This window comes from Falco rusticolus, chromosome 9 (assembly GCF_015220075.1).
Source record: "Falco rusticolus isolate bFalRus1 chromosome 9, bFalRus1.pri, whole genome shotgun sequence".
Taxonomy (NCBI): domain Eukaryota; kingdom Metazoa; phylum Chordata; class Aves; order Falconiformes; family Falconidae; genus Falco; species Falco rusticolus.
Genome location: NC_051195.1, coordinates 27,645,506 through 27,789,684, shown reverse-complemented (window position 1 = coordinate 27,789,684; position 144,179 = coordinate 27,645,506). Strand labels below are relative to the sequence as shown.

At 36.4% G+C, this 144,179-nt stretch overlaps 1 protein-coding gene across 7 annotated transcripts; it reads right to left on the bottom strand.

The window, feature by feature from the left end:
- Positions 1 to 47,290: 47,290 nt before the first annotated feature.
- LOC119153766 (heparan sulfate glucosamine 3-O-sulfotransferase 1-like) lies at positions 47,291 to 108,452 on the bottom strand. Of its 7 annotated transcripts, none has more exons than XR_005106213.1 (4): positions 59,600 to 64,207; positions 59,194 to 59,307; positions 51,264 to 53,874; positions 47,291 to 50,101 (listed from the first exon to the last, which is right to left on the bottom strand). XR_005106213.1 is itself a non-coding variant. In XM_037400600.1 (2 exons), exon 2 carries the CDS (start codon positions 53,753 to 53,755, stop codon positions 52,826 to 52,828), a length of 930 nt encoding a protein of 309 aa, XP_037256497.1. In that variant the 5' UTR covers positions 53,756 to 53,874; positions 107,774 to 108,163; the 3' UTR covers positions 50,715 to 52,825. The 7 variants fall into 7 exon arrangements, 1 of the variants encoding a protein (XP_037256497.1); XR_005106214.1 differs by lacking the exon at positions 59,600 to 64,207 and adding an exon at positions 58,696 to 58,799 and having other exon boundaries at positions 59,194 to 59,568; XR_005106215.1 differs by lacking the exons at positions 59,194 to 59,307; positions 59,600 to 64,207 and adding an exon at positions 108,361 to 108,452.
- Positions 108,453 to 144,179: the final 35,727 nt, after the last annotated feature.

The window sequence follows — 144,179 nt, the reverse complement described above, 5'->3', positions numbered from 1 at the left end:
TTTCTCTACCAGCTCAAAATTTGACAGGATTAGTTGAGAGTTGTAATTCTGTCAGATCCCAGAGACTTGTTTTGAAGTGGTATTATCAGCACCATTGAATTTCTCTTGTAGCAATTCTTCAGAAAATCTAGTTTCTACTTCCAGTTGACTGTCTGAACCATTTCTGCTCCTTAAAGAACTGTTCCACAACCTCACGTGACCTTACCTAATAGCTTACACTGGTGTTGCACTTACCTTTTCAGCTTCTGGTTGTACACTGCTGCTCCTTAACTTGTGCTAGGACTGACGCTTTTTGGATTCCTCTATTAGAGAAGGTCCTATTCACGTGTAACCCACTATCATAACAGAAAACTTTGGTTTTGTTTTAGTTTGTTTCTTTTTTTTTAATTGTTGCATTAATAAGTTACAGTCATGTATGGAAGGGTTTGAAAACTACTATAGGCAGTTGTAAGTGATCACAGAATGCAATGCCATAACAAATAGGAAATATTATTTGGCCAGAAATTTTAAAAAATGTAGGTATTGTAACTTAGCTTATGTTTATTTCTTTCCTGCTTCTCCTAGTGCTGTGGTCTTTATTTGGAGACAGTGGATTAGTTTTATAATATTAATTGCATAAATATATAATAATTTTTTTTTCAGTATAGTTTTTATTAGGTAAATGTATTTATTCTTGGGGGTGCCTTAGAGCATTAAAAAACCCCCAACCAAACAACTAAGAGAAATATTCAGGAGTTACCTGAACTATTTCTTTCGTGTGTTTACCAGATGTCCCTACATGTTGCATGCAACATGGAATAACTCTGTGACAGCTGCACTTTGTTAATATTATAGATTTAGTACTGATGAAATAGTCTTCAGTTTGGGGAGTGTTTTAAGGCTGTTCTGCATTATGAAATATGTTTTTTTGAATTTGAAAAGTTACTCTAAGCAGCTTGAAGTGAAATGATTATTCTAGATGGTTCATGATTTAACCTTTACAGTTTTCTGTGTTGTGTGTTTGGTTTCATCACCTCTGTCACATATTTATTTCCAGTCCAAAACTGGATGGTTTGTGGGTTTTATATGTAGAAGAGATAAATGGCTTATACTCTTGTATGTACAGCAGTGTGCACCTTCTCTTTTGGCTACGGAGATTTGTGTGGGGAGATGAATGGACAACAGAGTTAAAATTAGAAGATAACTGTGTTTTTCATACAAATGCACCTTCACATGGATGTTGCTTTGCTGAAACTGTAGATGCGCAATATAGGTCTCCTATGTAACATTCTTGCTCTGAAGGGTAGTATGTGTAACCAAGATTTCTAGGTGACATATCTGTCTTTACTGAGTGATTTCTCCTGATATCTGGGACATGCAAGTTTAAATTGTTTATTGAGCTGATAATTTTAATTTATACTTATAATTTTATTTCTATTTATAGATATTTTACAATTTAAATTTTTTCCCAGCTGTGAAGTCATTTGCTTGTACAGCTGACTTCAGAATTGAGACCGCCAGTATTTTAAAGTAGCTTGAAGTATCACATATAAGTACAAGCTCATATTATAAATTTGTGCTTAAAATATATGCTAATGACCTAGTTCAAAATCAGTGCAACATAGAATTTGAAACAAATTTTGGTTCAGATGAGATACAATAGCAAAAAAATTTCCAAAAGAGAAAATAAGCTTCCATGACCTGCTAGAGAATACAGAGGAGCAGTTTTGCAGCATGTGGAGTGTGGCATGATTACACTCCAGTTTTGTGATGTGAAATGTTGGTGTCTGTTGTAATGAAACCAAAGCTTGCCTTTTAGTAATCTTTGGGTTTTTATAGAATGATAATGTTCTACTCATGTTTCTGCTGATAGAAAGGAAAAGACTCTATCTCTGGGGAGAAAAACTGGTCATGAAATTACTTTAAAACCCTAAGCTAGGGAATTTTACTACTTTTCTTCTTGTATTAGAGCCAGATTTGCAATGCTTTAGAACAATAAATAACCAAAAGTTCTTTCCAGCTTTGTGCTTCCCTGGTATAATGTCAGTGTTCATTGCTGTCTTGATCCATACCTGACTTAAGCTTTCTTTACTTTAGTAATGGACATTTTGTACTTTTATCTGCAGATAGAGGTAAGTTCACACTTCCCCTCTCCTGTGTCCTGTTTTACTCATCTCCCAACAGTTATATGAGAAATGACTAATAGAATGAACAGTAGGAGTGTATTTGAGAAAAGGAATTTTGTTAAAGGTTTCACTGCTCATTTACCTCAGGTAGTGGTACAAACACTAGTACCACTAGTTTGTTGTTGAACAGCAAAATTTTTAATACTGATTTTTTTTTTGTATTGTAATGTTCTTTGCATTCTTTTTCCAGCCCTTCAATTTACTTCACTGAGTATTTACTATTCAATAATGTGGCATGTACCTCTGTATGTTATTTTTACTGTACAGTTTTGTCAGTTCATCTTAGCCCAATGTTTTCAGGAGATGAAAAGGACATTTATAGCTAGGGTTCTGTCTTCCTATTTAAGCCTTATAGAATGGGATTCTCCTGTTCTTATCTCCTAGGTTTATTGCTCTCACTTAAAATAATTATTCTTTTATGATAATTAGTTTGGATCTTACACTGTGCCACAAAGAAAAAGGGAAAAGGTCTATCCGCCTGCACTTTAACCATGTCTTTTACTCTCCCTTCAGTCTTATTCAGGAAGGTGTTTAAGCACAGGGTTGTGTTTGAGAGATTCAGCACAAACGGAATAGAGGTGGAAAAGCCTGCAAGCAGTCTGTGCTTCACTATCGCTACCCCATCGTTGTCCTATCCCTCCTCCAGATCTGCTAGCTCTGCTCCTAGTATCTGCCTTGGGTTTTTTATTATTTTTATGTCCTATTGTTTCATTACTTTATATATTCATACAAAGGCTGCTGTCTTGCAGCTAATAAAAAAATGTGGAGTTTGAGAATGTTTAGAGGTATGTTACGGTTTTTAAAGTTTTGACTTTAGTCATGAAAGCTGGGATCAGTAACCAGTGGGTACTTTAAGAAGAGTGAGAACTGGATTCACTCTCCTCAAAGGATTTAAAAAATGTTATGTTTTGGGGTTTGGTTTTTTAAAAGCACAAAATAAAAATTAATGAGGTGCTTGTTTATTGGTTCATATACCCCCCTCCCCTCACTTTTGTAAATGAGCTGAAATGGTTCCCATATCATAGTGAGTGAATGAAAATACTGTGTTTCTCATATGATTTTAGGTATCTTCATCTGATTGTTCTTTCTTTTTTAGAAAACCCACTAATTTTAAATTAAAAGCAAAAGGATATAAAATATTAAAATCTTTTTGTTAACATTTATGCTGTACTCTCTCAGATCAATCTTGCTACTTGCTTTGCTAATACCATGGCTGGTCTTCAGCCTGATATTTTTATTGATTTCACTCCAAGCTCAAACATGTTTTCTTCTTTTTTTGGTAGTAGCTGAGATGACATTATTTTTCCTGTTAGCTTTCAATTTAAACTATGTACTCTGCCTTTAAAAAAAGGGGGAAAAAAAAAAGCATCAGTTGTAGTCTTGTTGCATAGGTCTCTGGGAACTGTTATAGACTTAAGTTATATAAAGGATGTAGTAAAGGTAATATATACACTTTTCTGATACAATTGCAATTTTTCTTTTATATTAATGTGAAATCTCTGTGGAATTTGAAGAAGTTATAAGTTATGTGAGGGCTTGTCTTGTGGTTTGTTTGTTTTGTTGTTATTTTATATGCCCTTTTCCCCATCTTTATGTGCAGTAATCCTAGGGGTTCCTCTTGATTTTAATGACAGTTATTAGATTCAATATTTTTTTATATTCAAAAAGTCCTTCTGTTCTCTCACAAGTGAATTGAGTACTTTATTGTTTATGTACTTCCATCCCTTTACCACAAGTTTTGATATCAAATCAGTGAATAAAGATTTCAGTGCAATTTTTTTATTGCCTTTTAATTTAGGAAGAAAAGTGATAGGTAGATAGAATAGCCCTCTGACACTTATTTATAGATAAATGAAATGGTAGCTTCTAAAATATTTATTTAGGCTTGAATAATATAGTATTACAATAACCCTGAGTGAAATCATTTGTAATGCACCTAGTTTTGCTTTTTGTAAGTACACAGCTTTACAAGACTTGTTAGAATTTATGATTATGTAACACAAACTTTTGATCTGTGATTGAAACATTAGATTTTTATTTGAGATGCAGTATGTACAGTTACATTGTTCCATAATAGTAATATTTTCCCCCCCGACTTAATGTGATACATTGCTGTTTAGAGTTAATAAAAGTAATTGGACAGAAACATAAAAAAATGTGTTTAATGACCATTTGTTCTACTGAATGAAAAAAGCCAAGAGAACTTCTCTACTTCCACTTCCAAGATACCTGTGGGTAAAAGAAGAAAAAAAAATTAGCATGTTTATTATGTGATTTTCTATTAACTGTCCTATTTTTATAGGAGAAGAATTTGTCATTCCACACATGTAGGTATCATGTAAAAGGTACTTAGGATCTTAAAGCATCAAGTCCCAAGAATAAATAATACACATACATAGGCTTTAAACACCTGAGTCAACACTGACTGAACTCAGTGAAGACTGATTCCCAGCAACTGTGAGATAGTTCCAAAAAGCTGCATTTTTGCAGGTTGTATGACTACATTCCCGTTATTTTCAACTGGATGTTTATGGGAATAAGGACTACAGCAGTAGCTTTTTAGCAGTGCATTTATTTCAGGTGGAACATTAAACTAAGCAATGTATCCACTGCAGTTGGATAAATGATTATAATATTACTCTTGTGATAAATTAGATTTTTAGCATGAAACCAACATTCAACCATTACATCAGAGTAAATAACACTGGTATATTTTTGTTCATTTTTTGACAGCTAAGTGAGAATTTCATAAATTAACTTTTCATCTCTTCATATACCTGTTTTTGATATAGATTTCTACAGTCACCTTGGCAGTGCTGTTTGAAATGGTGAAGTACCTCAATCGCCCCATTTTCCCATGCTCTATGCCTCTTTAGATCCAATTCTCAAAGAAGTATATGCATAGGAAAAAGGAACAACGAGCCAGATCAAGATCAACTCCACTTGTGGCAAAAGTAAACCTGGAATATAAATATATAGATTAAGGAGAATAAAAATAAATTATATTCTTTACACAGAGCATTTTCTTTTGAACTATAGGGTTGCAAAAACTAGTGCAGGTACGGAGGTTAAAGTATGAGACAACCAACATTAATGCCTAGGATTCAGCAGAGACTTAACAGTATTTAGTATGTTAAAAATTCATCAGAGCAATCTCATTTTTTGAAATACATAAAAGAAAATGTAGAGTTCTTCTTCAAAAACATGAAGTCATTGCTGTAGAATTGACCTGAAGATTAATTACATTTTGTCAGTAAGAATATCCCGTTTTCAGTATATTGCAATATTGCACAATATCTTGAGGCTTTTTTATTTAAGAGCTGTGAAAATGTGAAAATATCTACTTGAACTACTGAGAGAACTGAGAGAGCAATTCATGAGAGGGGAGAGGAAAGGTTTAGAAACTAAAAAATACTGTAAAATAATCTTTAGAAAGAGCAGTAAGGCTTACCTGGTTAGCAGTCTGATGCTTAAACTGCACTAACTTGGGTTTCATGAGTATTTATGCTTTGCTCAAGACCTTGAAGAAATATGAACAATACAGCGTAACTGTTTTCATAAGTGATAATCGGTTTGCCCCTTGCCAAGGTCTTTGCTGCACCTGCAGATTGGGTGCACAAGAAACTCTGCTTTGTAAAACTGCTGAAAACATGGAAAGTAACATTCATATGTTGGGGGAGGTAGAAATGAGAGTGCAATGGACAACAGGACTGATAGGAAGCGTGCGCTGAGAATCAGAATTTATCATCTGTGTTTTCTTTCACATACGTCAGTGCTGTTTGGAAGATCTGGGAGAGAACTTCTTGTTCTCAAAGCCTGTGCTGTGTTTTCTGTCTAGCTCCCCCCTTTCCCCAGCACGCTTTTTGAGATTCTCTATCAATGTCCTTCACTGCAAATACGACTTTACTGGGGAGATAGCAAGGTCTGTGTACAAGGCTTTCCTCTGCTTATCCAGGCACCAGTGAGCCTCCCTGCTGGATGCCAAGGCTGGGAAACATCTTTCACCATATTTAATCCTATTTGCTAACAAATTCTTTAACCATTTGCTTTCAAGTTGTTGCCTTTCTTTTAGGGCCTTTATTGTGCTATAACACTTTACCTCCTGTGTAAAGATGATCTATTTTATATATTAGAAGTCTGGAGTGATTGGTTCAAATCAGTTCAGAGAACTACAGTGTCACAAGTAGCCACAATACTAGTTGTTACGTGCTGCTGTTTATTTGTAAGTTTGGACACTTCTGAAATCCATTGTGTGCTCTTCCAGTGTGAGCAGATTTGCCAGTTTCCTGAATTTCCTAATTTTCGTTCTGTAACCTCAGTTTCAGTTTGTTCCTTCCTGACTAACAAGCAGTCATTGCATTCTGAATTGTATACAGTGACTTGGAATAAAAATATTTCTGTTTTTATTTTAGGATGATTCTCTGCTTAGATTCTTACAGAAGATATAAATGATTCTTTCAGTTTTTCTTTAGAGGGTTTTGTGCTTCTGGCCTGAAATCATCCTAGTTGTATCCTGAAGCAAGTATCATATGTTTTGTGATTTATAATATTCAATGCTTACTTCAGCTTTGCTGAGCTTTCTGCCTTCAGTCAGACAGTTATGTCACCTGGAATGAGAAAACTTATCCTACACAAAACCAGAGACTGTTCAGAGCGGTGTGGGACAGCATTTCATATAACAGACATGGTAGAGGACTTGTCAGTTTTGGGTTTGGTGTGTTCTTCTGGTAGAGAGAGAGAGGTTTTTTTTACCCTAGGGGATTGAACATTAAATTGCTGGATTAGCAGCTGGAATATAGGCATTGTTTGTACTTTAGTTTTGAATCCTAGATAGGCTGTCTAATGCAGGGTGAAAGCATCACCAAACTCAGGAATGTTGCGTTTTGACATTAGATGGTATGTGAAAAGTATATATATATATATATATGTACATATATATATACACTTTTCAGTATAGTGCGTGTATATATATATATGAGTATATATACTCAGAGAAGTGTGTGTATATATATATATATATATATGTAGGTATGGTTAAAGCCTATACCCACAGCAGACCCTCATGATATCTGGAATAGGGTCTGAGGCTTCTGTCTTTCTGGACAGGAGAGGCTATTTAGCTAAGTATTCTTACTGAAAGTAGTAAGATTTCTTACTTGTGTGTGAAGGAGCATTCTCTTGATTTTTGTGGTTTATGATTGGTATTACTTATTTGTAAATTGGGAAAGTACCTGGCACAGCTGATTTGTAATTTATCAGTCTTTTAACAACATAGTCACAGCTGGTTTTGATTTGGATTACAGGATTAAATCTTTATTATATGTTTTATTCAGAAATATATATAGTCCAGGCAACTTTGAAATTTTAGAAAAGTAATAATGAAATGAACATACTAGTCAATCTTTTGCTTTTGATGTTGAAAAAAAAAAGAGGTGATCTGATCCCTTTTAACCTTGAGGCATGATTTCTGAAATGTTCCCCTTTTCAGGCATTCCTCTGAAAGCCACATAAAGTTGGTAACTGGTGTAAAATAACTAGCCTGACATTTTAATGCTTACAAGGATTGAAGTCTCCAGTATTTTATGCATTATATGTATAATTTGGTATCATAAATGTTTATATTTAACAACCTTTTCCTATAAAAAGATCCATGCAAACTTTACTTCATGCATATGTGTAGACCTGTGGATCATGGCTAATAGCTGCTGTTAAAAAAAAAAAGAAAATAAAAAAGCCCCCCAAACCCCCACCGACCCCACAAAGAAAAAGAAACAGTCAAATGAATTATGTAGCACTGATGTATCTTGAAGGATATTTATTGTTTTAAGCCCCTCTGAGCAGTTAGAATTAGTGAGACTAGAAATCCCAATTATCTTGTAATATATTTTCAAAAGGGCAGGTTATAGTGCTTGTGGAGTTCTGGAACACATTTTTCAACAGCTTACACCAGAATGCTTTCTTAGCTGCTGTCTTAAACAGTGTGAAAGTGATGTTTGGTTTCATTTATGGGCAGCTGTGTGTGTACGTATGTGTGTTTTTGCCAGGATTTTTTTATGGCTATCAAGTTGTTTTTTGCTTTGGGAATATTTTGACGGTTTTTGTGTATTATGATACATACAGCCTTGTGTAGAACTTTCATTTTTCAATATTTCTGGCTTTGTGAGAGATTTAAAATAGAACAGAACATACTATTTTGGTTGGAAGGGGCTTACAGCAATCATCTAGTCCAACTGCCTGACTAATTCAAGGCTGATTAAATTCAAGCATGTAACTTGTGGGAGAGAGGTTGAAGTGTATTGGAAAAAGCCTCACTTAAAACACGAGTGCTTCCCCTAAGAATAAAGGAAGTTCAGAGTTGGGGAGCAGGGTTTTGGTTACAAACTCTTATTGGATATTGCTGAATACTATTTTTATTTTTTTTAAATCAGTGATTTTAAGTTGAATAAGACTGCCTGCAGTGGTATAGATCTATTTGGCTTTAAGTTGCTGCTTACAACCCCCCAAAATAAGAAAGTATTATACTATTAATACCATTCATAACTCACAATGTATTGGAGGTACAATGCCTTGTTAAAGCTGAGGGCTGGGATGAGTTTCTATTTGCTACAGAAACTCTCAGTGGAATGTGCAAGTGAGGGCTGAAGAGAGTGTCTGATGAAAACTTCCTTTATGCTGAATTTTAAGTAAAATGGTAGGATACATAGCACCAAGCAGGCAGAAGACATCTTGCAAAGATTTGCTTTTACATTAAACAACAAATAGGATAGGAAGAGTTCTGTATTCCAAGGCAGTGGGCTACTAGAATATTTGGCTCATGCATTTTCTATGTATGTGAATTCGGTCCTGTCAATATCCAGCTTCCCTACAAAGCCCAAATACTTGAACCTTGACAGGGAAGGATAAATGAGTTTCTTAAAAACAAACAAACTCTCCCCCCAAAACCAAACCAATAAACACCCCCAAAATCCTCACCAGCCTAACTCCCCCAAGCCCTTCCCAACCACCCCTCCAACTCGCCGCCACCTCCCCCCCCTTCAGCTATTATTAAGAGATTATTCATTTAACTTACTGACCTCAAAGAGACAGTATCATGATAATGTTAATAATATCTTTTGAACAGTCTAATGCTGTAAGTAGCTGCAGAGGTGGAAAAGCAGTGACCCCTTGGTTAGTATGTGAACCTTGCTTTTTCTTTTTTATATTTTGCAGTGAACTCGCATGGCATTATATGCGGGACAACGTAGGTTATTTCAGATGTTTGTCAGACCTATTTCTCTTAAGGAACTCCAAAGATGGGTGATTGTAGGATTGAGAATACCCTCATTAAAATCAGCAATCAACCTTCCTTTTTAGCTTCAGTGTGTGTATACTGGGCAAACATGTCCGAACAGATTCCTACACTGACTCAACACTGGCCTGGATAAATCCGTGTGTTTTTTCCATCTAAACCTCAGTAATTCTATATGGTGTATTTTATGATGTTTTTTAAGTGGAGCTAACAATTTATTTTAATCACTTGAAATTATGTTTTTATGCTTGGTGTTCTTATGGGTATGGGATATAAAGATATATATATGTCAAGGCAAATGAATCTGAAAAAAGCTATCCCAGTGTTCTTGGTGTTATTAATTTATTGATCATTGCCTTTGGGAAGAGGGAGAGTTTGGCATTTGTAAACTGATATTTAAAATCTAATGGCCTAAATAAAGAACATTCTTAATTGTACATAGCTGCCAATCTTTGAGCACTCTGAACAGCCCTTTTCTAATGTTAAAAGCTATTCTAGATTGCTCATCTAAAACACTTGTAACCTGTCTTTCCAGGAATGACTGCTACAGAGAAAATGCAGCCAGAAGGGAAAGCTAACTGGGCTGTAACACACAGTGAGAGAAAGCCCTAGATTTATCTTCCATCAGTTGCGTGATTTATAATGCTTGCATTGCAGCTTTGAAACAAAATAGGTTGGAATGCAATTCATTAGACCTGTATGGCAGTTTGCAAAAGTATGATCAGGTTGGAGGCATAGTTTTAGAAGTTTGAAGATGTATCAGCAGTTTGAGTGGTTAGCTCAAGATACAATTTACAATCAAACTAAGCCCAAATTTTTAGAATAGTATTTCTCACAGAACTTTGGATATGACAGGGCTGGGCTTTCCTAATGAATTTCTTATAGATTTTAAATATAATGGTATTTGTTAGACCTTCTACTATAGCATCTGAATTAAAATGGGAATGTTCATTCATAATTGCACATTCTATGGAATGTCTGAAAGCAGGAAGATCAGAAATAAACCCCTGATTTTTACTCTTTATATTCTAAACACAGACTGAAGATGAATGTTAATTGGAACGGGATCTGACAGCCTACTGTGGTGGCTTTCACAGTTGAACACATACATATACTTGTATATATGGTTTCTTCTTTCCTTTGCTTAAGTTCCATACTGTTAAAAAAAGTTTATTTTCTTGGACCAGTGGAGCTTTTCTAATTAGCAACATGGTGATCAGAGGTACAATTTCAGACAGTTGACATTTAAGGATGTTTAGTATCCACAATGAATTTGACATTATTGATAAATCTGTGGTTGGTGCATGTATGTTTGGATAGGTATATATGTATGATTTCAGTTGGTTTCTGTCTTTATGTTAATTAAAATGCACATTTTGAAGACAGCTTTAAAAACATTCTGAAGGATTGTTGCTGCTATATTCTAAAAGTGCTTTGAGTTATAGTGACCTAAGTTGGGATTTTTTAGGACTAATGTATAAGCACTTTGCGATGAAGGCATCTGATGACTTTTCATGCTCTAAGAAATAGTTTGATTTGTATTTTCACTTTCTGTGAGTGCCTAAGAGAGAAACACTCCTTCTCAACTGTTAGATACAGCTTTAGTGTTTCTTAATGTGTTGCCCTATAGAAAGTAAAATATCCAATACCATGTATAGAAACATTATTTAGAAGTGGGTTGTGTCCTTTTTGCCTTCCCCTTTCCTACTGTATAAAACAAGAGCTGGTGTGTTTTTTTTGCTTTCAAGGCCGTCCATACACAATCAATACCTGTATCAGTCTCCTTTCATTCACTACTGAGAAGTAGTGCCTCTGATTAACAGGGATGACAATGCTCATTGTTACTTTTTCAAAGAAAAATCTTTGGCTTTCTGTTTACTCTGCAACATGGCTTTGCTTATACGTGTACAAAGCTTTTTGATTAGCTTTCTAGAAATCTTCTGTTAAAATTCACCTTTTGCCATGGTACCTACAAGAACTACCTTGATAGCTAGGTTGCTTTGGAGCTGATCATATTGCTCATCATGCTGACTAATTGTCTCATTGTTTTCACCTACTCCCTGACTTATATTTTGTACTTAGCTGTACGGAGCAAGAACTATATTTTTTAATTCTATAATGAGCTTAATAGGATCCATTTGGGGTCTTTCTCTCTAACGATGAACTCCTTTCAATGAAACTATAGCCCTGCATTTTCCTGGGTGTTTGACTACACAAAAGTCAACACGCAGCTTCTTAATAGCTGGTCAGGGGAGCTGCCAAGGGCTTTACAGACCAAACTGCTGTATTTAAATTATGACCCAGTCAGGTTATAAGTTTTTAGTTTATTCTGTAACATAACATACTTACCTGAACAAACATGTAATAAAATTACTATTATTTGTAGTATTTGAGGTAAACCTTATAATGGAAAGCATAACTAAAAAATACTGGTGTACGTATTATTTATATGTAATGTTAGGCTGCTTTGAAAGTTTCAAGAAGTAATGTTCTAACTAGGTTCAGGGTTTTTTTTAAAGAACATAAATTATTTCACTGCTCAGTGCCTAAGATCTTAGGTATTTAACTAAAAGTAGGACCTTGCAAGTTAATTTCAGGAAAATATACTGAATGCGTAAAACCAAATGGTGAGTGATCCTTGCAAAAAACTTTTATTTATATAAAGTCCATTTATATAAACATTGTATAAATAAGAGAGAATGACCATTCTTGTTTGCGAATGTCAAGTTCTAATTGTGTAACAAGATGCATTATTCTATTAATCTGTTGGGTTTTTTAAACTAAATTGTCTTAAAATTAAGATCCATGAACTGTGGCCAGGTAGTTGAAACATAAATATAAAAAAATATGCTGTTGACGTGAATGGCAATGGTGAAAGACGTTGGAAAGAAAGCTTGCACATTTTGTCTCTGAAAGAATGAGGTTGACAAGTATCTTAACTACTAAAAGAATGCAAGATACAGTAGTTGGCCTTCAAAACTGTTTTTCTGGGTCGCCGAGCAGGGTGAACAAAGTTGATTGCATGCAAACTGCAGAAATCAGCTTATGAAACTAAACTGGAATAAACTCATATTCAGAGACCTGATTCAGTGTTTACTGAAGTCAGTAAAAGATTCTCAGTGAAAACTCTGGACTTTAGAGAAGCCTTAATATCTTCATCATTTTTTTCCATCTTGTCTGAATAATATATGTAGTGCCAATATTTGACAAATCAAAGCTGAAACGCAGCTTAACTGTACAGATGCATCAGAAATTCAGCACAATGAATAGAATTATTTGGTTTTCTTAAACTACATATTAGCTGATAAAAGCATTTTTCAATACCCAAAGTTTTTCTAGCCCTCAGTTGCCCACTGATGCAGTTCTTAAGGAGGAAAGGCTCTCATTCTTTAAATATTTTATATGGGATCAATCTTCTTTTTTCTTTAAGTGTGACCTTTACTTTTTTTTTTCTTCCTCCTCCCTAAATACTGTTAACTCATGCTTAGCTGTGTGTTTGTGTGGGTGATCTGTTGGTAGAATTTAAATGTACACAGTTGTACCTTTCAGTTGTGTGGTGCAGAGCTGTCTTCAACTGCAGATTGCTCTGGGCTACCAGGGTACCAGCCCAGCTTTCTTAAAGGGAAAATAAAAATAATTGGTTTCAATTTTGTACATTAGAGCAGGCTAAATTTGAACTGTTGCTAAAGTGCTGATGGCAGCCACTCTCGCCCTTGCAAGTGGTATCAACTAAAATGTTATGCTCCATTATTCATATGTTTAATGATCCCCATCTCAAGTGTGTGATAAAGGTAGCAGGATGTTTTTGTATGCAGGCATCTTCCCCAGAGTATCAGTGAGGAAACAGGCTAAACAGCTCAGTAGCTGACAATTCCCTTGCGTCCTTAGTAGGACAAACAACTCGTTCCACAGTTCCCTGGAAAAAATATTATGACTGGGGGGATAAGCTGTTCCAAGCCTCTGTATCTCTACCAAACACGTACAGTGGAATCAATGCTCTATAAAATGGCTTTGCATTACTAGCTTCTTATATCTGAGCTACATTTTCCTGTACAACCTGAGTGGATGACTCAAATTAATTTAGCAATTTAGGTATACTCTTACATAATTTTCATTTTAAGTCCCTGCAGACTCGTTGACTTCAAGGAAAAAAAAAAAGTTATGTTTCAAGTTGAACATTGATAGAAGTATTTGAACCACAGGTATGTCATATTTCATTAGAAAGGAGCATGTGTGGATAGCTTAAAAAAATCTCAGTTTGTCCTTGTTTGCAGGTGACTTTGCTATCTTTACTGTGCTTCATTAGTGCACTAATTGAAGTACTAATGAAATCAGTATATTACTGTGGAATCCAGCATGTTCAAAGTTAAATCTCACTCCTCGTGTTCATGGAAATCCAGTGGACGTTCTTGGTGGAAGCAAATCCTTAACTGTGTCAGTTATAAACTTTTCTAAAGGTTCTGTTTCTTGACATCAGCTAGGACAACCTTAACAGTTCGCTATTACCTTTCTTTCTGAATCCCAGCCACATGCTCCTGCTGCTTCGTCTGTGCTGGCTCTGGCTTTTGGTGTACCTCTCCATAACCTAGGTCAACTCACTAGTTTGTTTTCAATGAAAGATTAATTTAACAAAAAACGTAGCTTTCAGCCAGATTAGCAAGGTATAAGGAAAAAGAAGGGGAAATCAGGATTCCACGTTTCAGTAAAACCAAGATTGGCTGGGCTGACTGCAGAACCACCTTCAAATTATAGTTAGAATAATAGTAATCTTTCTGTGTCTTGTCCTGGGATGGTGTAAGAGTGTGCAGTCTCCACAGACTGGATTTTGTCTCTATTCCAATTGGAAAGTAAGTAGATAATGTTTGCTAAACAGCATAGTGAAATCAAAACCTTTGTTATTATTTTATTTCTCTATTGTTGTTGCAGCTCTATGCCAGTCTGTCAGCTGAAGGCCTTTTGTTAATATATAAAACATTAGCAAGTGTGGATCAGTGTCATTGTCATTTGTTTGCTTGAGCGCTTATTACAAGTAATACAATAGTTCCATATAGATTACACATTATTATTGTCATTGGATAAAATAAAAAATTAATATCAGATACATGTGGATAAAAACCTATATGTTAATAAAATGTGAGGATTTATTTCATCTGTAAATATGTGGACTGACTCACAAGATTTGGAGTACTTCAAGCATTTTCCTGAGTGCTTAGGCAATGGTGGTAGTGCATCTGAACAATGTTAGCCTCAAATGCAAAGTAACGCACCTTCTGTGGACCAGATCCTCAGTGGCTGTAAATGAGTAAAGGTATGTGGGCTGAAATTATGTTGATTCACAGCAGCAGACCCACAGGATTTTGTGCTGTACATTGAACAAAAGTTCATATTTTAGTATTTAGGAGCTTGTTCAAACTTGAAAGATGTGCATTAATAAAAGGGACTTCTGAACATGTTACATCTACTTACTACATCTGTTGTTACATCTAGTCTTTGGCTTAAGTATGAAACTATAAATTTTGTCAATAACTAAGCTGCCTGTGTCCAAAGGCACCAAACCCCCAAATTAAAAATATTTGCATACTTAGAAGAATGGTTTTATTTCAGTAGAATTACTGATGTTAAGTAATGTGAGGAATGGAACACTTTCTTGTGGATATGATCTGAAAAAAAAAATTTAAGGCATATACAGTTAATTTATATTTTATTGTTTGACATTGTGACTTTTTTTTTTTTCCCAGTGTGTTATACAGCCACAGGGGCAAATACTTTTCATCAGGTTCACTCAAATCCTCTTCAATTATAATTACTCTGAAATAGAAATGTAAAAATATAGGAGCTTGCTCTACAATGTTGTCACTGAAGGTATACAACATTCTCAGCAATCTCACTAACAAGAAACATCCTATGTTTTTTCTACATCCTTTGAAGTATCAGCATTACCTTTAGAAATATAACAGACAGACAAATTCAAACAGTGGCCTTGGCAAACGATGAGAACTTCATTTAGCCCTGGTACGAGTTACTGATATCAAAAAAGCTGGGAAAGAAATTAGCAAGGAGACAGAATTATCTTCTTACCCTGCCAGAGGGAGTAACAGCAAAATTAACCTTGAAAACTGTTTGGAGAGCATTCTTGTGAAAACAGTATGAGACAATGTTAAAGTTACGGATATGGAAAGGTCAACAATTTTTAACTGATTACAGGCAGTTACATTTTATTTACTGTGTTTTTAAAGTAATGTTACAGCAGACATATTTGTGCTAAGATTTTTGAGTTCAAATACAGTATATTCTTATTTTCTGTAGCCTGATAGATTTCTTCAAATATTATATTGTTCATACCTTTTCTTAAAAGCAAGGTCTCGTTCAGGTATCCAATTTGAACGTCAAAAATACAGCACCGCAAAATTAGTCAGATTTAAAATTCTTGCTCTTGCCTCAGGCTCAGTTTCAGATAGTCTGCAAGATTAAAAAAATTAAGTGGAGTATGAATAAAAATCAGATTTGTTTGATATATTTGAGAATATTTTTTTCTACTTGTAGTTTTTCAGCAGGTTGCTGTCAACCATGCATTCCATATGCTATGGTTAGAATTTATATTTCAGGACATGAGAATTTGTTAATACAATTTTTAGGTCAGTGGGGCATACTAACTTGACCATATTTGCTGTAGACTGCTTGCTAATATTTGGTGGTTGTGACAAAGTCTTCTTGTCTATTTTCTAACACCTTTATTTTTTTTTTTAAATTTCTGTTCCTTCAGAAATAGTATGTCCTAGGGTATAATATTGGTGCCTTCATTATATATTTTGAGATCTTCATTTAAATATGGTTATGGGATAATCGATACATAGTGTTAAGGGATAATTGTTATATGAAAACCAAACCTAAAAAGATCCATGAAACATTGCATTTCTGTTTTCAAAATAGAAAATTTTGACAAGTACCAGTTAAACGCGAACTAAACTTGGCCATTTAAATAGTTCTGCAGGAGCTATCTTGACCCTGTAGCAGAAATTCAGCAGAATGACTATGGGCCATGTTTTCTGTGATTGTGTTTATTCTGTGTTTCAGAGCCATTTAAACATTGTGTTCAGTTTATTAACATATGTTGTGTGTGGAAGAAGTTTGAATATATTCTATTCTGGAACAATACTATTCTTAAAAGTCAACATTTTTGTTTAAATTGAAGTTATTAAAAAATACTAAGTGTTTCTAGGCTTGCAGAAGCTGTAGAGAGAAACTGCCGTCTTGTATTGCACTAAAAACATGTTCTATAGTTGGTCTCTTTTCTTTGGGGAGTCTTTAAAGGAAATAATACTTAATGAATTACAGTGTGCTATTTTTCTCTGCTGCATGGGAGATGGAATCTCCTTTGAAGTTTGAAAACTCCTATCTGGCAATTTGATGCTGGTGGACAGTTTTGCCATTTTGATGAAAAATAAATTTCTCCTGGTGCATTCCAGCACTTAATGAAACAAAGGCATCATAGTACAGAATGGGCAATTAGAAAGAGAGAAAAGTACAATGTAATGAACACATGAAAATGACTGGATTTTACATTTAGCTGAGGGCATAGTAGCTTAGGTAGTAGTTACTTTTTATCACCGTGAAAAGGACTGAGATGTGAAGTTAAAGAAGAAGAATTATCATTAGTAACTGTATGAGAATAAATGCGTTTTGGAAGGATTTTAACTTTCCTGAAGCTTTTAGATATATATTCTGTCCCTTTGTAGCAGTGTGATCAACTGCAGTGGCATAAGGTCCAAATTTTATTTAGGTTTTCAAGATTTACAGAAAGAAGAATTAGAGAAAATTATATTCCCATTTAAAAATTTCCCTCCCTTTTAATGAGAGAGCAATATGATGATTTGGTCTTTTGACAAGACAGAAAGCTGGCTTCATACATCTGTAAGTTTGATGACTTTATACAGGCTGTGTGAAAGTTGTTATATACTAAGGACAGAAACGGATGGACATCAGAAAAAAGTTTTTATGGCTCTATTGAAGTAAAAAATACATTTTTCTGCTAGATGAAACTAGGCCAGGATTTCGCTACAGATGTCTACATGGATTTGTTCAGATCTGTTTTTATTCTCTTTCATGCTCCTGAACGTGAGGGTCTCCTGACACTTCGGTAGCTATACAGACAGATAATATTTTTATAAATTTTGCTTTGAGGGATTCCCATAGTAGTACTGGGCAATGGCTGGCTGTGCCAAAAGATTCATTCAGTGCAGGACTGCACAATGGTCTATTCTTCTATCATCAGTTGAATTGTGACAGACTTCTTCCTCTTCTTAGCAGAGTTGTGAGCTCCTAAGACAGAGAAAGAAAACAAGCAAACTATTTCAGTTTGCGAACAAATGTAATCCATATCTGGCAGTATCTGTGGCTGGGAATATCTCTAAGCAGCCTCTGTACTGTCTGCACAACTTTTTTTTCCCAGAGACTGATAAACAGCAAAGAGAAAAATATTTCCTTTTTGTGCAGTAAGCATTCACAAAGTTGTTCCAAATCTTAGCTCTTTATGCCAAGTTCTGAAGTATGTTGGGTGATCTGTGAGTCTCACAAACAAATTGCAAGAATGTCTAACACTATTTTGACTAATAAAATTAAACCATTTAAAATACTTTTCTGAATAGAAGATTTTTTCGGTTTCACTGTGCAGAGTTAAAGAACCTCCAATATTTTATCTTTTTTACTTCTTTTACCAAAGTTTTCACTGAGTTTATTTTGAAAAGGCTTATTCACAAAAATGAATAAAAATAACAGTTTGAAGCTTGCCAGATATATATATATGTATATGTATATGAACCAGAGCTTTGATAACACTGACTTTTTCTTTGTGGTGAAAAGTTTTTTTTTTTTTTTTTTGTGGAAAGGACTTTTTAGATGGAAAAACATTCTCATAAGGAATTTATTAATAATATCAAAAGCTATTTATGTTAAGCCCTTACCCCCAAAATACTGAAAAAGGCTTCTCAAATCAGGCTTAGAAATACACAAGTGAAATACAGGACTACACAAAAATGACCAGAATTACTGTCTAAATATTATTCTTTCAAATAGGAATATCAGCACTTTCATTTTTCAATTTACAGCCAGAAAATGCATCTTATCAGACAACATAGTGAAAGGATTTGTATCTTGTTAGAATGAATTACCTCTGAATGATGTAAAGCCTTCTAAAATAAAAACTTCTTGGAATTATTGTTTTTCTCCATGATTTAAGATCTAGCTTAATTCTATTTTGATTCTCCATCCCTTGTTATAATTACACTAGAACGTGCTCTGAAACTTAAAACGTATGATTTTGTTTTGATGCAAAACATTGTAAATGAGCTGAAATTCATGGAACTCAGGGTGACAGGAAGCCTTAGGAGGTTTAATATGAGGTGACCACTTAACAGACTATTATCTTGTACCCAGTCACCTTTGCTGTTGAGCCTAGTAATTTTGTTTTAACATTGTCTTTCCAAAGGCTACCTAATTTTGACTGAAATACCAAAAGATGGGATCCTTTTTCAGTAATCACCCCCCTTTAAGATCTTGATTTGCATTTCCCTTTTTTCAGCTTCTCATTAGTGGTTCTTTTTGGGCTGTTCCTTAGGTATTAGAGAATTCTCTGTCTAGTATTTTCTCTTCATGAAGATACTTTGTATTGCTCTGTGGATGAAGCTCAAACAGCTCCTCTGCAGCTAAGTTAGAGCAAAAAGGCAGACATGCATTCACTGAGAGCTGCAAAGTTAGAAATGCGAACCAGTATCAATATAGATTTCCAAACTTTTCAGTATAAAATGCTTTTTTCTCTTTTCACAGTATATTGCTTTTCATCAAAAGCACAAGGATTTCAGTATTTCATTCCTTGAAATAATTAAAAGTTCCATTGTCTATTTCTGATAATTGTCTTATGTAACGTATTTTTTAAATAAAAATGAAATTGTGAATTCAGAGATGATTAAGGAATTAATTCTGAATATTCATTTCTTTTAACTACTGCCCAGAAGAGTGAAATGGACAATTATGGAATGTGATATGGTAATTTAGATGGGAAACTATTTAAATATATATTGAGTAGTCTCCGAGTGCCTTGGTCTTTATTTTTATTTGGGCCTCAACCTGGTTTCCAGTACTGAGAAGGAGCATTTGTGTGTGGCTAGAAACAAAGGTAGCTATTTCATCATTCATTTGAGTGTTCTAAGATCAAATGGATCTTGATCCTACCAGTTCGTTTAATAATTTCTTTCAGATGCACTCTGCCAGATGATGTTGCTGAATGAAATAATTAAGACTTGCTGTTTTCAGCCTTGTTTTGTTTAGATGTAAAGCCATCTGAATTTAAAGAGAAAACTGCCTTATTGGTGTTAACTGAACTAGCAGCTGTCCAGAATTTCTCAGCTCACCTCTCATCAAGAAGGAGTAGGTCAGAGAGGAGGAAAAAACCCCCAAACTACCAAACAACTTTTTGGGTAACCTGGTTTTGAGGAATAAAGGCAAAGAAGTGATCAGTATTTCAAAGAGTATTTACAAGGGACTGCTTTCTCTTGTTGTATCCCTCATGGCCATTTTAAGAGAGGAAGAGGCTGCTCTGCAGAAAGTATATCAACTGTTCCATGTATTTCATTTTTTCTTTTTGCCAGATATCAGACTTTAGGATCTTTTCTATACTAAAATTCAGCATAGTTCTTTAGTGTTATTACTGCCCAACAGTGTCTGACAGTAAAATAGTTTAGTCATCCTCTTTCAGGACAGATTTGCACTAACGTTGGAGCAGGCTGCCCAGAGAACTTGTGCAGTCTCTGTCCTTGGGGGTTTTCAATATCTAAATGGATAAAGCCCCAAATAATTTAATCTGATCTCAAAGCTAGCCCTGCTTTGAGCAGGAAGCTGCACCTACAGACCTCCTTGCTACATGAAAGTTGATCTTTGTGCGAGTGGTGGTAGTTGATCCATTTTATGTGATAGGGCTGTAACACTGAGCTGTATCTGTGGGAGAAAAGGGGTGCATCTCGAGATTGTTTCACCACAGTGGTCACACCTGAGTTAGCCTAACCATTTTCAACAGACCAGTGAGAAATTATAAGGGTTTGAAGGAGAGTGAATTCTGAATTTTTAGAGATGGTCGCTGCAGAGCTGATGGTTTTGATGGGCTGGTTCAATAGCTGATTGCTGCATGTGCTGAACTTTGTCAAACTGCATCCCTAATCATGCCAGCTCAAAACTTTCCCTGAGTATTACAATTAGCAAAATAAAAAAAGCAAAAGTGACTTGCCCTGCCTTTTATTTTTGAGCACGTTTCTTCTAAACCAGAACAAAAGTTGCAACACTTAAACTTTTATCTCTTTGCAACTGTTATGTACAAGTTTGCTTAAAACCCACTCAGATTTATAACAAAAAAAAAAAAAAAAAGATTCCTTATACCTTGTATTATTACTTTTTAAATACATGAAGATAAGTAGCCAACTGTGATAAGGTAAAATTATTACTGTGATTGTGCTTTTAATTCATTTTTATCAGAGGATACAAAGACTGTGATTATAGTGGGTATGTTATTGCTGAATTCTATAGACTTATTGGTGGTTGTTTTAGAATTTTTGGCATATTGTCTTTACAGGGCTTAGTTATAACAGATTTGCCTTTATTACAGCAAATAAATCAATTTAAGATTATAATATTTTGAAACTTGACATTTAGCTCAGTCTTGTTTTTTCAATTAATGACAATATGGTAATCTTTTTCAGCAGAGTTTCTTCAGTTATTATTAGAATGTAATAATTCTACAGGCTGCTGAAGTCTGCTACTGAGGAATTCAAACTGTAAGCCTCAGATAGTTTCCCATTTCCAGTAAAGATTAGGAGTATTGTAGGCTAAATACCGGCCAAATACTCCCCACTTACCTTCTAGTTGTCCTTTTACCAAATGATGCCCCAGTTCTATCTGCTAGTCACTCTGTTCTGTTATCACTGACATGTCATTAATTCAAGAAAAATCGGTGTACAAAACTTTGATGAAAGGGAAACGGAATGAAAAGTGAGAATAGTGTATGGAAATATTTTTTTATTTCTTTTTGGGGTGGGGGAAAGAATTTTCTGAGTTTGAGGGAGACTAAAATTTAGTGGCAAACTAAGCCAGTATGGTTTCTGTGGACTAGCCTGGCTTCTTCAAACACCTTGATTAAAAATTCCTGCTCTTTTACTACGTCAGTTTCAGCATGTCTTGTTTTACTTGTGGGGTTTTTTGTTTGTTTTGTTTTGTTTTTTTTTTTTTGTTTGTTTGTTTAAGCACACTAACCCAGTAAAATATGTCAGTGACAGTGAAAAAATGAATGTCTCTTAATCATGGTAGTACGCTTCTTGGAAAAGCACCAGAACTGGGGCATAGGAGAGAGCAAGATCATATATATGGCTTGGAAGTGGAGCTAAATCTCAGCAATGAGCAGGATTTGGAGGCACAGTTTGAGGATAAAGTTACACTTCATGACTGATGTAATGCTCTTGTAAGAACAGGTAAATTCTTCCTCAACTTCCTAGCTGCATGATCCCACCTTCTCCCTCACACCATCTCTAGCACTTAACTGATTGTGTGATAAATTGAAGTTTTAAATCGTAGACAAACTATTCATTCTCCTTTCTTTGTTACGTTAATTTTCTTCTGGTTCAACAAATTGAATTGACTCAATGCAGGGTGTCATGTGTGGAAAAGCCAGCACAAGCAGAATGTGAAAGGAGAAAAAACGGTGCATACAGTCAGAAGCAGGAGGAACAAGATCCCCCCCTTTTGGTAGTGACAAACTAGTTAATTAATTCAAGACCGTCCAGCGTAATCTCATGCTGTTATTTTTTAAAACAGCCCAGCAGTTGTTTTAATAATAATAATAATAATAATAATTCTTCCTATTTATTATCTTTATTTCATTTCAGAGTTAAATACTGAATGTTCCTTTTTCCTGCACCAGTTCCGGGTAACATATTAATTAGAAAGCACCAGATCCCCTTTGCTAGGTCTGGCAAGTTACAGCGTTTGACAAGAAAAATTCTCAGCATAAGCATGATTTCCACTTTCTGTCCTTGCTTTGATTTCTGATGCTAGCAGATGGGTTATTCAAAAGATAATTCAAAATGCACGCTTTTCTATCACGTGAAGCCATCTCTTGCTTTAGATATGACATTTAACTCGCTGGCTTACAAAATAGCATAACTTAGAATTGCTAGTGGTCCATCAACATAGTTACTTTTACAGTGATCCAGTGAATGCAAGGAGTCATAGACGTGGTAAACAGTATAATCTGTGCATTTAATTAACAATGCTGAGACCTCTCTGATTTCAGAAGTAGCATTTTCTTCCAGTTTACTTGAGTGATTGGAAATAGGTGTTTTGAATGTCTGACTGTAATATGGCAGAGTGTATATTTATTAATAGTATCTAAATCTGAAGAGATTCCAGGAAAAATGGAAATCCACTGTACAGAATACTATGTCTGACATGCATTTTCTTCTTTCTAATTTGCATAGTTAATACTATCAGAGGTGCGTTTGCCTGGTTGTATTGTTACAATGAGATTTAGCTAGGACCAAAAAGCTGGAAAACTAAGAATGAAGCTGTCTGGGATTTTGGAGCTGATTCAAATTAAGCAAGCTAGAACTGAGACTGCCTCTATATGTGACAATAGGATTATCTTTGTGCTAAATTATCAGTCTTCATTTTGTACAAAGGGTTAAGTCCAAACTCAGAATTAAATGTGTCTGTTTTAACATTGAGAACTGGAAATACAGGAAGATATTTGGTATATTTATTCAAACAGAATATTCATCAGCTCATGATGATAATGATAGTCAAAGCGCTTAATATACAAGTTTCTGCTAGAATGACCCAAGCATTACTTAAAGAATGTCAACATGCTATAGAATGTGTGCTTAACATACATAGGCTAAACACTCTGCTAAACTGATTCTGATGGGAATGGTTCTTCAAGAAAGTGCAAATATAATCTATTCTGTGGCCATATTATTCAGTTTGCCATATCACAGACTTTGAAGCGGGTCATACAGATTTTGTTCAGCTGAGCTGAAGAAAGACTTGCAGAAAGGTTTTTCTGTTACAGAGCTAGGGGAGATACTAAGGAGAGACATCCAAACAAATGTAAAAATGTACCCTAGGGGCCTCTAGCAGCACTTGGAGAAACATAAAGATCAAACTGTGAAGAAAACGTTAATAGAGCTCACTGTGACTGAACCCTCAGTGCTTGGGCTGTGATCCAGGCACCTGTGATAAGCTATGTAAAAGTCTGAACTGTCCCATGGTAGGATGGTGTGGGAAGGCTTTTCATGTGCAATTCAATTAACAATCGGAACCAAATTTGAATATAATTGATGTCATAATGTCAAATCTGAGATTCTTAGGTATTGATTTTGTTTTACTGGGGTTTGTGTTGCTACATTCAATGCATAAATTTATTTAAACTCAAGAGCACTATGAATTGGATGGCAATGCAGGGAAGTGAGATAATTGATCAAAAAAAATAATTTAAATGCACGTATCTACAGAAAACTGCAAAGTAGTTTGCTACTTAGGAAGTAAACCCAGATAATTATAAACCCCCATCTTTTCATAATGAATTAATTTTCCAATTTAAGCTCTAGCAAATTCTTTAGAAAGATTAATCTTGATCTAAATATATAAAATCACTGACATATATAATAGTTCCTAGTAGGCAATTTACCTTCATGATTAAGATCGTGTGCTTTATTCTTGTTTGAACTTCAGCCTCCAGTAATATCCTAGGAGTCAGTTTTCACTTTTGTGTTTTCTTGCTTCAAGGTCTCATGTTAGGTAGGTAGGAGATTTGGGAAGTGATTACATTTCAAACAAAGGTGGGACACTTTCTGCTCACTGAAAAGAGGAAGAGATTCGCTCCCTTCACTTGGCCATAATTATTTTCATAATTTATATTAATATAACTAATTATGAATAATTTACTAACAACCACTGCAGTCATAAATAACATGGCCTATTCAAGGGAAACTCGCCAGAAGAGAAAGAGCTGAATACATTATAAACTACTATAAGTCTGAATGGTTTTCTTTTTAGGCAAGTATCTGGGTCTTCAAGTACATACTTATAGGGAAGATGGGAAAAATACTAATTTTCAAACCTGAATGATACATAATTGCATACCATTATGGGACATCATATTAGCAAGTAAATGAAATGTATATTTTGGAGTATTTCCTGCACCTCTCCAAATACATCTGATGCAATATAATTTCTAAATGGAAAGTTTTGAAGATTGTAAATTACATCACTAGGTGGCAGTAATAGCCAAGTGAAATGAAATAGCCATCTAAAGCTTCTCAGGGTTTTATTTTCAATTCCATCTCTTAATATTGAAATATTTTGCTATGTCCAAATCCAGGTCATATAAAAATTATAATCATTCATAGGTCTGTTAACAGGATATAAGGTATTACAAAAGGACGTTTGCAATGCTTTCTAGGGCCTTGAGGATCCTGTTTGAACCTTCAAGTTGTTCTGGGTTTTTTTGTTTGTTTGTTTTAAAAAAGTAAACAGCCAGGAATTTAGGTGCCCAATGTCCAAAGTGGCTGTTTCTGATATAGTAAGACTCAGAGCCTAGAAGACAGGAAGTGAAATAGTGAATATAAACTCTTACAAGCAGGAGGCAGTTGCTGTTTCAGAATCCTATTGGATAATATGTAAATTGAAACATCTAAAATAGTGTCCAATTGTAAAAAATAAGCTTAAAACAAGAGAATTGTAGAAAAAGCGTTGGTGGCATGAAGGAAACATACAGTAATTATAAAATCCAGATAGTTACTTAAGATGTTAGCTGATGTCTTTAGTCATTACTTTAGTCTTTACATCTCTGTATTTATTAGGGAATGTGTATTATGTCACCACTGTGACATGGCACAGGTATGCCATATAGCCACTAGAAAAGGAAAAAACTCCATCACAAATGTGCTGTATAGCTCCTTTGTGACACTGGACAAGGAGAAATTGGCCATAACTTCCTAGCAGAGTTCTCTTGGTTTCGATAAACCACTGGTTGCAAGTAGTTGCAGAAGTGTAGCCAGTACCTCAAAGGAAGTGGTTATCCCCTCTACTTAGCAGAGCACATCTAGAATAGTGCATCCAGTTTTTGGTCCCCCAGTACAAGAAAAACATTGATTAACTGGAGCAAGTTCAGTGGATGGTCACTAGGATGGTCAGAAATGGGCTGGAGCTCGTTCCCTATGAGGACAGGCTGAGGGAACTCGGCTTCTTCACTTTGGAGAAGGCTTCATGAGGCCCTAACAGCAGCTTTGCAGTACAAGTTTACCAGGCTGGATCCGGGCCCTTCACAGTGGTCCATTGGAGGTGGATGAGAAACAATGAAGAGAGGTTCTGACCATGAAGACTGTTAAGCGTTGTGAGACTGTGCAGCTTCACCCTTGGAGGCTTTAACAGCCCAGATGGATAAAGCCCTGAGTAACTGGTCTGAGAGCCTCAGCTGTTCAAAGCTTACCTTGCTTTGGACTGGAGGTTAGTCTGGTGACCTCCTGAGACGCCTTCCGATCTAAATTACCCTATAATCTGATAGCCAGACAGGTGCACGTTTATGAACATGGAAGGAAACAAGAGAAGGCACACTGCCACACTGTGGCGATAAGCTGAATAGCAGATGACATTTTAAATAGGATATATAAAATAGTTCAATAGCTATTGGAACTGAATCTTATTAAAAATTTGCCATTCTTTATTTGTTTATATGTTTCCAATCTCAATACACTAAATGCTATCCCATACACGTTCTGGGTCTCTTTACTAATGTTCCTTGATCTTTTCTGCTCTCTTTTTGTTCTCCATTAAACACCCCCTCAAAAAGCTTTCCTTATCTTCCCTACTTTGTCAACTACACTCATTTATCTTCCAATGAGAAGATGGTATCACCTGCACATGAAAATGGAAAAGCTACATATCTTTATTTGGAAAGAAAAAAATTTTAGATTATTTTAGCTGTTCTGAGGCAGCCATGAAGATACTGACTCTAAATCAACATCCTCATTTGTAACAAACTTTTAATTAGATAGCCTACAGACTGGAGAATTTTTAAAGTAAACTCGGTTTCATCTCTTCCTTTCCAGTCTCCTATAGAATAGATCCGTGTGCTCAGCCACAGGCAACATCTCACTTTTTGTATTATTACAATGAACTCACGCTGACGTAGCACCCTTTCTGCCCAGATCTCAGGTGCTATGCACAGTATCTTTCGGTGTGTGAGGGATGAAATAATATTACCACTACCCTTTCAATATATACTTTAAGAGCAGTAAAGATTAGGTAAGACTCAGCTTTGGTCTTTTTTTCTTGTATCTGAATAGTGCTTTCTTCACAAACAGCAATTTGAAAGGAACCAATCAGCCTGAGTACAGGTAGCAAAATCAGCCCTTGAACTTAAAAGGATGACTCCCTTGTTGCCTCCAATGACTTCACCAGGAACAGATAAGGAAGAGCTGTTGTAACAGCCAAGTAAGACAGGGCTCAGTTTTATCCCAAGTAAGCCTAGAATCAACAGACAAATTCTGGGCTTTCCTCTGTGCTTTCTGTTAACAACATACAGAAAGCTGAGAGATATACTGTTGATTTTTTTCCCCCTCCTTCTTAAAAGAAGTCAGAAATACACTAATTCTGCTGAAAATGTCCTACTGATTTTAAACTAAATTTCAGATTGTTCTACTGTTGTTCTTTGCTTGAATAAATTGAGGGGGAGGGCACAAGAACTGTTGATAATTACATTCATCAGTTTAATTGTTCTCATTCTGAGAATTTTGTGACCAAACCAGATAGGTCTTTTGTATGTTATGTACCTGTTTAAAAATTATTATGGACAGGAAAGTCAAAGAACGCATGCTTCATGGCATATAGAAGAATATTTAGACCATCTGAGTAGCTATCCCATTCAAATAATGCAATATTTCTGACTCAGAAGACAATTTAGTTGGATTTTGCTCCCTAAACGTGCTTTACAGTAATGTTATAGTGTACCAAGTTTTTCTGTTTACCATAAAGTCTTCAGAAAATTAAGCTAATATTTTTTTAAATACTTCTGTTGTTAAATGTCTGCCTTATGTACATTCCTAGATTCAAACTGAACTTCTTGTGAAGAGCTGAGCTCAGGCAATGAACCTGCTTTCACAAGAGCATAGTGACCTTAACACAAATGAGAGTGCAGCAAAGCCAGCCAAACAGCAGAAAGGCACTCTGCCAAGTTTAGGTAAGAAGTCTCTATGCAGATATTCCTCCCCTCCCTCTATAAAAAACCATATGTAATTGCCAGCACTGAATCTAGCAGCAGGAAGTAAAATTTCATGGAATTTCAAAATGCAACTTGATTAGCCTTTCAATGTTAAAATTAAAGCTGTGAGAGCTCAGGAAGATCTGCCAGCTCAGCAGACTCCTACGTTGGTTTGCTTAAAAAAAAAAAAAAAAAATATTGCTATTCCTTTTGCTATCATTAAGGTGAACTTAGTAAAAACAATGAAAAAACAGAACAAATTTACGATAGTTTGAGGTCCTTATAAATTAGAACAGCAAGAGATTAGTAAGAATAAAAAACAGGCTAGAAGGGGAGGTTAATTTGGTTTTTGTATTTAACACGTGTAGACAAAACTCTTCTTACACAACAAGCTGGATGTCTGAGCCCCAGAATCTGCTGTAATTCTGATTTGCATTGACACTGCACTTCACTTTGAGGAGGAGATAATTTTGTTTATATTTAAATACTATGAACTGGTTTTATGTTGAAATATTATAATCTTGCCATGCTCTGTCACCAGAGGGTCTTCATTTATTTTGCTTTTTACCACAATCCTTCTTGTAAATTTTAAGGTTCATACTTAAAGATGAATAGTCTGTTTCATGTCTAGTCTAATTTGAGTTATATGTTGCACTATCTATTGCTTTCCCATGACAGTATTGTGAAGAGTTTTGCACTATTTATTCAACTATTGAATTCCTCGTTGGCATGGGTCTGATACTTCAAGCTGTAATTAGTAAGATGAAGCCAGTCTGTGTTACCTCTTATGTAGAAATTATCAGTGCAGATGTGTAATGTAGAAAAGATTATGACATGGTATATTTTCGTCAATATTTTCACTATCAACACTGCGTGAGTGGTTCTAGTCCCTGACCTATTCCAATGATACACTTGTATTTGCCAGAGATGGACAGTGTATACACTGTCGGTATATATTGTCCAGAGAGAGAAAAAAGTATCTTTTGTAGGGTCTTTTATTATCTTTATGCTAGAGGTTATTTGTGTGCTGTATTAATTAGAAAAACTGAAACTTGTTTTACTGTAAGCACTGACTCTTGAACCTAAAGTAACAGAGAAAAACCAGTAGCTAACACATAGTCAGAAGAAAAATTTCATGTTGAGACTTCACTTTTTATATCCATTGATTACTAGGTTTTTTTCATTGCTTCAAGACCCAAACCCCTGAAGCAATGAACTTCAGGGTTCAAAAGACATGGGTTATCTAAGATTGCTGGGTGCTGGATTTCAGGGTAGAAGACTCATCCCTTCCTCCAGAGGAGTTTCCTGGATACAATCACATGTTTTACAGTCATATAAAAGACAAACTGAAACTGCAAGTAAACAAAAATGGCCATTCAAAATATAAGTTTCATTTGTAGTAGAACTGGACTGTACTCCTGTCTCAGTCCTGTACAGCATGCATTTTGTGATAAACGGCGGGGAAGCAGCTGAGAGACTAAAATCTCCCCACCCATTGCCACTCAACTGCAACCATTCAGAGACATACATACATAACCGAGATACCAGTTGTTGTAACCTTCCTATTTAATTTCCTTTTTTCTCCTCAGTCGTTTCTGTTATTGTTTAACCAGTCAATTCTCACTTATATTTTGGTCCAAGCCAGAGAAGTCAGCCTGTGAAGTAGCCTCCTTGGAATTTGCCTGCTGGGGTTCATAGTCTGATTGCAGCAAATTTGCATGACAACTTTTTTTCTAGGGACTTTACTTTTTCTTCTGGTACTTTAAAGAAGGCCAAAAAAATTCAGAAGCCTTCTGCCAGTTTAGTCTTCCCAGCAGAAAGCTTCCTTATTCCCTGCAAATATTGGTGACTGGATGTTCCTGTAACATGAACTTCCTCTTGCTGTCACCTTCATTCATTGGCCGTGCACCTCATTTTCCTGGCCCAGGAAATGGGTTGCAGAAAGAAATCTTTACACACTGGATGCTAGCCTCCTGCACTGCCTGTCATCTCACTGAGGGAACTGGGATGGAAAGAACGTATCCCATGGTGATAATAAAGGAAACTGAGACTTGCAAGTGGGAAGGAGTAGGAGTTTGGCTTGAGCTGAGCCTGGTGAAGGGGGAAGAAAGATGTTTCCATAAGTGTTTGTTTAATTACTTATGTTTTCTTTTTCCCAATACCTGAATCAGCGATTAGAAGTTTGTGTTAATTTGCAATAAATTAAGTAAAAATTAATTCCCTGAGTGTCAAGCCTGCTTTGCCTGTGACAGTTTTTAATTTATTCAGATCTGGAGGCAGAGTCTACAAGGACACTTGATCTTATAAGTTCCACTGTACTTAGGTTTTACTGCCTAGTTTGCCTGGGATGTCCCAGTGGCACAGAGTTGGAGACAGCTGGGAACAGCTATTTCTGGACACTTATCTGGGAATAACTTCTATCTAGTTTACATCCCTGGCCTAACCCAAACCTCTGTCCTTTTGCCAGGTGACAGAACTAAGAGTTTCAAATATCTTCATGTGTACTTAGTTGTACTCTTAGGAATTGCCTCAGATGAACTTTTATTCTATAAGTGTATTCTGAAATTTTAATAGCCAGACAATAATTTTCTGCCTTGGATCCTAATTCTCTGCTGGTTTGCACCTCGTGTATTAATTTGCACATATGCAGAGTGAAATTAGGTGTTAAATGAAACCCATCCAGTTTGGTAACAAATTGCATACCCTTTGAACAGGTGTAAATTATTGTGATGAAATGTAAAGGAGTAGGGAATTGAACCCTTTGTGGCAAAATGAAGTGTCCGATTCCCATCATGTGGAAAATATAAAAATTTTTTTGCCTGTCTTTATTAAAACATCTATGCATATCATGAGATGATACCAGCCAATAATCAACATTGAAGGCTTGCAATTGTAACCTTTTTTTTTTTTGATGATATTAACAACCAGCACAGTAGTAGTTCTTCAAAGAAAATATTTTCATTTAAATAACAACAGTTCAGAGTAAGCACCAAAATTTTTGTCAAAATAGCTTTTTTCTAAGATAACAAGCATTGATTATTAAGAGGGAGTGGTATCCTATGGCTGCCAAAACTAATATTGACTGTATTCTGATGAGTAAATTGCACTAAACCCCAATTCTTTTATGTAGTGTTTTTAATGTAACATTTAATATCAGTTTAGAAATCAATATTTAGTGAAAATAAGTATTCACAGGATCATAGAAATATTGGTTGGAAGAACCTTTTGGGAGTCATCTAGTCCTACCTCCTGCTCAAAACCAGATTGCTGTCAACACTAGGTAGTCAGCTATGGCTTCTTAATGCAAAAAGAAGGTATACAGGAAGAGGAAAGAAGGATAGGTGCCAAAGGAAGATTCTATAAAAGCATTTAAAATTCTTAGGGATGAGATCTCTAAGGCCAAGCTTAGCTGGAGCTAAAACTAAGTAAGGACATAATGAGTAGCCATAAGTGATGTTACCAGTATGCCAGTAACGAAGGGAAAATGTAGGTCTGACAATGAAAGGATCTAATTCTGTATTCTGTTTCTAAAGCTTTTAATTTGCCTGCAGTTGACTAAGTAACAGCATAGGCATTCTTGGTGGCTGGAATCACGATGCAGGATTGCATTAATAAGTCAAATACAACTATATGATTTTATCTAGCTGTTTTACAGCCTGCTTTTGGTTTGCAATATCAAGTTCTGTGTATGTCAGTAGGACACAAAATGGATTGAGAAAATTTTCCTTTTCCCTATTCCTCCTTTGTGACCAATTATAGCTCAAGTTATAGTAGCACTCTACATCAGAGAGGAAAAAGTCGTTTGTTATCATCGTGGGCAGGCATTGCAGTTCTGAAACATGTATGTTTCCTGCTAATACTGGCTGTAGCTCATGAAACTTCAACTGAGTCAGGTACAGCTAGGTCAGTGGAACTATCTGAATTTCCATCAGGTAAGGATCTGACCCTTAAAAAAATAAACCCAAAACCAGCCTCAAGTTGCTAGGTAATAATGCATTCACAGATTTTTATTCGGACTTCCATGAATTTTTTCATTAAAAAAATCAAATCAAAATAAAGTAATTCTGATGCTTACAAAGTACTTAGCATTCAATATAATTGCTTCAGTAACTTATTTTTTCCCTATTATCTCAACTTCTTTAATTCATTTCTTCTTGTCTGCCAGTAAAGGTCCTTCCCCATCCTTAAAAAGGAAGATATCCAAGCATCCTGTTGGTACTCAGACCATGTTCTCTTTCTCAGTGTTTTCGATGCCAAAAGAAAATGAGGAAGCAAATTCTTTTGGAATTTGGAAAGAAAGCATTTCTCTCTGGCATTATGCTGAATGCTCCACTTCAATCCCTTGGTTCCTTTGCCTCTATCTGGAAAAGTTCAAATTTCCCAATGATGTCAGTATTGGTAAACATAGTAAATTATTGTTAAAAAGGAAACCCAACAGAGATTGTTAAGTAGCCACAGTTGTTTTTTTCTTGTGAAATTGTTTCCATTGTTATAGCTCAAGCCTATAGGAAATGACTTTCAGTAGGTTTTGTGCACACACATGCTCTCTCTGACATCCATACATCATTAGCCTTAATTTAGAGAAAAAACCTGGCAACTTTGAAAAATAAAATATGGAAATTGGAACATGCATCTCATAACAATAACAGGTTTTCTAATTGATTATATCTGTCCTTTATTAAGAAATAATGCCCTGTCTGTCTTTTAGGTTTTGTGGTGTGTCACTCTGATGTTTATTGCTATTTATTGAGTACTTTTGGAAGTAATGTGCATGAAGTATGTCAGATGAGTGTCCCATGTTTCTGTTCTCTGACAGTGTTGTACAGACAGTGACTTAATGATGTCAGTTCAACACTTAATTCTGTATTATTTTCAGTCAATGACTAAAACAGGAGCATGATTTCTTATCTGTGCATCATGACGATCAAATGTACTTTCAAAGCTTACAGTTCACTCTTTAGTTTGTCCTAGAAGTGAAAGGCCAAAAAAAATCTGAACAAAGAAAAGCAAAGTCATTATGAACAAACACTATTTTGATCTTACAGTGAGAAAAGAACATTATTTGGTAGAGCTGCCAAAGGTGGACGTAAAAAGGAAATACCACTAGAAGCCAACTGAACTATTTCAGCTAAATACTTGGCCAGTTACTTTTAAGACTAAGCTGCTAGTAATAGTTTGAAGTCTTCAAAGCAATAATGGCCTGAACCTTACAGATGCTTGAATGTGCAGTGCTTTACTAAAAGGAAGTATTTTAAAAATTAAAAAATAAAGTATTAAAAATGTTAGGACCGCAAATCTATTCCTGTTAAAACTCATGTATTTTGCTGTGACTTTCAGTGAAAACAGAATCAAGCTTTTATGTTGCCTCTGGTGACTTCAAAGTTGCTAGTACTGTAACACTGGTTAACTTAATCCTGATAATGCCTGCAACCCTACTGCTTATACTTTCTAAACCTACTTTCAATATGAATAAATGATTGGAGAAAAAAAAAAAAGAGTAGTTATTTAGAGGACAAATACGTTAAAAAACATATTATACCCAGTACCATAAAATCACAGATGAAATACAGCAGGTTTTCTGTCTGTCATCTAGAAGTTTATTAGTTCCAGAGTTTGCCATGACTAAGAGCTGTCATTCCTTATCAAGTCCAGCTCTGAAACCCCAAACCCCAGACAAGACAAGGTGACTTTCTTGTTAAAAAAGTCCCTGAGGGTGTTTGGGTGATTATCAGACTCTGAAGGGCAGCCTACTTCTTGATGAGTAGCTTTCTTAAGGCCTGCTTTTCTAGGAATTAGCAGAGATCTGCTTACTGAGGGCTTCACAGCAGATAAAAACATCTTTCCAAGAGCCAGTTAGAGCTTTTAAATAAAAACATGACAACACGACTTAGAGGAATTTTGGCAGAACTCGACAGCTTTGTGTCATTTGAGTATTTGAATAAAGGTATTAGCTGATGTGCAAGCAGAGTAGAAACTGCTGCCAAGACAAGGTTTGGACAAATCTCCTGTAGGTGTATTTTGCAAGGTGTCTTCAGAGCAGGTAACCTTTTCAAGTACATTTAGACTGGGCGAAAAGGAAAGAACAAAAAGATTTTGCCTTCAATATTTATATAGGACATTGAGAGAGCAAGAGAAAAAATGGAAATGGACACCTTGAAAATTGCTATCTGTTTTAGGGCAAGAGTTAGTGTGGGGGTTGTGATTTGATTCCTCCCACCTCCCTGAGAAAACAAGGCTTACTTAGTAACGTTGTTTCTCTGTTTCTCTTCATCTGGTCATTGCACCCATAATGTCAGAAATGATAGCTACTTTCAAGCAAATTTGAAATATACTTAAATTCCTATAAGATCTGTGGAAACTGGCATTTAGATGCAGGAAATTTATTCAAAATAATTTCCCACTAAGGGAAAAGCAGGAAGAATGCACCTGGTTCTTTGGAACAAGGGAAAGGTTCTTGCAGTGAGTAGAGCTTGGTAGAGGGATAAAAGGATACGAATAATAGGAAGATTCCATTACTTCTGCTATTTATGAATTTATTTTATTTTCTTTGAGAAGAATTTCTTAAATTTGTGCTACAGCTAAGAAGGAAACATGTAAACTTTTAAGATTGAATTCTTTATGTTGGAAAAAGATGTCTTATAAATACTGTTAGATATTCGGTTGTCTGTCATTTCAGTTTTGGACTATAATACTTACTGCCAGGTTTAAAGATGGACGTTTCTGGGAATAAAATTTTGAGAAATACAAACTGCAGTGAATCGTATTAGTAATAAAGTCAAAAGGTGCTTGAAGTGTTTCTCCATTAAATAGTTCTAAACTATTTATCATATTTTTACAGCCTTAATACAAGCGTATCAGAAGCTACAGCTGTTCTTTGCCTAGAATATAGAATCACAGAATAGTCCAGGTTGGAAGGGACCTCAAAAGATCATCTGGTCCAGTGTTTCCTGGGAAAGGGAGCCTAGATGAGATTATCTAGCACCCTGTCCAACTGCATTTTGAAAACCTCCATTGATGGGGACTCTACCATGTCACTGGGGAGGTTGTTCCAGTGAATGATTGCTCTCACTGTATTAAGCTGTGAAATTTATTTTAGTTATTAATAACCTGACTTACATACCAGGAAGATTATTCAAGGTATTAGATGAATTTCTTTCCCTCTAATTGAAGCATGACTAGCTAAACCTAATTATTCCAATTATTAAAATGTTTAATAAATTTCTTAAATACAAAGAAATCTGTATTTCTGATTTCCTGATTTGAAAGGTATTAGATGAAAAAAAGATTTATTTCAGAGTTGGAAGGTTTCTAGGTTTATTATTTCTGGAGAGAGGCTCGAGGAAAGCACGGAGGACTTGTAATTAAGATGTGCAAAAATTGAATTTAAAATAGAGGCAATTGTTGGTAATACAATTATGTTTACACAGTAGGAATAGCTTATTAAGGAGATGTCATAATGACTGTTTCCAGCAACTGTGAAGTAATTGGCTTGAGTAACCACTTGATGTCATCATGGTGCTACAAAATTCGTCTAAAAAACATTTTAAAACCTTTGATTCAAAGAGAATGATTGTTTCAGTGAACTTGGCTCATCTTTGGTCCTGAAGTTTTTTTTTAAGTTCTTTGCAAACCTTTAGGTTTTTTTTCCACTCCTTGCTGTCATGAATCTTTAAGAAGCTTTCTGATGGAATGCTTAGTCTCTTTTCTTTGACTTGAAATGGCTGCAAATTTTTTAAGAAAATGTGAGTCTCACTCACCCCTCATGTAACTGGGTTGGTATCAACAGTTACATCATTTTCACCCAAATACTCTATCAATGTTATATGAAAAATGCATTGGAGAGAGATCTTTCGAGAGTTTGAGTCATCGTTTTACTTCCAAGATCATTCAGCTGTGTTATGCCACCTCTGTACTTTTTTTCTGACCAACAATAAAACTTTACAAAGATAGTTAAATTTTTGTTCAAGAAAAGTTGTTGTTTAATGTTTTCTCCTTGGTATCCATCTTGATATAAAGGAGTAAAACTCATTTAATCATTGTGCATTTCTTTGGCAGGGAGGGGAGAGGGCAGAAAAGATGTCTATCTCTTAAGATAAACTTCATGGGATTCAGAACAATTTTATACAGGCTTTTATGGGAATTAATTTTCTCTGACATTTTTGCCAGAGTAAAATACCGCGGATCTCTTAAAGTATCTTTCTCCTGCCACTCTTCCTCCTTCCACCTAGACAGATTCCCTAGACCAACTAATTTTCTATTAGTTTTTTTTTATTTCGTATGACTTGTTCTTTTATCTTAACTCATTCTGTTCTCTATACTTGTTCTCAGTTCTGTGCCTGTTAGGCCCATATCATACAATTTGCACTATTTTCCCACAGTACTCCCCTGGAGTTCTGAAATATTTCTTTCAGCAGACTGCCGCTTTGTTTTAACGAGTACATTATATTTACATGAGTTCACAAGTTTCTGTTGTCATTTGAAACTTTCACAAATTCTACCTCATATTATTGTGTAATCTAGGTGATCATTTACAGTCTATAAACTGACACAGGAACATCTTTTTTTTTTAAGTTCAACTGGTAATCTGAGAAACCCTAAGTAAGAAACCGTTACTTGTATTTCTGTACATGTTTGTGATCCCAGTGCCTTCTCTGACAGCTGCCTAAGAAAGATAAAGCTGAGACTGAAAGAGTCCAGACAGGTGTTAAGAAAGTGATTAAAGGTATAGTAGTACTCCTATAGGAACAGAGAGAGATTGAAAAGAACAGGGTAATTCAGTCTAAATAAGGTGAATAATAGGGATTTGATTGAGGTGAGATTAGTAAGAAATGACTACTGTCTTCTTTTTAGCTCTATCTCAAACTATGAAGTAAGGAGATAATGTGAAATTAAAGGACAAAGGGACTTTTTTTCTTTGAGTATAATCATTCATTGGCATTTGCTCTTTCAGGAGGTCATGGAGACAAGTCAAGAGCTGATTGTAGCTGCCTTTTAAGAGTTCATTAACAGCAATTAGAAAATTTTTCCTTTGAGTACTTAGCAGAGCGCTACAGAATAAATCAGATTACAGGTTCAAAACCAAGGACCTAGATAGAGCACAATAGCATATGAACAATAGGAGGTATATGAATTAAAGAATATATCTCTACTTGAACTCTCACAATTATTTAAGACCACAATGGCTGGGTTTTTTTGGTTTTTTTTTTTGTCAAAGTGGGGATAAATATGGTTGTTGTCATCCAGGTTTACAGATAAATACTTTTCATTTGCTCTTCTCATTGACATCAATTTGGGCAAGATTCATCTGTTGAAACTTCCAGAATAAACATTTGCAAATGTTAACTCTTGAAGATTTTAATGAATGGAAATAGATACTTTCAGGGCATGATTTGTATTGAGATGGACTGTGCTCTGGAAGTGAATATTTCTTCCCCTGCTGCATTTGTTCTTACTGAACAAATCTAGACAATAAACTTACATCCAGGTAGCTACGGTGTGAGCAAGCATCTAAAGTTAGGTGAGAGGAGTCTCACTGATCATTGCTTGCAATTACTCACTGCCTTTTATAGTTGCAGTCCTGCAAAATGTTAAGGAAGATCGTGTACAGCCTCTTCTGTTTGTACTTGGTGTCTCCATTCCATAAATTCTACTATAGTCACTCCTGCAAAAGTGTGATTACAGCATCATATAGCTTTTATTATCCTTGGTGATGGGTTTCATCAGGTATTTATGGAATCAGTCCTCTGTTTATATCACAAAGTTTTGAAATGGGACTATTTTGGATCTGCTAGAACGATTGTGCACAGGAGCTGGCTTTTTTGTGTTTTTCAGAATCCAGACAATAGTATGTTTAACTGACATAAATTCTTAGTGACTTTCCAGTTGCTGCTAATCCAGATGAGATTCTCCTCTATCTAATGATAGCCTGCATACTGTAACTGAATTTTGTAAAATATACCTCTGTTCCTGATGTCTGAAGATTGAATCCCATGTACGTGCGCAGTAGCTTTTCTGTCACCCTTGCCATCAGGGGAAACTCAGAATAGATGTAAAGGCAATTTGTCACTCTGTATTTTGCCTGAATGTAGGTGCAGATGAAAACCTGGCAGATGGAGGCAGACGGCCAGCTACCAAAAGCATTTTTAGTATCGCTTTGATCTTATTAGTTCAGACATGTGTGGTTACTCATCTGCCTCCTTTAGGTTTTGTGTGTGCCTGATTACCTTATAATCTTGCATGATTCATCTTCGCTACGCTTCCATGAAATAGGAATACTGCTTCTTCTGAGTAGGGGAAACCTGTAGCTGTTCCATAGCGCCTTAGGTATGCTGGAAAGAGTTTTACTTAGTGCGCTGCTCCAGTCTTCTGACTGATGTCCTGTAGAAGAGCTCTGGGATTCAGGGAGGTTTAAGTGACTTGTCCAAGACTGCACAGAAAACAGAAGCTTTGCTTTATCAATGCTGCTAATACTGTCAGAGCTAAATGTATTTTAGCTGTGTGTGGATGGTTATTAATCTGTTAGTGCAAGATTTTGCCAGCATTGATGAATCTTAAATTTAACTTTTTCTATTCTTCAGTCGTTCAGTGTATTTTCCATCTATCAAGGAAAAAAAGTTTAAAAATTTGACATATGTAAACTTAGCTAATTCAAGCATTTAGATGACTTTAAATAGTTAAACTTTATATGTCCTGGATTAATAGAAATGTGAAATGAGGTAAGATTTTCTGAGTTCTTACAAAGGAGAATGAAAACAGAGGAATGACAAATTGATGTATGAGAAGCAATATATGAGATGTGGCTGATAAATCATCTTCTGATATGTTAATGAATTTCAGATAGATAAGTTGGCAATATGATGATTTATTGAGAATTTAATACAGTAAATTAAAAAATGAAAGGTGATCTGAGTGAAAGATTCCCCAGGAATATTTTGAAAAAATAGTTGGGAGTTTGAACATTTAAAAGGCTTTTTATAGACATAGATCCTGATATTCACATATACACACATTTGCATTTTAAATAGATACATCTGAAATTTCTACTGAGCCTACAGTTGGTACCAGTTCTCCTTACACTTACATAGAAATAACAAATTTTATAACACTTATTTAGAAATTCATACTGCACTCTTGCATGCACTAAAAAAAATATCCGTATTTATTGCTAGAGTCTTTTTGACTACCCAGAAAATCCTGCATGCCTAATGACACTGATAAGTAAAGATAATACACAGAAATACACAAAAATAGTCGAACAAAGTAGATATTTGTGATTAAAATTTATCTTTAGTCAAAAGGAAACAGGTAGGACTTCTTCAAGGAAAACTAACTCTGAAGTGCTATTTTTTCTGTTTTGCTTTCCCACAAGAAACACAAGCAACTACCTGGAAAAAAACCCTATTGCTGTGGCAAAAGAAATAGTAATTGCAGTTGCCAGCTCAGGCTGCTAGTCATTCTAATTAACTGGGTGAAACTTATACAGCTAAGATGTATCTTTAATATCTAAGAACAGCTACCATGGCTTTAGTTTGTCTGAAAAATGTTCTTTTTGGCTCAGCATCTGATTCAACGTGATTGGTTGTTAATGTTCATACTGTCATTTTCTATCATTAGAAGCATATTATATAAAATAAGTTTATTGGAGAGATAATTCTTAGAATACAGAATATTTCTAAAACCATCAGTATTCTATTTACACTACAGTGAGTATTCAAACAATGTGGGTTAATCTTGAGAGGAAAAACCCCATCTGATATATCTAAAAATAACAATGTAATGGATGAAATTAAACACACTCTGATAATATATCTACATGAGAAACAGCGCCCCACTTAATTTTATCTATCTAATGTTCTACTTATATGATAGATCATTTTTTTTCTTTACTGTTTAACTAATGATTTATTTTTGCTTTTAAAATAAGGAGCTATTTAGCATTTGTTGATTTCTCCTCCAGCATCTAAGTAAATTTGCATCTTACCAGAATAAATTTCGACTTTTCCCACATGAAATACGGGCACTGTTTTATATGCCCCATGTATGACAGGAATGCTTTTAGTGTTGACCTCTACTGTGCAGTTTGAAATATCTCTGTACAGAAGCTGTGTTGAATATAATATTTTTGGAGTAAATAAATGCATGTCTTTTTCTCTCTTCCTTCTCAGACATTCCCAGTAGTTTGATTCTCCCCCACCCCCCATTATTGCAAGGCATGGATCCATTGCATTTAAGAAATCTGGGATACAATCTATTTTCTATTACATTTTTCTTTGTCAATGTTTATCAGTAGATCAGACTAATAAACCACCACTGATACACCACTACAGAGAACAGGCTACCTGTCCCTGGGGAGGTTTTGCCCGTAGCAGAGGTACAGTTGTGTTCTGTCTGCACAGTTCAGGGAGCTGCTTAGGGAATAATGCAGTCCTTGTGACTGTGTATTGATCGGTGCAGAATTATGTGCATAAAGGATGCTAACAGTGGTCCACATCAATAAAGGCATTGTCTGCAAAGGGAGAGTGGTGCTTTTTTTTTTTTTTTAATCCTGTAGCATCATATAGTGAAGAAATTTTCCCAACAGCACTTGCCTTTCCTTTCTGCAAAATTTTCCTTGGTTAAACATGTATGCAATTGCAATATAACTGCTGCTGAAGGAAGTCACAGTAAATTAACAGCTGGCCAGCAAGCCTGAAGCTTTGAAGAGAAAACTGTTCCTTCCTCTTTACAAAAAGCTTTGAAACAATTTAGTTTCTCTCCAGTTATTTGGTCACAGTGATTGAGGTAAGGATAAACTGACATAGATGTGAATTGGATGGAGGAGAGATTAGGATCTACCAGCATACGCTGCTGGCTCCTGAAGAGTAGAAAGGAAATTTCACATTGTAATTTTTTATAAAGTGCCAGAGTACAGGTATTTGGTTGAGGATAAACTAAAAGACTATTGTGAAATTGTTGCTTCCCAACACTTTAAGAAATAAATTGATCTTTCATTTGTTACTGGGCTTATAAATGCAAACTCAGTGTCATTCCCATCTGTAACAGACTTGCTATCTTCTAGGTATTATTCATCATGAAAACACAACTATGTTGTCTATCAAATCAGACATTTATTAGATTATATATTTATATTTCATTCTCCTAGGCAGGATGCTTGACTATATTGACATAGGCAGGATGCATGACAGCATGAATTTAGCTCTAATCTATCTCCTTTCTTGCATAAACATATAGGAAAGCTTCATGACTGAGTAATATCAGAATCTACAAGAAAATGTAAAGTAATCTAAAGAACACTGTAGGGCAGAGATTGAAAATTTGGAGTTTCCGTTTAAAACTTACTGCACAAATCTTCTTAATGAATAGGTCTTGTAAGGAAAAAAGAATGCAAAGAATATGTCATTGATTATTATCAAGGAAAGAACATATCCCCTAGATTAAAAGTGGGTGTTCATAGAGTTTGATCTAAGTGTTACAAATTCTTACCATGAGCCAAATTCAGATTAGATTAGCAGAAGAATTTGACTCTGAATTGTGCCATTTAGCATAAAATTAAATGAGGATCTGATGAGTAGAGGTTGGCCCCTGTGATCTATAACAGTTTCCCTTACCACTTTTTTGTATCATCTCCTCTCTGAAACGCGGGTCCAGACATTTCTTCAGCTGATTAGCTAGAAAGTGGGTGCGTGATGAATATCTCTTCAACTTTGCCAGCTCCCATGTTTGAAGTTCAAGTGTCAAGGCAATTGCTTTTTTTCCCCAAAAGGTTTCAGCTTTTGGAAATTTGGGAATATATTAGTGTAAGTATCTTGGCTTATTATTTTTTAATTAAAGAAAATGCCTATGTTTTCTGGTTGTAGAGAAAGAAAAGCATGGATATATGACGCTGGAACACCCTGAAAGCTTGAAAATGTGGAAGGTAAAGTCAAACTGAAGTGTATAAAGAAACCTGTGTTTTTTCTTTCAGTCTTGCATTTCTTTGGGACTGGATTATTTTTCTAAGCCACCTGGGATGGCAGATGGTGCCAGCATACCTTTGAACCTAGTTATTTTCTTGCCTGTTTTTGTCTAGCATTGTATCTCACAGGGGTCTGGTTTGGTTCCTATACTTATGCATGAAGGACAGTCTGACTGTGAGAGTTCAAGAGCAAGAGGGCCTGAGTTACCATTTGCAAATCTATATCCAGTTGCAACTAAAGAGGATGTGCAATTGTTTTCCATTTACATGACCGAAATACATGATAAAAATTAGAGGTTAGCTAAGACAGAATCCCTACAGATTTATCATGATGGGCTCAGGCAGGAGGTCTGAGGAAAGTGTTATTCCCCTAGGCCTTTTGAATTGTGATGAGGTACCATTCCTGCGGGCTGGCAGACTGGGCAGTCCACGTGCTGTTACTGACCAGAGACTGCAATTCATGGACCTGGGGTCACTGTTCACTTCATTGCGATGAAAATGAGATTGAGCGCTGTTTGAATTCCCTGATGATAATCACGATGCACAGCTTTCTGAAATGGCAGGCAGATTAAAGAAATACATGCAGAACACGGGGCAACTTGAATACATGATGTCGCCTGCAGCTGGTTCACTATGTAGTCGTGTGTTATTGTTGCGAGGAGAGATTAGCAGAAGGGAGCGTGGCTTCACGGTGTGTTGCTATCTGTCTCAGCTGCCTGGTAGCCCAAGGTTTAAGAATTTTCACATTAATTGTTACAGTCCCAAGAGGATTGCATCCCAAGTGCATTTTTTAGCTTCTGACGTCCTGTATTCCATTTCAATCTTGATGGTTAGTAAAGAGAGATTTTGGGGCCTGAGGGCTTTCTGAAATGGAATAAACTGAGAGTATACACAGTCTTTTCCTCTGGAGTACTGTGTGTGTGTAATGTTTCCCCTCCAGAACTCAAATGTGTCACAAATTTAAAAATGCACTTTCTACCTATAACCAGAAAGATTTGTGCAACAATACTTTTAGATGTAATCATTTCACTGTTAGTAGTTATGATTTAAAATAACAGACTAAGGAAGAAAGACTGTGGAAATGTAATATTAAAGTCATCTTTCTTTGCCTTGGGCATTGCTTATGAAAAATTACTAATCTGACTTTTTCAGCTTACTTTTCAGTGTTTTTGAGAATCTTTAAGAGGCTATTATGCTTGCTTATTTTAAAACATAATATATTAAATACCTCAGACAAAAAATATTTTTATGCTCTTCACTTGTAAAATGCACAAAAAGCAAACTACTAAACAGGCTGGGACTCCTGCTAGGGGTATCTTTATTACTCTATCTGTATTTCATCTGCCTGTCATGACTACAAGATGAGTAAATCTGAATTCATCCTCACACCCAGTGAAATTCTGACAGGTTTACTTACCTTGAGTAGGATGTAACTGTATCTGAGGTCCTACTGAACACACAGGTAATGTGAATAAAATATCAGAATACAGCACATTCAAATCAATGGTCCAGATCTGCCACCTTAGTTCAAGTGTTATGTCTGTTACAGGTAGTTTTTTTCTGGTCAAAGGCTACAGAATCAGTCGCCCATTCCTTTTGCTTACTTTGATTTTCCTATCAATAAGCTACCATAAAAGTGAAAATGTTTATTCAGACTTTACTATTGCTCTTACTTTTGGCGATGTATTATACTATGTGTAAATTGGTTAGATATGGTCTTATAAAAGTTTTAAACTAGTACTACCTGCAAGTCAATTACGTAGTTTGGCAGTTGTTCTTGCCCAGCCTATTACCACTTAAAAAAATACAGCTGCACTGTCGTTTCTTGATATTCAAAAAGATCTAAATGATCATCAGTGAACAACAAAGAAATAGTCAATGAACACAACTTTGAATTAGCAGCAATAAAAATATAATCTTTCAGTAGTTCAGATAAATTGCTTTGTTAAATAAAACAAAACTATTCAAAATATTTGTGCTACTGTTAGTGTTGAAAATACTATATATTTATTTTATGAACTGGTGGCTTAATCAGCACTGAAGGCATGTTGGAAAGTGTTAGAATGTATTCTGTCATTTGGCTCAGCTTTAGGCAATTATATATGTAAACATAATTACTGCGGTACTCTTTTTTTTAAAACATATTGGTCTCAAGTTTGTGATGAATGAATCCGCAGTTTGTTTTCCTGACACCATTTTAAATCAATTGACATTGAATTAATCCAATATTAATTTATTTTAGATGTGCCAGAAGCATCATCCTATTACTAATAAGTTGAAATAGACAGCAGGAAGCGCAGGTCCCTTCCTCGCACTGCCAGAATGCATCTCTGTGTGCATCCAGCAATCTGGGTGATATGTTGACAGAATGAGGCCAGCGATGCAAATAAAGGAATTTCCCCCCCTCTCCTTGCAGTTTATTGCTTGTCATTGACTAACTCACTGACTAGAATTTCAACAGAAAAATCAAATTAAGAGAGAAATAGCTTCTATTAGTATCAAATGTTTAAGTTGTGTATTAAGTGTTAAGAATATTCATGTTTCAAAAAGCACAGTTATTTCATTGGGTTTATCAGCCCCCTAAGACTGAAGTAGCATTCTCTACATATAGATGTTTTTGGCTAGATCCTTAGCTACAAATTAGAGTAGTTTCACCGCAGTCACCGTAGCTGACTGAAGTCAGTGCCACTTTGCATTGGTGGAGCACATGAATCTAAATGTTTCTGTTCAATATAAAATACTTTTTTGAAAATGGAAGATGATTTTTTTTCCTATCCTCCAAAAAATATCTTCAATCATTATTCTTGCTGTGTGTGTTAGGACTAGCTATTTTGTCTTAATTGCTTGCAAGTTTGTTATCTGATTCCCCAACATACGAATACAGCACAGAGACATAATTTATTTATTTTTGAAAGCCATAGTATATGTTTCAGTTTTTACTTTACTCGGATCAGGAAAGCTCAACTTAAGATCAAAACTATTTATTCCATGAAAGAGAAAAGTCAGAATTCATTACTAAGTGAAAAAACCACAGAGAAGAATTTACAGATAGAGAAGTAAATCAAAGATAGAGGGTGACTGACAGTGAAGTTGCATTTATATGAAATAAGCATTCTGGGCTTCAGTATTAAAGCGAGGTGACAGAATCCTGTTTTCTTTGATCATAATACACAGATAGATGATCAGGATAGGAAGTCATATAAGCATATGTAACTGTACCCAATTCTTATTTGATAAAAAGGGTCATGGACAAAGGACCCTAACAACAGAAAAAGCTTCTGAATTTCTGGCTCATTGTATCTAATAGCTACAGAAAGCTGGATTTGTGTATTTTATTCATACTTATCTGGGAGCCTGTATTTATCTAAGAATAATTACCACCTGTGATGTGGGGTTTTGGACAATCATAATGGAGGACCCAGCATCTACTGAAAGAAATTAAATGGAACTTCCAATGTTAGTTTGCTGTTACCAATGGAATACAGGCTCCAGTTTGGCAAAAATCCGTCCTGTGGGTAATTCCAGGGGAGAAAAGACACCCAACCATTCATTGCCACACAGGCACCCTAAGAACTGGAAAAAAGATTTTTTTTTTCTCAGATTGAAGCCTGAATACCTGCTTGATGGAAGGGGGAAGCCACTCTTCCCAAACTCACAAAAGATGTTGTAAGTGCTCATTTGGATGGCTGAAGCAGCCCCGATCCCTTGCTATATAATCTGGAGCACAGAACACTTGGTATGATTCAGCAGGTACTGATTTTAAGTGACCATAGTCTTACCTCATATGCCATTTTTTCCGCTCGTAGAAATGTAAGACTTGGCTATCACCCTACCTCATCTTCGTAGTTTTAATACAAGCAATATTTTCAACTCTGCCCATAAACCACTGAAATCAGCTGGCAAAAGGGGTATTTGTGACGAAAATATTCTTTTTTAAGGGAGAAGCAGGAAGGTGTGAAAGAACTGAAAAAAATGTGAACAGTTTTCTAATGCTGCTAAAAATGTAGTAAATTTTGAATGGTAATTTCTTATTTAAGACACCAAACCAAAATATTTCTGACCTCTCAGATGAATTTGCATTTTAAAATTCCAAGTTTGTTACTAAACAATGTAGAAGAGGCTTTTCCCCTTTTCTAAATGAAATGAAAACACACAGAAAGTTTATTTTTTAGCAGTATGAAAGGCAGTTTACTTGAACCCTGTCCAGCTATGCTCACTGTATGTAAACAGGCCCTAAGTATATAAATCATTAGCGATTTTTTCCCAGAGAATCTGTTCATCTGTTTTATTCATTTTGTTGTATGTATACTTGACAAAGAACTTCAATCACATAAATATGAGTTGTCTGGCAAACACATAATGGATGAAGTTTACTTTGAATCTAAGAATACAATACCCTTCGTCTGCCAGGTCAGATAGTAAGAGCAGTATATGGTGCTAGCTCACAGAAGGTGCCTAGCACGTGGCCTAAACAGACTTCAGTTTTATGAGTACCACAAATAATAACTTCCAGATAACTCATACTGCAACTGTTGCCTTTGGATCAGTATGCCTTCAACAGGATGAACTCAGTGCACAGCTATAGATTCTGCTTGTTTTTGTTTTAGATGAGTGAATTTTGCAAGCTGTGTATGATGTGTGCACGTGTAGCTATAGCATATGATGTTTATGAGCCTTTAATCTTTCTTCACTCAAGGCAGCAATGAACCCCTGCAGTTTACAGTGTTCCATCTGCATCACTTGTCTTGAGTTGTAGTTTTGTATCTACTTTTGGCAGAGTATAGAAAAGGAATCTTCAATCTTCTCCTGACAGTTGCACAGCATGTTTCTAGGCTGAGAGTCCTTGTCAAATCAACAACAAACCTGCTGCACTAGGGCTGCTAATTTTCCATAAGGAATTAACAAATCCCAACACTTTGTCTAAAGAGTTGTTACTTCCTATCCAATTTGCACTGCAGCATTTCACCCAGGGATAGACACAATATATTTAACCTGTGCTGAAGTATTATAGTATTCTCTAACAAAGTGAAACACAGTGTTCCAAAAGTGTATATTCATGTATGTCCCTACTAGCCTAATGATTGAAAAATTAATTCAGGCACATAGAATACCTAGATAAATCCCTGGAGTAGCATGTTACTTAGTCCTGTGCATTGTCCTCTCAGGCCAATCGTAATCTTTTTTAACTGTGCCATATTACGTGAACAAATGTTTACCAGAAGAGGGCCTTCAGCTCAGGTTTTGTTGCATTCTACTTGCCTTTGCCTTATTTTTTCCTATTGCAAGTTGGTTGATTCCTAATAGAACATTTATGATGGATCAAAATGTTCACATAAAAAAAAGTTAAAAATTAAAAAAATCTTAGCCAGTCTGAGTGGCAAAGGGAATGGATTCTTAATTACTGCCACCTGATTTAAATCTCTAAGTAAATGCTTTAGAGTAGCAATGTAAGAGTTTACAGTAACATTCTTCAGAATAAGAAAAACTATGGCATAGTTGTATTCTCTAATGAAGAGAGAGAAAATACAAAGAGATCGTTAAACTATTATCAGTCCCTACATAAAAATGTTCTTCACTAAGGACTGTAATAAACAGAAGTAATATTCTTTATTCTGGCACGATAACTCTCTACTTTTATTGGAGTGTGACTCAATCCACCTTTTTATCTTGGAGGAAAAAACACAAAACCGGAGAAATGTCATTTCAGAGAAAAACTGTACCACTGGCAAAAAGTTTACATTAAGATGGTTTTCTTTAAACACTTAACTGAGAGGTTTTTGTAATGCAACTGAAAGAATATACAACGTAAAAGCATAAAATCATTTTGCATCAGAAAACAGACTTCATAGTACTTGTTACATGGAGCTAATGCATGATACTGTACATTTTACATGACATCTATTTCACCAGGAAAGTATGATTTTTGTCAGTCTGTTTTAATCTGTTGTATTTTCCCTAAGTAGCAGATTCAACTTCAAGTATTAATTTATAGTTTGCAGTTGTGTTAGTATCTTGGCTTCCAAAATTTTTCCAGGAATTGTGGTAAGCTCATATCACTGTTTATTAACCTTAAAGACATGACAATTCCTCTGTAATCACAGAATGACATTACAAAGTCTTTTTATCCACTGTTGGTTCTAAATTTTAGATTTGTGTTATAAAATATCAAAACAATTTAGTAAGTATATTGAAATGTGAAGTAATTGAAGTGGAAATTATCTGGCCATTAACTGCTGGTAATGATTAATGTGATAGGCAAATTACTACTGATTTTAATTACAATGTGTCTGTTCATTTCTACAACAAAATTCAGGCTTTTGAAGGAAATGAAGTATCAAATCCAGAAGTACAGAAAATAATAATCTATAGGAGTATAATTTTTACTGAAATAATTTAAATGTTCGTTTCCCTGCAAGGAAATGTTATTGTGAGTATTGTTACTGTGCAACTCTCACTAAGAATCAAGGTATTGAGGGGTGTGTGTGTGTGTGTCTTTTTTTTTTCTTCCCAACTGTGCTCCTACAAAGCAAAGTAATAACTCCTATTTTAGTTTTTGACCACATAAACAAGAAACTATAGGGATTATGACAATATTAAAATTATTGTCCAACTCATGAAAACATCTGAATTTACAAAGGCAATAAGCAGCCAAACTTGCTGGAACCAACCCAATTTTTAATTAATGAGCTCTTGAAATGTGCGTGAAGACTGAAAACTGTATGCAGATATGCTTCCCTACAGTAGTCAATCTAATCTTTCTTTGATGCATTTTATAGGATTATCTATTGGCTTTGTATCAAAAGGATACTGAAGGAGTTGATGTTGTGTAGCATCATACAACGACATGCATGAAGTATATGCCCTCTGTAAAGTTCTCCACAATATTGTCTATGGATATTCCAAAAAATGTCTCTACATTAACAGATATTCTTTAAGAAGAACTGTAAGTGCTCTATCAAGGCTCAGTGGTGAAAGGAAAGACCAGAAGCCAGCCCAAGGCCTTTGAGCAGCTGGATACCAAGGATACAATGGAAAAATCCACCGCTCCTCCTGGTGAAAGAATGGAGGTGAGTGCAATAGTAGAACCTCTTTGTTTTCTTCCCGTTAGTGAAGTACTAGGTGCTTTTTGAGGCAAAAATCTAGCACTTAAGCTTCCCAGCACTTTGTCTTTATGTACTACAAGTAATATATGTAGCCCATATTAAAACCCCAGTAATATTACTCATCTATGTATTAAGTATGAGTGCGTTGCTTATAGTGGCAAAGGCTAAACTGATCCAGTTAGAGCTGCAGTTGCTTGACATTGCTAATTCTCAGTGACATTAGATGAAAGCAGCTATAACTTACTCATTTTAACTAAAAAGGAAAGGAACAGTATTTAAAGTTAAAGCTTAATATTTGTGGAATGCAAAACATCATCAAAGAGCTGCTCAAACCATCATAAATTCTGCTGTACTCTTACACATGACTCTATCATCTGTTTCAGATGCTCCAAAAAACCTTTGAAACAATTGCATGATCTCTTTAAGTACCCTTAACACATGAAATTAATTTCTGCAAACACCTCGAGTATCAAATAATGAAAGTCCTTTAATGAATAATCTGGAGAAGAATAGTTTATGTTTTGCTATCAATTATGGAAAATCTTAAGAGGTATTTGTAATTTCTTAAATTGAGAACTGACTTGTTAATAATGTCTTTAAACAGATCGTGAGCCTTGAGTTTTTTCAAAAATTTTACTAGTTTTGAACTCCAAGTGCCAAAAATTCAGTGCTTTTTATTTCAATATTACTAAAGTATGCCTCAGTGGATCTTCTAAGTTGATCTGATCCCCCTCCTGAGAATGAGGGAAGGAGGGTTATCTTTTGAAGATAGTAAGAATGAAGAAGGTCAAGACTGCATGAAATAATATTTTTCAGACCACAAAATGAGAAACTTATGGAAACAGTTTGTAATGTTAAATTAGTCTACTATATTTATTGAATTCTGTTATGGAGAGGTTAAGTTGCATCTTTGTAGACCATTTATTTACCAAAACAAAACTTCACATGAGGTTTGTTATTTATGTAAAACCAAACCAAAACAACCACCCCTTCTCCCAAATTATACTATGCAGAATATATTTCTTCCAGTATTAGTAAACTCTAAAATGATCATTGAACTCATCCCATCAACTCCGTCCTTCCCAAAAATGCTGAGCAAGAGTGAAGAGTGCTAGCAAATCAAGTAGATATATGCATCACTAATCCATACAGATCAGCATTCCTTGAAATGTAAATTCCACAAAGGGACCTGCATTTTTCAAAGATGTGTACAGCTTCTGCCAACTGGTGTTGCTGCATTCAACTCATTTAAAGATTAGCTGTAAACTTCAGAGAAGAAGGAGAAAGACTTGATGCCTGAAAGCATAAATAAAGACAGACATTAGATTTTTCTTTCTTTTCTATTTCTATTTTGTTATTTTCTTTTCATAGGCTTCAGAGGAAGCCCATGAAATTGCATGTGACATATAGACAGTGAACTCTTCAATTACTGGCAACTACCTGAAACCTTTGTTAAAGTACGCATTGTTTTCAAATTAACTTCTTGCCAAAAAAACCCAAACCAACAACACAACCTTATTCTTATTTTCAGTACTATTAAATGGAATCATCATTGAGAAGAAGCAAAAGAAGAATATGGAAAGTTTTGGAATGTATGAGAAACAGAAAGCAATGCTGAAAGAAAGCCACCATCTATGATATGAACTGCAGGTATGTTGCTACCTTTAATACTGTATTTCTGAAATTAGTGGACTGGGATGAGTTTTGTTCATCATTGAGACTGCATTGGTCAGAGAGAACAGGCTCGGTTAAACAATACAGGGAATGTGGATTTCGGGCTTCCGTTATCAGATAAAAATGTTGTGCCCACAAAATGCAAAGTGTTGGTCCAATATAAAATCACCCTGCTTATTTGGAGTTCAGAATTTTTCTCAGTTAACTTTTAACCTGACAGATGACAAAGATGATATTGGAAGACTACACAGCTGTATTTATTACAGTTTGCCTATCCGGTGTCCTGGTAGAGACGATACAAAACCAGCATAAACATCCCGTTCTTAGGCTAATTTGAAAGAAATATATCTGTATTTCTGCACCTGATTCAGATCAACATTGTACTTCTGAGTAGTCCCCACATGATCAATATTAATGATGAAGAAGCCACAATCTCAGGATAGGTGGAAGAAATAAATAACCATTTGGGCCCTTTGTAGAAATCAGATATGTAGTAAAAAAATCAGGCTTCAGAAAGATAATTTCAGAAGTTAATTATAAAATGACAAATATAATTTTCTCTCATATATACACATAGAAATAGCAGAAGAGATAAAGAATAAGATTTTTTATGTTATTTTTAACATTTTACATTTTTGAGGGAATATTTGATGAAGGCTATTTCCACATAATCTGGCTGGGTCTGATTCTGTCCACCTTTAGTGGAACACTGCTACCTGCCGAACATCTAAGTAGCCCCCACATGAAGTATTACAAGCCTAAATATTAGCGCTGCAATACATACCTTTTAGCCTGTGAAATGGAAGACTGAATCCCATGTTAGGGACATACACTCCTGTAGGCTTGAGCAGTGGCTTAGAGAGAAGGACACAGATTCAGGAACCTCACCAGGGTTAGGCGGAGATTGATGCTGCGATGCTCCGAGCAGGCTCACACAGCTGCAGCTCACCAGTGTTCTGAGAAGCTTAAAGGGATTGTGCCTGGTGAACCCTTCTACTAGGGGGTGCACCAGAGTGTCTGGATTGCAAGGTACAATGTCAAACAAGCACATCTGCACCTGTAGTTCTATCTGGCACCACATTTAACATTTCAAGTTGATTTTCTTCTTTGGTATTGATATATAACAAAATGTTTACATGAAAAAGAAGAACAATACTGTCAAAGAAAATATTAAAAACAAAAAAATGCATAATGCAGTTGTATAGTTGGATGTTTTTTATATATAATCTGAGTATGTCATACCTAGCATACTTAACACTGTGCCTGAGATATACAGTATAACAAGATGTTTTAACTTTGAGAACATCCCAAGATCTGTATTAGAAATAACAAAATAAAAATATTCGATGCTTTGGAGGGGCAAGCAATTTTTTTTTTCCCCCAGCAAGAATCAATGTACCAATGGAGATATGTAAACTAAAGCCAGGAGAGGGAGAGTTAACTAGTCACAGAATGCAAACATGATTAATATGGTAGTATTAACGGATACCTTTTCCATTCAAGAGCAAAGTGACATAATTTATATAATCAAATATTTGTACAGTTGCTGATATAAATTATTTTTTCCATTAAGGGTTTTTTTTTGTTGTTGTTGTTTTTAGTGTACAGAATAACAGTGTAAATTGAGGTTGCCTGGGATATTTTAATTTCTTTACATTCAGGAGACTCAGTTTAAGCTTCATCAAACAGTTATATTCTTTGGAGATTTTTTTTTTTTGTAAACCCAAGATGGTAAGAGTGTGGTTTAATACTAATGATATACTGATAGGGAGCTTCTAGTTCACCTATTCAAAATCACAAGTGAAACAGATTCCCTCTATTATTAATTAAGTACTTCAGTGTATTATCAGCGGATGAATTATTTATTGGAGCCACTATATATGCCCCCTGTTTTAAGATACAATTTAACTTACTGTATGAAAAATTCTAGAAATCAATGCCACTATCATTGTGTGATATAAAAAAAATACTAACAACAAAAAATACAGAACAGTTAGAATAATACCATTTCAAACATTTACATTTTCTACACTGTTCAAAGTAGTCATTTTTCCAAAACAGCTCAAATCTTGTAACATACATATCTGAAATAAGTCTGCTGAAGTTAATGTATTTGCATGATGAGAGAAAGAAGATCAGAATTTGACTCACAGTAATCATACAAATATGTGAAACTTGTTTTTCCCCAACATAAAGGGTACCATTTCCATGAGTTAGAGGTGTTATTCCAACGAAGCATATAACCAGGATGTTAAGTTCTCATAATACTGTTCTCTACAGTTTAGAAAGATCCGTTTGAAAAAGTTTGTTTCAGGCCCTTTTTAAGAAACATTGATTCCAAATGCATTAATGCCAGTCAAAGGAATGATTAACCATTCTGTAAAATTTTGCATTGTGCTCTCTGAAGTAAGAATACAGTTGCTCTAAAACAGTGCTGTTAACAAGAGGATGGGGACGCCCTTTGGATTCATGTAAACATCTCTCCCTTCCGTCGCTTCTAATGCAGTAGAATCCCTTGGTTTGGTTAAAATAAAAATTAGAAGACATAATTCGGGAAGGAAGATTTAGAAATCTTTCAACTTTTTGTAATTCAGGAAGAGGGTCCTTGATTAAAGTATTGCCATCCACTATGTGAATCTGATCCAAACTGAAATGCTTAAGCCACTTTTCCATATGAACATCATATAGACTTCTCTGAATAGCTTTGTATTTGGTATTAAGTGCTCCATTCTTAATAACAATATCTTCAAAAAGCTGAACAGGCTTGTGACTTTCTACTCTGTTGTAATATACTTGGGTATAGTCAGATATAACTCTCTCAGTGGGATCCCTTAGAATAAGCAGCAGTTTAATGGAGCTATTCATGTCATGAATTCTTCCTGGAGCCTGTGGTGATGTAAAATAGCCTGGTGTTTTCTCAATTGTAATTTGATTTCCATAAGAAAATGGCATCAGACTTCTATACCAGTCTATTCCTTTCACATAATTTTCATCCCAGTCAAAGAAGTGGACTTCCGTAGCTGCTACCACAATATTAGGATGAATATCCAACATTTCCAGTAAAGCCCTTGTCCCTCCTTTACGAACTCCTATGATGATTGTCTGAGGTATTTGCCGGCTTGTGCCAGGAGGTCTCACCTGTGCCGAATAGTGTTCACTTTTATTGCTGAATAATCCTACTTGTGACTTCAGTGTTTCCAACAGTGCCCCATCCTCAACAGGAGCACCCTGAGCATGAGTCAGCAGAAGATAAGCTGACACTAGTAGGAAGGCCATGTGGAGAGGAGTAATTAGTTCAAGATAATGTTATGCTCGACTAATGAAAGAATAGGTAAGTCCCCTCTCGAGCTGGCTGGCAGAACCCGTGGTAAACACACAGCAAGTTTCTGAAGCATCTACAAAATAAAATAAGACAAGTCAGTATTCCTAAACCCATCACCAGTTAGAAACTGCACTCACAATTCAATTCACAAATTGAATCTGTGATCTCAACAGAAAATTTATACCAAAGTTATTTGTTTTCCCTGACTTTATTTCAGAAGAACCAGAAAAAACCTGCGTGCTTTTTTTCCTTAACCACAGGTGAGTAATGATGGCTACTAACCCTCCAACAGCTTTTATTTCCTTTAAGCAGAACATTATAATTGTTTACCAGATTTTAAATTCCTGACTATTATTTGCTTGCTTTGATTTCCCTAGTTCTTTTCTACATATATCATATACTTCTCTTGCCATATATACCATACCCAGTATGATATTAATAGTAATTCCAAAGCATTTTGAATGTCAGTGCCTTTCCCTTAATTTAGAATAGTATATATACTAATCTAAATAATAGCACTGGATGGTGGTGCAACCATTTGGTTTCCAGTGAGCTATGGATCATACAAAAAAAAAGTTCTATTTACTTGGACACAGAAAACAGAGCACGGATATTATTTGAAACAGATCACTAACAGATAGCAGTGATAAAAAAAAAATCAGATAAATGCAACACCTGCACTGGAACCACTATGCTTATATTGCCTGCTTCTGTGTCTGAAAAATCTTTCAGGACAAATCCTCATTGAGAGGATTCTTGGACTTTATTCCATTTCTGAGCAGTTATAACATTTAAAGATTTGTAGGATACATCTACATCCTTAACTTGATTTGTTTTCAATGCAGAGTGTGGAAACAAGCTGTTTTGCATATAGTGAAGCAGCAGTCATTTAAAAAAAACAAAACTGGTTTTGGAATCTATTTGAATTGCGGCTCATATTTTAAAGTAAAGTAGTCTCAGAAATACTACATCTGTAGCTTCTTTTTCGGTTCCACTGCCAGTGTCTTTCTTTTTCTGAATATATTGGTCACAGTACTTCACCTCTTAGAAACGACCTTAGAAAACACAGCCAATTCCCATTTGTCATGGCTCTGAGAAGCACTCAGTATTTCTATTTAAAAATTGTTTACTTTGAGGCTTACTTTACAGACTTAAACATTTAACATAACATTTTTGATAACAACTGTCTAGGCAATGCAGCAGACTCATTAAATGTATTTGCTAAATCTTATTAAAAGCTACTCCAGCTTTTTGGATATCTAGGGAATGACTCTTGTTAACCTGAATGCGCTCTAAACTCACAGATAGATAGCAAATATTAACCCTAAAATTGCCATTTAAAAATAAACTATGACCTTTAGCGAGTAAATCTGTGGAGAACATTCCCTGTTATGTCCAAGCAAGACCTAAAGGGCAACTGCCTCTTCAAAAATAGCAGGGTTTCAACCAGTAAAATGTGTGAGCATACACTTATTAAATATTGGAAAAGTCCAAGTACAAATTGGCTTTGTAATCAGAGACTGGAGAAAATACTGCTCTCCTTTACAAACCTGAGAGGAAGTTTAATTTGAAAGGTCACAAGTTTTTTTTACTAAGAACTTCTGTGTGAAATTCTATTGAAAATTCTCAAAACCAGGGAATATAAGTGTTTCTGTGGCAATTACAGGACGGAAGAACAAATATGTTTACACCAAAACCATTTGTAGCTTTGTAGCTACATTTTTCAGATTGACTTCTTTTTTGGATGGCAAGTTTGGAAAATGCTAGCCAGTAGCCAATGATTTGGGAGCCGGGGGGCAAGGGAGCAAGGAGCAGTTAATCATTCTTTTAACCTATTCTGAAATCCACTGGGTTTTAATTTAGATTCTATTTGTCTTCATTTTTAAATTAAAATTCTTTCAGGAAGATTGGGGAATTGTTTTTGTAAACACTTTAAAATTGTTTTTAATTTATCTTTTTTTGTGCCTATACACACAGTACATTATACATTATAACGTGTATACACCTGCATACATTAGATTACACAAACTTTGAAACTAAGGCAAGACCAGCCTGAATATCTGCCAATCAAAGGATGCCTTGCAAATACCAAGGTGGAGACATATAGTTCATTATTTAATTTAAATTCTGGAAGTATCCCATCCTGAAACAGTTTTATGAACTGATTCTTGACAGTTATTTTTGGCAGATTTGGCATATTTATTTAACCAGAAAGAAAAGTATTTTGGGAGTTTTTGAGAAGAAGTATTCTTGAGACTAACTAGGTTAACAGCTTAAACAAAAAATAGAAAGGGAGAGAAGAAAGAAGGAAATTCTCTGAAATCAACTAAAACTAGTGTAAAATAAGATACAAAAGTGTTTGAGACTGGGGGCTCTGCAGTGGTATAGACAGAGGTATGCTCTTCCTAGACCTAATGACAGATAAAAAAATGTTCAAATTATTTAAAAAAATGTATTTTAAAAACCTCAACACTAATATTATTTTATCCCTAATTAAATGATAGTTATCTGGTTTCATGTACCTAAGAATCAGGTGCAAATACTGTCAAAGAAGCCTGTAACCTGAATGAGAAATCCATACTTGGAACTAAAGAAAATTGGTCTTCCAAAATATTATCAGGTTCAGATGTGATGTGAGTGTCTAAATTAATTTACCATCTGAAATCAGCAGTTCTCTATAAAACATGTAGAAAGCCAAGTAACAGAAGAGATTCTGCATTTTATATGGACCAATGTATTAGTAGCATCTTTGAAAACAATTATACTAGTTTAACCAGTTTACAATTGCGTAGTTGTTTTATATAGTGGAAATTTCTTAGATTCATTGCTAGAAGAAAACCTTACCCGGGAAACACTACCAGAAATAATCAGAATGTGCTGTAAAACTGGTGCCTAAATAGATCAGAATTGCCTTTGGGAGCAATTCCATCAGAACAACATTCCAGCTTCAGCCTAAGATATTTGATTGATTTTGATGAAGCTCTAAGATGTTAAATCCTGTGGTTAGGTTATAATTGCTATATAAATGTAAAGGTTTTAAAGATGATTTATCAAATATAATTGGAATGTTATTTGAATAATTTTTGTGTTGCATTTCTGCCTTTATGCAATTAAATGCACAGTTTTAGAAGATATGAACTGCTTTCTGTAATGAAAACAATATATTTTACATTGCTGTACTGCACACTCCTTGAATCTCAGAGTATTCCTAAGAAATTAACCCCATGATACATGATCAGAATTATAGTGCCTTATTATGGTTTTTCCCCCCCCATTATTTGGTAGTGTTGGTGTTGCTTAGTAACATAAGGAACCTCAACAGGTATGATACTTATTAAGCAGAAATGAAGTTCAGAAAGAAATTCATGCTGCAGAGAGGACTAATTAGGTAGATACTACCTTGGGCTTTTGTTCGTTTTACTTTTTTAAAACCTTAGACTAGATTGAAGAAGCTCAGATGCTGGCTGAAAAATCATTTTAATATTGCAGAAATGTTCTAAAGACCCTTAACTGCTGCATTGTACTGTAAAAAAACCCACCTTCTAAGCAGCTTATGATTTATCTTGCTTTGGGGTAAAGTACATCATAGGGTAAACCTAACTGGATTATCATTACTAATTTATAATATTATTAATTTCTAATAATACTTTCCGCTGCCTGTAATGCTTTTCATTGGAGAATTTCACAGCACTTTGTGTTAATGATCTATGTACACCCTATTAAGGTACCATTCTCACCTTACAGGAAATTGCAACTGACCAACCTATAGATCCAGTTCAGCAGTGCAAATGCTTTGGAAAGTCAGGGTTAATGTGATCTGCTCAAGGTCATATAACAGGTTTATAGTCCAACCAAGAATAAAAGCCTCAGGGCTTCCAATTCCCATTCCAACTTTGTGCCATTTCATGGCAGCCACTCACATCTCTTACGGTAAAAAAAAATGCTTGGGTTACATGCTAAACTAAAAAGCAAAGACTCCTCAATGCTTCAGCATAAGATTAGAGTATTTTGTGGAACAGGAAGATTCTTCCTACTTGCTCACCCCTGCAAATTGAAACAAGGTATGAACTCAGGATTTTGTTGTTTCAAGGTATTTATGCAGAAATACTTCTGTCCACTACTGAAAACTACAACAATGGGAAGTGGTCAGACCAAGTACAACAAAACACAAATTTGTCTTTATTTTTAAAAATGTGTTTGGATTTAAAAAAGTGTACTGCTTTTCCTGTTTATTCCTATTATATATCAATTCATCCCAACACTGAGATCAACCATTGAGAAGAGTATAATTCAAAGATTTTAAGGCTTACTGGCACTCAAATCTGTACCAGCTCAATTTTATCTTTATAATCAAGTACATCTCTAACGCTGACAATATAAAAGAACCATATAAATAGAAATAGCAGCCTAACTGTATTCATAACCAAAGCTCATGTAAGGTGAACTTTTTCAGGAATTTTTTAAAAGAAAATCACACTTTGATGACAGTTATGCCAGTGCAAAGTATCCATATACAGACTGCCTTTACGTAAAAAATAATTCTAAATAACACCGCCGCCACCACAATTCTAAAAGTTTTCAAGTATCTGAAATTAGGTTGTTTTTTTTTCCTTTGGTAAAAGTAGAGCTAGTTACATAGCATAATAAATGCAAATCTGCTCTCAGTATGACTTATACCTTTTTGAAAAACAGGCACATGAATAATCCAGTGCATATGGGACATGTTGCTTAATACAATCCAATATCAATTTGTTCAAATCCAATAAAGTAATGACTAGTTCTATTAATTCTAAGCATTAAATGTTAGAAGTAATACAACATCAAAAGTCCTCTTCATAATACCTTAATTCTGCTTTGTAGAATAGTTTGTGAAATAATGGACATTGAAAAATACCTGGCACATGTCCAACATTTGAACAAAAATGTATCCTCTTTAGTATGAAGTAAAAAGAAACAAAATTCAGCTGCTTCTATCTGTACAGGTCAGAAACACCTAGACTGAGTTAAGGAGACAATGAGAACACATTTATGAGTGTGAAAAATACTTAAAATTTTGAAAAGTTTCCTACATAGAAACAATTGTGAGTAGACCTTAATTTTGTTAGAAGCAGTGCAATTACTTCAGGTTTACGTTAGAATGAGATCAATTAGAAATAGGTGCGATTGAATATGTTTAGAGCTGTGTCCTAAAAGTTCCAGTGAGGTCAGATTCAGAAGAATCCCAAATTAACTATTCCATGAAACTAAAGACTGTGTGAAAAGACAGTTATCCCAGCACATGATAACCTTTTATCTTCAGATAGGGCATGAAACTATTCTGCTAGACATTTACTCTACATTCTGTTACCAGATTAAGTGTAATAACTAAATAACACTCCCGTGATGTCATTACCGGGCTTTATCAAAGTCTGTTAGGAGAGGTTAGGCAGTCTTCATGAATGAATATGCACAGATCGGACATGAAGAATACTTTCCACCAGTGATTGTGAAAAATGTCAGATGCAAACTGGAGAAAGCAAGAAAGGTTGAGTGTGAGTAAAATATGACATGGCATTTTGTAACAGAGCTTCAGTCTGAGCTCCAGTGGTGTCTGGTTATACAAGGAGCAGAGGACTAAGAAAATATGAAAAGGACCGCAGATCCCAGAGTCAAACAAACATCGCAGCAGTTTGTATTGCTCGTGAAGAACATTAACATTCTTGTATGCACTTAAGAATTTTGTTTGCTTTCATTTTCCTAAAACTATGGACATATTTTTAATAGGGAGATGTACTAAGAATTTTTAAATGAGGCACTACCTAAAAGGCATGATCCCACAGACTGTTCCAATATTCTGTCTTGCTGTCACAACCACTCTTCTGGAAATGAAAGAATCTAGATGTGTCTCTTGAAGCATCAATATAAAAACATATGTTATCCCAAAGAAATACAAAGACATTAACATTTTAAAGTCCTAATATCAGCAGTGACTTTATTTGAATGAACCTTTGCTAATGACATTGCAGCTTTATAACAGCCAACAGTTACTACATTACAGAAATAAAAAAAGGAATAAAAAAGAAAGTAGCAATTTGGTGAGTAAAGATAGGAGCTACAAAGTAATGGCAATTGGCTGCAGGCTTCCCTTCTACCAGGTACACAGACTATAACAGATAAAAACGAAAGCTAAGAAAGGTTAGCATAAACTATAAACACATTAAATCATTGACAGGTGATATTAGTAGATATGAGTTTTGAAAAAACTTTGCTCCCCTAAGGCTAGCATTACATTTTCTAATTCCCTTTTCTGATAACTCAAGATAGAAAATTCCCTGATGATAATATGACTGCAAATATATAGCAGTACCTTATATACAGTAATATATACATTATAACTACACTAATACATTTCTGAGCTAAATAAGCCTTCTACAGCTGTAGCCTGCACAGTTATGTTTTACGTTATCTTTGAAAAATACCACATTCAAACCATCCACATAAAACTTACTGAATTACAATTTCATAAAGACCCTTAATATGTTTAGTCCATAACGGCAGGTACATTCTAAGCATACCTCTAAAAAGACATAAAATCTTTTTCTGTTCTTATTAAAATGTAAAGCATAGATAGTGGTCAGATTAATAAAGATGACAAGGCCAGTTTTGTATGTCTAATCACTCTGTATATCACACCGGCATATTTCAAATGGAATCACATTATTATTTAGTTGAATTAAACTTACACCTCTAATTGTTAATTATGCATCAGGACTAAAGTAACTGAAGTAACAAAGATGCCACGCCAGGTCTTCAGCCAAATAAGCAGTAACTGTGTAATTACAAAGATGCAAGGTGTAATGATGTGTGGCTGATAACTGGCTCTTGTTTTATTTCTACAGAGCTTACTAAGGTAAAACTTCAACCTCTCTCCCTCTGGTATAATTAATTTAATATTATTCATTTGCCCACACTCATTGTCATAAATAACACCTTAATACTCACTGATGTTTAAGAATTAAAATTAGATTTTGCTGCAGAGGGTTTATGAGACCTGTCTTTCAAAGGGAAAGATTCCTCAGAGTGTGAGAGATGGCAACAGAAGCGTTCAGTAGGGATGACGACAAGTTAGTGCTCTGTTGTACAAAACAGCAAACTCCCACAGAAGATCCACGTCAGACAGGTGACCCTAGAACCGTTACGCTGTCTTATAAGAAGCAGAGCTTCCTGACATTCAAAAAACCCCTGATTGAACTGGTGGGTACTCGAAAGCATTACAGCTTCAAGGACTCCAAAAAAGGGAAGACTTTGTCTCACAGAAGAGTTCTGGGCAGAACTTGCCAATATTAAACCTTATGCTCTCAGCACTGTCCTATTGCAGGGTGAGAGCAGTCCAGGCAGAGCTCACCAGACATTGGCAGCTGCATGGGGAGCGACCTAAGACAGCCAGGAGTGACACGTGATGAGCTGGCCTGGAAGAGAAGCCACGACGCATTAGTCTTACAGGCAAAGAGGCTCCTCTGTCCCCCACCTTGAATGCTCTCACACAGTTAAGGACTTCAGCCAAGTCTGCAGAGCCAAGGTCAGTACCTTACTCTCTGCTTATAATATCTTTTTGGAGAACTTTTCCAAGGCTTTGGCATTAGTCTCTGGGAAGTAGTTACATGATGTTGACTGATAAATACTGCTGTATTGGGTCTTATATAATTGCTGTATATACCCACTGTACAAAGTATGAAATAAATTGATCCTTCCCTCGGTAGTAAGTCCTACTATCCAACAGTCAGCAGATTGGAGACCTTCTAATGTCAAATTGAGACACTAAGAGAAGGAGCCAGCTTCTTGGCTCAGGAATATACTGAAAAGCATCGCTGTAAAAAGTGAGCTGAGAATTCATCCACAGTAAAACAAAGCAGTTGAAAGGCCCATCAGAGTTCAAATGATCTGGCCTTATAAAGGATGACTGAACAAAGTTTAGGAAGTACTTCATTACTGCATGCAGCCAAAGAGCATATTTATTTTTCTGACTACAGCTACTTCTTAAGTATTTGATATTTTTGGTAGTTTCTAGTTAAGCCAAGATTGTGAAAAGTACTGCGAAGAAAAATAGAAAAGAGCTCAGGAGCAATTTTTTTTTTTTTTTTTTAAAGAGTGACTATAAAACAGGATGTGAGGGAATATAGAGATATTGGAAACATAAATCATCTAGACAACTGATTTAAAGCTGAAAATCTAATTTTGAAACTTTGGGTACTAGCATAGGCCATGATAAGAGAAAAGATCAAGATAACGATCAGAGACAAAAGACCTGAGTATGCTTGTTTGATGCAATAACAGGATTTGTAAACTAAGAAACCTGCCTAGTCTACACTGAGTTTAGGTATGCTGAGAGACTTTGGCATCAAAGAATCCAAAATTACATTAAAAAAACCTCCTCATAGTCTACCTTTCCTCAAAGTAAATAAACATGCAGAACTTGAAGTCAGAGACCACACAGAGCAACCGCCTATCAATCCTTAAAGCTGATTAACACAGAAAGTAGTGAAAAGGCAAAATTCTGTCTTACACTGGTAAACAAATCCTTGCTGCAAAGGTAAATATAGTATCACGATACAGAACAGGTAAACACGTTAGAAAAGAAACAAATAGACAATACTCTTGTTGAATTAAAACTCAATACCTTCAATACATATCCATTATTGAGTTACATGCATGTTCAACCCAGCAGGCAGCTGCAGAGACACAGGGATGAAAACTGAGGAAACATTTGAAAATACCTAATAACCAGAGTATGACACAGAAAATAGGTGTGCCAAACTCACGCCTCTTTCACACTGTTCCTTAGGCTAAAACTGAGAGTCAAAGATGACAGTCTGAAAACATGGAGTAAATAGAAGACAGTTTATTTTCTGGATATCATAGAAAAGCAGAAATCAGATTCTTTGTTCTTTATCAGATCTGTTCCCACCGCCAAAGTGGTATGTTAAACTACAGTAAAAGAATACTCATTATTGAAAAATCTGAGAGCAGATAGCTAATACCAAACACTTCTTATGCATATCTCCAGGATTTTGGAGATTTAGTAAGGGTCCTTGCACTTCTTAGTTAGGAATGACAGAACTTAAGAGTAAGTTTCTCCACAGTTCCAATCTTTCAAACCTTGATGTACAGCTTGAACCTGTAGACGTGTCAGTAGTCCAACCAAAGATATACATACACATGTCAAAACCTCTTAAACTTCAGCAGAAAACAAAGCAACTCCCTCTCCAGCCAGTTATTGTGACAACTTCCCTGTGCAAAACCAATCTCTGAATCTACAAGTTTAAGGTCACCCCACAAAACCCACCTTCTGTGGTTGTGCTTTACATCTGAAAACCCAGGGGAAAAATACCTGCAGTAGCACTGCATCAAATAGCATGGTTAATTCAAGCAGAATGTGTTCCTTGCCATACAGCATCGCTTCTCCCCCATAGCTCAGTGCTACTTTGCACCCAGATAAGCCTTCTGCACTATTCATTTAATACTGCTTCACTTCAAATCAGTTACAACTTCTCAGAAAGGCTTCCTGATGGCTGAGAGTGCCTTAAGCAATTCTTCGGAACGTTTAAGCTCTGACAATTTTCACCTAGGTCTTTAAGGTAAAATCATATTTAGGAGCCATCACATACATTCAGGATCTGGACTTTAAGACTTGAAATTTGTGAGACTTGTGACAAAAGAGTCACAAACCCTGACTAGGAGGAGCCACAACAGATGTGGTTGGAGCATGGTATGATTCCCTCCTAGCTTAAAATATTGTGTTTGCTGGCTATGATGCTAAAATTTGCAATTAGTACTTTTTTTATTTCAAATTGTAGTATCAATCTGGAAAACATCTGTTGCACCTAGAAATCCTATAAGGAGAAATATATTAAAAGGTCATTAAGTATGAATGGTGTTATCAGTATTCTGGTAGTTGGCAAGGTGCTAGAAACTCCTGTAACAGAGGAGAAAGAGGCAGCAGTAGGGAGGGGTTCTGATATGTTTTCATAATTAATTGCATATTAATTAGAGCAATAAAGCATTAGAATGTTCAAAGTCATTCTCTTACCAGTGGGTAGGCTGTATGGGATATGTCCTTTGTTTGTAAAACCCCTAATTTCAGCTACTCAAAAAGATACAGTAAGACAGCAGACTGGTCTTATATTGCCACGATGGGACATTTCCCCAAGGATCAATATTAACATGACATAAAGGCAAAAGGTACTTTCACTATCTTGCATTCTCCCTTTCCCTCTCAATTTCCTTCCCTCCCAAATAAAAAAGACAAGAAAACAAAGCACTAAATTTTGTTATTTCAGTTCCAGACTGGCAAAAGGCCTTTACTTTCTGTAGGAGCAGGTAATCAGTTTTGTGATCTATTGTTGCCATTGTCTAGCCACAATTAATTTTTTTTCCTTACTATATAGTTTACAGCCATACATTCTATATTATTTTTTCTCAGGAAATTTAAAAAAGAAAAGTTGATTATCAGTCATCATTTCTTCTCTCTTTTACCTGTTCTCCATTACCACTAAAGCACTGTTATATAAAGTAAGGATGTAGGTGTTGTGTATTTTATTTTTAAAACCATCACATACAGTCTTGTGCATCCTGATCCTTGTTTCTCTTGCCTCATAAACACACTCAGAAGTCTCTATGCATGGTGCAATGAAAAAAAAAAAAATTAGCTCACTGTACATTTTACTTCTGCGTACATGATTTTTTCCCTTTTCAATGCAGTATGAGTTTTTCTGGAGTGTTAACAGAATTATTTTCAGCAGGTTTTCTGTGGCATCCTTCATCAGTAGCTTAGAAGTTACTTTAAGCCTTTTGAAGAACAAATGTCAGCATTTGAATACCAGTTAACTTGCAAGTCCAGTGAGATTCCTAGAAAAAACAGAAAGCAAAGTGCCAAACCAACACTTTCAAATCAGACTGCCTAAAAGCACAGAAAATCAGAAAGACATTCTGCTGCCGTTACTCGGTGAAGAGTACTTTACTCCATTAATAAAACAGGGTTGGACAGTGCTGAATGCAAGACTAGAGAATCTTAATTCCCTGCGTAAATAGTGGTTATAATCTTTAAAGCTCTTTCAGCATCTGATGCTTTTGTAGCTGAGAACTCCACTGAAAAAGTCGCCTGTTCTCAGACACCAATACAATCATTTTCCAACTCAGCAAGACACAAGAAACATACTCAAACACAGGTGTAACAATTCTCCAGCAAACATCTGCAGCCTATGATGTATGTCCAAACCTTACACCATTTCAGAAGAACTTCACATTTTTTTAAAAAAGCCTCACAAACATGCAGTAATGCAGAAAGATTAACATGAAATTTAGTTTGGGAAAGAGGATCTCTGCTGAAATCCCAGAATTACTTATTACAACCTATCCATCCTCCTACTCTCAGCTTTTAGTATCGCACTGTTTGGTCATTACATAAAGTGGTTTGCAAAGCATAGTCATAATACTATTTCCCCCCAGTCCGGTTTGTGAAAAATGTACACTTCTATTTAAAGCAACATCATGTTTAATTTTGTGGCAATAAAGGACTTTTTCTGCATTCTGATTATGAATATTTAAGGTAAGAGGACTGAACGTGCCCACAGGGGAAAATAAATCTGGATTTTAAATTTAATTTGCAACGATAAAGTACGGAATAGTTATTTCTGTTTATAGCATGCTAAAAAAGGTAATGCAAGTAAGCAGTGTAAGCTACCGGTTATTGATGCCAGCTCTGTTTTACAGCAATGGTAATAGCTTTTCCTCTCAAGGGATGACAGTATTTCTTCTAGAAACTATAAATTTTATTTATTATTTTACATTTTTAATGCTGAATTTTGATCTTAGATTTGTAGTTTGATGTTTCTTAGCTAAAATACTTTCACACTCATGTCCCACTCATTTTTTATGGCACCTATTTAATTAAATACATTTCAAGCAAAAAGAACAGTAATATTAAGAGTGGGTTAAGTTTCTTCCAAAACCTTTCTGTCCAGGGAGGAAAGTCTGACATGGATGTACCTAGAAAGCTGTCACACCTACTGATGCCTTAAAGGGAATTATAGTCAAAAGAACAAAGTCACTTTGAGTTTATAGATAATAAACAGTTCAGAGCAAACTTTTGAGATCAAAATCAAGATGTTACAATCAAAGATGTTACTGAAGTGCCAGTGTGTGAGAAATAAAGAGGTTCAATTACTGAATGTAAAGAGTCAATTCCTAAACTATGGAGCTCACCAAAATTATATAGGAAATGAGATAGTAGCACATCAAAAAAATTCATAAAATGAAGCTATTTCCCCTGACATTTTTTAATAAAATGATGGATATCATTGTCATTCACAGTCTGAGAATTGTTTCAGAAACAAAATTTCAGTCAAATTTAGAAGTACCAGGAGAAATAAATCATGAAGTTTGATCTATTTCATAAAGCATTGTGGATCTACTGTGTTCTAAAGTATGCAAGAGAAAATTAATGTGAAGGATTTTAAACTATAACATGTAACCAACTTCTACCAAAACCACCACAAAACTGGTAGTGAAAGAGGAAAGGAGTAGAGAAAGCAATGGAAGTTACAAAAAGCAAAATATCAAGCATCCATAGGCAAAACCATGTTATTAATCATATTAATGGCCAGAGTTAGGTTCTATATTTGTGCAAATAAACACACACACATATAGCATACAGAGAAATAAAGAACAGTAATATAAAATAATGTACTCAGATTCAAGAATTTAAATTACTTGGGTTCATGAGGAATGCATGATAAATGTGGGTTATAAAAGTTTATTGCAAACAGATAAATGTGTATACACTGGAAACATGAACAGCTGTTCAAGCACAGAAGGCCTTAGATTTGTTACCACATAACAAAGCTTAGGAAAATTTAGACTTTACTATAGTGCATGTTTGTAGGAAGGCAAAAGTGGTAAGGATGGCATTGTGGTTGTGATTGGAGTGCAGACAATGAATCCAGGTTCAATTTCCACATTTTCCCATGGGGGCTGGAGCAAACATACCTTGGACAGCAGATGCTATAACAAAGTGAGATGGAGTTTGAATTTACAGTTGGTTACATGCTCTCCAAGCAGAGAAACCTCCACAAAACTCTGAGACTATTCACAAGGAGAGTTAGAGCTCAGTGGCTGATACGTTTTAAAATTTACACCTGAGCTTTCTCACGGTGATTGCCCCTTGAAGACAAGCCTCGAGTGTGAAACTTTTCAGAAGCATTTACACTAGTCTAATTTTAGCCCCACAGAAGTCAGCCATGGAATAATTTACTTAGTAGCAAAGTTATGAAAATTATGGAAGTTTGAAATATTCCACTTTCTTCTTCACCTTATGCTCCTCAGAATTGTGTTTTTCACCTTGCAGTGATACTATAAAGGCAAATTTAAATACCTTGAATGTCCAGGTGACGGAAACGTGGAGGCAACCATAAAATGGATTCCTTAAAATTGTAATGGTGAGTTACATTGCTACAGCTGAATGATAAAAGGAAAAGTTAAATCACCATGCAGATTTGGAAATATAGCATGTTGGAGGGATTTTCAATTACAGGGTTGACAAACTATCAAGCAGTATCAGCCCCCATGTTGAAAGATAACAATTTTAAAGCTACCAACAATAGTAACAAAAAAAAAAAAGTCACAGTCATTGAAATAAAATGGGAGAAATTACATTGAAAAAACATGAAGGGAATCTTATATGCTAAAGGAAGGGAACCATGATATGCTAAAATTAAATCAATTTATTTAGATTATACCCCTCATAATCCACCACATACCCCTTTTTGCTGAGCAAAATTTTACATGGCTTTTAAATTCCATTCACCATGCAAGCTAAATAGCACAGGGAAAAGCACAGGCTGACATAGTTTACTTGATCTTTTGACAAAGTGCTTCACTGTTAGTTTCTAGGTAAAAAGCAAAGATTTAATGTGGATTAAAAAAATAGCTCAGAAACCAAAATGTAGGAATGCACAGGCAACCTTTAGCATCCAGTTAATTCAGAACCTTGCACCATGCATCTCTTCACAAAAAGATACAGGCTGACAGTTTCAAAGGAGCCTAAGGGAGCTTCAGTTACTCGTTCATTTGAAATTTGAATTTCAAATTAGAGATGGACACCTAGATCCCTCAGTCTTCCTGGAAAGCCCTACCCTTAGGATTCTTTGTGAAACACTCTAAAATCTCAATGAAAACTTCAGCTTGATATACAGTAGTGGACAATGGCAAGCACACTATTAGTATGCAAAAGCAGTGAGAGAAAATGTCAGTACAATTTTAATGTATTTTGGTAAAATAATGGTTCAGAGTGACTAGGAACAGTGAATTTCATTCTGGTCAATCTCTCTCAAAAGAGAGGGAGTTCAGAGGCGGCTGTCAACAGACAGTTGCAAGCATAAATAATTTGTTATTATAAGGAGACAGAAAAATACACACATCTTTTGACTTTCTCAGGAGTTTGTGCTTCGACTGCTACATTAGATAAATGAACTAGGATAACCCTTACTCATCCCTTTCAAGTTCATGAAAAACATGGTTCAGTGAAACAAAAAGACAACAAAATTAAACCCGACAAAGTTATATGCTCTGAAAAATGCACAATTAATCTAGGAGTGTCATTGCCACTAAATATTACTGAAGACCTATGTAACACAAATAAAAAAAGAAGGCAAGAACAGCCAACAAAGACATTTTAAGCTGTATTTGAAAAATATAGTATACAGTGTCTTAAGCAATCTACCATAAAATAGATTTTACAAGAGCTCAAGGGGAAACAGATTTCAATTTGAGAAATCTTCACTTCTGGGATTATAATAACTAAGAGGTAGATCATATAAAATACATAATAACGTATTTTAATATATTTTCTGAAGAAATTTTATATAATAAAGACTAAATAATTTTAATAGGTTTGGATGAGTTTGGGTTTTGAGTTCTGTGGAAAGAGGGGCAGAGAAAATTCTCAAATTCTGACTAAATGACCATAGTTTCCACTGTCATAGCTCAATGCACAGCTTCTAATGTTCCACTAACTTTACTGAAGACCAGGAACTATACAATTAGAGCATACTGTCTAACATTGATATTGAAAGTATAAGCAAAATTGGATGACTTCTAGAAGACAAGAAAAAGGACAGCAGCATGACAGACTAGAGTCGTGTCCCAGAGAAGAGGCTGCAAATACAAACAATAAAGCAAGCTAACAGAAAGTTAGGAACTCAGATCCTCCCACATATTTTAGATGCCAGGGCACAAAGTAACATGATCAATTGATGAATCCTAAACAGTTGTGTTGTATCAGCTTTTAATGAATTTGAAGATGTTATACTATGCAAAGAAAAACCTAAGAAGGTACACAGTAACAGACACAGTTCATTTAATTCTGGCTTGTGAGTCATGTTTTCTAGACTTGTGACCATTCCCACTGATCTCTAGACTCTGCTGCTTCATATCCACATCGATGGTGACACTGAACCCCTAGGCCTCTCTCATCAGATAAGACCTCACTAACATAGAACAACCAAACACATCACTTGTCTTCCAGACTATGGCTTGTGTAATTAATCCTTACATTCTTCCTGCTTTTTTGCTTGGATGGCATTAATTCTTGGGCAGTTTCTAATCCATCAAATCATGTGACATTCTTCTGTGCAGCACTCTTAGCTAGTCAATAACTCCAAACCTGGGATTTGTACAGTTAAACATTTCTGTTTATTTTCACTCGTAATCTGCCCCTACTAAACGGCAGCCTATTTTATTCAAACCATATCTTGAGTATAGCAACAACATTTTGACACACAGTCCTGTCCTCCAGTGACTTTTCACCCTTCCTCAATTAGCGTCACCTATGTCTCCTCCATCATCCAGGTCATTAATAAAAGATACTGCATATTGTTTTTCCTATGCTCAGAAACCGTGTACTCCGATGTAGGTTTCTGCCAATAAAGACTGAACGACACAGTGCAACTCTCATTCAAGATGTCTTAAAAAGAAAGTATAGGAATGAAATATAAGGCAACAGTTGACATGTGATTAAATACAGAAAAAAATATACGAATATATGCAGTAAGTTAAAATATAATTAGCCATGAAGGGAACATACTTTCATGTAACAATAACACAAAAGATCTAGAAATGCTATCCCATTCATCTCAATGGAGATGTTAATTTCAGATTAAGTCAAATTAAAACAAACACACAAAAGAAACAAAGCCAGTGCTCCGTCTCTGAAACTACATGCAAATTGAAGCATACTTGCATCTTGGCAGCAGTTTTAACTGAAACATTTCTTAAGATTAATCTAAGAAAGGATATACTTGGTCAGACCAAACATTTCACTTGTCCTGTGCCCCCTCTCTAGCAGTGGCCCAACACGGACATATATGGGAGTGTACAAAGTCCAGGGAAACATCCAAGCAGACCTTCCCAGCCTCCAGTGAGTGAGTTTCAGTGGCTCTCAGACAGAATTGTCATCTTTGTAGTCCTTAACAGATAGTATTGGTAACCAGTCTTCCTACTTTTTGAATCAATGTAAACTCAGCATGTGGCAAGGAGTTCCATGGCATAACTATATGAAACATGAAAAAAATACCTCCTTTGGTTCAACTTAAACATACCGCCTACTAGCTACATCTAATGCCCAATGTCCTTGTAGTAGAAGTTGCTGAACAATCACTCATAATCTATTGACTCACCACTCATGAGTGCATAAAGTTGTCATAGCCTTCTCCAATTTTCTTCTTCCCAGAATGAAAACCTGTAGTTCTACTTGTTCCTTGTTTAAAAGATTTAATCATCCTTTACTCATCCTACTCATTCTTCTCTTTAGCTTTTCAAGGTGTAGATGCACCGTTGACACTGCTTGTAACTATGATGTTCTCTACTTTGTTCTATTTCTTTCTAAAAATTTCTACTGTTAAATTTGCTTTTTTTTGACTGCTACTATTTTCATAGCTCACACTGAATACACATATCTGTGAATATATAATCTCACAGTGAAGTTCTTGAACAGTAAGTGTCATTTGGAAGTCCATTCTTGGGCACAAAAAGGCTTTTTTTTTTTTTTTTTTTTTTCCCCTTTGAGAACTACTTTACATTTCTTTACAATGAACCTCACTTGTCACTTTATCACTCAGTATCACCGAGGTGCTTCTTTTCAGTTGGTTTTCATTTCTTGTATTCTGAGTAATTTAGTATGACCTGCAAATTTTTCTGTATAAAGCAGACTTCCTGTTCCTGGTGAATTTGAAACAATGCTAGTCTTAGGTCTTTAACAAACTGTTTAGTAAGCTCTTTCTTAGTCTATCTTATTGTGGTTTATGTTTCTATTTGACAGGCATGTCTTCATTTCTTACATACTGATTTGTTGGTGCCTCCTTGTAAGGTTTAGCCAAAACCTGAATTGTTGAACAGACTAAACATACACCTGTTAGAGATGTATCAAAAATAGCTGAATAAAGCCATTTAAGATATAGTCAAATATCTTCAAATATATATTCAAATATATAGTGAATTAGAAAAATTCAGTGGAACCTCTTTGCATTCTAGTGGATTTCGATTTGGTACTTAAATCCAAGACCAAAACCAAGCAGATGGTTCAAGATGCCAATACACTGCTTTGGAAGTGGTCTAGATGAAAGCATTCTGCAGTTCACTTGTTGAGATTTGATGATGTTTTTGCAGTAAAGGTCCTCTACAATAAGTATGTGATACAAACCCCACCTGTCAGTAAGAATTACCTGCACTGAATTCAATAGCCTTGGAAGAGTTCATAAAAATGGGTTAAATAATGTTAATAAACCTATAACGCTTTTACTCTTGACATTTTATTATTTGGTCAACACTATGCAACTTCTCTGAAACTGAGCAACAACTCTATGCACTGCTCATTCCAAAACACTTAAGCAGACACCTGTCTACAGTAAAATGATACCTATCATCTACCTTTATCCAACTATTGTATGGTCTCCATGATCTTTATCTCTCCTATTTAACTTGTTCTGCACTCAGTATTTACCTTCATAGCTTCACCTTTCTCCTTTTCTTCCTGCACTTTATTCCTCCCTCCTTTTTCAGTTCTCCCCCTCCCTAGTCTTGCCCATCTTTGCCATTTTAATTACATTTAGAATGACTTACACCAATGCTCCTCAACACAGTTTATTAGCAAATCTAGTTTCTAGTTGTATGCAAATTTGCCAAAAATCTGTCAGCTGAAATTCTCCACACTTGTGTGCCTGCCCAAGGTGATTCTTTTTTCTTAAAAATGGCAACTTACTGAGCTGAGCTGCTTCCAAGAATGAAGCTGGGGAAAATCACATTGTCTTTTCAGGTTACAATAAGAAAAATATAAAGCAACTTGCTCTTTAAGAAGCTTTAGTGTTGTTTCGTTAAACGGGGTTTTGTAATATGGCAAAGAATTGTCAGCATTTTACTGAGCCCATGAAAATTTCACTGAAATTTGGCCAAGTTATAGAGTTTCTATTAACTTCTGTTTACATCTCCCCCGCCCCCCATCTTTTTTGAAACCTGGATGCCAAAACACTCTGAATCACCCACTACACACAGCCTGCTCCACCTTCCCACAGCTTTTTTTCGCCTCAGACCTGCCCCACTACCGCACAGTAGCTGCCAGGCACAGCAGGACCCCCCCACTGTGCACCCAGGCTGTGCGGCAGCAGCCACACTCGAGCCCACCACAATGAAAAACTGCATGGTACAAGGGAGCATAAAAGCCACAAGGGTGCTGAAGAAGCCAAAAGAGAGAGACAGAAAGGGATGAGGCACTTGGAAAGGAAGACCAAGTGTGCTTCAATACTACAGGACCAAAGAGGAGCTAGAGGCTTAGCTGCTTGTAATCACTTACAGTCCATTCCCTAGACTCCAAGAAGTGAATCCAATAGAGGGAAACCCTTTCTACAACTAACAGAGGTTTCAAGCTTTCTGGTTTTAAGAGGTTATACCCATATTTTTCCCTGTTTTATTTTTAAACAATTCTCCGATCCAGTTGAAATAGGTTAATTTTGAGAAACGTTCATCTTGAGCTAGATGATTTGCCTGAAACGGTCTCCTCTAATAGCCGGTAACTGCTGCATTATGAAAAAATGAAAAAATGACGTTATTAATATGCAACATGAAATACAGGCACCACTTCTAGCTTCCTCTATAAGACAGGAACTTGTACATAACATTTACAGACCTGTCCATGCAAACACCTTATTTGACCACCCTCTGAGTCTTCTATAGGCTTCTAAGTGAATCTACTACCTTGGCCAGTCCATTGATATCTGCAAATCCTGAATGCACAACCTTCTCTTCTGTGCATGAAGAAAGCAATTATCAGAGTATCAGCAATAATTAATATACATATTGAAACTCACTGCACACAGGATGCCTGCACATCATGTCGTTGGAAAAATCTGTAGTAACATGTGAACTGCCAAATTTTGCATTCTGAATACTGACCGATGTGTTTCTTTCTAGTCTGAATGGTACCCTGATTCTACTTTTCTCATCCTGAGCTTTCCTTCCTCTCTCTCTACTTACACTGGCTGCCTCCATCACCTATGGCACTGTGGTTATATTTTAGACTGCCAGCTTTGCAGCTGCATCATATTTAAAGCTTCACAAAAAAAACCCAATACTTGTGAAACAAGTACTACTAGGCACAAGAGAAGAACTCAAAGAGAGCAAAAGGACTAATAGTCTAAGTTATTCCTGTCACATCAAATAAAACAAAACAACAAATTACAAAAAGCAATTTGTCTTTCATTTCTGCTACCCAACTGTTTGAGATTTTAACTTTAAAATTGCACCCAAATTATAGGTAACTGCTGCAATTTAGCATTTCTTTAAATGATTGCATAGACAGCAGCATCCCCACATTCCCTTAAGTACCTGTGTAAGAGTAACATATGCGTACTTACAGGTTATTAGCAGACTGTAGAAAAATGTATGTTACTGTCCAAAAGAGTTTTACAGAACAATCAAGAAAGGACGAGAGCATGCTTCAGAGAATTAGTTAATATGCAGCACAAGAACTCAATCAAAGGGTGGAGCACACCTACACGAGAGACATACACCGGCAATAATGGTGAAGATGCTTGCTGTATCTGCCCATACAACAAAACTCATACTGTATGAATTTAGAATATATCCTAAAAAGATAAAAGTTGAACAATTATTTCTTGGTGGTAGTCTTGTGTAGCAGGAGTAGTTTCAAGATTTCTCTTACCCAGAAGCCACTTCCAAGACATGACATCATGGAAACTCCATTTTAAAGATAAAAAAAAGTCTTAGCTGTCTCTCTAGTATCTGATGCCCAGCAAACCTTCTCATTTTCTCGCTGTCCTTTTGCAGTTCTGAAGAAAGAAGACATCTAATCCAACTTTGAATATTGTTAAACCTGCTCAACTTTACTGCCATTTCTACCTTGATATGGAAGCTTTCAAGGTTTTGTTTCTATTCCCATTCTAACAAAAACTGCCCAAACCAAATTTCTGTAAACTGATTCTTCTTTATGTTGCAAATAAAATTACACCTGCACTGAACCCTTCCTCCCCAAAACCCCAGAAGCTTATCTGCCATAACTAAGGACTTTACTATTTCTTTCACAAAGTTTTTATTCTTTTCTATGCAACGTAACTTCATTTTTTAAAAAAAATCTAAATGGTAGTACATTGGTAATTTGCTCCACTAACAAACTTCACTGAATATTCAAATATAATACACGAACTACAGCAACTGATATCGGTGAAATACGCTGTTCGGTATACTGATCACAGGTAAAGTTTGCTTAAAATGCTCATGTATAAAATTTAAGTAAATTGATGCATTGAAATTCAAGGTTCTTCAGAAAGTAAGGAAATGATAAATATCACCAGCTTTGTTTCTCCTTTCCTAAACCAGAATAAAATAGTTTTGATGCTATTAGAATCTTAGCAGTTTATGCCTTTGTCAAGAGTACTGCAATCTATTTTGGGTTCCACCGTGTTTTAAAAAGCATTAACATAATATTGACTTAAAAAAAAAGAAAAAAAAAAAAGAGAGAGTGCTTACCTATTGACACGTAACATTTTAAATGTGTACAGCTGTAATCCTTTTCAGCATGAGAAGAGAAACATAAAAATTCTCTAACGTAATACACATTTGAAGCACAATCCACAAAAGACCATTTGGTAGTTACAACTTTTTTCTTTAAGATCAATTGTTGATATCTCAACTAACTTTTACAACTACATTTTCACTTTTTCTCTCTATTCAAAGACAAGACTGAAGAGAGTTATCCAATAAAGCTCTTAGCCATGTTCTTGAATTTAAGCACACATTAGAATCCCTTGAGGTAAAAAAGCCACACTTAACTCTAAAACTGTTTTCTTACATTATTTTGTTATCAGAGATTTCACCCCCTAACAAAGACAACCAAGCAAAATATGTATATAATTATTTCCGTATCATGCTGTAGCTTCAGCAACATCTTCAGTTGGCATATCTTCCACATCAATTCCTGGAATATTTTAACTACACTGTTGTATCACGCACTTGGACGTCACTTCAGCAAGTATAAACCTTTAGGCTCATGTTAAGAGCTCCCTTTCAAGATCCATTGGAATTGCTCACACATCCTTAAAGACTTGATGAACTGTGACAAATGAGTAAGAAGGAAAAAGGCTCAAACTAGTCATGTTCAATAAAAATTAGATTCGGAAATATACATACAACATTTCAAGACTCCATAGAGATGGGAACAGGGCACCTTTTCCAGAAACTTCCAGTATATTTCAGTTTTTCCATTCTAAATAGACAACCTTTAATATCAAAGTCCAAGTTTTCACAAATGCAAGACTTCTACAAATACGGCCCAAATTAACAAGAGCAGCCAGGTACACATCACACGATAAGAACTACACCAAACAGCTAAGAAGAGAGACACATGAAGTCAACAAAGTACTTTTTTAAAGTACTTTAGAAAATGTAAGTTAAATATTTTTCAAAGCAACAGAAAATATTTTCTCATAGGATTTTCTTTGAAAGTGAATATTCACTTATTTGCTTACCAATATCAGTACTTATTATTTTAATATCTATAGTCAGATTAAGAAAGTTAATCATGCACATAGATCTGAGGTAACTAACATGTTACCTCCATGTTACCAGTTTTGAATCTTACTGATGGAAAATGGTATGGAGTATGACAAATAAAATGAAACTCTCTAGTCCCACGCCACAGGGACTTTCATTGACCTCTTAACTGTTCCTATACTAAATTGCTACTTCATTTTTAATGAGTGTTCTATAAATGGAAGTAGTTGTTTGTATTCTCAACCTGCAAATGTTGCAAAAATTTCTAAAAATGGGTCAGCTGCAAAAATCTAAATACCTGCAGTCCATTAGTATACAATAGTATTTAAAAAGTATTCTCAAGAATTGATGTTTAATAGTAGATGTGTATTTTAATGACAAATTTGAAATAATATCATCAAATAATGCTAATTTAAAAAATCAGGACACAGTAATACTCATGGGGAGTCCCATCACCCAAAATAATACATGTCTACAATTGACCAAAAAACGACACACACGTGCATATGCACAGAAAGAAATTGTGACTCGGCTTGAAAGATGACTTACGCTTAAGGATGCTTCAAGAGTCAACATACCAGAATTCTGTTCTGCCAGTGAAACCACTGCTGTACTTTCATAAAAGGTTTAATTTCAATTAATTCTAGCATGCTTAGCCTAGTTTGGATGAAAGAAGCCACATTGTGTTTCTTGCACCAACTAAGTTATCTTAATTGTAGCTACAACATGTACTGGAGATCACTACTGCAAAGCCATATAAATTCCAAAGCTTTCAAATTGATGTTCCTTCTGCAGAAAAACCAAAACTGAAACACTTCAATGTTTAACAAAAGTCGTATTTTGATGAGTCTTTGTTAGGACACTAATCTGGGCTTGTGGAAGCACAGTCAAGTACTTGATCTGCCTGATCGAGAACTAATTTTCCACTATTAGACCACACCACTTCAGGAATAATGCTTGTGTTTTCTCCTCCTTACCACAGCTTTTCCATCCTTTTCTCAAAGGAGAAACATCTTACAGAACAGTATACTTTTTCAACTCCAGTTTAATTCCCACCTCCTCTGGCTTTTCAGTTCTTGAGCTTGGGAAGTTGATAATAAATTGCAGGCATAGCTGCATAGGCATAAACGTTGTTGCTGCCATATATAGTTTTGAAGAGTCCTAAAGGTAACTGTACCATTCACTTCATCAACAGGACAAGGCATACAAGTAAAAGGCTGCAAACGTGCATTTTGATGACCTTCACAGAAGAACAGTCTGAACAAGCATGTTATTTGTATCACCAATTCATTAATAAAAGCTAACAACTCTGCCAAACACACCATCATTGTCTGGAAGAAATAAAAGCAATGTTCTTCAATAAATGTTACTTCCTTGAAGCAGTCTACCTTTTGAATTCTAGCTTTCATCCACATAAAGGCACAAACAGAGAATCACTGGCACAAGACGATCCACTGTGTAAAGCGTACTTGTCACTGTAACTCTTACACTCCATAAGACTGTGCTAAACTTAACATTAATTGTGAATCCCCAGCACCCTGCGTGTTTGGGACTTCACACTAAATTCATCTCTCCACTGTCGGTTCCAACATTTCAGTCTCCTCTCAGGCAATGCTAGTCTTTCCTCCTCAAACCTGTCATAAGAATACTCTTTCCTGTCTTTACGAAAGCATTCCATTTAAAACATACTTTAAAAAGGCTGATTTAGTGAACTTTCAAGTCTTGATCTATGCTGCTTTGCTTTTTATCTCTTCCTTGCACTCTGTTCTTGATCAGTCTCAAGGTAGATCTTAAAATGCAGCATCCAGTTAAATGGTATTTCAAGTTTCCATAATTAATTAGGAACCATTCTCCTTTCCTTCCTAATTACACATACGAATCCCTGAAGCTTAAGAAATAGGAGTGGGATAAAATAGTACAAACAAACTTTTATAACTGGGTGGCTTTTGTATAAGTATCTACAGCATGTGGCATTACAATGGCACAGAATCACAGAAAACTGAGGTAGGAGGGACCTCCAGAGGTCACTTAGTCTGCCTCTGCCCCAAGGCAGGATTCAACTATATTAAAATCATTCTTGACAGATGTGTGCAAAACCCAATCTTAAAAAATTTCCCGTGATGGAAATTCCACAGCTTCCTTAGGCAATCTACAAAAATACCGTTACAAATTGTATCTACTGCTCAATATAGCAAACAGTTCTTACTGACACTGGTCTGCAGGATTAATTCTTTGCCAGTTTTAATGCACAATATGGCACTCCTGAATTCATACAGACAATGCACACATCTCTCTGACTAGGTCTAGAAAATGTGTGTTGGTTTTCAATTTTATAAAAAGAGAAATTCTGCATAGCTGATCATGAGCGCTCTTAAGTTACAGAGGACTTCATAATTAATCAAGGTAAAAATACACTGCATTCTCCGATAGTGTAATTTGTGGGCTAAATAAATTTATGTATTTTAGTATTATTTTTATACAGAAGGATTGAGATGCTTTCATGTACATATGTATATAGAAACATCCTCCATAGGTGGGCTGTGGTTTAAAACAGATTTATAATGCAAAATATTCTCAGTGGGTCTAGGTCTGTTGAAGCAAAGGATCTAATGATAAATTAGCGCCTTCACCAAACGAGGATTCTATGGTCAAGCCAGTGGGCTCCTGACACTTGTCTGCATCCTGACTTGCAGTGAAGGCTCAATACAACAGTTCACTTGCAAGCATGATTTGGGAATTCCAGTTGCTTGTAATTAGGATGTAGAATTAATTATCTACTAAAAACATAACAACAGGATTTTATTTGTAAAGGTATCAGTTCTTTCCAGAATTTAATAGAGATTAACAAAGGCTTCTAACTTTTTTCCCCCTTCTTTTTTCTTTCTGCTTTATGAGAATAATTTTACTAGACAAATTGAAATTTTCATGGTGGTAGATAGATAAAGATTTTGCTGTTATGGGAAAGGGACTGCTTTAAGGCTTTAGTCCTGATACCTGGAAGAAAAAGGTACCAAAAATAGATCAAAAACCATTTTGAAAAGTGGAAATAGTTCACTATCTCTTTTTTGGTTTTATGTCCCCTAGAAAAAAGTTTTGAACTTGCCGAGTTAAATATTGACAATACTCTATCAATAAGTGTGTGTGAGCTTTCTGAAACAGCTGGAACATTATCTATAGATTTTTGCAGGTTCACAAGTGCTGTGCTCCCATTTCCAGTAAAAGCTGCTGTCTAATATACAAAGCTAAATGCCCCAGGGACACTGAAGTGAACATATTTTTCTGCTGCTTTAAGCACACCAGTAGTCATTTGTAGAGTTTACATGGCTTTCTTGTCAATACCTGCTGGTCACAGTCGGTGAAGAATCAGTTTCTCTTATGATCTGCTTGCTAATTAAGCATGGCAGTAGCTACACATAGTGACATTTTCAACAACCTGACACACAAAAGGAAATAATCAGATGTATTCTCAGAAGGCTTCGATCTTTAAATCATTTGGATTCTGTAGTTACTGCAACTGAAAGATAACAGAAAAAACTATGCCAGATTAACATGCAACTTTTCTGATAAATTATAACATACTTTATATATGTTATACATATGTATAGAATGCATGTATGTAGGATGGATATGTAGGATGGATACTTTAACTCTAATGCTCCACAACATAATTCTTTAAAAGAAAAAGTGTTAAAATTATTTGAAGCTATCACAATATAGGCCAAAAATCTGCATTGTCTTTTGCTTCTCCTCATTTTCTTCAGTGCTTCATAATCTACCTTTTCTGTTACTATCCTTCATTTATCATCATCTAACTGCACCTTATTTCTGTTGTCCATTCCTTTACTTGCAGAAGGATTGCAGAGTTTTGTCTTATGGTGCTCTTCTGCACACAAAACATCCTAGAAATTATTAACAAAGCTACTTCATTGCCCCATTTTAAACTGTTTCCTTTCTTAGCCTTCAAAAGCCCGTTGCTCCTTTGCTGAATGACTCCTTCTAACATCTCACTGTTTCCTCATATTACTCCTCCTTGGTTTGTGTCCGTCTGTTGTCTTTTAGCTCCTTCTTAGATTATAAACTCTTGGAGGCAGAAGTCTCTGGCACTTGTACAGCCCAACCCAGTGGTCCAAGTGAATTCCAAGCCACATTAGTCTTCCTCCAACAGTTAAGATTTCACTATTTTGTAAAGCCCCTTGTGTGCCTGGAGGACAAACCTGGAGTGGCTGGTAACCAAATCTTACTACTAGTTAATAACAGGCTGTTTAATCTGAGTAGGTAATGAAATAGAAAACATCAGTAAAAGTGAATCTGTTTTGAAAGAAATCTTCAGATGGCAAAGCCATTAGTAGAACTACCAGAGGTGACTGAAAGGCTTTTTCTCACTGCACAAGGAACAGTACCACATCCAAGCATGCTTTTGATTACTTAAAAGTCATGTCCAAATTATTTAAATAAAATAAAATAAACATTTATTTGTTTCTGATTTGTGGTTGCAACTTTTACATTCTTGTCCACCTATGCCTTATATTAATCTCCTCTAAAAATGAAAATTTGACATTATTGTAAAAAAATGTATCTTCTGCAATTCTGGACAAGAAATATAGCAATAAAATATAATTTTTAAAATATCCTAAAGACAAGAATGCAATAGAAGATGCTGCTTGTAAAGCCAACTGACATAAAAAAAAAATCTTAGAAAATCTAGTACTTTAAAAATCTGAAAGGACTCTCCCACACTTGCGGTAATAGAGATTGGACTTGAAACAGGAAGCTTCTATTGGCTACTTAATTGCTTTATTTACCTTATTAAGGTAATAAAAGGATCCACAGCTGCTATTGGCAACAATGGGTCCTGTTCCAATAGCACAGTGTTACTGGGTGACAAGTCAAGGCACACAGAGACCTCAGTCCACCACAGCACACTGTTTTTAAGAAGTAACTGCGGTGTACCCCTTGCCACTATAAATAGTCTTGATTTTAGTTCGGATATTGCAGGTGGTGAGGTAGCTCTCCTGCCCAGGCACTGTCTAGTGCTATTAATGTCTACTCTGCTCAGCATGAGATCTACAATATACTTCTGCTGGCAAAAAGATCTGACAGTGTTATTGTACACCTGGTTTTGAAGTAAACAGTACTTTAAAAACTACATAGACTTTATATTGAAGCCTAATTATTTTTTCCCCATTAGTGACAAACTAGAGATCCCCTGGACAGATAACAGAATAAAAAGACTTCAGGAAAAAAATATGTAAGATTTCATTTTAAAGACTAGTATTCTTTCCCTGCCCTTTGGTCATTTTTTTGGGTTTCTTAATCATAAATGAGGTTGAGCTACTAAGCTGTCTGGAGAGAATACATGGTAGTGTTAAATAAAGAATCAAAATCCAGACACAGTGAAAAATACATTAAAAAATATCTACCAGAACTTTTAAATTAAAGTCTTCAGAAGAGTTAGAAAGCCTTTAAACTTCAATTTGATGAAGTTGTACTGAAAGGGAGCTCTCCCTGTTTCTGATAATTTTATTTCACCTTTCCATTGTAAATGGGTGTTTTTTGCTGGTTTTTGTTGTTGTTGTTGTTTTGGTTTGCTTGTTTGGTTGGGTTTTTTTTAATACTTTCTCACTTAATTGTTAGTTACTCTTTGAAATGCACCTCTTGACTGAGATTTTTGGCTGCACCTATAATAAAATATTTTCTGCTGTGGAATACTGGCAGCGTGCTGCCAGTAATCACCCATGCTGAGAGTCAATCTTCAAGTTTTCACTTGCCTGCAAGTAAAATGACTTGAAACATCCACAGAGAAGTTGCCTTGCTACTCCTTTTCCTCAAATATTTGTCACCTCAAAGGAAAACGTGAGCAGTGAAATAAATGTTGGGGTAGGTGAGGAGGAGATCCAGAAATTGTTTATTAAGATTAAAGAACTCGAATTCAAATAAACCGTCAGAGGGTAAATAAATGGTCCTTTAAGAAAGAGGCTTGAGGAGGGCCACTTTTCAGAACCCGTCTGATACAAATTAGTTAGCGTTAGAAGCCTGGTATTTGTCTCCATGAAATTCCTTCCTCTCTGTTCAGATCAGACTCTTTTACACCCACTGAATAACACAGGAAAAGCCACAGCTTCATGAAATCTCTATGACTTTCCTTACCCTATAGCCCAGCTCTCAGAAATCAGGAGAATTTTATCTGGCTAGATGAGAAAAGGCCATGGTCCCTTTTAAGACATGTACCATTCATGTCCCCTCCTCTCATTGAGCATTGCCTCTCCTTGTGATCCTGAGATTCCACAGCAATTATCCAGAGATGAAGCTGAAGAAAACCTATTGCCTCTATGCATTTAAGACAGCAAGTCTCTCTGCTAGGACACATCAGCAGGAAGGAGCCACCTCCACGACAAAAGCAAGGTGGTATCAGCTTCAGCCCCCTTGTGTTTAAAGCACTGTTTGCTCTGTATGAATGGCAGCAGGACTTCCACTAAGCCCTTACCAACTTGTAGTATTTAATTTGTATTTTTAATGAGCATTTGTAATAAACAGAAAATGGTAAAATTTTACTAACAATTGTACTACAAGGGTTTCTAATATAATGTGGTTTCTGTTTGATTATAAAGCTGGTACATATAGGACATATAGAACATCATGTCACATACGGTCTGTTGATTAGTTTTTGAAGTAAAGCATGATTAATCAACACCAAAATGTCAAGAAAAATTTTAACTATGCCATTTGCTCTTCAAGAAGTATTTAGCTAACTTTATGCCACATTTTTAGCTTCCAAGGATTACTTCTTAAATCAGCAAACTTGGTTGATTGTAACTGTTGTCCTCTGTAAAATATATGTTGAAACAGGTAAACTTTAAGTAACACACAAATAAAAAATGGAAGAAGCTAATTTCCATAAAGTATTCTGTCTGCATCCTGCTGAAATGTCTAAAGATCCACCTAAACTACACCATAAACAAAAGTGGGATAGGAAATGTTACAGCAAGCAGTGCTGTCCATCAACAGCCTCACACATGAAATCCTGTATCAGTGAACAAAGAACAAAAGCCTTTGAGCTCCTTGCAACACCAACTGCCACTTATTAAATATTAGTATATTACCAACCATGTTCTTAAAAATGTATCAATAGAAAAAGGTCACAAGTAAGCCATCAGTTAAATTTAACATTTTTTTTCCTGTTTGAGGCTGTTGCACAAAGGAATGTTATTCCTGTGCAAGAATCCAACACCTTTTTACTAGGATGTGAGAAACACACAGTGTTTTGCATAAAGCTAGTTTTACCCTGAGTAAGAACCTTCTGGCATAAAACTGAATTAAAAAGAACAGATGGTTGCAAGAACATAGTAAAAACCCCAAACAAACCAAAACGAAACAACCAACCAACCAACCCCCTCAAAAACACAGATATCAAAGCATCAACTTGTTTTCCCCTAAGTTTTCCCCGAAAGAAGTATAACAGGAAGCTTTAAGAAGTTTAGATCATCTCATCTCCATAAGATTCAATCCAAAACCAAAAATACCAAACACTTAGATGCTCAGTATGGGCTAATTTGAACACTACCTACAGTGACCACTAAGCATTCTCAGATACTCAGGAACTGAATATAATTAAAAGGGAAAAGTCTTTGCTGAAAGTTATTATTTAACACAGAATTCATCAAACACAGTTTGGTTGTAAGTCTTACCTTGTTCTCTACCTGCTGTGAAGGCATGGCATTGCTCGTATTTGTTTATCTATGGAACATTTCCTGATCATTTAAAAAAAAAATATGAAAAAAACGTCCTGCTAGGTAAAAAACCATGAAGTATTAATAATGTGCATAAACCCAAATACATTTAAAAATATATGAAATTCCTCACTTTCATTCATTCAAGAGTTGGTTTTTTACAGTTCTCAGACAGCATTATCTCTGGAGAGAGCATGGGATTACACTTCTATTCAACATCTGGGCTTGTTGAAAATTGACATCATCTACCAGCATAAGACACAGTTTATAAACAAAACAGCTCCTTAAGAGCCAATGTAAGAGCTACAATCATAGCAACAGTAGCAGATATACATGAAGTATGCTCACATCAAACTGCAAAGTGCACCAGCAACAGCTTCACTGCATCCTACATAAGAGCTACTACTCATGTGTGAACTCATTAGTGCACACACAGGAAGTCTTATCCCTCTGAGGAGCAAACTATATTTACATCTTTATATAAAGCTTTATGACTTCCATGGCCCATGCTCGGGCACAGGGATTTACTTGATTTGACCTCAGCCCAGGATGAGATGAAGTATACTTGTCCATAGAGTATTTGTTGTTAGAACTGACACATTTGTGAATACAGCATGGAAAAGTCATCAAATGTCAAGACATCTGAGCAAACAGATAAGCTTAAGGAAAGAAGTTGTACATTCAAGTGTGAAGTTAAGTCTGGCTTGCATCTTCTATTTGTATTTAAATGTGTGCAGATTCTTTTCTGCAGTTTAATAATGAGTTGTTTCATATGCACAGTCTGATCAGGAAGGTTATGCTTAGTATTCTGCAGTAAAACAACATTTTAATTAAGTTATAAGAATATTAATTTCATTCTAGTCTTTGATGCTCTTAGAAACAATTATAAAGCAGCAAGAATTTCAGAAAACAACTGTTAGTATTATTTAATTTTAATCAGAGATCAAAGTTATGAGAAGTGGTAAAAGCATTGGAAGTTTCTCAGAACAGCTGAAAAACCTTTACATCTGACTAATTAAAAGTACACTAGTCTATAATTCTAACAATGTACAATATGGACAGCTCCAGTAATAACAGCTACTGTATATAATCTATTCTGTGGCACATCTTCAGGGCTTCAAAATAACCAACAAGAGTTACAGGTGTGAGTTAGGATGTCATTAAAAATATTGACTCATGTTACTTTACAGTATCTGTAATAACCATCTTAAGAGCTCTGTTGTGCCACAGCAGTATCTGTACAGGTCACCATAGATGGGCCGGGGGGGGGGGGGGGTGGTGGTGGAAGAAATCTTGAAGATTGGTAATGAAGAATGTGCAATTAAAGTGTACTTGGTATCATTTCATGTCTAAAACAAGCAATCTTCTATCTAGCCCTGCACTGACCCATTGCAAAATACTTTAGTCTGTAGCAAAAGCGATGTATTCATGCATCTTCATCAACTATATTTTAATTTGAAAGTTGGTAAGTGAAGGTGTATATATAAACATAAATAAAAGATTATGGTGGAGTATCTAGAGGGTATCCTTGTTTATTGAAACAATAAGCACTGTTCTTTACCACTGCTGATACTACTAAATCACTTTAGCAATAAAGTTACTATTCAAAATCAGTTACTTCCCTGAAGTTATAAACTGTTGCCTTTGTGTGTATATTGTGTTTCAAAACAGATCACTAAGTGAAGCAGCTCAGAATACTCTGATACGGTTGCAACACCTTTAATGTAGCTCATTTTTCTGAAGAAAAGATTAAGGAAGAAAAAGGAAAATTTCAAAAACATTACATAATTTCTAATTTAGATCTATGAGACAAGGAAAAAGAGCCTAACTATATTACATCTAGGCTATTAAAAGCTGCATAACAGGAAGTTTATGTATCTATTTACTTAGAGAACTGGTAGGGATGACTGTCTGTCACAGTTAGAGTCACAGTACTTCATTCCTGACTAGACTTCACCAGTGTCTGTGTTAGCCCACAGCATGGACCGTGGGACTCACTGCTACTAAACTGATGAATTTCAATGTGCCGTGCTGGTTTTAAGTATCGCCAACTGCTCAAGCACATAAACATCAGCAACTAGCAGGTGCTCTGTAATACTGTATGCTGTACTTCATATCTGTGCTCTACACTGTCCTTCCTGATTTTCATTTTAAGAAATGCATTTTCAGTTTCATTGCTGTGTTACCAATTAGCAAATGCTAAAAAGGTGCTGCCTGAAGCCATACACAGCATCCCAAAAGGATAATCTGAGGAAAAGAGGGGCAAACTAAAACCAAGTCAATATAGAATGTAAACCAATATTTCCTACAATCTATTTGAAACAGATGGCAATCTGGTAAGATTTTACACAGTGTCGGTAGGAAGCAGCATATCTGCAGTATTATTGTATATGTATATTTTCCTGAAAATAAATCCTAAAATTTAAAAAGGAAATGATGACATCTGGAGAGAGTTTAAATGTATCATTTTTAAAGTGATAGATGAGATCGAATTAAAGCATTATTATTATTATACCCACAACTCTGTTTTTAATAATCAGGATGATAAGAGACAGGGAAAACTGTAAATTAGTTTTTCAACCCAGGAAATTTTTTTGTTTGTTTCTCAAAAGTATGTTTACAAAAAAAAAAATTGGAAGATTTGAATGGTGCTTCTATGACAGTGGCTTTGGGGGTGGAGACAATACCTTATTCTTCTCTCTTTGAAGGAACAACTAGAATAATCACATTTCAAAAAAAAAAATTTCAAAAATTTACATTTAGGTTCATTTCCTCAAGAACAGCCACCTCTCTCTATACACCAGTCTCTAAACCTGAGTACATTGATTTGCATTTGCCGTTAATTTTCTGGGAAATGCATAGAAACTGAAAAGCTTGAATAAAACATCATTTATATTTAATGCCCAGGATGTCAAAGCTGTAAAACTTAGTAATTGGAATGATCAGCAAGTTATTTCCTAGCAAAGCTTACCAATACAAGAGAACACCTTACCTAATGCAGAGACACCACAGATAAATAATAAAAGAACAAGCACGAAAATAAATAATTTCTAAAATCCAAAGGCAATCTTCTATCTCAGAGCATGATTCTCTCTTTCATGGCTGACAGAGGAAACTTGATGGTATCAGAAATGCTTCTGAGCCAGATTTGTTCTTATTCAAAGATTGTTTCTCCTTTTTTTTTTTCCCCAAAACAAACTTTATCAAATCACTCCACTAAAGATACAGATTCTGATGCCTTTTTAAGTAACTAAATCCCAAAAGTTAGACCCTTCTAACCATGAGTTTCATTTCTGAAATATAATCTAGGCTGTCAATATGTACAATACCTCATTTTCAGAAGTTCCAGTAAAATTGAAGAGTATTATTTACAGATAGTTTCCCTAAGCAGTTGGCTTAACTTCGTGCACAACTGCAAAAAAAAAATAAATTGGTTTTGGAAGATGTTGCATACTCCCAGTCAAGACAATGTGAAGTCCACCCAGATATAACCATACACAGAAGTGCATCTCAAAAAAAAAACAACGCAAGAACAAAAATTCACACCAAAAAAGCCCTGAAGAATACTATGGCTACCGAGATGTTTTGAATCTACATAAAAGATTTGGCAAAACAGTCTACTCGGCATGGCAGCTATCCTAACATTAACAAGGAGCTCAACATGACCCAACAGTGCACATTTGCAGCCCAGAATGCCAACCAGATGCTGGGCTGCATCAAAAGAAGTGTGACCAGCATGTCAAGGGAGGTGATTCTCCCCCTCTACTTGGCTCCTGCAAGACCCCAGCTGGTGTACTGCGTTCAGGTCTGGGGCTCCCAGCATAAGAAGGACATGGACCTCTGGACGATCAGAGGGCTGGAGCATCTCTCCTATGAAGACAGGCTGCGGGCATTGAGCTTGTTCAGTCTGGAGAAGACAAGGCTCTGGGGAGACCTCAGAGCAACCTTCCAGCACCTAAAGGGGGCCTACAAGAAAGCTAGAGAGGGACTTCTTACAAGGGCATGGAGTAATAAGACAAGGGATAACGGCTTTAAACTGAAAGAGAATAGATTTAGATTAGATATAAGGAAGGACTTCTTTACTGTGAGGGTGGTAAGGTACTGGCACAGGTTGCCCGGAGAAGCTGTGGACGCCCCATCCCTGGAAGTGTTAAAGCCACATCCACCCTGGCCTTGGAGCACCCTGGTCTAGTGGCAGGTGTCCCTGCCCATGGTAGAGGGGTTGGAACTAGATGATCTTTAAGGCTCCTTCCAACCCAACCCATTCTATGATTACTACTTTGGCAGGGGAGGGATATATGGCAAGCGTACTAAATTCTTTGGGTTTTGTTATCCAAGAAGAAAATAAAAACCTTAACAGAGATGTAATTCTTAATAGTACCAGTGGATTAACTGTCACTTTCCTAGCCAAGTAATCAAGGATTAGAGGTTTAGCTTCTGAAAGAAAGCTTTTATTTCTGTTTTCACTGTTCCTAAAAAATAAAGTCCTCATAAAACCCTGCCAACCAATCTACTGGAGACACATTTCCTAAAGTAAAAGTAGAAGCCTAAAAACCTCTGTGTAAAAACTTACACGGCAGACATGCTATGATAGGAAAATCCATGTAAGGTTTTCTCTCTGCTATCTCTGCATTCGTATTGATTTCCTTAGTTTCTCTAGGACTGTTTCACAGGTGCAGAAGTGATCTCCCAGCAGAGAAAGCTTGGTCTCAAGGAGTATTTCTTGCACAGAGCTTTGCCTTAGGACACGTCACTAGTGATGTGCAATATTGTCTCGCTAATTGATACATATATATATAATATGAAAAGGCTACAGGTTAAAAAAATTATTCACACTGATTCTCTTCTTCCATTTTTATCAGTTAAAACATTTTAGACTTGTTAGATTATAAAAGCTAAGATCACCTCTTTGGGTGGCATAGGGTTGAAAAAATTTCAGTCTCATACTCAAAAGTTCTATCTACTAGGACAAGAGGAAGGAACACTGGACCTGTCTTCAACTAAGTCTGAGGGGAGTGGAGGTAAATTACACTAAAAAACCAACATGCACCAAAACTAGAAGCACAGTCTATTGCAAACTGCTTTCCTTCCCAGGTTCTGAGAGGGCAAGAAGCTCCTCTGTAAGGAGAGGACAGATACAGATGGGAATAGAAGGAAAGTTCCCTTCTCCCTAGATCCACAATTCAACTGAAGAGTTGTTCTTTAGGTGTTTTAAGTTTGCATGAAATTAGCACCCTCTGTGCAAGCAATGCAGATAGTATTCCTATCTTAGTTGAATCAGTCTCTGAAGCCACCACTGACTTTAGAGAGCCTAGACTCCTAATTTTAACTTTATTGGGTGCCAAAGTTATAGGGCACAAAGAGGGATGTTTGTGTAATCACATGATGGAAGTGGTTATCTAACTAGTTGGCTTCAACATTCTGAATTCTAATGGTCAGCATTACCTAAATATGGCTCTTGGCATCATCAGCTCCAAATGAATCTAGCATGAGATACAACTCCTCAAGTTGCCTTTCCCAAATAAGCTTTGAGACATAAAGAAACAACATCAGTTCACCTCCAAGGTACTGGTGGATTTCTGCTGATGAACTAAGAAACAACTAAAACCACCAAATGCAGTAGAAACAACTCGGGGCGGTGGAGAAGAGTAACTTTTGTATACTTTTCTCTCTGCTGGCACCTACTGCTTGTGTACAGAGTGAAACAGTACAAACACTTTAAGTGTGGTCAGAAATTTTAACTCTGATGCTATTTTTTACACTTTATTTCCTTTACGTCTCATGCTTTGTGTGGCACAGGAGAATAACACGGGTGACACATTCTGTGCTTGAGTTCTGGCTGATCAAGGTAGCATGGAAGGATGGTCTATAAGCAACAAAAACACTGGCTCCAGTCAGATGATCTTCCAGAAATTTTCCTTCTAGATGAATTAGTGCATTAGTGGTGAACCACAGTAGTAATACTAGCACAGAACATTGATACTTCAGGAAATGTGCTTGTCTGCAAATAAAGGACTTAAATACCATCTTAGAAATGTTTGGCAATCCCTCAATATACACTATTTTTGCAATTTAGTAATTAATCTGTAATTCTGAATAACTTCAGTTACAAGCCAGAAATCCTAAAATGCTCCTAAAAATCTGAGTGCATTTTTGAATTAATTTATTCTGTGGAAAATTTAATTCAGGCTGAAATGGAATATCTCGCTTAAAAAAAAGAAAAATCAGTTTTGGTTTGTAGACCTAATAGAATAAACTTCTACCTGCCTTACTTGCTTTATAAAATCTGAGAGATATGTAATGAAAAAAAAAAGAATATTTTTTGGTTATATGATGACTCAGAATACGTCACCTTTTTTCTTACTGGAACAATAGGAACTGATTGGAGACATAACCTACAAGCTTTACTGAAATGCTTAATGTTACTGAAGTGATTAGACCTAGAGCATTCACAGAGGGCACCAGGAACATCAAGATCTTTTATTCTCATTTCAACAGATATATGCTTCTAAATAAAAGGCAATTAATTAAGAACGTGCTTAAAAATTTTTTTCTTCCAACATTATTTTAGCTATTGTTCAGTTGGCTTTCATTAACTTGTATCTCATCTCTTTATCATCCTGTAAAATTTACTTACCTATATGAGATTGAGATTATTTTCAAATAATAAAAATACCCAAACCCCAAGCCTCCCACTCCAGACCTCTCCTCACAACAAAAAACTGTTTTCCTACATTCAGACTGAATTCAGGTGTTTCAGTTTATGTCCATTGTCTCTTATTCTGCCACTGGTCAGAAGAGTATGGGTTCATCTTCTTTGCACTCTCCAATCAGGTATTTATAACACTGATAAGGTCTCTCTGAGCCTTCTCTTTAAGCACGCACACTTATGACAGATTAGACACATAGGGTTAATTGCCTTCAATACCTTTTTGGTATCAGAACTACAAAACCAGGAAGCCCATTTTTAAAGTGAGGCAGAGTACCTGAACATATGTAATGCTACTGTTAACAACAAAGGAGCTTGCTTACAAGGATGTCATCACAACAGTGGAGCCAGGTTCTTCCTAGTATTGCATGGTGGGAGGACACAACACAATCTAAGCTGAAACATGAGAGATTCTGACCGCATGTAAGGAAAGGCCTTCTTACTATAAGGACAGTCAGGCATTGGAACCAGTTGTCCCAGAGGCAACAGGTTGCCACCAGAAGTGGTACAGTCTCCATCCTCAGACATTTTCAAGACCAGACTGGGAAAACCCTGAGTAGCCTGGCCTGACTTCAACACTGACCCTGTTTTGAGCAGAGGGCTAGATGAAGATAACCCCTGAGGTCTCTTCCAACCTCAATTATTGTATGACCCTATAATCTACAACCAAAGTATTCACAATTCATTTTTAAGGAATTGAATAAGGTCTGAGCTAGCTCTACCACTGTGAAACCAATAAAATCCAACCAAAACACCCAATATCTACATTCTGGAAATACACACAATGTGCACCAAATAACACATTCCTGCAAGAACTGCTCTGGAATAGGAAAAATGGTTTTAAAAGTAGAGGTAAGTATGAGAAATAAATGTTAAATGCTAATTCTGTAACAGGTTTTAAGTACCAAGGCATACAGCAAGAGTCAAAATGGTACAGGAAACAACACTTTTAGTAGATATACATCAGTATCTTACACATTACCTATGCTGTAGATTACAGACTCTCATAATTTCAAGCCACCCTAGATAAAAGGCCGTATTACCTACAGCTTCAAAATTATCCAAGTTTATAAAACAACATAAAAAGCCAACATCCCATTCTGGAAGAATCATTTTCTCCTGATTTTCAACATGAGTAATTTTTTTTTTTTTTTTTTCAATTATAGTTCTTGTTACTAGGCAGTTGTGTAACAAGTCAGATGCGTCTTGCAGAGGCACATTCAGTCCTTTCCTCATCCAATACCTAGGCTGGCTTCTCTGACATTTCAATGGAAGCAGGTGCAAGTCTCTCAAAAGTGAGCTAGAGTGCACTGTGCAGATTTAATAACTGCTTCCCCAACAGACTAAAGTGCTCCTGGTGCTCTAAAAAAATAAATGAGAAAACTGAAGTTCTCTAGAGATCCCTTGGGACAATCACTCAGATCAGAGATGGAAGGCTTCAAAGCACGATGAACTTGGTTTTTTTCCATTCTTATCTTGATTATTTTAGCAGGAAAAGAGCTGGTTCTTGCTAAAGATGGGATCAACTCAACTACAGCTAACCTAAACAGCTACATTAAATTACAGTGTTCTCAAGGTTTCTTCTGATTAAGGAAAGAAATACATGATGGAACTTGGTGTCTGATGCAATCTTGTTTATTTACAGAGAGTGTTTAAGTTCCACTTTTCTTAGCACAACAAATTGCAAGCAGGCAATTGTTTTCTCTTTCTTACTACTCACCTTCATCTACTATTATATCTAAAGAGCTCTTACAAAGCAGTGTCTGTATTCACACTTCAAGTAGTCATTACGCAAGGTCATGAGCATTTGGCTCATTTTCACCTTCATGTCATTTCCTCATTTCTCCCAAGAATTACTCAGCAAAACCTGCAGGCTACATGTACTGTTCTTACCGAGTGACATACCTTTGATTTGGTGCTTCTTAAATGAAAGGCAGTGGCTCACCAGCTTCAGTTAGCATAGTTACAAATACGAGTTTAAATTATTCTGTCATCCTACCTAAGTGTGAAAAATAGTGACCTCATGGTTCTTCAGGGAAGAATTCAAACAGCATATACCCTTAAAAACTAAAGTGCTTTTACCATTTTCCTGACTGTCCACTTACACAACTACTCTCAATTAGTGTGATTCTAGTATTCAAGAATCACACTAAATGACTGGATCAATTTCTGCTTTTTACTTTAAAGGTGTGAGCAATGAAAACTACAACCACTCTTCTGTGACTCTTTCTGTTACATGGAATTGTTCCTTTGTTAGCTTTCCAAAGAGGTGATTCTTCCCTTCAGTGGGATCCTACTCTTACTGTCAAAAAATTCAAACAAAACATACAATAAAGGTTAAAGGAATAGGGGTCCTTTCTAGAGAGACAAGAACTAGCTATCACAATCCTGTGCCGTGCTATGCTAATACTCTACTCTCACATTAATCTTTCTGACAAACAGAAGGAAAGACAGTATATACACCAAGATGATATAAATGTAAAACCAAAGGTTTCAATTTAAGAATTAGAATGGCAGGGTGACGTTCAAGGGCATTGCTGTCTTCCATGAAAAAACATTCACCATGCTTGGGAAAGAAAAAAAAATAAATAAAAAAAGAGAGGGATAAAAGGGAACTGGCTATTTTACTTAAAAGCAAATAGCAAGAATTTTGAGCCAAACAGATGTTACTTCCTTACACTAGCCTCAGAAGTGACTGAACACAGAATTCATTTAAGATGGGCACAAATAAAAATCAGGGGAAAAGGTAAGCATCTGCCACAACCTCCCCCATCTTCTCATGTTAAAGAACTGAGTATGGGGGGCATGCAAGATTAACTTCACAAGGTTAATTTTGGGTGTCTCAGATTTTTATAATGCCAGAATTAGAATTGCGCCTTTGCATCACAGACATTTTACAATTTCTTTTCTTCAACCTACATAATTTTCTAAGTAAGACAGTCAGGGTAGGCAGACAGCATAGACAAACTAGAATTTGGCCAAGGTTCTGGGACTAAAACATTGGCTTAAGGCTCTGTCCTTCTCCCCCGCCCCTGACTTCCAATGCTGCACTAAACACTATAGCATTATCACATTCTTATAGCATCTAGGAATTGGCTATTAGTGCTACAGACTTAATTTCTAACCTCAGCTCTCTGTCGACACATGGCTGCAGATGGATTTTAGACACCAGTTATGTGTGTGATAAAACACTAGCTTTCCACAAGGCTCTACAGTTGAGCCCCTCCACACACGGCTGCTGACCAGCTGTTGGTTATTCACAGCAGCAAGCTCAGCTTTTCCACTGACAGCCAACCTGAGCCCCATCTTTTTGATTCATCAACAAAATCAAGCCCAGTAGATACAAAACTGACTCTCAGTTCTTAGGTTTTCTGCACCAAATGCAGAATCTGATAAAGGGCAAAGGCGGCCATACTTTGAAATAGAGTGCAATGCACAATCACTTTTTGGTCTGTAAGACCAAGGGCAGGAAAATGGATGGCACTGGGCTCTGCAGGCAAAGACAGTCCTCTTTCACACTGGTGTCTTATGGAGAAACTGGATTACCACATAATAACAAGTCCAATGAGCACAGACTATAAGAGTAGGCTAGAACCTAATTTATCACCAGGTTAATCCCAGACATTCCTCTTACCTAGACTACATTAAAACATGGCCTATTTTTCAATGTGTTTCATATTCTTTGCTCCTTCCAGAAAGAACAATACATCAAATGTTTTATTATATTTTATTTACTCTCTACTATCTTCTTCAAAATAACAGTTTCACATGCAGCAGGTCAAGTCTGCTAATTGGCAGGAAAGTACAACAGTATTTTTAACCTGTCTGCATTTTCACTGGGAGATAATATGACTCTATGACTGCAGCACACAAAGTAATTATTCTCAAACACACAGTACACCTTATAGACAGGATCTGAGGTCACATCCATATAAGAAAACCCAGGAATATTAAACCAAATTAAATCTATACCTGAGGTGCAGTCCACTTCTTCACGGGAGGGATATGGGCACTACGGCTGTATTCTCCATCTCATTAATATTTAAAATAATATAACAGTTTCAGTGTAAAAGTCTGAATTCAACATTCTACCACAAAACATCCCATGAACTAACAGTGTGGACACTTTCCCAGCAGGTAGAAGATGTGGATTCAAAAGCATGTAGGAGACAACTCAGATTTCAAATCATGAATAAGTCCTATGCTCGCATACGCTGTGCTACTAAATTATATACTCACTGCCATAGCCCATTGCTACTACACAGAAGTGAATAATAATATACTGAAGATCCCTTCAGAAAAAATAAACTACAGGCATCTATATCGTTGGCACCCAGTTACTTCCAAAATTTTTTACTTTAAGATGTGACAAGAGTCCCAAATCCAAAGTTCATTTACATCTAAAGCTGGTGAGTCAAAGATTTGTCCGCCAAGAAATATGATACTCTATAAACAGTTTCTGCTGCATCATAATAAAGACAAGTTTCTCAACAGTAAATAAAAAAAAAAAAAGAGGAAAAAAAAAAAAAAAAAAAGACATGTATTTACCCAGTGCAACGTATAAGCAAAATGTGGCAAGACAAAGCCCTGATTCTGTCCAGTTTACTGCAATCCAAATACCTGCTGCACTGAACCACTGAATTATTGATTTTGTCAAAATGCAGGTGAACAGGAGGAGTTCTGACAAACTGGTGTCATCTACTGAGAAATACTTCAGAAGAAAATTCCATCCCAACAGCACTAATCAAAACCTGCAGTTCAACAGAGTTTCAGGTTTCATTTCAGAATTCACAAAACCAAGTCTGAGAGATTGGAAGATGGTGAAGAATGACAAGCAGAGAGCAAAAACAGAAGTGGAAAGGAAGTGTGAGCAAAATAAAAAATATTAAAACAGAAAACCACCACCACAAAAAAAAGCAAACACAAAAAACCACCAGAGAAGCCAGAAAAATAAAGCATAAATGTGTGTCAAGGGAACCACAGATTTAGAAGAAAAAAAATCTGAAAAAATAGACTGTATAAAAAGAACTCTGCCCTAGATATTGATTATACTTAACAACAGACAACAGGAAACAAATGAACAACAAACCAGAACTTGTAAGAAATGTAAAAACTGTAACTAAAAAGAAAACATGACTAAATTCCACTGAATGTTCCTCCCTCTTCAACACAGAATAAAGTGTCTTCTTAAAAAATAGCTGCATTATATATTCAAGGTTTTTTTTCTCACTTATCAGCAAAGAGCTGCTTGGGACCTTCTTCTGCCATACCTGTCTGAATAACGCTGAATGGGCCTTAGGAAGGATTGTCTAGTTATTCTGGGGGAAAACCACTTATAGCCCTTCCCACCTCCCTCAGCCTTCCTGAACTCATTGCTTGACATTATATAAAAAGGGACCAATTATAAAACATCAAATAAACAAAATGTTTTCCTTACAACCTTACAAATTAGACTGCAATATTCAACATTCACTTTTCAGAGCCATCCCACATTAAACAGGACTGTATTAAAGCTAAGTAGTTATTCACTCAGCATCAAGATTAAAATAAATTGGGCATTAAGAGGTCAAGATGAGATATTTTATACCTGGATACTCAGTTATGTGGAAGGTGGAATGCATGTTCTAAGAAGTTCTGAAGCTTCAGTAGTACAAGAAATTATTTCACTTACTTAAGTGAAGTGTCTTAGATAATTTGTAGAAAGGGAAGAAGCTTTCCCCAAGCATTTTGTTAAACGAAAAAGATTTTCCTTAAGTTAGGTGAAACAAACTCTCCTAGCTATACAGATTCCTTGCTGCCAGCATGGTAAGCTCTGCCTTACACCTGGGTTTCCTGGGACCTGTAGTTGCCTTTAAGTCAGTTAGGAGTAGGAATAACAGTAATTCTATTAGACAGAATTAATATTTTCTCATTAAATATTAAGCTGAAGTAGTGTGTCAGATACATTCCCTCCAAAAGTTTCTTACCAGCCCTACCCTGACACCTAGGATTCCTTTATGTATGTTTAAGTGGTAAAAAAAAGCTCACCTCAATCACACATTGCAGTAGATTCAAACCACTGTACATGAGGCATACTATTCAGTGAAGACCTACAGTGATTAACTCTCATTAATAGATAAGAGATCTTCAAAACCAAAAACTGAAGAGCCTTACCCAAAGCTTCCTATATAACGAATCATTGTATATGCTTTGGTTGCTCCATCTGTTTAAAAAAATAAGATTACAATAAGACTGTAAAAATAAACATTGTTACAATCTTATTATTCTTATTAAAATCTACAAATGAAAAATTATAAAGTATTTGTTGCTATTATTAACTATGCACAATGAGCGCATTTCATGGGACCAGGATCAACAGCACATGACTGCATGGCAGAGACCGTGTCAAAATACTAATGCACATATAATAAGCTATGTGCAGAGACAATTGATATTTTTAGATTCATAATTTTCTTAAATTACTCTGCAATCCTAACATCCTTTTTTCTCTGAACCTTTTTAGCAAGGAATCTTTTATGGATAAATGCAAAATCATCTCCATCAAAACAAATACTTGCAATTTAAGACTTAGACAGTTATTTCCTTCCTCACATATATAGATATATATACACACACAAATTATTATTTCCATTTAATAAATAAGAGTACCCTAGGTTCACAAGTAAATTAGAGACAGCAGAGCAGCCCACATTTCTTTATCTACAGTGTAAAGCAATATGATCAGCTTGTGCAGGAATAACATGTTAAAACATGTATAGTATTATTTTACAATTGGCTGAACAGTTAATTGGCTGAACAGTTAATTGCCTTAATCAGTATATATAATATTATCTGATTATTTTTTAATGGGAATTTTACACACTGAATATTAGATTTTTTACAGAAACAAAACAAAAATGCTTTTACAGCATTTCCTTCTAGTGCAAGCTAGCACAGATTTAAATATCTCCCAGCAGGCAATATAGAGCTATGTTCGATGCTTGTGTATTTCTATTGGCTTCTGTTTGATTAAAGGGAACCGATTCATTATAGAAGCAAAGTAGAACAATACCTTGCAGTACTAAAGCACAATACTCTGTGCATATGGCCATACAAGGATTCAAAAGAGAAGTGATTTTGAGAATGCTCTTTTCTGAATACCTGATTACCTGACTTTGAGGAACGACTCTTAGGTTAAGATTTTTATTATTTCCATTTCTAAAACTCCATAAGTAATTATCGTAACAGCACTCTTTTCAAGATACATTTAGTTATGAAATTTCTGTTTTCTATCACTGACACCATTTATGCTATCAGGATACAGGAGATAAAATACGAGCATAAAAAGCCAGGTATCCAACATGCAAATAAATGTTCCAAACTTCCATAATTTTGCTGAGGGGAGATTAAAAAAAGGGGTGAAAACAACAAAAACATTCAGCTCTCTAACCTGCTAAAGAGGCCTAATCTCTAGGGATTTTTTCAGTGTACAGGCATGGATCTTACTTTATGATCCAGAAACTTGGAGCTAACATAAGAATGCAGTAGAGTATGAAAATAACAAGCCTTTTCTTTTTCTTCATTCTCCAGTGCACATGTCAGATTCTGAATTTAGAAAACCCTAGAAGCACAAAAGAAGTCTACACATTGTAAGAGTATTTCATTAATCTACTATAGGAGGGGAGGGAAAAATATCCCAGCTGGAAAATCAGTGATGCACAGGTTACCAAAACTACTGGAAGACTCAACATTTTATAGTACAGAACAAAATCAAAGCCATAAAATGAAATTCTGTAAATTAAGTAAACAGATTAAAAAACCCCAACAAAACACCATCTAACTGAACAGCTATTTATTTACAGAATAAACTAAATGTAATGTGATACAAAGGAAGCAGAGTCGGATCTTCCTGAGACTGGCAGTACCTAATGTTTGGGGATTAGGTCTAAAAGATGTCCAACTGTTGCAACCCAGGAAAAAAAAAATCTTAAATGCTTATTTTCATATTGCATCTTAGGAATCTATCACTAAAAAGTGTCAAAGTTGACAGTTGCAAATGATTTTCCATCTTAAACTTGACAGTATTTCCCTCTACAAAAGGTACAGCAGGAAACACGGTGGTGTAGGAATTAATGTGAGGTAAGTCTCAAAGATGCTTGAGAATCCAGCTATTATAAGACACGGACTTTTTTATCCTAAGAATTATCTATGGCTCTTTCATATATGACAAGGTCACAAGATAAAATATTTCATTACAATATCTGTCTAAGGCTTATTTTAAAGAATTAGTTTACATAGAAACAATAAATAACAAATTCTGAAGTTACAGTCAAAATTTAATTTTTTGTATTTTGTGTTACAAACTATTGTTTACAAGGCTTGATGACCCTCTCATTTAGTAAGATCCGCTTACTGTATAAAATGCACAGAACAGCTTAGTTGAGTAATATGGCATTTTCATGGCTATGTTTTTAACTAGTTATGCCAAGGAAACAGATGACAGCTACTTTCTTTTTAATCTAACTGTTGAAGTAAAGCTGTAAACCTTTTCCTTCCAGAAATAATCCTCAAACTGATTGCTGTCAACTGACTGCTGGAGGGAAAGTCTGTCAACCAAGGAGGGTGGAGACAGGGAAGACACTCTTTCCATGTATTACCACCTTTTTACAAAAATGGAAGCTAAATCTGACATAATCTTTGTAAACTGAAGATCTGTTCTGTATGAACCTTTAAAAAATTGTCCTGTATAGTAGCCAACACATTAATTCAGAAAAAACTACATCTGACTAGACTCCATTATCAAAGAGATACGATGTTATTCAAATGTTCAGAATGAAACCTTTTATCTTTGTTCCTTAAAAACGAAGGCACATCTTGTAAAGAGCTGATTTTGGATACTGAGGGGTATAGTCTGCCCTTTATAAACTTCAAACAGATTTATATAAAATTCAAACTCCTATCAGATTTCTAGGTCTAGAATATATTTGCCCTATACCATTCGTTTGTAGAAGATCACCTACCTGCTTCAGACCGTGTAATGAAGACCATTAATGACTATAAAAATAGTTTTGTACCTAGCAACCACTACATAAATGTTAAATTATGATAAAGGACAAAAGTAGCCCATTTTCTCTCTATCCAGAAACTAAAAAGTTATGCTCAATATTTGGGTTACTTTATTCACTCATGTCTAAAACCCACCATCTCTATTAACTGGTATTTTGCCGTATCAACACAATCTGTCCACCTATTATCTTACTTCAGATTTTTTCAGATATCCACTAAGATCCCTCTGTAAATAAATACAGAATTATTAGAACACATTTTCTATGGACAATTCCTGCAAAAAAAGGAAAAAGTCTTCCATTTGCAGGTTATACAAAGTTTAATTGGGGACCTTCTTTTCCCCTTTAAAAATTTCTTAAGATGACAGAAAGGTAAGGCTTTACTTGCAGAGACTTAAATGTAATACTCAAAATGGTTGGTTAGCACTCTGAAGAATCATAGTAGGGAAAAAAATATTAAATAAATTTCTCCATTGTTCTGCAGGTAACGTGTAACATTTTACCTAATAACTCTATCTGCATCTTCTATAGTTGAAAAGGATTACAAGTTAAACAGATGTACACTTAACAGGAAATTTTAGACAACAAAAGGAAGAAAAAAAAAGCAATTATTTTTCTGAAATTCAGATTACAAACATATGAATTTATGTTGATTTTGGAAATAAAGGTAAAGGCTAGAGCTGCATACTTGCACCGGTGCACATCAGTACTTTTTTCCGATTCCCACACATTCACTGCTGCTTAGATGCCAAGAGCCATTTCTCTCCAAATTCTGGAGGCATTCTAAGGTGCCTCAGTCACACAGAGAAGTAAAATTCTTCAATTTTTCTAACAGAGTTCCTACAGAACATGAATTCAGAACCAAATTGCAAAGACTAGATTGCTCCTCGAAATCAGTGTCAAGGTATTGAGTTGAAAGTGTAGTTAGCTAGTTAGCTCATCACTGTGTCCCTAGGACACCGTTATCTCCACTTCAAGGAGGAGGGGGAAAAAAAAAGAGAATCAGCAGTTTCAGTATCTTAAGTACTATCTTTTGCAGTATTCTGTAAGTGGAAAGCTTTCATGTGATGAAAAGGTTCCTTTTCCTCATTCTTCTATGCACACACACATACACAAAGAAAATACAGGTTTTTTAGTAAAAAAAAAAATAAAAAAAAGGCACCAGTGACTTGATAAGCCAACAGAAAACTTCTGTTCATGCAAGACAATAAATTTTCCTGAGACAAAACAGCTTAATACTAGACCAAGCTCAAACAGAGCACTGAGTATCACCCTGGAAATCTTAAGCTTTGCTTACAATTAGGGTAGTCCAGTGTCTTTTGCTCGCTGCTTCCGGCAAAGAAGGTGAGTTTGACATAGCAAGAGAAAATGTGGAATAGAGATGCAATTTTTGAATCAGAAAAATTCAGAAATTTTAAATTTTTTTCACCACCATCTGAAGCAAGCATCTATTTAAAAGCCCTTGCCTTTTTCTAACATGATACACAGTTGCTTCAGCTGAATTAGTCTGTTTAAGCTTCATGAACTTCAACCATAGCTTGTTTAATTCACCTCCATTTCACAATCAACTTCAAGACTACACATTTCAAAATCTCTGTAGCTATATAAAACCCAGAGGGTCCTTCTCCCTTACAAATGAGGAGGAGAAATAAATTTAATGCAAAAAAATGCAGTGTCTATACTTGACATATACACTAAAACATAGAGAAAAGGACAACTGTCAGTGTGTGTGTACACACATACCAGTGCTGTTAAATCAGAACAAGACCGTGAAAAGACATTTTTACCTGTAAATTATCCTGGCCACACAGCAGTAGTAATCTACATTACTACTGATGAAGTGTGGAAGTGGGGGGAAATGAAAACTCATGGAACTGCTGGGCTCAGAGGACTGTGATCAGTGCCACAAAATTCAGCTGGAGGCCAATTACTAATGGTGCACCCAGAGGGACCAATGCTGTTACACACAATGTTTTCCTTAATGACATGCATAATGGGACTGAGCGCACCCTCAGCAAGCTAGCAGACCATACAAAATTGGGAGTAGTTGTGCTGCTACTCAGAGGGACCTCAACAGGCTGAAGAAACAAAGTTCAGCAACAGGATACACACATTCCTCACCCAGAGAGAAATAATCCCGTGAACTACTAACAGGCTAGGGACCAACCAGATGGAAAGCAAGTGGGCAGAAAAGGATGTAGGGGATCATGGTCAACAAGACATTGAGCATGAGCCAGCAAAGTGCCCTTGCGACAACGAAGGCCAACACCTTCCTGACCTGCAGTAGGAAAAGCATTGCCAGCAGGCTTAGAGAGGTGATCTTTCCCCTCAGCACCAGTGAGGTCACATCTGGAGTAGTGTGTCCAGTTCTGGGCTCCCCAGTACAAGAAGGACACGGACATACTGATGTGCATCCATTAAAGGGCCACAGACATGACATGGGTATTGCAGAATCTGTCATATGAAGAGAGGCTGGAAGAGCTGGGATTGTTTAGCCTGGAGAAGGCTCAGGAGGGATCTTTTCAGTATGTATAAATACCTGATAGGAGGGAGAATAGAAGACACAGATTCTTCTCAGCAGCATCCAGTGAAAGGAGAAGAGGCTGAAGGCATAAACAGAAATACAAGAAATTCCCTTTTGGCACAAGAAAAAAATATGTTTCATGTGAGGATTGTCCAACACTGAAACAGGTTGCTTAACGAGGCTGTAAAGTATCCATCCTTGGTGATAATTCAAAACCCAACTGGACACAGCCCTTGGCAACATGCTCTAGGTGACTGTTTCGAGCAGGGGGATTGGACTAGATGATCTCCAGAGGTCCCCTCCAACTTTTCCAGTTCTGCAATTCTGTGGTTATATATCCATCTGATCTTCTGTGTAAATAGCTCCATTACACATATAAAGGCAGACTACAGTTATTTAGCATGATAATGTTAATGTCTTATCCTGAATTTTCAATGTATCACTTGACCTACTCTGCTTTCCTCTCTACAATTGAAAATTTCAATTATGAAGTAAGAATAATACTACACCATAATTTCCATGGAAATCTTGCTGCACTTTGGGAATTAAGCAAAATCAACACTAATGAAAGTTTAAAAGAAATGTTGCAATCTCAAAACGCAATAAGACTAATGCAAAATACTATTTATATTTTTAAAAATGAAACATTTTAAAAATAGTTGTTTCAAAACCACACTAACTTAATGAAATGTACCTATATTCCTATTCCAGCTTGTTTTTCAAGCCATTGCAGCACATATGCCCCTTTAACAGCTTTTCCACTTACTTCAAGTTTCAGTTAGAAATACCTACTTCATTAATACAAAGGGCTTTCTTCTCCAGGCTTAAAAACTTCCAAATCTATTTGTTAGTTTTAGCCAAGGGGGCTTAACTGCATTTTTTTTCCCCTATAGAAATGTCTTCAATATTTGAACAGAATAGATTCTTAGATTAATAATTAGAAAAGCTAAACCTCTAAAGGTGCATGAAAGGGTACTGGCTTTCTGAGGCTACAGGTGGAGGTGCAGTCCCACAGCAATATTAGCAAGAGATTCTAGTTTCCATTCAAAACTTGGTAGGCAGCAGGAAGCCTGATAAAGCTCTGGTAACTGTCACTTGTTTCACACATCCCAGTAGAAATAAGGACTGGATTGAAAACAGGAACCTGCTTTAACAGAAAAGAAATGTCTACAAAAGCAGGAAAGACACCCCAGCAAATGAATCCTGGAGAGATTCTTTACTTTTGAGGTCAAGGAAACTTGAATGTAAAACTGAGAAGAGGGCTTCAAAGCCCTTTCACCAGCAAGATGTAATTGTCTTCTGTGGAGCCACATGAACCAGCTGTTTTTCTGAAGTAATATACAGAGACCTACAATATCTTTAAATAATTTCAAAAAACTACTCATCACAAACATAGGTCAGTCTATTATTTAACTGAATAACCTAAGTAAATTTTATATTATGCAGTCACAATTACTACTTTCTACTTCTCTAGTGCATTTTCAGTAGTAATTCAATGACTCAATTTTCAAGTGTTGCCCATGTCATCATGAAAATCCCACTATATTCCACCTCTATCTCATTTGATTGTTAAGTCCCAAGAAAACACCATCTGAGCAGCTGAACACAATGGACAATAATTTTAAGGGGGGGAAATGGGGAAAGAAAGAAGCGGTAGGGACACAAAGCTGACTTAGAATGTTAAACCAAGTATTAAAAAAAAAAAAAAAAGTATTTGGATCAGCCCCCTGCTCTCAACAACTAAGGCACAATGGCTACTCAACTATTAAATCATGCCTCCTCCCTAGATTATGAATGGATTGGCCACAGGGTTGGAAATTTACAACGAACCCACTACCATCAACAGAAATATGTAGCGTACTACCACTTTTAAACAGTGAATAGCAAAAAAAAAAGCAAGATCAAAGTGGAGAGTACATTGGAGAGTAGAAAGAAGTGGTACTTAGGTAAGAGAGAGGCAAGTCACCTAGGCAACTGTTATCCTGACTTCAATATATGAAAAGTTGGGGTTTTCTTTTTTTCAACTGAAAGCTAATTAACCATAAGGAGGACAATTTAAAAAAAATCAGGATAATTTCAACATAACTTCAAAAACACATATTAGTCTGGAAGAAATAATTTAACTTTTAAAAGCAAATATTAAAGCAAACAAAATCCAGAGTCCAATCTTTCCAGATTTCAGCAAAGAAATTGACACGGTATCACCCAGCAATTATTTACTAAGTTGGAAAAGACGGGGTGTAAAGTGGACATAAAACTGAGTAATGGTGACATATTGAATAGATTTATTTAAAATCCTTCTTCAGACTCACCTTATTTCTTGTCTGTGAATACAGCAAAAAGTAGAGGTGTTTTGATAAAAACTGGTTACAGGAAGCTGTGTCCCCTTGATACAGGGGAGGCTTTTGCTAACTTACAGAAGAAATTGAAGGACTACTGAGATAGGCATATTAGAAATGGGAAAATATTTAGCAATTCTTCAAAGCCACATGATTACAAACAGCAGAATTTCTGTGATTACATGGTGTCTTACCATTTGAGAGCAATAGGAAAAGAGAAATCACATACCCGTGTCTAATTTACTACAAGAAGATTAAGCCAACCTGGCATACCTTTAAAACAAACTTGATCTTCAGCAATATCTGATAAAGTATTTTCAGTAGACCAAGTGGAACATTAGCACTATTACTCAAGGCTGAAGAAACACTTCAGGTGTGAGGTGTTTGATGCAGGTGAGGTACATTCAGAATTCAGGAGAATCAAGTTACTAGGCTCTGTATCTTCCTATTTATCCTGTTTTACTAGACAAACTGAAAGGTGCTTGCTTTGCTTGCTTGATCCTAGCACATAAAAGCCAAGGAAGGCACATGATCAATGCTTATAATTCATTGAGGGCTACACACCAAGGAAGGAGTTGTTTATAAATAACAAAAAATATTGAGATATTAAAAATCAGGAACCAAAAGAATGCATTTAGACTATTCAAAGTTCAAAGTTCAAGCTTTAAGCATTAGGAGACAGATTTTTAAACATCTTTCCAGAAAGAGCAACAGGCTAAAGTACTTCACTGGCTTTCAGGTAGACTGCAGTGACTTTATGACTGGGATTGGGTAAGACTGTTGCCTAACTCAGAAAGACCTTTTCTTCAGCCCTGAGTTACTACAGTGAAGAACTGCTCCCTGTTCTGCTCTCCCACTTCCCAGTATTTTTGTTCCCATTAAAGTTCAACTGGGGCTGTGAGAAGACTACATGCAATTTTTTATCTTAAAGAGAAAACAGTCTTAAGACTTAAACCCCTACCAATCTAGCTTGCCTGTTTTTATAGATTACTGCATCAAAGCAGATGACTAGAAGCTCTCCTTGAGATCAAAAGATTTAATCAGCAACTAAACAGAGCAGTGCACTGCAAACATACTGAAATGATATTGCCTCTTTAGGTCTTCATTAAATATTTGTCCTCCTTGCCAGTTTAATGGATTCCTGCTTACTACGTGAACAGCCAAAAAAGGAATTTAATTGTACTCTGCATATACATTTCAAATGCTGGCACTACCCTTTCTATGTTGATATTGCTATCTGAGAACTTCACATAAGCTTCTGCTAGGACATACAGCTACCTGCACTCCTCATGACAGACTATTTTTTATGTTAATCATCGAGTAACCTGTTCAAAAGTTTTCTTATGGCAGTGCGTAATTCAAAAACAGCTACAGAAAAGAGCAAGGGCATATTCACATGACTACCAATACGGACCAGTTACTACATAATTATTTGTATAGCATTAAAAGAACATGAAGCAGTGTTGCAGACATCCAACTCTTCTCCATTCCACTTCTTTCAAAGCTACTTCTATCAAGAAACATGCAGCGCAATGTCTTCATGATTCAAAAAGCATGCTCAACCTGTTGCAAATGTTGAAGAGGCAGGCGGGACTGTCGTTCGCTGATGTCACCAAGTCCACAATCCATTGTATCAAACACAATCAAGTCATTACTGTACACACAACAAAGTCCAGTGACTGTAAACACATTTCCCTACATCCTTCTGCCTGACAAACGATTTTTTCATTTTAGATTAGAAAATAAGCAAATGCTTTTCCAATGTAACTTGATCCACACTTGGGCAGCCAAACATAAATTTTACTTAAAAACATACACTGGGCTGAAATTTAAGCAGTGACAGAAATTGTTCAAACCCCTAATTTTTCAGAACTTCCACGTTATCCACGTATGACCTACATAGCCAAAGCACTGGCCAGAACAATGCTGGATACATAGAAAAAGTATTTCTACCACAGTGCTATATCAGACTGATAAACATCCACCACTTAGCGTGCTTTGGTCACTTCAGGGAATGTTGTTCATGACAATTTCCAGTTACAGAAGAATCCAAGAAAACAAACTGCCCTCCTGTTTAAAGTTCAAAGATGATGTCAACCATTATTGACTGTCATTTGACCTCTACCATCTTTTTTTCAGTGATAAACCAAATCCTCACCAACAAAATTTCTTTTAACTGTTTTTTTATGGACTGAGGCTGACACCTTAAATGTCATAAACAGCTGTATATGTGAGTATGATTTAGTTCAACAACGACATGCAGTCTTTGATTTGACAGAAAGACTCCAATTCAAAACGTTTTTCCCCCCTCTCACTAGTCTCCTTTTAAATTTTTGTTTTTATTTCTGGCTTGTGCTTATTTTTGGCTCCCTTATTTTGTTGCTGTAGACAGTCACATGAAAACTACTGCATACATGCTTGTTTTCAAAGTAAGCATACTGAGTGGTTAGCCTAACTCATATGTTCTTGCTTACCTCATAGATTTCTGGATTATTACTAGTTTATTCTACTTGTATAGCTCTCTTGCCACACACATATGCACACTTTTACAATAAGCTCACAACTTATGGAACTTGCAAATCATATGTGCCACTGTAGAACACAAACTCCTTAATTCCCTCATTCTGATGACATGACTTAATGCAATGTACAGGCTCCATCTATAACACACATCTTTTTAACCAGAAAACAGTATTTTTACATAATTGGAACAAAAGAACTTAATAAGGTTTGCCATTTACAGTATTATGAAAAATGTTAGGCTACTAAAGCAATTAACCCCAATGTAAATTGGTTCCATCTGAAGTGACAAAACCTTAAGTCTAGTTTTGCCAGCAACAAAACTAGTCAAATACATGAAAATTCACTGATGTCATAAAACTAAAGTATTAATCATTTCTACAATATGAAACCATCATCTTAGCAGCCTAAAACCCTCATTTCCTATTTTGTGAGGAAACACCTGCTACAGGAATAAATATCCCTAAACACAAACATCATTCTGAACAGTAGTTCTCCCCAGTTCAGCTCATTTAACACACATGTGTCAAGAACTATTGCAGTACTGCCTCAGAGGCAGCTTGCTAGGTTCCTGGAAGTAGCTTATCACATTTTAATTTTTTTTTTTTAAAGGGTGGCAGTAAAGCAGACATCATACAGATTTTAGTTGCTGTAGTTGAGAAAGTCAACCTTTTCAATGGAATTTGTGGTCTCCCTAGTCCAAGTTTTCTCTATTCTGTATCTCAGAAGATACGGTTTTGTACACACTAAAAACTGAAAGTAAAATTTGACAGCCTGGTCATTCTCAGTCTTCCCATGTGCTGCAAAAATAGGAGGACATATGTGATTCTAAAGCATCATCCTTACGCTATCGCCCACTTCCAACTTGCAAGAGATTTCAGGCTATAACGTGTAAATCATTACTACGTGCTCTAACAGTACTTTCCATTTAATCAGGACAGAAGAAAAATCCCCTCTACAATGACAATAAATTACTACAGTTTAGTTTTAAATGAAATTACATAGTTTACATCTGACCTGAGTTTCAGTCTTTTCCTAGTGGGAAATACAAATTCAGCATTCGGGTACATAATCCTCAGCGCTCAGCAGCCGACCCGCCGCGCACACTGCACATGATTTATAGCCCCTCCGGATTCAGGTGACGAGTCTCGGCGGAGCAGGTGCAACGGGGTACATTTCCCTTCCTTCAGAGACCGTTCCCTCCTATGTAAATTGACTAGCGAGCCGTCCTCAGCCTGGCGGCGGCGGGGCAGGCGCAGCGGAGGGACGGGCAGGCCGGGGTTCCTCAGGCGGAGCGGGGCGGGGGGGCCCGGCTGTGGGCGCTGCCGGAGCCGCCGCGCCTCGGACGGCGCCGGGGCCGTGAAAGCGAGCCCGGCTGCGCGCAGCGGTGCCGAGCGCAGCTCTTAAACCGCGGGCAGGGTCCGGGGGGAGCCTCGAGGGTGTGAGGCGAGCACCCCCCGCACACCCGCCCGCCCGCGCGTTTCTCTCCCCCCTCCCCGCAAGTTAGAAGTGCCCTGCCACGCCATGCCCCCCCCCCGCACCCGTCAGCCCTACCCCTCCCCTGGCTGCCGGGGGAACGGGGAGCGACTCCCGACGCCTGTTACCTCCTCCGGAGCCATGGAGAGCGGTGCGGCCGCGGCCTGGGCTCGGCGCGGCTGGCGACGGCGGCTCCGCACCGGAGCGCGGGGGCCGGCGCTCCGCTCGCTCCCTCGCCCCGCCGCGCTGCGCCGCGAGCCGGCGGCACAGCCCGCTCCGCGGACGTGCGTTAACGGCGGCCGCACCGCGGTGAATTCACCGGCCCCGGTGACCGGGGTGGGGATGCGCCCCGGGGAGCGGGGGGAGGCGGGGGCGCACGGAGCGCCCCTCCTGCCCGCGTTCGCCCCCGGCGCGGGGCTCCGCCGGCGCGGAGGTCGGGGAGGCTGCCCGCGCCCTGCCGGGTCTGAGGGCGGGGGAAGCCGCCCGGGCCGGTGAGCGGGCGCCCTCCCACCTGCGCCGCCGGCACCCCGGGCTGCCCGGCCGGCTCGAGTCGCCCCACGCGCCGCCCGCGCGGGGAGCCGTTAGGGCGCAACGGGCGCGTCACGCGCGCCCTCAGCCCGCCGGCCGCGGAACCTCGCGCGGGAGCGGGCGGGCGGCGCGAGGCGGCCGCGGGGAGTTGCAAAGGCTCCGCAGCGGCTGAACGCCGCGGGCCCCCGCTCGGCGCGGAGCTGCGCCCCTCTCGTCCTCCGGCTGCCCGCGGCCCGCCGGGTGCCTCGTCCGCGGGGAAGCGCCCCAGCCCGCGCTGCCCGCCTCCCGGCACCGGGGGGTCGGCCGGGCAGCACAAGCGTCCCCGAGGGCAGCGGCGGCTCAGCAGCCCTGTGGCCGTGCTCACGTTAACAGGGCAGGGCTCGCTTTGTACGAAGGCGTCCGTCTACCCCATCGCCAGCACCAGCCCTGCTAAAAGCTCGGCCGCTGGCCAGCTGCTGGAGCCGGGTTCCTCCGTGCTACGCACCCCGGTGTCCGCGCGAGCGGCTGTGCCCTGGTAAGCAGCAGCACCGACCCCTGCCCCGGCCCGGCGGCGCCGGCCTCGGCCGGGCCGTTACTACCTCTGCTGCGGGGCAGCGCGGGCCGCTTCGAATACTCTCTGTTGGAAGCTGCAGTACGCTGGAATTGGCGTTTCTTCCCAGCAGGGATAAGCAACCACTCAGATGTTTAGGCTTTCAGAACAGCTGTTGAAGGCAGGAGCCCCTTTCCATGTCTCTGCTTTTGTTTTCCACTCAAACATAAGTAGAAGTCCTTCAGGTCCACCACCCCCCTCCAGTACTTGCTACCAGATGTAGTCTACAACACCAAGCAAAAGACACTCTCCCGTACAGCCACCTTTTAATCTCAGTCAGGTAGCTCCCTTATCAGGTGATGAAATTTGTGTAGAACATGATTTATCACCTATTTTTTATTACCTCTTCACCTCATCTATAAAACCAGGCTTGCCTACCTGGTAACATCATCATGCTTTGAGGGACTGTGTTTGAACAGGATGTTATCAAGGTTTAGCAATTCTTTATTGATCGTGTGCCAGGAGCAAAAGTTTCTCCTGTCACCTCTTGAGGATTTTAGATTAGCAAAGAATTTTCAGCCTGACACAGCTATATATAGAGATTCCCAAGAATCAAACAGAATTCATAAGCTTTACATAGATCCCCCAAATTGTCATAAGCCCTTGGTTGGATAATCATAGGCTATAAGGATTAAAGCTGTGTAAAGAGGAAGAGGAAAATAAATTGAAAAGGTAGAGCACTTTTGTGGGAAAAAATCATTTACATGATATTTTATTGTTGTTTTTCCTCTCACATTGTGCTGTGAATTTTTGTGTTACTTGTCTACAAGACAGTAATTATTGTAACTCCACAGCTGAGGTTGCATTGTGGTTTGCACTTACAGCAGGACTAAAATCTCTCCACTTAATATTTGAATGCTTATATTTAGACTACACATTTGGCACAATAGCATCTGATAATTACAGCTGAATTTTCTTTTAAACATATTTATTTGGCTTCTATAGAGAAAAATCCCAATTGTCCTCTTTTTCAAAATGTTCACATTTTTGTCACATTCGTGAATTCTGAAGGTTCCCATGTATATTGCAAGCCATTCTTACTGTAGGATAAGAACACAGGTAAAGCTGACTTTGAACTTTTAAGATTAAGCATATGAATTCATCCCAGTATTTGTCACAGCCCAATTAAATTTGGCAAAGATTTGTCAGAGAGCGCTGCTTCTGATTTTGTTTTTAAAAGTGTGTGTCCTGGATTAATATTCTGATGAAGTTTTCTTTTAATTCTGGTGCCTGTTTTTCAGGTGGATTTCATTTTCTTCATTGTTTTCTGACTGCTTCTGGATATATCCGCCATATTACTTCACTACACTTAGTACTGGTGCTCCAACATGATTATAGAATATTTGGTGGAACTGTTCTATCTAGTTTTTACTGAAAAAAAACCAACACAAATGTTTGCCAGAATCAAAAGTTTCAGGTAAGTTTATCAGTTTTAGCAGGAAAAAGTAAAAAAAAAAGTGGGACTTGCCTAAAACTTCTCAATCGCCAATCCAAAACTCGGCTTCTCAGGAAGAGTACATTATCTAATATCTTCTGTAATGCAGTTGTTCATCTTAACATCAGTTCGTTTCACTGTTCCTACTGAAGGCAGTACCTGAACATCACTCTTCTGATTAGAAATTGTCTCACTGGTTTCTCTCTCAGTAGTGGTCTTACATGTTAATCTCTTCTGTTCACCATTTGATGTATCCATATACAACAGGCAGGTTTTATTTAATTGAACCATATCCTCATTTAATCTCTTAATAAAACAAGTTCTGTATTTCCCTGATGACATCTATGACCTATTACAGTTTGAATTAGTCTGTCTTAAACCCTGATGGATAGAGTTTTATACCTGGCATTCTAGTAAACTCTTACTAGTAATGTGTGTAATAGAATTAAGCCTCTCATCTCCATTTAAACACTAAGATGGGATTGGCCTTTCTTTCATGACTTTCCTGTGTTGATAGCTTATAGCTTGTCTTGTGCTCAGTACTAACATATTTTTCTCATCCTGTACAACTTCTGATTCTCCAACTACCAGATTATACCCAAATTCTTCTTGAATTTTGTTATCCTATCATATAACACCAGTTCTTGGATCCAGTGTCTTGTGTGTGCTGCTGACAAGTTGGGAATCGACAGTAAATTTCATGTTTTCTTTTTTTTTCTAAGATTACTGATGAAATTACTAAGAGGTACTGAAGCATGGGCCCTCAAACTTTTTAACCAGGGGGCCGGCACGCGGATGAAGTGGCAGGCAGTCATCTGCGGCTGCTTGGTTTCCCCCCCAACCCCTGGTGGTGGTGGTGGTGTGTGGGGGGGGTTTCTGTAAATACCAGGGGCCGGATTGAGGATCCTGGGGGGGTGTATCCGGCCCTAGTTTGAGGACCTCTGTACTGAAGTAATAACACTAATTCTTAAAAACTCTAGAGAATTCGCATTGATCTCTTTTCAACATAAACCCTTTTCCTTGTCCGCTTCACAATTTTTGTGCTAGTTTTCATCTCTTCCACTTAAATAGTTGCTGCTTGCAGGTGGCTACTGTTAAACTCTGGAAGAAGCACAGGTGCTAAATGAGATAGTGGATACGGTGTCAATTGTTTGTGGTAGCATGATAAAGGTACAGTATAATTAAAAGGATAGAGGAGAAAAACATGTATGGCTAGCCTGGTGAAAGTCCAAAGTCCAGTGTATCTGTTGTGCTAGAATCCCTTCTTAAAAATGGCCTAGGACTGTGACTCAAAGAACAATCACCGTTGCTAGAGATGGGGGAGAAAGGACCTATTTTCAATGCTTTTTACTTATTTCTTCTGGTTTTGGAAATTCTCCAGATTCTTTATCACAGAGCTCAATTGCATGGACAGTTTCATTCATGAATCATCTTGGTTACTTTTGTAGAGATATGTACCTATAAAAGTATCCAAAATTTCAAAGCCTGGATTTCTTATATTGTTTTTATTTATTGAAGTACCACTTTATGTTTCTACTAAATGATTAACATCCTTGCTGATGCCTTATTGGTATTAAAAGATAGACAGATTTATTACATATGGATGCACAGTTCCAGTACTGCAACATCTGAATTTATATGGGCATGGGTTCATTGGCAATATTTCAAATAATATGTGTATTCATGTTGTGGATCACTTCAAGTTTCAGTGCTGTCACATCTAGACATTTAGAGTTGGTGCATCTCTATCAAATACTTTGGATGAAATCTTGATTACACAAAAACCAAAGAAATTCTGCTAGTTCCTTCATCAGGGCTAGGATTTCATTCACTGACGTTTTTCAGAGGGTTCACTGTGTTTGAGATTAAATCCCTAATTACAGTAGCTTATATAAAATATAAACATAGATGTTTTCTAGATTTTTTTCCTAGAAAATGAATTATATAGAAGAAAGAATATTTTATGATAGGATCAATCCTGATATAGTAAAACTAAAAGCAAATGATAGTAGTACAGCTATGTGAAATATCCCTGGCCTGAAGGCCATATGACATTTGCTTGATTCAAGGCTTAATACTCAAAGTTTGGTACAATTATTCATCCACTAAGGTTCATGGAGTTGGTCTGATTTACGACTAATTCTGGCCACTACACAGAAACCGTGGTTTCAGTTGAATTATGATTATTTGTTTCAGTCTGAAGCACAGACTGAAATTCAAGGCATAAAGGGTGTCTTTTGCCTTGATTTGCAATTATTTTTCAAGTGAATTAAACATCTGACGAGTAATTGAGCAGATCTACTTTTCTGTACTAAGAGTGAATTTGACTCAACTTTTCCTCATTCTCCAAAGACCTTTTCTTCGGAGCTTTATAACTAAGTGAGGTTATCTAGACAAATATGGATTTCAGTCTGCATAAAACTTACAGGACTTTATCATATGAAACCTCAGGGCTTGACATAGGCAGTGTCTGGTATTCAATACAGTACCAACCTTTGAAATACTCCAGAGAAGTGCCTCTTCTTTCATGTTTATTTAGTGATTGAGTATTGTAATTCCTGACATCTTAATCACCATTAAATTTCTTTTTCTCACTAAAGTCATGAAGACTGTTAGAAATCCTTATGAACAGTAAAGTGATAGACACAAGGTACTGAGAGGACATCAGTGGTGGTGAAAGATGACAAACTTATTTTCCAAAAATGGGGCAATTCTGTCATTCCTGAAGGGTGACTGAGGGCATTCCAAACAAGTGTAGATAATTTTTTAAGCTGAAACACTTTGCCATATATTCTATTTCTGACTTTAAAAATTACCCTTGATTTTAAATACCCTCACTCATATGTCCATTGCACTACTCTAAATTGTGTCACCAGAGGCAGTGCTCTGAAGAAAGAAAAGAGAGAAAATAGGAAGGGTGAATGAACAGTCACAGCAAGGAGTTAGATGATCCAAAAAAAGATATTAGTCCGAATTGCTAGTCCAGCTGAGTTGTACCTTCTGCAGACTCAGAACAGACGATAACTAAAAGTAAAATTGCTTTTGTAGTTTTCTTACCCTGAAAATAGCCTAAAATTATCTATACACCGCTAGGGTAAGTTGCAGACAGGGCTGGTGTCTAGGTACACCACCTCTGAACATTCTCCTGAAGCTGTGCAGTTAGCCAAAGAGTAAAGCATGTTGTAGACTTTCCCTTCAGAACCTCGATGCATTTACGGCTTCTGAAGGAGCAAGACATGAGATCACTGGAAGGAAAACTCACTACGCCACAATGCTGAACCAAGACTTTATTGTTTTGCTGGCCCTGAAGTTTCAGCTGAAATGTGGTTTATAATACTGTAAAATTATAGGTCAGGTAAACCTCACTGCAGCTCTTGGGTATAGCTGTCCCTCTTCATTTAAGATAGGTGTAAGAAGTCATTATGCTGCTTTGCAGAAACAAGTAGCTGGAATGACTGTAGTCTCTAAACCCCAAACACAATTACATTCCTCTGTACAAAACAAAAGCTTGAAAGAGCCAGATGAGAATGTGAGTGAAGTGGGTGGAGTGGTTTTGCTGTTTTAAGCAGGAAATAAATACAAGTGAAACAAATAGGGGCTATGTATGTAGGACATACATAAACATGTAGAAGCAGCCAAAGTGTAGAAGGAGCTAATGTCCAGTTACTGCCAGAAGAAAACCTGGAAAGGTTTTGGGCTGCTGGCACAGACTGACATGGGTTGGAAACTCTGTAAAAAATATGTTTTTTCAATATGTATAATTTCTGCTGTTCTCAAGGAAACAGGATTTTTTTAATGTTGCTTTTTAGAAACAGACTGCTCTGAAAAAAGATCAATCTCTATTAACAGTTCCTCCTTCTAGTGGGAATAGTCTACAAACCTCCAAATTTTGACCAGCCGTTGGGCATAATAACAAAGCTGTGTGACAGAGTGATAAATCGCAGATGTAAATATACATGCTATTATTAAAGTGATAAATCTCAGATATAAATATACATATTGTTATTAATTGATTTACAGAATTCACATTTCCAGAGGTACACCTTCCTTTAAGGTGTTCATAAGAATTATTTATGCTTTGGGAGATGAAACTGGTATATCTAGCTATCATTCAAATACTCCAAAGACCTGCTAAATCAAAAAGACATTCCTATAAAGGAGAAAAAGTTTTTAATTCTCAACTTTTATGTGAAGATTAGGTGTCTGTAACCTCCCCAACACCCAGCAAATCTAGGAAAAAATAAGAGTATGTAAGCATGTGTTTTCTGAATTTGTTCCCCAGAGCCTTGAAAAAAGCTTAGAAAAGGAAAGAGCTTTTTGGGTAGTGGGCTGATAGTAGCTTGGAGCAAGTGGTGAAGGAATACTCTGTTGCCTTATTCAGGGAAATAAGATTTTGTAGTTTCTTGTAGACAAACAGGATCAGCTCAAAGAAACAGCTGTACGAGAGGACAACCCATCAAGCTTAGACCCACGGTTCAACTCAGTAAAGTATGAGTACATTCCTGACTTAACCAGACCAGGAAACAGTTATCTCAAATCATGTTTCCCAAAGCAAACCTTGACAATAATCCAGATTATGCAAATGATTAATTTTCTCAATGCACATGTAACTGTCGACTTCATTATTAATCAGCTGGGCTTTTTCTATACCTGTAGGTAAATGAAAGAACTTATGTGGAAGGTGCAACACACTCATGGATGAAACATTCCGTGTGTGAAAGAATGAAACATATTGAAATGGACACCTCTGCGCTTTCTAAATCTCACAGTATCAGTAAGGACTCCCATATTCTTTAAGGGTAACAGTTAAGTATGGAATGCATTTTTTTTCTTTTTACTTTGCTACATAAATGTACAGCATATTGTGCAATGGTCACATTAGGGCAGTCAGTCATTACTGTAAATAAGGGAAGTATAGATGTTTAAAATAAGCACACACATGCATATTTTACTCAACAGCAAAAAGAACCATCTTGAAGAATACAGCAGTGATTGCTCAAGTGCTCAATACACACAAAAAAATCTCACTATTAAAAAAGGAAATGAATGCCATGCTGGAACTGATCAAAGGTCCAGTAGTCTGTTTCCAATGTATAGTTATAGAATCATAGAATCACAAAATACTTCAGGTTGGAAAATACCTTTAAGATTATCAAGTCCAATCATTAACCTAGCACTTCCAAGTCCATCACTGAACCTTGTTCCTAAATACCACATATACATGTCTTTTAAATACCTCCAGGGATGGTGGCTCCACCACTTCCCCGGGCAACCTGTTCCAACGCTAGACAACCCCTTCACTGAAGAAGTTTTTCCTAATACACAATCTGAACCTCTCCTGGCACAACTTGAGCCCATTCCCTCTTGTCCTGTCACTTGTTACCTGGGAGAAGAGACCGACCCACTCCACCTACAGCCCCTGTCAGGCAGCTGTAGAGAGCGAGAAGATCTCTCCCCTGAGCCTCCTTTTCTTCAGGCTAAACAACCCCAGATCCCTCAGCCGCTCCTCATAGGACTTGTTCTCTAGACCCTTCACCAGCTTTGTTGCCCTTCTCTGGGCATACTCCAGCACCTGAGTATCTTTCTTGTAGTGAGGGGCCCAAAACTGAACATGATAGTTGAGGTGCAGCCTCAACCGTGTTGAGCAACAGGGGCACCATCACTGCCCTAGTCCTGCTGGCCACCCTATTTCTAATACAGGCCAGGATGCTGTTGGCTGCCTTGGCCACCTGGGCCCACTGCCAGCTAGCGTTCAGCCAGCTGTCGGTTCATCTACTTTCCTATCCTTGGCCACTAGCAGGTGGTTAAAGACTATAAAAAGAGTGCGTACAAATTGGTCCTTTCAGAGGAACATCCTCCTACCTTCTGGCAATAAACAGTGTAAAGGTCTTCTGAAACAGAGGTTCTGTACAGTCTTACGTTCAATAGCCACTGTTGGACTGAATGAAGAAAGAACAACATAAGCAATGATTGAACACTTACTGAAAAGGAACAGTGGCAGCTACTGAATCTTCAGTGCCACCACATACACCACCCTGGGTTTTCCTCAGAGGTCTCCTGTCTGATTACTCACCAAGTTTGACCCGTTTAGGTTGTGAGATCTGACAAAATCACAGCCTGAGTTGGAGCATCTGGGATTTAACTTTTATTTATAAAACTTAATTAGGAGATTTTTTCTTTCTTTCCATTTTTTTCCAGCTCTTCACTGTTAAAAAACATATAACACCCTACATAGGCACATACAAACAAATAAAACAAGTAAAAGCAAACCACAACAGTCAGTGAAGTTACTTGCTATAGAAATAGCAGTGCTGGCATTAGCACTTCAAAGGGAAAATCTATTTTAAAATTTAACTGCTTGGCAGATGCAGCAGATATAGAACAGGAACCAAAGAGAGGTGAGGAGGGAGGGAGAGTAGGAAGAGGAGAAAATGAGCGGGGAGGGATAGGAAAGCAGATGAACTGCACATTAATTCAAGGTAAAAATAGCCAAACTCGGTGTACTGGCAGTGAAATGCTGGCAATGTGGAACCCAGTAGCAAAATCCTCATTGGCTTCAGGGAAATCTGTCTTTCACTCTGCATCAATATTTTTACTCTTAGGTACGGTGTCAACACAATTCCTCAAGGTATTTATTTCTGTTTAGTTCATAGTTGCCAATCACTTATACTACAGCAATTCTATAAATATTGTGAAGTCGAGAAGGAAACTGACCCTCACTACTGTTTTCAGCACCACATTGGAAAATCAGGGTAAAAACCTTTTGGGTTTTAAGGAATAAATTACTATTCATACCGATAGTATTATACAACCATAAATAGCCATTTGTTTTATATTATACTCCTGTATTTTGAAGCAACTGGTAAAGAGTTTCAGTCCCTTGATTCCTGGGATTTGCTGTCTTCTACTACACCACTGAACTCCTGATGCAATAATGATTTTAAAGACAAAGCTTTAAAACAGTATGTTTAGTCTGTAGTGCAAGATATATGGAAAGGTTAGTCTACATCGATGCATAACTGATTATTCTTCAGGCTGAAAAATATTCATGGAGAAGTGTTTTTTATACAGTCAGTCGGATTGCTGTGGTAACACTGAATAACCTTAGCTGGCTCATTAAATCCATCCATGATAGATTTTTTTTGTTTTCTGTTCTTTGCCAATAGTAGTAATAATCATGTAGATAAGTCATTAGACTATTACAACTTTGTCATTTATTCTTAAATCTGTTCTGAACAGGATTCAGATAGCATGGTTAAAAAGTTACTATCCTTGCCACTGTTGTTCCAGAAGATTCTTCAGTTAAAGTACATCACAGTAAATATGAAGAAACATATCCATATCAAAGTAATTTTCAGGATAACCTTTGTCTTGATACGAGCAGTCCATTTCATAAGCACTGCATGACATCATTTCACATGAAGCTTTGAAGGAAAGGAGATACGTTCTCTTCAGTGATCCTAAAACAACTATGGCAGATGCATACACTTTTACAATGGGGGATCACACTCCATCAATCAGGTAAAGTTTTCTGAGTGGCGTATGGGAAGCAGGTACAAGCTCATAGCTCCAAATGTATCTACCTTGTGGAGAAGCTCATTATACAGGAGAGGGCAAAGGGTGACCCATGAACTTATGGGATTGTAGTGGAAGGACTGTACTTGGCCCTTTATAAGGACTGTAAAAAAAGGCAGAACTTTACAGCTTCACTGAAGAAGGCACAATTCCAATTTAGGCTTTTTTGGCAAATTATTTTCTCTCTTCTTTTGTAAGAAGGAAAATGAGAGCAAAGTAGTCTGTTAAGAAATACCAATTTTGTTTGTTTGGGGTTTTTTTTCCCTGAAATTTGCATTTAAAATTAGCTTTGTTTATCTAGGTGCTCAGAAAATGTTGGCTGGGGATTTTATTTATCCAGACATCATGGAATGGCCATTATTCTTTTAACAGGATAAAATCTTGCTATGATTTAAGAGAATACAGTAAGAGATTATGAAGACACTAACACAAAGTAAATCCACCATTTTCAAAGCAAAATGTGAAGTCTTGCTGATCAGCCAAGTGAGAGACCGATAGATGGTTGTTAACAATAATAATTCCCCATACCTTTATTTTATTCGCTCCATCTTTTATGTGTTTCCTCCTGCTTACTTCTCCATGTCTGTAAAGTGCAGGTCTTTTGAAGTTCCGTTGTCTATATGGTTGGGCTGACTGTTATTTAATTACTTTTTTAAAAATCAGCAGTTTTGCTCCATGGCCTCAAATGTTGAAGTCCCTGGCTGAAAAACAGGTTTGGTAGCAGATAAGTCTCAAGGGGAAAACATTTGAGGTAAATGCCTAAGGTTAAAAATAAAGAAATATATCTAAAATACAAATAATTTAATGTATAAAATCATTGGGCCTTCATTTTCACCTATGTAGCTATATTCATTCTGGGTTAAATGAATCTGAGGAAATGTGGAAAGTTCTAAACATAAAATTATAAAAAATAATACTTGTGAGCTAGTTACACTTTGTTCAGCTCCCAAACTATTTTTTGACTGAGTCTATTTTATAGTAGCCTGAATGTGCTACAGCTCCCTTAATACATAGCAGTTTTCAAAATTAAGAGTTCTCAGCAACTCCTGCTTTCCAGTTGAAAACGTTTTCAGCCATTTACATGTGTATCGTGAAATGGACCTCTCACATCCGTGCCTACATTTCTAGAAGTCGGCTGAGACTTTGCCATTGACCCATGACAGAGGAAGCTGAAAATATTCGACTGAAGTGTTTAAGATTTGCATCACAGAATCAAGATCAATAGCTCTTTGTCTGAGGCAAGCTGTCCTTGCCTGGAACAGCCTAACTACAAAATATCAGAATTAAGGTGAACAAGGAAATACACACTTTTTATACATGAGGAACTGAAGAAATGACAGTAATTAAAACAAAAAAGGGTAGCCCTTGACTTCATTTAGGTTTTGATATTTGGTCTCTTTGTGATAGTTTATAATATTTCAGTTAGCTTTTTTTCTTGGTAAGTATATACTTTAATTGGGTCATTTTAACACATCAGAACACTATGGGATATTTTAACTAAATAGAATCCACATCTCTTGGACTCTAACCCATCAAAGCTTACTCAGTAATTATTTTAGTCTTGAAAAGAACTGGCTGACATTAAAAGAACTTACCATAGTTGTACAAAAAAGAAATCACCAAAGACAAGAAAATAATGGTATTTGTATTATTCTGATGTTAATTATCTCTTTTGTTCTGGATTCTACTCTCAAATAATAAACTTAATCTTATATTGAGCAATCTCGCCTTCAGTTTGGTATAAATAACTCATGTCCCAGTCAGTTCTTTTCACAGGTGCGCCTGTAACAGAGGAGACCTGCTTAATTAGACCTCCCTCTCCCAAACCCTCAAAGAATAATTGTATTCCTGTGGTTTTAGGTACAACATAATGTTCTAAAAACAAAACAAAAGCCATATAAGAAAAATAAGCCCTTCACTATTAAGACATAATGCTTTGTAGACAAAGGCTACCATGCTCGTTAACACAGAAAATAGATTTGTTTGCCTCACAAATTGTTGTAGATAGGCTTAATTGGTTATTAACTCTACAGGTAGAGATAATTACAAAGCTTTTAAAATATGCCTTCAAATTTGATGTGGCCAACCTATGCAAAACTGGGACCCAATTTTTCAGAGTGGTTTGTGCTTTCAAAACCCAGCTGATGTTGATGTGGTAACTGTAGGTACTCATCTCCTAAAACCATTCTTATACTAAGTATATACTAAACATAAGTATAATAACTAAATATAATAATCTTATTCTAAGTATCCAGTATTTAAGACATCAAAACCAGAGGCACTTTTTCAAAATTTTGTTTGGTACAGCAAACCTATTTACATAATCTGGGTCTTCTGATGCCATTATACAAGTAAGATATAACAAGAACAAGAAAACTCCCAACCTCCTAAATAGTGTCTTCAGTCATTCCCTAGCTCAGTTTTTCTGGTTTTAAATAAAATGTTCTTTTTAACTTTTTTTGAGTTTGCTTCCAAGAAATGGTTCCCACACTCTTACTCAGAACAATCCTCCATAGAAAACATTCTGGAGATTCCAAAATGTATGTGCAGTCAGTTGTCATTGGGGATTCAAAATTGTCACTAGAGTTCAGAGTTGGTTTGGGGAGCAGAATAGTGGTACATCCTCTGGAACTTTAGTGAACTTTTATATCATAGCATTCTTTTAGACAGTAATTGTTCTAAAATAATTTCAAAGCAAGCCAACAAAAATCTACAAGCGTTCTATGCTGTATCATTTATTCATCAGATCTGCCACTAGTAGCAATGATAGCTTTGCATGTAATTTGTTAGCTAATTGTTAATATAGATGGTTTAATTATAGTGAACATACTTAAAACCTATAAATATAAGAAGTAATGCTTAATTTTAGGGTTTCTTTCCTCTGGATACTTGAGAGTTTTGGATATGTGGGCTTGTCCTAGGTATCCAGAGGACTCTATCAAAAATCCCCAACAAGGTAAGTAGAAATCTAATTAGAACTAACTAAAAGACTGAGTCCAGGCCTACTGAATGACACACTAAATCTGATGTTGTTAACAGAAGATATATGTACACTGTATTTTACCACCAGATGCGACTTCAGCCTGCCTACATTTTGAGCTGATTAGAGGAAATCATGTTCAAAACAGAAGCCACAGATTGCTGTGATATAGGGTGTTGTAGCTATGCTTAGTGTTATGCTACTGAAGCTATATAGCTGCTGGATGGCTCATATTTAGTGAGAACTGGTTTATGTTGCTTCAGAGAATGGGCAGGCAGAAATCATATTTGCCTTTAAATGCTCATATATATATCTAACAGTGGAAGAAGAACTAACCTCAGAATTTTTTGCTGAATATGACCAACGTTTATTTTTCTTATTATGTTTTTTAGAATTATTATTATGTTCCTTATTATTTTTTCTGCTGTGGTAGCAGGCATCAAAGTTGAAAGTAAATATACTCGCATGGCATTTTGGCGAAGTTCTAATTTGAGTCATGTTGCTCAATTTATTCACAAATGTTAATTTCATGATGTATACAAAACCATGATCTAAAGCAATACTTCAGATACTTAAAATATTTTTTAAAAAGTAGACATTCCTACCCCCCCAACAGCCAAGTTAGCAAGGGATAAAATGGTATTTTTCTTTGATATGATATATAATTTATGATGCCAAGCACATATGCCATCTGTTGACTGTTGAACATAACTAGAAATATGACATTTTTGGAACATAACAGCAATTAGAATATTACTAAAATGCATTGAATACAATGGGCAATCATGGTAATCATGTAGATAACCACAGAAAACACGGTACACTGAAGATGCACTGGTTATTTGATTTATGTCTTTAAAATCTGCATAATTTGCAAGAACTCTTTTGTCTGTTTAGTGAATGTGAAGGAACATTTTATCACTGTGATTCTCAACGCATATTTTATAACTTTTTCAAATGTGTTTAAGCATGAAAGAAAAAGGGAGGTACTTCCAAATATCTGCACCCCAAGTCTTTCTTATAAATTAACGTCTCTAAGTTTTCATTGCTTCCTCATAAGCGTGATATCTTTCAATAGCACAGAATACGATCTATGGGACTGTGGTTCACATACATAAGACAAAGAGAACCAAGATACAGGGTGCTGGAGTGAAAAGTCTAAGCTACATGTACAAGGCCACTGAAATGACAAAAATTGTTTTGTTAGTGGGAGCACTGTGGCTAGTTCTGGACCAAAGTGGCCTATCAATAATAGATTAATGGTCTTGAGTCTCCACATCCTACTAGAAGCTGTTGTATATGGCATGCTTGAATTCTCAAGAAAATAAGATCTGATTCTGGGTAGAATTACTGTGTGGGTGTAGAGACGTTTGGATCCAAGGTATTAGGTACATAATTAACAAAGGTGTATCTCAAACCCTGAACAATCAGCGAAGTTCTGTGTTGGAAAATCTTTTCAAAGATTAACACATTAATAACATTTGTGGTGAACCGAATGGCTAAAATCCTGTTCTTATTTCAGAGGATGATAAAACTCCCCTTGATTATGCCAGGAAACATCAGGCACAAGTACCAAGCTGTACATTCTGCTAAAGAATGCTGACACCTCATACCTGTTGTTAACGCTTTGAGTGACTTATTGAGTAAACAACTGAAGTGACTCAACATTTATAGAAGACAGAGCATGTGAACAAGGGTTATATCTTATTTTGTCTAGAATGCCATGTGGTCTTACAAAGGACATTTATTCTATCTGACCCTCACTTCGTCTATAATCCCTAAATAAGGTTTTCTTCACTGCTTCTGTCTACTGAAAGTATCAGATCTTCATGGTATGCAACATCTCATTCTATGCAATTGCACAGTCGCCAGCATAATAGAAACAGTGTTAGATGAGTCTCCCAAGAACTGAGGTCCTGAAAATTTACATCCAGCTCTAAGCATGCAAAGGTATGGATTAAAAAAATGTAATTAAAATGTAGGCTTTAAACAGTTATGCACATGTACCTCATATATTTTTCATAGCACCGTTGCTTTCTAAATTTCTAATAACCTCACAATAGCTCCCTCTTATGCATATTTGATGTGAAACAATATCTTTAATGGAATAGTTGAAATGAACTGTGGTAAATCCCTGTTAGGTATTTTTCCATTTTGCAAAGTAACAAGAAGTTGCAAACTACAGATGAGGTTCATTTAGATGAAAAGAGTTTACATCTCAAGGCAAAAATAAAGTCCTAAAATTTAGGGGAAAGGAGAAGATATTTTTTTGTTTGTTTCCATTTCTGTCTTTGAGGTTCTGCTAACTAAAGCATTCAAGTTCCAAGGCTGAACTTTAATCTGGATTTATTTATTTATTTATTTTAATACTCCTGGGATCTCTGTGAGGAATCTCCAAAAAGAAACTGTGGTGATTCTTCAAGGACAGCTTCAAGAAGTCGGAGTTCTTAAATACAGGCCACACTATTCCATGGTCAAGAAACACATAGAAAAGCCCTGCTTATGAGCCAAATTCCTCTTTTTGTTGGTCTACCCATGTATCAAGACCTCATTGTCAGTGCTTTTCTTTGGAAGAGCTGGTGTCAGGGAACACTTTCTGTCTTCCCTTTTTTCCTGGCTTGAGTATCTTGTGAAATTCTAGTTTTTAGAGCTAGGTTGGCAAGGTAGCACCTTGGGCCTGGTGACGAAGGAAGTGAGACAAAAGTTCATGAAGAAACAGGAAATTCCAAAATAACTTTTATGATATGTCAAAGCTGTGTTCATATGATGTTTCAGGAATCTGCCACAAAGCACTCAACTTCAGCAGGCTTTGATGTACCTTCAGACATCGTCCTGGCACAAAAGCTTACAGTGAAATAGAACTTCCTTGCAGCAGTTTTTTCTGCTTTGTAGAAACAGGACCTTGAAAAGACTTCTGAGAGTGAGCTGATGATTGTGTGGCCTGTTTCTTGTTAAAGTCAGAGTCTTAACATTTTAAAGTTTTTAATAAGCATTTTAGTTTAGTTTGCTAGCATGGAGGCTGCTCATTATGAGCTAATTGTTTCAAAGAATTGCTGAAAGTGCTTAAATGTTAAATACATGCTACTGTAAGCAAATATTCACAAGTCTTTCAAAACAGATGTTTGAGAAATGGTAAGCTGTCTGCTCATGGTGGCAGTACGCAAAGGACATGAGGAAGTGGGATTAAATATGCTCACAACTACATGGATGCTAATCCACAATGCTGCTTTCTTTAATTTTCAATTAAATGCGTAAAGCAGCAATAACACTAATCATTTTTGTAAAGCCAGGTTCACTGCAGACACCAGTAATTTTTGGCTTTCCTTTGTTCTCCCATTCACTTCTTTGTGTGGCTTTTCTACCTACTCATGCCAGGGCAGGGCCTTCCCAGTCCTGACATCCATCCACTCACATCCCTTGTTTTCTTCTGTCAGCTAGGGTTTTGTGTATTTTCAGTCTCTGTGCACACATCCTTTCTTTTTTTTTTTTTTTCTTTCTGTTATTTGTTTGGGAGAGACTAATTTTGGTTTCAAGATATCCTAAACTGTCTAAGGTGCAGTAGCAGGGTTGGATAGGAAGGCATCAAGGGTGCCATCCGTTACAGACAACTGCAGAAGTACTAAAGCTGAGATTCTGCCAAACACATGGCGAAAGCTCCATTGTCCTCTCTTCCCCCTTTTGTTGTTTTTCCTGATACATCCCCAAATCAAAAGCATTCTGCTGACTGATTCCTAGAATATTGCCTGGTATTGACTAGCTAAGACATTCAGCAGATATTGCATTACAAACAGATAGACAGATGTTATTACAGTGGTAATCTGGCCTTACAAACTTTAAAGAATTGGTATTTTTACTTTCCCATCTTTACTTGTTATTCTTGTAGTTTTCAGTTGTTTTTTGTGCTACCTTGTTTACAGCCAGTTTTCTTTGGCAATCTGATATCTGAATACCATATGGTTTTGCTTATGGTGGATACGTTTGCAAGCATTTACATATGTAGCACGTCATAGTACTTTGTGGCCATTAAGGCATCTGTGTGAGAGCTCAACCCCCAGGTAACAGACAGACCCTTATACCTGTACATATTACTATTAAAGTAAAAACAGCCAACTGCTTAATGATCGTCATATTTTTCTCATTAAGTTAAATAGATGGGATTTCTGATTTTAAAGCATTGAACACAAGAACTAATTGCAGTAGTTCAAATCTACTATTAATTTATATCACAAAGTTCCAAGACAGTAAATACATTACTACAGCATTATACTTGGAGCAAGCTTATTTTTCTACTTGCTGAACCTGGAGAATTGTGAGTTTTGTTTTTTTGTTGTTGTTTTGGTTTGGGGGTTTTGTTTGTTTGGTTTTTTTGTTTGTTTGGTTGGGTGGGGGTTTTTTACAGAGCTAAGAAGAACCCCTCTGATCTGATTCCAAGAGTTCATTAGAAAAGCAGCTCTGCACAGGTAAGCAAAACCTGACTTCCAGTTTCCCTTAGCTATGATTTTCTCTACTTCTACATTTTAACCATTATCACTCATTTATTGTAACCCCCTGTGGCTTTTGATATACCCAGAGCTTTTCAGCTTGTCTCCACAAATTTCTCACGACCCTCTACTACTGTTCACAAATGTGCCCCTCCTTTCTATTATTATACCCTTTCTTTTCATGGTGAACCACCCGCAAACTATGTCAGAAGCTCAAAATAAGAAACAGAGTTTGCTGCATCAGCAAGTGTCTTGAAAAATGCAATTGAAAAATACTTTGCTGCTAGGACAACAAAGAAGGAAAAAATTTATTCCTTGCCCAAATGTCCAAATCACACTCCTTAGGCTCCTTGTAATATGAGTACATTCATGCACTAACTTTCTCTGTGTAACGTTTGTAATGAAGTACATCTTGATTCAATATCCCTTCAGTTAACTCTCTCTGGTATCTATAGAAGATTGCACTGAACTGTTATGGTTTATTCTTGTATTTGATGATTTGTCTGCTGTAAACAGGGTATGCCAGGATATTTACCACAACAAACCAGCCTGGTTAGTCTCAGTAGAGAAGTTGCAGAATGTCTGAGCAATCTTTTGCAAGCACAACTTAAACCATCACCACTGCACAGGGACCCCTTTTTTCATTTGAAAATACCTGTGTTCGAAGCAGAGTTTGAATAGCAGAGCTGAATCAGAAAGGCCAGTCATTCATTTCTCCCCATGGGCCTTGCTCTGTTAGGGAACTACGAGAGTAGGCAAAGATTTCGGTGCCTGCAGAAGCTGAAGTTAAAGGCAATATTCCGTACTCGGTATCTTACTTCACCAACCTGATCTGCCACAAGAGGGCAGAGGCTTATGTCACTCAGCTTCATCTACTGTCATATAAGAATGTCAGGGCTCTTTAATGGGCAAATTTATCATGGATTAAATACCAGGGTGAAAAATGAAATTCCATTAACTATTTTTAAATGGCTTTAGGCTAAAAAGCCAAACTCAGCAACACAACTCTGTCATCTCTGCTGCAATGAATACAGCTACTGTAGTGTGTTTGTATGGCATTAATTACTATGCAATTATGCAAAATGGGGGCTATATAGAAAAAGAATTTGTATGGAGAAAGGCTTTGTTAGTTTGAAAAACGTGTCAATCCGAGATGCTGAAACTTTTATGTAAATAGGGTCAATTGTTTCATTGCAATAAATGGGTAGATTTTGGAGTGGGAAAGTGTTGGGAATCCGAAATTGTTATGCTAATTATATGGCAAATCACACTTTGGGTGTAAACTACTTCATGTCTCCTTTCTCTTTGTTTTAATTTTTGTTTTGAAATCTAAAGATAGACCTAGAAAAGTTTAAATTATCTGCATTTGATTAGTAAATGCCTCACAGTGAAATAAACTTTATTAAGACATTTAAGAAGCTGTACTCAGTACTTCACACATGTATACTCCACTTAATTATCTCCTGCACTTTACTGGAAAAAGAACAATGACTGCAGTTTGTATCCCTAAATCAGCAAAAAGATGAGAAAATGTTTATCTGAAACTTGATCTAGTTTCAAATGATGTTCCAGAGTTTTTATTAATAAGGAGTTTGAAAAGCACTAGTTGAACAATACAGTTTAGCTAGCAAAAATGAGTGAATCTGCTGCTATAGGCATAAATAGGCCTTCTTTTAGAAAAGAGAGAATTGGAAACCATGGGTACATGATGCTCTGACCAGCTGTCATTACAACCCACTGCTGGCTTGTGGCTGATTAGGTAATAGGGAAACTATCAATACAATAACATGTTATATTCTGCACTGGTACAATGGTTTTGATGAAAAATGAGGACATGAAAAAAATCAAGCTCACTGTTTTCACACTGGGGTAATTTCCATTGCACACACTGATTTTCATTACATCAAAACTTGTTTCAAGTGCAAGTTGATGGAACTATGACTTAAAGATTTGTAGGTTTAGATTCCTGCCTCCCCACCCCATTTTCTACTGTTGTTTCATGAAAGAAAAAAATAACATAGAATGTTTTCTAAACATAGAAGCTTACAATTCTATCCAGATTTTTGTAACAAGCCAACTTTTCTATAGTTTATCAGCTGATTTAACTACTGAAATGAAACCTTCAATACCAATAAGTGATGCATTTGTCATTAACACACATTACTTGAAAAGAGCAGGATTTTCCATTTCCTCTTACAGATATTGCAGCTGTAAAGCAAGAGCAGTTCTTGCTTGTCTCAGAGTTTTTTTACTAACCATCAGCTTAGTAGAAGACTATGCTGCAGAAGTAAGAGAGGAAAAGTTAATGCTCTTTGCAATTTAGTTAAACCATATTCTAACAAAGTACAGATTTCTGTATAGGGAGATTGCTACCTCATCCTTCCTCCAATGCTTTCTTAAAGATACTAGTGACACAATTAGTGGGTGGAGATACAGCATGAATCCCTGCACATTTACAAGCTCACAAAACTGATGGTGATGATTGTAATTACCAAGGACAGCACAAAAGAGTTAGTTATAAAATTCCGTTAAGATAACTGAGTTAGCACATTGCTTTGTCAAAACCGAAAATCTACCTGTAAGAGAGGAAAAAACTGAACAGCTTTTTCTGTATCTTAAAGAATCTGGAAAAAAAAAATCAGAAACCTTCCTCATTTTTCTTCTTAGGTAAGCAGATTTCATATTCCAGAAACTGGAATAAATCCTTTTCAGAAGATTTTAGGTGAGAATTCTGTTGCGCAATTCCATGGCCACTTCTATCCACCCTGGCTTTTAGATTACAACTTGGAATCTTTTGTCCTAGACCATTGATAAAATGGCTCCAAAAAGTACTCTGCATTAAAGCTACTGGGGACTTTAAAAAAAGTGGGAGGTTGTGGTTTTATGATTGGAAAACAGACTAGTCTGCCATCTGGGAATCTGGATAATCCACAGTCCCTGGCTTTCCCATAGTCCCTGGATCTGCAATTGCCCATGGGCTACCAAGAAGCCAGTGAGCTCAGGTGAGCTGTTGGGAAACTAAACTGGACTTTATCAGAAATTTACCTGGTTTCATTCAAAAGATTGATCACAATTACCACATTTCCATTTTTTTCCCTGACACACCAATGCATTCTGATAGAAATGTTCCATCAGAGATTTTCTAACCAGGCACAGTCTCAGTCTGTGTAATAAATTAATTTGTGAAAGCACAAGTGTGGCTAACGTGGCAGGGACAACAGTCAAAGGACTGATGCCAGTTTATTCTCCCACTCTTAGTCTAGGCCTAAGACAATTATTACTACCCCATCAGCTGTGATTATCACAGTTGATCTGACTTCCAGCACTTGCAAGAATACTAGTACCTGAAAGACCATTTTTGGGGGGAACAAAAAATGTAGTAATAAACAGTGACATAAGAGTTTCCTTAAAGCAAGAGTATTAACTTAGGATGAAGAGGAAGGGACAAAGTATGTCCAACTCAGGCAGCAGCAAAAACTGCTAGCTAGGTGGCTGATTCTAAGAGGATGATCCAGGGGGTCACAGTTAGGTACTCAGGTACCCAACTTTATTTACTCAGTAGTAAATAAAGACAGATAAGAAATTCAGTAGGCTGGCCCACAAAAACCCTTCTGCAAGTGGGGGAGGATACCGATAAACCACTGTGAACATAGCAATGAGCCTAAAACCCCACCAAATATACCAGTGACAGCACTGCTTATTAAGGACCTCCATGTATGCAGCCTCTACAGACTGGAATAATTTTCTGAAGAGAGGCTCTTAATTAGTCGGGACTCCCTTTTTCTGGAACTTAGCTGGCTGATGATACCTGCCTTTTTCAAAACATCTCACCAATTGTGTTAATCTCTTCAAATGCATAAAAACTGTGAATTTGTTCTCCTTAGCCTATGCAAAATCAAATATATGCCTCCTGCTTCCCTAGTGTACAACTTAGCCACCACAGCGTGGGAAAGCTGCTTATAGCAATCATGAAAATCAGGCCTAGTATATGTTACATTTGGATTAGAATACATCAGGAACTCTATTTGCATAGTTTCCAAAAATAAAACCGTACAATAGACACCTTAAGCTCTTCAGTCAGTCTTTTCCCAGTGTCGGATGGCACAGTTTACTGAGTTAAAATCAATTGCAAATTCCCACAGATTCCAACTGAGACAGGTTATCACTGCAAAACAGTAATACCAAAGACAAAGAAATGATATAATGTATTTTCCTTCTATAACTGGATTAATTTGTACTTTATTCATATTTTTAAATGTCATTTTTATATCCAGAAGGTCAGCTATCATTCTTGTACCCTTTGAATAAGACAGCTGTGAAGGGGACTGATTAAAAAAACCTGTCATTTTAATGAAGTTTCCGTTCTCGATTGGTTTTCGCCAAGAATCTTGCACTTGCACAATACCTTACAGCCAGGCCTGACTCCTAGCCATTAGTTCTGCCAAGTATAGAAGACATCCATAAACCTTCACAACATCCTTCTGCTGAATAAAGTCTGCTAAGTTTTATTAATCTTTTTGCCACTTAATATGCCTTTATATTAGACATCTACTTCTCACACTATTCTCTTCAGACTTTTTAATTTCTTTGGACCATTTTCAAAAACTTAAATTGGAATATACTTTTCCCAAAGATTTAATATCAGTGAAGCTGTAAACAGCAAAGAAGAATCTGAAAGGACTCACCTTTTGCAAATTTAGGACAGTACCACAGCAATTAGAACTTCCCAGTGAATTATGAAAGTGCTGAAAAAAAATTAAATTGTTCGGAAGCAGTGATTTAAATGAAAGTTAAATGGAATTCATAAGATGAAGTTGGCCGAAATCATTGCTGGGAAAGGAGAAAAACGTGACTAGCAGAGGTACATCTGTGATTAGCCTACATTCACATTTTCAAAAATGTTTAAGTGACATTGGCAATTAATGGTATGATAAGAAAATCACAAGCGGTTCAGTTAAAGAAACTAAGGAAGCTATTGCACTTTCTCAGGCAAGATGCAGAAAATAACAGTGTGACTGCTCCTCACTAGTTTCACTGCAAAGTGAAATGGATTCACCTCAGTTTAAGCAAACCATTGAAAGGATATGAAAAACATACACTTCATTGCTGAATCTTCGGTGAGCTAACAATAATTCTCAGCAAAAGGAGCGAGAAGTTTTAAAACTGCAACACTTGCACCATTTCCATTCGTCAAGCCAAACCCTAAACTCCTGTTAAAAAAAAAGAGCTTGAGATGTCTATATCACACAGTGAAAAATTATGTAGAGACATCTGAAGTAGCCCTTAACAGCTCACTTTTTTTACTGGAAGCTGCATGTTACTACAGGGCCCTGCTGGCTACAGTCATATGGTTGCATTGATCTTCCACAACATGTAGGCTCTGAAATCTCACAGGTAACCTGTGTTTACCAGGGCTGCGATTTTCCTTTTGCAGGTGGGTCTACAATTGACAATATGAGCTAAAGACTGGTCAAAACTGATGTCAAAGAACACTCTCATACAGTACTTCTGGATAGCTCTCTCCATTGCTGCTGCTTCTGCAGTGCTGAACTGTAATGCAAAAATCCTTCCCTTTAGGATCCAACCCAAAAAACCAAAACATGCGGACACCAGTAACACCCTGTGTGAGTGTGCCATGGGTTTTGGACCAGACAGGTGATATTCCTTCAGTCTTAGATCTGTCTGATTTCAAGCTGATATCAAAGATGTGCTGTTAACAGATACTGCTGTGAGAAAACACACTGTGTCATGGCTGTCTCTGTCTCACTAAAACTAACTATACTAGTACTACAATTTAGCTCATTTGAAAACAGTAACTCAGTGTTAGAGGACTCAAATCAGTATTCTGATACACATGAATGTAAGCATTTTTAGGTAGCAAATTGAATTAATAAAGCATCTTACAAAATATTATTCACTGCAGAGCTTCTTTTTAAGGGAAGCAGTGATTTTAGATGTTGTTTGCTATATCGCAGTAAACTGAAAAAGTAGAAATTATTTAATTTCGAGAGGAACCTTTCAAAGCTGCTAGGTCTGTGCCCTTGAAAATTCTGACCTGATATAATTTTCATTCTTTCTTGTTATGCTGTTAGTTCCACTGAAAGGACCATATTTTTACTCCTCTATGTTGAATTATCTTAACAATGAATTTCAGGGTTGTTGTCTTAACTCTTTCATGGCTTCATAACAGAAATATTTCAACCTGTTGTACTAAATTTTTTTTTATCTGATGCACTGAGCTATTTCAATAGTGCCTTTGCAAGGCACTAAGAAAACTATGTATTATAGCACAGCTCATACATTTCACCAAAGACATTAGTTTTTCTGTTTATGGTAGTATGATCAATGTCCTCAAGTACACAACATTTAAATGCAGAATAAAATTAAGGCAAAATAAAGTATTTAAATCCATACTATTCTATGTAATATCATAGAAACCTATACAACTAGAAAAATAATTGAGAAACCCTTTTAAAATTTTCCAGACATGATCTTGCCTAACTTATGGGAACAGTTTCAAAGGAAAATGTATTTCTGTAGCTGGAATATATTTAATTTCAAAAGATAGAATTATAAATAACACAAGAATTAGGTATCAATGGCTAGCACACCAAACATTTTAGAGAGCATTGAGAGGATTCCAATGAGTTTCCACTTTCAATAATTTTTAGAACTAGAAATTAATCAGAAATATAATTTGATCAATATTCTTCAAACTTACATAAACAAAAGTTCTTGTCTGAGAATAAGAAAAAATCATTGATGTTCAGAATACTATTCGTTTTAAACATCTGATGAAGGGAGAAATTTGAGATCACAAAACTGCTCCAGGTATCAGTCCTTAATCTACAAGACTTTCCCTTGAAAGCCTGGGAAATGCTAATCTATTAAAGCTTTGCGTTTTGGGCATTAGGAGTCTGTGCTGCAATACTATGATCTAATTTTTTTAAACAATCAATCATAATGCTATAAACCAACAGTGAAAATAATTTTACTGAGAACAGAAGATAGTTGGGAGACCCTATGAAACATTGAAAGAGGATAATTACATGGCAAATATCACAAAGAGACAATAAAAGCAAGACATAAAAGATTTCACTCATCACTGAATTAATTAATAAAAACCACAAAACCAATGAATCATTACTACAACTTCTGTGCAGTACAGTTTAGAGGGTTATGTTTCAGCAATATGTGTACTTGTCACCCTCATTATAAATCTCCTTGTAAGGATATGACCCTTCATTTAAGGTTACTATGCTTGTGTTCCTAATTACAGAAACTCACATTTTCATTCACATAATGAATATATGAAAGTGTAATATGAGCTTTTAGCTTTCTAGATGTTATTCTAAGCAAAAAGAAAAATTTGGTGATAGTGCCTGAACTCTGATGGTACCTGGGGCCACAGTATACCTAATTTTACAAAGGAAGATATGCAGGACTAATTTTATCAAAGCAAAAATCACCATGAATTAATAAACCGGGAACAAATCTGTATTGTTCTGGAAGATTTAAGAATAATTTACTTCTGCGCAAAGTCAGTGTAATGCACCATCAAAAAGACAAGTTTTAATATTCCACAGGACATCTTTGATTTTAGACTATGCCTGACAGTAAAGACTCAGGCTGTAAACTATGTTGCTGCATTTAGACTATACTTAAGTATACAGATAGTAGCCTGTGTTTTAAAAGCAGCATAATCACAATTGTGTGCTGCTTTACTCTGTACTTAGCTTGGCTGAGGACAGTATATTATAGTGCTGCCTTCTTCCTGGAATATAAATGGTATTTAAGGGACTTCTACCATCTATGATTACTGGTTCAGAACAAGCACAGATATATCTACGCAGCCTTGCACTGTGTTGTGTGGCTCAACCAAAATTACTCAGTCATCTATGCATTGCCAAGAAAGAAGCTTTCAACTGACTACCAGAAGCCCTAATGTGGAATGCTTCTTTACAGAATTAAAATAAAGTAAAATTGAATAGAAAGCATAAGAACCCCTCAGGGACATCCCCAACCCCACTCCACCCCCGAACCCCAAATTAAAAAAGCAGACCCTGCCCCACCAAAACCTCCAAAACCACAACCAAAGCCCAAACCACAAGAAGGCATCGCATTTTAGAGGGGAAAGTAGTGGGAACAAAAGCTGGCTAATACTTTACCTCACACTTGGGCTTTCTGCACATTCTTGTAACTGTGATTTTTGCTATATTATTATATACATTATAGGATCTGTAATATCCTGTCAACTCAATGTTTATTCAAAACTCTGTGCCTTTTAGCTGTAAGAATTCTAGCCAATTATTCCCATAAAGTTCAGTTCCCTTACAGAAAACAAAACTCACTGAATTATCCCAGCTACTTTGACAGTGCTTTGTCAGTCCAATCTCGTTATCAGGTCCACAGACCTGGTGTGGGTGCCCAGGAAGGATTTGGGGCAAGGATCCTACGTCTACCTAAACTCTACCTTAATATAGAAAAAGACACCAAATAATCTAAGTCATCCCATTCTTCTGATCTTTGACTAGACCAGCCTTTAGCACAAAGCTAAAATTTTAAAGTGAAAATTTATTCCCCAATCTCACCACCAGCTGGGGATTGCCAGAAGTGTTATACCTCCAGCACCTCTTGGCAAAACTTTGGTCAACCAAGGATGTTATCTGTTAGTTCAGTTCTCCATTTCTTCTCTGCTGCCAGAACAATGAAAAAGGTACAAAATCAATCCTGTTGTCTTGGAGCCAGTTTCTTCTAGGAATGCTTCTAGGAATGATCAGAAAACTGGTCATTCAGGAGATTCTGTTAAATGAATGGGAGATGGATGGAAAGCAAATAGTTAGTCCTGTAACTTCCAAATTACCTGCAGCCTTCTGTTTTGGAACAGTGAGTGGCCAGAGGCTTCATCCAGCATCTCAACTTCCTATTTAATATTCTTTGATTCAGTTAAAAGTGATCAGGGAAGAAAACATAAGTCAACTCTGTTCTTTCCCTCCAGCATCTTTTTTCTCCCTTTGCAGGCTAAAGATCCAGCTCCAGCAAAAAAAGTGGGATTTATTATTGTTTTGCTCCCAGAAATGCTCCCTGATAAAAGTGCAAATGGGATTAAAAAATTAGTTTAGTTTAAATATAACATTCATAAATGATCTAACCCCAGCTCTATATAAAATATTAAGTCATATTATTTTTACCATTCATATAACATAATCATTAGTGTTTTCATTCAGAAAGGTTAACACCATGGGTAAGATGAGATTTAAGTCTCAAAACAGTGACAAATGCTATCATCATGCTTGTAAATTAATATGGTAGCCAATGCTAAGAATGCTCTTGCCTTTTTGCATTTTCCCACTTTACCCAAGGCATTTACAATCCAAAATTCTATTTTTCCCCTCACCTTGTTTAGGCTTCTTCTGTAATTATAGTTGTTTAGATGAAGGTAAACTTTCAGTGTGAAAATATTATTACAGCAGTTACAGCATTGCATTCATTAGAAACATGGGTTCATACTGGAAAAGAAAACCAAAAGAAAATTTATTTGCATTTTCCTTGTGGAAAGGCAAGTGTTTATCGATTTCTATAAAAAAGTTCTTATAGTTTTCTCAGCTGAGTTAGATACCTAATTGCCATTTCTACCTTTGAAACTCCTCCTGTAAATCCTTAAGTAATCTGCCTAGAGATGAGGTATCATATGTTAACAGGTGGAGAAAGTAATTTAGTTATCATCTCTGTATGAAAAACAAAGAACACTGGTATCACTAGAGAAAGAAAGAAAATGAGGACATTGAAACAAAATTTGGTTTCATTTCCTTTGTGGACACGAAAGTATAACATGCTTCATAAAATACAAACAGGTCTCTGGAAACAATAAGTGCCTGCTGTTGTAGAGATTTAATGTAACAAAAACTCTCCATAAAACCTTGTGGAAGGGGAAGGTGATACTTATTTTAAACAAAACTGATTCTAGTCATTCATACTCATTCTTTTGGATTTCACTCACTCACATACTTGTATTTTCAAACTCAGAAGCACCAAGATGTGTGTATCTCTGGTCTGGTCAAGATCCTTTGTATGAGCATGGACAAGTGATGGCTGATATCAAGACCTTGCTACACCTCCTAGGTTTTTCTTAATTGCTAAACAATGAACTGGGTTTTGGACTGGTTTTTAGACCTTTTATAAGTCAAACAGTTCTACCACAGCCTTGGAATCTTGCTCACATCAACCTCTATCATTCGGAGGCAAGGTTAAGGTCCACTGGCACAGTCTCCTCATTTGTGTATGTATGGGTACAGTCTGTCTTCCTCTTGGAATAACAGAGGGGAAGTGCTTATGCGATGGGCTGTAACCATGTTGCCATCTTCTGTTCTCAGAGTCAAGGTTACCTGACCGGCAATTCATCCACGATGTGACCCTATTGAAAATTAACCCTTCTAGTCTTGCTGCAAAACCCCCAGTTCCTCAGTGTTTACTGGTCTTAATGCTATCGGTCACCTCCTTGATTGTTGACAGAGGCCTATGTTTTTGTGTTGGTTTTTTGGTTTTTTGGTTTTTTTTACTCTATATTGTTTCTTGTGATGCTTTCAAACTCAGACATTTTAATTTGTACTAAATTCTTAAGTCCTAATAGTTTTGTTACAGATTTTTCTACTTGGCTGCTTTAACGGAATAGGTGATAATAATTTTCAAAAACTTGAATCTCACTCTACGTTGTTTTCAAACACAGATAAATATTTAGATGAAAAAAGAGTAATCTTCATCTTAACAGACGCTTTCAAAGCATGTGGTCAGTAATTACTTTTCTCTAAGGGCACATCAAACCGCAAACCTGACTGCTTTTACAATCAAATAGAAAGACACATCTCTGACTCAGCCTCATGCAGTCACATTAAACATCACATGGTTTCTTCATGGCTTTTCTCACAATGTGGATGGAAAGACCAAACAGGGGAAAAGGATCAGCATAGAGAAGCACTCCCCAGGACAGAATGACAGAATATTCTGCTCTGTGTAAACTGTGAACTGCCACTAACTGATAAGAAAGAAGCATTCTTTTAATGAAACTCCCAATGAAGTTACTTAAATGAAGTTACATGATCAACCAGCTTCCTGGCTTAAAAACAACCATCACCACTTTAGATATTTAGCTAGTGCTGTGGATAAAGCTTCACTGATTTCAATGGTTTATCAGGCCCAAGTAATTCAGGATACCACCCCTTTTATGTGGGGTGTCCAGCCAAGCTAATGGAACAACATAAGTATGACTATTGTTTTATTAACAATTTCAAATTATAAAATTGAGATTTCTCCAAACAAGTTTAATATTGTGGACTGGAGCTCTTTATCTTTGATGTATCATTCGAGAATCTTAGGACTGATGTTAAATTTCTTCTAGCTGTATCAATTGTCCTTATGCACATTTGATTGATTATACAAGGAAAAAACATTTAAAGACAGCACATCAGGTCAGACACTGTGTATGAATCTATAACAGGGTATTGGCCAGTGATTACTTATTGGAGATTTCATGTTCACTACTACAGAACAAATGAAATGGAAATCATTATTTCTCTCATTTCATACAAGACTATATATATGCACACAGGAGATACCTATCTATCTGTGTACCTTGTGCAAAGAAAATCTCAGTAATGAAATAACCAAACATCAATATTACATGCATCATATGGTCCTGCACCTAAGTTCCTCTTTGGAAGGGTGCCTGGGGAGAAAGGAAACGATGGAGACATAGTTACTCTTCATTTCCTGTTGCTGTAAAGTAATATATGGTGCTGTGGATGGCAGAGATTGCTGCAGAGTGCTTCATTCTTTACGATGCTTACACTTTTTTGTAATTGTCAAGGATGCCTAGGGCTCAGCATAGGCACCTCTTTATCTATTTGTATGAATCTAAATAAATACATAGATCTCACAAGTCTGCAACTTTGCGCTCTCATGAGACTTTCTCCCTATTGTTCCTTATAAAATGTGTATTCTTGTAAGCCATAATTCAGAATTATTTTGCCCATGTGCATTTGTTTGCATTCTGCAGCAGTATGCCAATTTAGCTTAGTTCTGAAGATGTCTGCATTTTAGATAACACAGAATATTATAAAGAGTATTATTTACACAATGTCTCCCTGGCCTATTTTGGCATAAATCCTCTGAGGTAAATGGAGAATCCATGAGGGACATTAAAAAGAATGGAATGAGAAGATAATACCTCTGGTTTTCTCTCTATACCTACCATTTCCTATGGTGAAACTATTGAAAACAGGTTCCTCCAAAGCTTCTTATGCCCCTACAGAAATGCAGAAAACCCAAGGATGTAATATTTTCCTGAGCAAAACACATTTTTTTCTTTCAATCTATTTTAAAATAGACACACAGATGTTCAAATTATGAAAGGGATCCTGACAACTTGCTGTGCAGTCCTGAGAAAAGCAAAGTCCTGTTGCCAAGCATATTTGATCACAGCCCAGATCATTCTTTATTCTATGAACCTATTCAATATGACAGGATAAATAATACTCTGAAGTGAACATTGTGGAACAGGGGGTTATCGTTAGTCTGTCTCTGCCACCAAACAGGGAGTTCTACTTTACTCAAAGCTGCTAAGGGATTGGTCATGGGATAAAATAGGAGATGCACCATCCCTTAGTGCTCCTGCAATACAGTGGACACTGTGTACCTGCTGGGTCAGCAGCACAGATTGCCTCCTCTGTGTTAATGGCAGTGAAACAAGGCATTACACCCAGAAGACTTAATGGTGGCTCAGTGTTGAAACTGAGAGTGGTTAGGAAATCTGCGCACATTTCCTGCTTTTTCATTGACATTTCATTTTTATTCAACTGTCAGTCTCCAGCAAGCCTTATTGGTACATTTAGTAGTTACAAAGTTTCAGACTAGTTCAGTGCAATGAATCTGTTGCACCTCTAACATGTTTATGGAAAAGGAAAATAATATAGAGCAGACCTCTACCAAGACAGTAAACCCCGAATAAAGAATTAGAACAAATCAATTTTTGTAGAATTATACAGCAGGGAGAAGAGCTTAAACATAAATATAAAAAGCTTAAGACATAATTCAATAGAAATTAATATCTATTATCATCTTAGATAATGAAATTTTGTTTCTGTTTAATTTTAATATAGGTCACCTAACTAAGCTATAACAGATAATTAAATAGTGTGGCAGTTTACTTAAAGAAAAAAAATATTAAAATTCAGACAGCCTGTGGTTCTGAAGTTGGGTATTTCATAATGATTGCCTGCCTTTTGGGGGCATATGCCCATGAGTATCACCTTAGTGTTGTGCAGTAAGGCCTAGAGCAATAAATGAAAAGAAAGATCAGTGTTGGAAGAGACTGCAGCTAATAAATATTTGATCAGATACACAGATTCACACAGTTTGATAATGCCTTGAGGAATTTGCCATCATTTATTAACTCCTGCAATGTAAATGTATGGTGTTACGTTTCTTAAGAAACAGCAAGCAAATAAACAACTATTAATCTTTTCAATCAATTATTTTCCAGAAGTATATACATCTGAAATACTATTGGACTTATATTTGTGTGAATAAAAAAAAGAAAAAAAAATATCCAGAGAGCTGTTCCTGCAGTATAGAAACTGTAGAGTCACTCCTGGTTTTAATATGGGAATAAAAGATGTTTTTAACAATTAAATTACTTTGTAAAAAACCCCACACACAATCCTAAAGTAGAAAATATTAGTTGTCTGGAATAGAAACACCCCTGGACACTGTTATTATTCTGATGTTAAATGCTGCTTTAACAAAACACACATGGGATAGCACCCATTGATATTAGGAGTAGTTGGAAGAGTAACATCACTCAGAATCAGACTGTACAACACAAAATGTTTTTTTCATATTTATCTTCACAACACTGTGGAGTACTAAGATATTCCTGTGGTGGTGGAACTTTTTTATACTTTATGTATTACTGAAGGTCAGATAGTGCTCCTGCATATCTTACCTTGCTGCAAGGCAGCGATCACACTGAAGGGTATGGCCCTGCTAAGAGACAAAAGTACCACTTAGATTGCTCTTAAAAGAAAAAGCAACTCAGTGTTTGTGATACAGCACCCATCATTACAATGCTATGGAAAGATGGTGAAAAAAACCTGCAGGTGTTAGGCAGCAAGGTGAGCTTACAGAAATAATTTTCTATTACTGTTTTATTGGAAGTGGAAGGAAAAGACTTTACTTGTTCATTAGTTTTTAGGATGGATTAGAACTTCAGACATCACATTACCAAATACTGCAATTGGGGGAATCTAGGGACTCTTGGTGCTTAATGTGGATTTTTCTGTATGCCTTTAAAGATGTTCAGTAGTCACACCTACGGTGATATTTATTATCCATATCATGTCACCCTTTACCCTTGTAGTAAATTCTTTATGGAGGGCTTTAAAAAGGAAAGATCTTTCTTTTGAGTCATTCTAAAATGTAATCATGAACTTAAATGTATTGCAGTCTGCATAAACTCACCTTAAAATGAGTATGAACAGCACATAAAAACATTCATCATCTTCATATCTCTGAACGGTACACTCTTCTGCCTGTGAACCCTGTATAGTCCATGTCTGCAGGAAGCAACATGGCAAATCCGCTGCTTCTGCAAAACTAAAATTGCTGAACATAGCTGGACTTCTTACAAATCAAATAACACTGGGAAATCCTAAATGGTGTTAGAACGAACTTGCTGTATGAATTGGTGTATGTACTAGAGTTTTCATATGTTTCAAATTCTAGTTTGTGCAATTTGATCCTAGTTAACCACATATCATTTTTTAGGAAAAAGAATGTTTAACATTTTCTCCACAGTGTCTTATCCATTGAAGATGTCAGACTATAAATTAACAAACTACAATACTCTGCCTATGAAATTACATGAATATATTGAGACTCACACTGATTTATGTGCAAGCTTTTTCTCCAAATTGCACCATCAAAACACGTATTTTCACAGGGGACCTTAAAGTTATTTTGTTTCATTGTATGGATGACAAGTATTTTAGGGATTAACAAAAGCAAACTGCAAACACTGAAATATTTCTACTCCTGTTAAACTTGCACTGACAAAAAGTCTGTCTAGCCATGATGGAATAAACCTCCCCAAAATCTGGTTCTATTAATTGTCATGCATAATAAGGAAGAATTAGTGTAGGTGAAACATTCTTACTTGAGCTGTGCAAGCTTCTTAGACTCTAATCCTCACAGATTCCTGTAGATATTTATGTTGGTGGGCTTGGGATACAGGTAACAAATGATACATCCAAACCCATTTTTCCTCTGTTTTAAATACAAAGTCTTCTTATTGTGTCTGGGATCAAAATTTTTGCAATCATATTCCATGTAAACATTGCTTGGCTTCATGAATTTGGAGGAGTCCGTAATTTTTGATAGGCAAATATTATGTTAAGGAATCTGTCTTGATCAGTAACGTCAAGTATGAAGAATAATGATTCAATGTTTGAAAAGTAAATTTTAGTATTGCAGGAACTTGGCAAAAATGAAGTCAATTTAAACTGGTTAGAAAAATATGGTAGTTTTCAATTCCCTGTGAATATTTTATACAAATAAAATATATAAACACAATTAATTTTCCTAGAAGTATAAATTGCAGTAATAAATGCCTTGTCACATGTTGAAGTTTAATTCCCAAATTTCTCAAAAGCACAGGATACTAGCAAAGACTTTTACAGATAATTTTGCAAGTGGAGAACTTGGCTGCCATTGAAATTCAATATCTACTATGTACTCCTTTTAATCCCAGTGAAGATTCCTTCAGAACTAAATTTATATTTCAACACTTTTTACACAGAGAAAAAATCAATATGATAGTTTGAATACCCATGCAAAGCATGGTTCTACAATTACTATTTAGCAGTATAGAAATACAGGAACCCACTGCGGCCATGCAAGGGAATCTTTTAAGGAAATACTACACAAAGGGGCTAATAGCTTTGAACCTTGTGTAAAAGATGGCACTGTAATTAAGCCATAGATGTGCCTTATTTGAGCCATAACAATGTGATTGTTTAGAGAGGAGATCCTTTCACCTGAATATGGATGGTGAAAATTTTTCTGTGCTTATACACAAAGAAACCAGTTGAGTTGGTTTAGTTGGGGTATTTTTAGTTGTTTTGTTTTTTTTTTTTCTGACTTAACAGTCATACAAGACAAAAATTAAACAGGTGATAGGAGGTGGCACAACAAATGGATTGAGCACTTTTTAAAGGTTAGTAGCAGTCTCGGGGCCTAAGAATACTCTTTAAAAGTCACTATATATGATATGTAATTAGATGGATGAGATTCTGCATAATTTGGCATATGTCAGAGATAAGATTCCCTGCAGGGCTGCTTTGACTGCAGGATATAATAGATGTGACCTTTTAGGGTCGTAAAGACAGTAAAAATCTTACAGTTAAAAATCATACATTTCCAAACATTTCTAAAAAGTTCTAAACATTTCAAAGTACAAAAAATGTGTTGTCCTAATAACCAGTCAAGATCAGTTCAGAAAAAAACACAGAACTAAACTCACCTTGGTGAGCTTGGTTTTGCAAAGTCCCTAGGGCCCTGGATCTAGCTTTTAAACAGGACGGGCCAAGATAATCCAATACTTTCTTGCAACTGAACTTTATTTCAATAATGTCTTTCACTGTGGCTTGCTGGAGCTCAAAAAAGCAACAGATAATATAAGAAGGGAGTAATTGCTAGCGGTCAAAGTTCTTTATTTCTTCTCTGCACTTGAGTTAAAGACACCATAAAGTGGCTTTAAATTAACATAAACTGTTGTACAAATATTAAGTTGACCCACTGCCTTCATTTGTCTGTCTGGTAAACTGTTAGGTCTTCAGGGTGAAAATAATTTTTTTGATTGCCAATACTCAGTACCAACTGGTCACATAAGCTTTTGTAGCATTTGATCATAAACATTTCTCTGGTTTGTTTCCATAGAATTTCTTTGTATTAGTCACAGCAATGCTTATGTAAGTTGGTGAAAACCAGGAGAGACTGGCTACGAATGATGAAACCCCACTGAAGCTGATTACAGCCTTTTGACTGATTTTAACAGGCTTTGGATCAGACACCTAGGGAGGGAAAGACATGGTGGCACTGCATGCAAATATAACAGTGAACATGGACTGCCTTAGAATGGGACACTGCCGACAATGCAAGAGCAATTGCAGCAGAGACTCTACCTGAAGGTAAGACTTACTCTGTAAGGCTGGAGGGGTGACAGGAAGGTACTGAAGTTTTCAGAACTATGTAGTACTAATGAAATAGTTACATGACTGGAGGACATCAAGTTCTGTTTGAAATCAATTTTCACTTGCTATCCTGCGTGGTCTTAATTGCATAACAAAGTAAACAGAACATATCAAACATTATTTTTATAGTCACTGTCAGACAATGAGAGTTCCTTTTCCATAGTTTCACTTATTCTTGGCATCAGAGTGGGTTGATAATGATTTGAACTACACTAACACCGTATTTTTCACTTTACCAAGAAGTGAACAAACAGTGAAAGATTGCTAGGAGATGGACACGGATCATCTATCTATCCAACGTGGTGCTCAGTAAAGGTAGTGGAAAGCAAAGGGTAAATTATAGGATCTGAGAAGCTTTGAAAAATGCATTAACGTCTTCTCTGCTGCAGCTTCTGCAAACATATCATTCTTTCAAAAAGCACATTAAAACAAAAGAACGTTCAAGACATGGAAGGTGTGTTTGGCCTGAGGGCAGGTGCCATCTGACACTCATGGTTAGAATAAGCACGAAGCAGTTAAGAGTGTTTTTGAAGTGAATGTTGTAAACAGGAAAAATTTGTGATGCATTTCAAGAGAAAGTCTAAGAATGAGAGACTTTCGATTTTTTTATTTTTTTTAATACTGTGTACATTTTTAACATTTAAAAGGTTAGCGCATGTTTTTCAAATATCACTGCACATCCGTGCATCAGTGCATTGTTTCTTAAGCCCTGGTCTCTTTCACTGTCTTAGCGACCTATCAGTGCTGGGAATCTCCTTCATCTTCAGAGGTTTCTGAACTGATCTGAACTATCAGTAATTGAAATGTCTTTGAAGAAGACATCATGATGGGGAAAGGATATGTGTTCCACATTGTGGAAGATTGCCTAGCAGTGAAAATACAAAACCCATACTGTTGACAGAAGAACTGTTGTAAAGCAGAAAGCTTAGCTTTGTGGGTCACATTCTTGTGAGATACCATACAAACAGTTGGAGACACATTCAAGCAGCTGGGAGGGCACTAAATAATCAATGCTATGAAGTAAGGAGGCAAACAATACAATCCCAGTTTCATGTG

Coding starts and splice junctions, on each gene's coding strand:
- LOC119153766 (XM_037400600.1), bottom strand. CDS start 53,755: ATGGCCTTCCTACTAGTGTCAGCTTATCTTCTGCTGACTCATGCTCAG.